The 144179-nt window shown below is 40.4% G+C and overlaps 2 protein-coding genes and 1 long non-coding RNA gene across 3 annotated transcripts; 2 read left to right on the top strand and 1 right to left on the bottom strand.

The window, feature by feature from the left end:
- The first annotated feature begins 679 nt into the window (after positions 1–679).
- On the top strand, positions 680–67814 carry LOC127449052 (uncharacterized). The gene is made up of 23 exons (XM_051712154.1): positions 680–931; positions 24105–24308; positions 25699–27616; positions 35602–35776; positions 37292–37411; positions 38794–38887; positions 39214–39300; positions 39637–39753; positions 40352–40447; positions 40995–41143; positions 43549–43687; positions 43883–44005; positions 45376–45570; positions 46686–47842; positions 51197–51446; positions 52916–53005; positions 53140–53370; positions 61842–62012; positions 63306–63483; positions 66029–66145; positions 66489–66704; positions 67302–67507; positions 67657–67814. The coding sequence occupies exons 1-23, from the start codon at positions 929–931 to the stop codon at positions 67696–67698; spliced, it is 6078 nt and encodes a 2025-aa protein (XP_051568114.1). The 5' UTR covers positions 680–928; the 3' UTR covers positions 67699–67814.
- On the bottom strand, positions 12328–14230 carry LOC127449071 (uncharacterized). The gene is made up of 3 exons (XR_007898657.1): positions 13690–14230; positions 13412–13520; positions 12328–12934 (listed from the first exon to the last, which is right to left on the bottom strand). It is a non-coding gene; the product is annotated as an uncharacterized LOC127449071 (long non-coding RNA).
- A 2142-nt stretch (positions 67815–69956) lies between the features above and the next one.
- LOC127449055 (protein-glutamine gamma-glutamyltransferase 2-like) lies at positions 69957–106286 on the top strand. Its single transcript, XM_051712161.1, has 13 exons — positions 69957–70008; positions 83057–83236; positions 93572–93790; positions 94126–94244; positions 96308–96436; positions 96620–96800; positions 97448–97583; positions 99405–99508; positions 99919–100158; positions 100510–100785; positions 102191–102351; positions 102512–102648; positions 105623–106286. Exons 1-13 carry the CDS (start codon positions 70005–70007, stop codon positions 105771–105773), a joined length of 2037 nt encoding a protein of 678 aa, XP_051568121.1. The 5' UTR covers positions 69957–70004; the 3' UTR covers positions 105774–106286.
- Positions 106287–144179: the final 37893 nt, after the last annotated feature.

Consider the following 144179-nt stretch of genomic DNA (forward strand, 5'->3'; position numbering starts at 1 on the left):
TTAAATAGTTTAAGTTATGGGTAGCTTGTAGCATGTGAAGCTACAGTCTCAAAGTAGCTTTCCCAACACTGATTCTTATATGTTTGAATAAAAAAATAAATAAAAAAAAAGGCTGGTAAAACTGACCATTCACCAGCCACTGTGGTGAAGGTAAAAAAAAAAAAGTACATTTCCCTCCCTGACTGCATGTCATTTACATTCCTGCTTTGGCTTAGAAACCAGCAGTGTTTTTCATTCCACAGTCTCCTCTTAAAAACGTCTGTAAATAATATTCAGGTGTGTGTGTCTGAGAAAGAGAAAGCTTCACATTCCAAGAGTTCTGCATTGAAGAGAAATAAGAAATGTGTTCTCGATGTCTCTGTCTGATGTGTTTAAATGAAGAGAAACTGAACTGTACAAAGGAAATGAAAGAATTTAGGGAGGCTTTAGTGGTCTCTTTGTTTGACCAAGTGTGTGAGTATATAAGCGAGAGAGAGAGAGAGAGAGAGAGAGAGAGAGAGAGAGAGAGAGAGAGAGAAGGGAGGCTCCTGATTTGCCACTGAGAAAAGTATGAAAAGCCTTCGGGGGATTTCCTCTAAAAGAAAGACCTCCTACTCTCCTCCGACCCTTTACTTTCCCTCCCTCCCTCCAAGAACAAATCACTTTACCGTCAAAACAAAACATTGCAGCGAGCCGACGACAGACTCTCTGCACATTGCAGTTTTCAGCAGGCTTTCTGCTCTTGTATAATCTTGTAATAACTTGTTGCACTATAGTTGTAATGCACTGTAGTCCATGTCTACTACCCTCCCCAAATCGGACAGCATGGAATCATCTTTGGATGTGAGGAATGGATCCATTCCATCTCCAGAAGTAGATTTGGAGTTTCCTATGTTGGGGATCACAGATTTGAGGATGACAGCTCAGTAGCCAGAATACTGTCGTCAAGATGGTAAATAAGACTCTTTCGTTTCGGTTTCTACACACCATTTGTGTTGCACCAGTGACCTGCTGAACTACTGATAAGAAGGCTACTGAAGTACAGATGATTGATGTTGGGAAACAGACCAGTGGGGAGTTATTATTTAGTACATTAGTCGTGTTAACATACTTAGTATGTTACTAACTTAAATATTTCATAATCCTAAAACTTCTGTTGTGCTAGTTCTACTCATAACCCATTTTCTAGAGTACATTCAAGTTTCGTTCTACAGCGTTTCACTTGTTATACATCTCTGAATGACTGATGTTTGGCTGCTTGTCGTACAGTCTACACAAACTTGATGTTGTTTTGTTTGACTTGGGCAGGTGTGTTTTATATCTCTGGTATAAAATGATTTACTCAGTGACAGGTAGAGCAAAAGAGAGGGATGTTCGTGGATTCAGAGTTAATGGAATCTAAATCTGCAGACTTCACTACACTCCCTCTGAAAATAACATTTCTTTTATATACAGTACATGTCATTCCACTAATGTGTTTTGTCATGTGGCATTTTTCCTACTATCTGTGGTTGTTATCTCTAAAACCAGACAAAAGAGTTTATCACAGTATATTTTTGGAATTATACCAATTTCTGCTGCCCACAAAATGAGGCTTCTTTCTTTTGAGCAGAACATAAGCATGTGTTTTGATTTTGAAGGAAACCGCTAGTTTAAAAAAACATTGCTAAAAAAAAATCAAGGTGACGTTTAGTCCAAATTTTACATAGGGAAAAATTTAATCGCCTATTTTTGCTTATTTTGGGGGAGGCAAGTCCCTTATTTTGAGCTTATTTTTCCAAAACATGTGACTTGTTTCTCTTGTGAGATCTGTAAACACTGCAACAAATACAGGTGCATCTCAATAAATTAGAATGTCGTGGAAAAGTTCATTTATTTCAGTAATTCAACTCAAATTGTGAAACTTGTGTATTAAATAAATTCAATGCACACAGACTGAAGTAGTTTAAGTCTTTGGTTCTTTTAATTGTGATGATTTTGGCTCACATTTAACAAAAACCCACCAATTCACCATCTCAAAAAATTAGAATACATCATAAGACCAATAAAAAAAACATTTTTAGTGAATTGTTGGCCTTCTGGAAAGTATGTTCATTTACTGTATATGTACTCAATACTTGGTAGGGGCTCCTTTTGCTTTAATTACTGCCTCAGTTTGGCGTGGCATGGAGGTGATCAGTTTGTGGCACTGCTGAGGTGGTATGGAAGCCCAGGTTTCTTCAGCTCATCTGCATTTTTTGGTTTCTTGTTTCTCATTTTCCTCTTGACAATACCCCATAGATTCTCTATGGGGTTCAAGTCTGGTGAGTTTGCTGGCCAGTCAAGCACACCAAGACCATGGTCATTTAACCAACTTTTGGTGCTTTTGGCAGTGTGGGCAGGTGCCAAATCCTGCTGGAAAATGAAATCAGCATCTTTAAAAAGCTGGTCAGCAGAAGGAAGCCTGAAGTGCTCCAAAATGTCTTGGTAAACGTGTGCAGTGACTTTGGTTTTCAAAAAGCACAATAGACCAACACCAGCAGATGACATTGCACCCCAAATCATCACAGACTGTGGAAACTTAACACTGGACTTCAAGCAACTTGGGCTATGAGCTTCTCCACCCTTCCTCCAGACTCTAGGACCTTGGTTTCCAAATGAAATACAAAACTTGCTCTCATCTGAAAAGAGGACTTTGGACCACTGGGCAACAGTCCAGTTTTTCTTCTCCTTAGCCCAGGTAAGACACCTCTGACGTTGTCTGTGGTTCAGGAGTGGCTTAACAAGAGGAATACGACAACTGTAGCCAAATTCCTTGACATGTCTGTGTGTGGTGGCTCTTGATGCCTTGACTCCAGCCTCAGTCCATTCCTTGTGAAGTTCACCCAAATTCTTGAATCAATTTTGCTTGACAATCGTAAGGCTGTGGTTCTCTCGGTTGGTTGTGCATCTTTTTCTTCCACACTTTTTCCTTCCACTCAACTTTCTGTTAACATGCTTGGATACAGCACTCTGTGAACAGCCAGCTTCTTTGGCAATGAATGTTTGTGACTTACCCTCCTTGTGAAAGGTGTCAATGATTTTCTTCTGGACAACTGTCAGATCAGCAGTCTTCCCCATGATTGTGTAGCCTAGTGAACCAAACTGAGAGACCATTTTGAAGGCTCAGGAAACCTTTGCAGGTGTTTTGAGTTGATTAGCTGATTGGCATGTCACCATATTCTAATTTTTTGAGATAGTGAATTGGTGGGTTTTTGTTAAATGTGAGCCAAAATCATCACAATTAAAAGAACCAAAGACTTAAACTACTTCAGTCTGTGTGCATTGAATTTATTTAATACACGAGTTTCATAATTTGAGTTGAATTACTGAAATAAATGAACTTTTCCATGACATTCTAATTTATTGAGATGCACCTGTATAACAACCACCTTTTGTTCAGAGTACTGTAATTTTAAAAACAACATTATTAACCATTCTTTTATTTCCTTCTAACCAGAAACCATTTGGAAATGAGGCAACAGAACGCCGGAACCATAGAGAAAAAAATACTGTTTCTGCTCAGAACAAACCGAAATGAAAAACATTTCAATTTTGGTCCCTACTTGATTGCACTTTTAAGAATTTGCTGCACCAATGCAAAGCAAAATTCTATGAAATTTAAAAACCAAATGATTTGTTTGATATTGTCATGATCCTTTAAATTAGATTCATTAAGTTAACATTAACTTAATTTAAATAACATTAACATACATTTAAACATTAAATTAAGTTTACAAAGTTGTCCCCCTATTATAAAGAATATAAAGTATAAAAACAAAAAGTATGCAAAAAATAGTTTGTCCAGGTTGTTAAAGTGAACATTATTTAGAGCTGGGCCAACTACCTTACAATACAATAAAAATAGCAATATACATATGCCACAGCTGGATTGCGATTAAAACTGCACATCTTACCACATAAGGAATGATGGTTTCAGATTTTGTGCTTATTTACATGACCTGCTTCTACATTAATTGAACTGTAGGAAATATAAATGCACACATAAATAAATAAATATTGTTACATGGATCTCAAGTATTGAAGCAATATCGTAAGTCAATAGCGAGTCAATCAATCGCACATATAATTTTTGTAGATGCTCAGTTTTTCATCTGATAATGCCTTTTAAATAGACAGTTTTGCAGAAAGTATAAGCTATTACAGTTTCGAAGGCACATTACAAAGTTGTCATTCAGTGAGTGTGATACCTGTAATTCTCCATCAACACACCCAGAAGGTCAAAATCTCAGCTGTATGATCAGGGGCGGATTTAGGCATGGGTGACATGGGAAGCCGGGGGCGGAACGAGGTGCCCACACAAACAAGTGGAAGTCCACCATCCATCTCATCTCCAACCACCCACAACTCCCAGCAACAACTTTTGATAGCAGGGGGGAGTGGGGGGGCTGAAGGGAGTTTCACCCAGGGCGCCATACAAGCTAGAACCGCTACTGTGTATGATTCTGTAGTTCATGTTTTGATCAATACAGAGTGAATTTTGCAATTGAATTGCCATTGCTACTTTGCAAAAGCTGAACAAACATGGTAATGTACAATAAAGGCCAAAGCTTACTTTGGTTTTCCGTGTGCCGCAACATTCGAATTGAATCATAGAAGTTTTAGGACTTCCTGTGAGAGATGTTTTATATGTTTTTGTGAGGGCTGCACACCTGCACACTTGTTTTCCTATGCAGTGACTAAACTGACTGCTTAACAGCTGCATTCACTGGAGAAAAAGCCATTAGGGCAAACTCTCACATTCATACACAAACAACACTCGCACTGTGTTCAAGCCCGTTACAACCTCTACCAGACCTTGAAAACACTCACACAAGTACACACATTACCACAGATCACACACACATAATCAGTGCTCGAATTGAGGGGGGCAAGGGCGGCATTAGGGACCCCCCATAAGAAGTCAAAAACAGACTTGGGGGGAGGGTCCCAAATATTTGTAATATTTGTATTTTATTAAAGATAATAATGACAAATACTATTTAATTTACACAGTTAGGATACTGTAAATTTTGTGAATTATTTACAATCAGGGCTCTACAGTGCGAGTGAAAATTAGTGCTTCCGAATGCAGAAAATTATTTGGGTTCACCGGCGAGTAACAGCTGATCTAACGCCCAAAGTTATGAACTTATTATTGCAGCCTACAGTCAGAATTAAAACTCCCTAATATATCTTCCGTCATATACCAAATACTTTTAAAAGTGGCGCGTTAGTTATTTCTGCATTAAAAGCGCCTTTTTTTTTACTCTCAAATGGCTGCTAGTGCTGTCCTTTCCCTTTCTTTTTCTTTCACACTCACGCAGATACCGAGGGAGACATATACCATGTGAAGATGGTTTAAGCGGAGTTTCTTTTTTCATTTTTCTGTCAAAATTATGGACAACGTTTTAAATAATGACGGATAAATCTAGCGCTCACATGCAAGATTCTGAGAAAAATAGTGAGTCAAATTAAAATGTGCGAATCCATAATATGCGCGATAACTGTAAACAGCATGTCAGCGCCCTCATCTAACTCAATGTGATAAGCAAACTCTCAAACATAAAAAACAAAAAAATAAAAATCATGAAATGTCACTACAAATAACAGACTCTTTGCAGAGCTGCGTGAGGATGATGCGCCCCAAATTTACAATATTCTGCTTCTCATGCAGCTGCGCTGGCTGTTGTGTGGACAAGTGCTTGTGGGTTTCTTTTTCTTGGATATTCATCGTGTCATGAAAATTCAATAACATCATACCCACGCACTGCAACACTGTAAAAACCTCTTAAAACGGCATACCTTGTTGGTGCTTTATAACGAGACCATCAAGCAGCTGCATAGCTCTGCGTCAACATGTAATAGACCAGTAGAAATGTCAACTGCTAGAAATTTATCATGTCTATCGCGGTTATGCAAAATCCGTGGCAAAGCACGTTCCCAAAAATCATTGTATTACAATCATAATTTTGCATTTCACACGGCCATCTATGATAGAGCTCTCTCGCTCACGCACACGAGCAAACACATAGAGCGCGAGGAGAGAGAGAGAGAGCGCGCATCCATGGCGTGAGAAATGCAGAATTATGATTATAATACAATGATTTTTGGGAACGTGCATTACATAACCTTTGCATATGCTGTATGTGTAGACATACAGTATGTAAGTAGAGGGGGCTTCAAGGTAAAAAGGTTGGGAACCACTGGTCTGGCGCATATTTTCATTGAAAAACAATAATATATATATATATATATATATATATATTCATTTTTTAATTTTTTAAACAGCATACAGATGCATAATTGCTTCTTTCTGGTAGTTTATGTCATATAAAATATATTAACATTGTATAACTTTCAAGAATAACCCATTAAGCATTATTGCATTATACAATGCATAATATATTCAAAACTGAAAATACATTAATGTAGTTATGAATGTCCTGAAAGTTTGATTTGAAAGATTTAAATGTTGATGAACTAGCTACTAATCTGTTAATAATTAGTCATACCTTCAGTATATGTTTGTTAATGGCAAATGGAAGTATAAAGTGTCATCAATATATTATTAGTGGCTTAAGGAGATCTGTCAGGACTGATGTAGTTTGGTGCAGCCTTTAAGGTTAATTTAAGAAATAATAATTTGAAAAAGGTTTATCAGAGAAGACGTCCTTTGTCATGTATGAAGAATCTTTTGTTAATGAATTCTGTAGTTAATGCATGCTCTGTTGTGATACTTTACCAGTTGTATTAACCTGAACACCAGCTGTGTCCCTACATAATGTTGTATTGACCTGAACACCAGCTGTGTCCCTACATACCGTTAAGCGCAACTATACATAGCTATACATAGCAACTATACATTTTTTGCATTCTGTCTGCATTGTTTTTTTTTTAATTGTTGGTCTATACACACGTTAACAGAAGTCTTTGGCCATTGCTGGCTGTTTTTTTACCATCTTTTGAATTTATGATATTGTGTCAAATTAAAAACAATTCAACTTTTAAAAACAGGTTGCGAGACCCCCGCGTTCTGTTCTATTCCATGCTCCCCAAGAACACGTCCAGTGTGAACAACCCCATTGAGTGTATTAGCCAAAGCCATAGTAAAGGGGCCAGGTGCACTATTTTTTTTAATGTTAGTCAATGTTAGATGCACATCTTTGGCCATAGTATCATGTCTCACAGTTTATTCAATGTCTAGTTCCACAAGCACCATGTTTTTAAGATGGTGTGTCAAATTAAAAACAGTTCAGTTCTCAAACGTAAGTCGCAAGACCTCCCGCTTGAATGCAAGAACACGTTCTGTGTGAACGACCCCTTAGGGTGCAATAGCTAAATCAGTAGTAAAGGGCCACTTACTGTTTATAAATTAGCAAAAGTTTATGGGTGTTAATGAGTGTTAACTGTTTTTTTTTTTTTTTTGTCTTGTGTGAACAGCCCCTTAGACTGTTAATTCTGCCATCCTATCTGCCATAGCTGACACAATATTCCAGGAATTCAGAAACTTAGGGAAATCTAAGTGATCTGAGCATATGTACAAGAGCTGTTGTATGTTTAGGTTCTTTTGTGTGTTTTGAGTTGCTAATATTTATTTAGGAAAAAGTCCTATGACCTCCATTTAAAATCAAATGAATACGATATCTGGGATCATTTGAAGTCAATTTTGCGGTCTTGGATCTCAGTGAGAAACCGCAGAGCGTTGCTTCATCTGCAGGGCATACAGCGGAGAGAGTCAATAAAACATACAAGCTGTAAAATAAGTTGGCGATATGTACAGACAGATGTGTTCACAAGACCTGCAAATGTCAAAGGTGATATATGACTGTAAAGATGTAATATGTTCTGGTTATAAATGCACGAGTACTGTCGTGTCTACAAAGAGATTTATTAATGCAGTGGGCCTCAATTTTTTTTGGTCACACTCACACCCTTTTAAACAAGAAAAACTTTTCCCCCCTCCCCCCAACCCATAATCTCACTGAAAATTATTGATATGCTTGAAGTTTAAGGATTAACTGCATTTTCTTTATTTTCATATCCCGAAATGTGTTTAAAAATCAAATTCAACTTGAAAAAGAATCTGAATGAACTTTTTGCGACTAGGCCTACATTGTTATTTTGTGAATCCTTTTTGTGTCACATAAATACATAAAACATTTTAGTTATGCCTATATACGTTCAAAACATTCACACACACACACACACACACACAAATATAGAATATTTTAAAAGAATAATTAAAAAGTTATACTGGAGCAACCCCTGGGAATGAACACATTGCAAATTGAAAATGTTGTCAGCCACTTACTGTGTCCCATGAGACACAAAGTTTTCTTCCTGTAGGGGGCGTTTCATGGCAAAAAAAAAAAAAAACAAAACAAAACAAAAAAAAGAATCCTCCACTCATCCGCATTTAAATCTCTGAACATTTTATATCTCATCGGAGACAAACGCTAAGTGTTTGCATCGAAAACGAAGTATACACTAGGCTATACCTACACACAGCTGTTAGCGCATCTGACACCATATAAACACTGTTGGGCACACTAGGGTGCCCTAGACTTTGAGAACCACTGTCTTAATGAATAGACAGAAAGAGATGGTGGAAAAAATTATTTGGAAAACAGCTTCCACACCAACCAAACCAAATGGATTTAGGATTGCACCAAAAGCTCTAGCATGAAAGCACTTTTTTTTTTTTTTTTCACAGAGAACTTTTTAGTCTCTAGTTCGAGACCAAAATCATCCCTATTCTGGTGCTTTAAAGAACCCAGAAACCAAAACACTGATCTGAAGAACCTAAAATTAAAAATCAAGAGCTTTTTTAATCTCCAAAAACAATTTTCACATTTTCATTTAAAAACGCAATAATTTCGAAAACCCTTTAAATTACCGCATAGTTTGGAAAAATGAGAATGTAAGGAAACTGAAAACGGAGTTGTCAAATAAAAAACATATTAGTGTGGATGTGGCATAATGTGCTGCAAAGAACCCTGAAGAATCTTTATTTCACATTTTACATTTATGCATACCAGTTGAGCAACAGAAACACTGTATTTTGAGTAAATAGTGGAGACACAATTGAGATGTTCTAGATGTTTGTGTGGTGAGAGTGGGCAGTGGTTTAAGAATGCTCCATTGCGCTGTGAATGCAGAACATTGTGCCAAACTCCTTCAGTGAGCAGTTAAACTACTGTGGCATTGAGACAAAGATAACACTGTCCTGAAGAAAAGAGGAGAGGAGGAGAGACCTGCTGAGAAGTTGATAGATTTTGACAGCTGAAGAATCTTGTTAAATTAGTTAAATTAGTGTTGATCTCAAGAAAGCAGATGGACTTTTTAACTTCAACCACTTGTACTTTTATTTTATTTTTTGCGTTCTTTATGCAATGCTGAAGTAATTACAACACTTCAAAAGAGGGTTTAAATGTTGTGAGTACTTCTTTATCCTGTGCCAAATGCACGTCAAGACATATTCTTAAGAACTATCCATTAATTACCAACAAAAGCATTCATCAGCCAACTAACAAAGGACAATGCATCTATGTGAACTTCTGCAGTTAATCCAGGATGAACTTCAAAGGCATTAGTCATTAATCTTTTAGTTCATACAAAATCTTTTTTTAAACACTGGCCCTTAACACTTACTTAGTTTACTCATTTAAAACCATGACTTGCACTACACATAAATAACTAATATTGGCATTATATTCATGCAGTTAGCCAGAGAGGAATTGGCCCCCACCGTGAGCTTGGTTTCTTCCAAGGTTATTTTTCTCCATTAACCAACATCTTATGGTTTTGTGTTCCTTGCCACAGTTGCCTTCGGCTTGCTCACTGGGGTACTAAATACAGTTATTATTTAATTATCTATTTTTATACACAATTTACAATCATATTTAATCAGACTACACAATGATTACTTTATAGATATTACAGTTTAATTTTCTGTTAATGCATGATTTTCTGTAAAGCTGCTTTGAAACGATGTGAGTTGTGAAAAGCCCAATACAAATAAATAGTGTTGTCACAGTACCAAAATTTCAGTAGTGAAATTTCACGGTTCTTGATACCAATTTCGATAGCACAGCAATTTCGATACCACAGCAAAAATATGATAATATATAATGTGCTATTGAACACACCAGTTTAATAATTATTTTAATAATTATAGTTTAATTATTATTATTCTCTAGAACTTTCCAGAACATTTTTTAAAGTTTCATTTAATTTTATCATCAAAATGGTGTCTAATCAATAAATATATAGAAAATATAACTTTTCAACATGTCAATGCATTTTTTGCCAAACTTTCATTCAACAGCTGTCTTGCTTGTGATATTTTGATTTATTATTATTATTACTACTACTACTGCTGTGAATATTACATTTTACTATACAGTTGTAATATATTTTTATTCAGTTTCTTAAATTTCAGGCATCTAGCTTTTATTTTGAATTGTGCTTTTATTTTGACGTTTGTTGCCAGAAGCTTCACTTTTCCAGATCAACAGCTGGCAACATGGCCCAGTGTGATCATAGAAGACTTTCATGTAATGTCTGAAATCTTATCTTTTTTCACTGTCATTTGATGGCCACAAATGATACTGACTGTTACTTTTGATTTTGAACCCCCCCCCCCCTTTTTTTTTTCAAGGACTCATTATTCCATGTCTGTTACTCACATGTTTGTGAAACTTGTTCAGTTTATGTCTTAGTTGTTGAATCTTTTTATTTTCATACAAATATTTACACATGTTAAATTTGCCGAAAATAAAAGCAGTTGAAAGTGAGAGGATGTTTCTTTTTTTGCTGATTTTATTTATGTAAAAGTTTAAGGATGGGCATTGGGCAAGGAGGTGGCTAGAACCGGCTGAACAGCAAACAAAGTTTTAATGTCAAACTTAACTTAAAATAAACATAAACAAACACAGACATACATGCAACGCGGCAACGTGCATCTCTCTCTCTCGAATTGGCACCTCCAGCTCGTCTTTATCCCACTCCCGGCTGATTAGCCCGATTCAGTGCGGCCATGTGTCTTCACGGCCCAGCACTGCCCTCCTTCTTGTCACACTCCTCTATCACCCGAGTCAGGTCAGGGAAACCCCTAGCATGACACACTCCCCTCCCTTCTTGGAGAGGGGGCGTTGGGCCATGCCTGCCGGCAGGTCTTCCCCGCCTTTCTGGAGCCCTGAGAGAGATGAGGGGAGGGAAAGTGCGAGGCGGAGCGACAGAGAGAGAGGAGAGAGAGAAAAAATTGTCACCGGCTCCCAGACGCTCTGTCGCCCGGTCCTCAACCACTCCTCCGCCCTCTGGTGGACGCCAGCTCGCTCCACCCCTGGCAGACAGCAGCGAGTCCTCCTGCCCCTGGCGGACTGAACCGCTCCTACCCTTCTTCGGCGAACGCTGCTCCTCCGGCTCTCCTTTGGCAGAAGGCAGCCGTGAGGACTCACCGACAGCGCATCCCTCCTCCTTCCCGGGTTTTGGCACCACTGTAACAGTTTAAGTTTGGGAAAGGAGGCAGCGGGAACCGGCTGAACAGCAAACAAAGTTTTAATGTCAAACTTAACTTAAAACAAACATAAACACAGACACACATGCAACGCGGCTGCGTGCGTCTCTCTTTCTCGAATTGGTGCCTCCGGCTCATCTTTATCCTCGTCTTCATGGCCCAGCCCCACCCTCTGCGTGGTTCACAGTAGATTAGTGCTCTGCTCTGTCATCTGATACAATGTGAATGATTCTCAATGTCGGTGGAGTTTCTAGTGTTTGAGCTGTTGGATTTACTTAAAGTGAGTTAAGTTTAAGAAAAACAGTTAAAAGGGATAGTTCAACCAAAAATGTCAATTCTGTCATCATTCACTCACCCTCATGTTGTTCCAACCCTGTATGACTTTCTTTCTTCTGTGAAACACAAAAGAAGATATTTTGAAGAATGTTGGTAACCAAACAACATTGGTGCCCATTGAATTCCATTATATGAAAAAAAAAAAAAAAAACATTTCTCAAAATATCTTCTTTTGTGTTTTGCAGAAGAAAGAAAGTCATACAGGTGTGGAACAACATGAGAGTGAATGATGACAGAATTGAAATTTTTGAGTGAACTGTCCCTTTAAGAGAAGAAAATATTCAAAATAATAAACAATCTTGTAAATGTCAACTAACCTCTTACACATGGACTTATTTGAGATTTATTTTAAAATGTCAACTATACACAAAAACACCACACTGGGGCTCAACATGAACAAATGTACACTACCACTCAAAGTATGAGTACATCTGCTTGACACCTGGTTATTCATTAAACAGCTACGAGGAATTAATTTGTCTCAATTAAATGGTGATGCCTCCATGACCAAGTTAAACAAATAAGACTGAGGACAACTATGTACAAGAAAACGCAATGTGGTGAAAAAACCTGCATGTTTTCCTGACAGCTTATTTGTATAGGAATTTTGTTCTTCTCTCCTTCTGAGCGGCAAACTTCTCAATGACTTTCTTATTAAAGTCAGGAATGTCCCTGTCAAATTCTTTCTCCATGGAGAGCATAGCCAGAGCATTAAGGTGATCCTGTGTCATGGTGTTTCTCAGGAAGGTCTTGATCCTCTTCAAAGTAGAGAAGCACCTCTCTGATTCTGCTGTTGTCATGGGTGTGGTGATAAGGATCTTGAGAAGACTGACAGTCTCTGAGAAAGTACTCTGAAGGTTGTTCTCCATGAAAAACTGGTACAGAGGCACTGCACCACTGCACTGTTTTGAGCTTGGCCTTGTTCAGCATAGGGTACGCCTCCACTGTTGTTTCAAGCGCTGCATCATGGAACTTCACACCGTGTTGTGGGAACAACTCTCCATGCAACAGTGTTGTGCTGATGAGGTGCTGGGTGAAGGAGAACTGCTCCTTGGCATGCATCAGGATGGTATCACATACCTGTAAAATATACATCATCAGCTTAAATTTACAATATTGTAAATTTATTGTTAAATTTACAATAAAGCTATTTTGATGAAAGTGATTCTGATTGAACACGTCCAAGTCAATTATATGATTACTAAGGTTATAACACCAGTATTCTTAATTGCACTTAACAGTATGTTTACTTCTCCTGATCTTTAACTTGCTATTGGTTTCCCCAACAAGACAAGGTCTACAGGAGCATGTCAATAAATAAACCACCTATTTTCTGTTACATGTGAGGATGCCTTATACACTGAATTCCTTTCCTATGTGTGTGGATGACAAAAAATCATCATGCTGCTTGTGACTGCTCTGTCATAAACCTGGAATCTATGGAGTGAACAAAATATGAATGCAAATTTAAATTGCAGACAGCCTGCTGCATCATTCAGCGAAGTCAGCTGTGGTAATATGCCATACTGTGTCTGTTTCATTTATTATTTTTTTTACTTCTGTAGCCAGCCTCTGTTGTTATCCTGGTCCCAGCAACCTCCGTCGCTTTATTGGCTGGTGCTGCTGGTCAGATGCATTGTCCCCACACGGAGAGGGAATGGAGGCCCTGTTCCAAAAAATAAAATTAATAAATAAAAAATAAAGTGATGTGCTCTATGACAATCATTCACTTTGATGGCAAGGCACATTTAGGCTTTTACAGACTGCTGGAAGTGAGCAATTCATCATTCTAACAACAACAGCTTTATCAGCCAATAGTAAATATAGTTATTTACCTGATCATTAGCATGCTGTCTGTGAACCTCTGGACAAGTGCTTTAATGCAGACAGGGTCGATGTTCCTCTTCTGCAGCTGGTTGAACAGCATGTCTACATTTGGCATGACCTTGTGGAACAATGCCAGGAAAAAACAGAAAGCCTCGTCTCAAAGCATCCTCACAAAGCCCCCAGCCTCTATGACAGTTGCAGGATCAAAGTTCCCAGAGTCTCTGATGGTCTGGAAACACATTTTATGAGGTCATCCTTATGCTGCATACATCCTTATGTGTTTACAGCGCGACTGTGGAAGTTCCACCATGTTGTACAGGCTCTGGGGAGTCTATGCGCAACCACTTGGTCAAGCACGGTGATTCGCTTGGGTGACCTGGAGAAAGCAGAAAATCCACCAAATTCGGAAAAAAGTGCCGATCCTGGGGATGTGTGATGTTCCCTGCTGCATGATGTGGTTCAGCTGATGCGCATAGCAATGGACATAGTGAGGACCTTCGTAGACATCCATTATCTTACGTTGCACTCCGCCGGTGCCTCCCCTCATTACAGCAGCCCCGTCATAAGCTTGGGCGATAAGTTTGGCCTTTTGTCCATTTGGAAGTATGGTGCTTAACCTGTCCAGAAGCGCTGTAGCGATGGTGCCGGCGGTTGCGTTCTGGATGGTAATGAACTAAAAAAAACCACTCTTGGATATTACTGTTGGCATCAATGTAGCGCAGCACAAGCACCAGCTGGCAGTGGGTGGAAATGTCAGTCATCTCATCTGCCTGAATGGTGATAAATTCAGCGGCCTTTACTTCCTCCAGAATGTAATCCTTGAGCACTGACAGCATGCAGTCCAACAGCTCGTTTTGTACCATCTTTGACGTGCCTTTAAAACTGGTAGCTGTCTTAAGGTGCTCCTCCAGTACAATGTTTAGGGAGGCAACAAAATCCACCAATCCCCTAAAAATGTCAGACGCATCAGTCTCATCATGCCCACGCAAGGCCAACTCAAAAGCCCCACAAAACTTCACACAATCGATTATTTTGGATAAAATGTGCCTGTTTTTATCCACCTCCTCCTTGTGTTTCCTCATCACAATCCTTAGGCCGTCGTCAAGCTGCATAGCGATGTTCACTCTTCCCAATATGGCTAGTTTGACAGAATTATCCATGTGTGCCCTGGTGTTCTCGTGTTTCCTTACTTTCTCAGACAGGTGCTTCATATCTCTCACTCCCATAGCTGTCCATGCTGGATCTGTCCCCGTTGTTTTAAAAAGCAAGCACAGAAAGCAAAATAATGCATTAGCATAACCGCACCCACATAGCCAGGCCTTTTTGGTGTACCAACTACAAGAGAAGCCTCGTGTGTATGGCTTCCCTTGTTCGCTAGCCTGCTGTCTGACTGCGAGGTCAGGTTGATCTGGGCCCAGCTCTTTCACCTCTAGTTTTTCCACCAAAGTTCTCCTCTCAAACAGACTTTGGAAGAGAGTTAGGGTTGGGTCTGGAAGCAGTAATAATTGCGCTCACCATTATCATGTAGCTAAAATGGCGCCCCTACAGACTAGTCCTGATTTTAGCAGTGGTTCGTTAGGGGCGATAAAATAATCGCCCTTTTCGGATTCGATTTGAGGATGCTGATTGGCTACATTTTATGCCCTATCTTGAATATGTTCATATCTTGAATCAGCAATTGGCTAAATTGCTACATAGACCCGCCTCCTGTGGGCGATCCTCTCTATCGCCCCAAAGCTGAACCTGAGACATGCGGACAGGCAGAGACATGTAGGGCAAGCATATATTTTGCCATAGCGCCCTCTACTGGCCAGCCGCCACTGCTGTATATGCTTCTGCCATACGTTTTTCAACTTCATAAAAAAAAAAACATGTTTAATTGCTGAATTCTCTCTGAAGTACTACACTACCCACAATCCTGAAGCAAGATCCACCAATCAGAGATCATCACAGCAATTCGCAAAAGTGCTCGCCCACTTTTTTAGCCGTCTTAGTTCTGGATGTATTTTACCCATTCATTTCCAAAATGAAACTATTGATTTGAAGTTATTTATTACAAATATAGAAACAATATATTTTAAGTTTATGACAAAATATTCAGATTTATACAAATATATAAGTAGTTTGAGAGTGTAGGGAGAGCAACTCAATTGCGTCATTTACAGTGTGTCATGGGAGTGGACGGAGCTGTAGAGCACTTTTGACACACTTTGTTTGGCACAATTCTCTGATTGGTGGATCCTTCTTTGCAGGATCATGGGCAGTGTAGTTCTTAACCAGGAATTCCTCTCCTATGGAGAAAATGAATGGGATTTTTACTCCTGGGACTCATGTGCTAGCCAAGACATCGACTTACAGGCCAACCTGTTTAGCTAATTCGCTTCAGGTTCCCTCAGAATTTCAAATGGTTTTTAGAATAGTGTTTTTTTGTTTTGTTTGTTTTTTTTTTTTAATTAATGAGTAAAATAAAGTCTGTAGTTAACATTACATGAAGACTTGAACAGTTTGCTCTAAAATATAAATTATAAACAGTAATGCCACAAACGCGAATTTTGAAAATGTGTGCTTTCAAAAACCAAGAAGCTAACGAGCTGCAGTCTCATTTTAAAGCAGGGAATAGGAAGCTAACGTTACTTAGCTAGCCTTCTTCGCCGACATCCATAGACTTTAGTTTTGCTAGCCTGCAAGAGCTTTAGCCTAGCTAAGTAACATTAGCTACCTAGTCCCTGCCTCAATATGGGATGTTGTAGCGTTTGATTTTTTTTTTTCTGTCAAGAAAACACATTAAATATACACAACAAGACTGATTTTATAACATTACTCACAATGCTTTAAGGCATGAGTGGTCCATTCATTCCCTGACAAAAGACTATCATTCACACGAGACATGGATTTTGAATGCAACATCCAAAAACATTTTTTACATTTATAAATTACAGTAAGTTGCATGATTATTGTAGGTAAAAAAAAAATAAAATAAAAAAATAAAAAACGCTGCTGCAAATACTCATTTACATGTCTAAATTTAGTCACTCCAGCTCAGCTGAACCAATTGAGTTGCAATTTTGTCATGTATTATCATACCTATGGTACCAATTGAGCCAGGACCACCCTCTTAAAAAAATAGGTGTATGACACATGAGTACATTCATGCATTTCTGTCTTATGGACAAAATAAATAAAGGCCTACTTCTTAAGCCAAGACTACTAAAAAAAAATTTGCAAATACCATTGCAAAGTATTGTAACATATACAGCAGAAGCTCTTTGCTAACACACATGTATGACTGACAATATTTGTTGTTTATTGGGTATATAAACTCTGAGTGTTTCTATGAAGGCAAAAGCCTCTGAATTTTGGTGTATTTTAAACATTATATTGAAGAGTGTAATTACCCGTTTACCTCGGCGTTGTGAAATTATAGGGAAATGTATGCATTGCCAAATGAAAAGGTGTATTAGCAGTATATATTTTCATTTAATTGAGAGTTGTAGCATCAGAGCTGGGCTGCTATGACTGAAGTAAAGGTGAGAATAACAAAGAGCATCTGTTAAACATTATTTGCTCTGGAAGAACTGTGTTGACACATGCAAGACCGTCCCTTACTAACATTTACAGATATCAAATGTTAATTAACTTTTCAAAGTTCAGCCAAGAGCTGATTGTAAGGCTGAACTGGGTGTTATATATGCTGTAAAAACACTGGGAAATACAGTTGACAGTCTCCTGAATGCAAATTCCAGACTAGAGGAACAATGGCAGGCCCCAGAAATCCCTCATTTGGGACCCTGAGGACTTTTTTAAATGAAGTTTGACTTTGACGTGTTTGGAACAGCAAGGTGTGGACGTGTAATGGGAAAGGACAGGGGGTAAACGGAACAACGGGCCCAGAGCCATGAGTGAGAGAGCGATCTGGACCAGCAGAATGACCAGCAGTGTTTACACAAGAAGAAAAGTATCAGATGGGAAAGTCAGCCAAAGGACCTGAGAGGTTCCGCATGTGCTCAGACAGGACCACCCTGGATGAGACGCATGCACACGCCAGACAAACAACTTCAGTTAATGATTCAATTTAGAGACTGTTGTGTCTGTCTGCAATTATTAATCATTAAACCTATCGTGCATGGTCCCGTCCTACAGGGTTGGGCAAAATTCTAAATGTGAAGCTGAAGTGTGCAGCCTAATTTTTTTATGGCAAAATAATTTCTCCTGTCCCATGCAGAGACAACGTCATGAAGCCATTTGTAAGTTGATTTCCTGAAAAGTATGAGCACTGTGGTCCATTTGAGCAGCCAGACCAGGAGTGTGTTTCCCAAAATCATCATTAGCCAACTATGGTCGTGTAGAGCCGAGGAGGGCGGGGCCGGGCTGGAATGAGACACACCCGGTCCCCAATCAGCCTGATGGGGCGCGCGAGGGATAAAGGCGGCCGGGGACGACAGTTCGAGAGAGAGAATTGCAGGCAGCTGTGCTGTGTTTTTGGTTGTGTGTGTTTTTGGTTAATAAATTATTATTTAAGTTGTCAAGCCGGTTCTCGCCTCCTCCTTTCCTCTAAACCCCCTTACACTGGTGCCGAAACCCGGGAAGGAGGAGGGATTCCCGTCGCAGGATCCTCGACACTGCTGTCCACCCAGGGGAGCGCCGCTGTCGTCCCCGGCCGCCTTTATCCCTCGCGCACCCCATCAGGCTGATTGGGGACCGGGTGTCTCTCATTCCAGCCCGGCCCCGCCCTCCTCGGCTCTACAGGTCGTAAGTTCCATCATTACCAACATAGTTCAACGATTTGGTGTTTCCCGAAACTGTAATTTGAACGAATGTACGCAAACAGCATCGCAAAGTAGTGTGGTTGGAACTACAGCTCTTTACCTGTGGTTAGAGGCATAGCTCCTTGTTAGTTTGTTGTGTGGACATCATTTCACTTTGCTGAGGCTTCTATATCTTTTATTCCATATATATCTTTCATTCTGTCAAGGCTTAGGCTAGATCACTTTTACATGCATTTTAAAAAATATATAGTTGTTCAGGGTTTTGCAGAAAGGGGCATTATGAGAAGTAATTTTAACATGAATGCAGACGTTTAAGCACTTAAAATTTGTTAAGAGAAAGTGCTTTAACACAAGCGGTTTCTGTTGGACAACACGACTTTTATGTGTTTATGTTAACACACAAGTGGCATTTTTGGCTGCGTTCCTAACTGGATAAATCAGCCTCCGGAGGGAGGGAGAACAATCATAATAGATAGCTTCAAACTCAATTTTCAATAAAAAATGGCTTAAAAAGGGAGTTCCAAATGACTGTTATTTTGGAACCCCAAATCTTTCAGCCCTCCGCTGCTCTCACAATGGATGGTAAAGTCTTAAGACAGGGAATAGGGCACAGGTATGATCTCTTATGAATAGAATGCACCCATTTGAAGAGTGTGCAGGTGCATTTGTGCTCAAGCACGTCAGAGGAACCCCGAAGTCTGATGTAGAGGGAAACAAATCTATTCCAGCACAATTCATCTGTGTCATTACACGGTGCACGCTAATTTCATGTCTTCAGCAGCTTTCTCTCATGAAATGTCTTTTTAGTGTACGTGTCAATGAGCTTTTATCATTTAATTTTCCTGGAAGTTATTACTCCACCCCCTGCATAACGTCATTAACGACTTCTCTATAGCACCTCTTGTGCACAGATATGGGCGTGTAGAGTGATACGACAAGTTGAGAAAAGTTTAACTTTTGTGGTAATGGAGTCGAGTGCAGGAAATGAAAGTTTCTGGGAGCGATTTCACTGTACTATATGATTTGTCTGTAACCACATACATGGATATAATAAAAAATTATGCATGGAAAGGAAAATGTTGGCAGTCTAAGTGAGTTTGATTCGTACATTGATAGTTCGTTCATCTTGTTAATGATCTGATGCAATGAGCGCTGCTGTAGTTCATATTAAAATACTCTCCCCTGCAGAATGTAAATTTTTAGGGACAAGAGAACTGATTATTAAATTAGAATGACGTTGTAGAAATTATTGGCAGTCTGAGTGAGTTTGAGTCATAGATTTTCTACATTGATACATTAAATATACACAACAAGACTGATTTTATTACATTAATCTGGTTAATGATTAAATGCATTGAGCACTGCTGTAGTTTATGTAACACTCTCCACAGCAGAATGTAATTTTTTAGTGCCAAGAAAACAAATTCCTTGTCAAATTAGAATTATATCTTGGTTTTGCCAGCAATGTATCTTATCTGTGATGATCACAATTTTTAAAGACATGGCCAGACATGCAGTCCACACCAATAACGTTAGAGCAACTGCAGTAGTAACGCCCAGGAGCGACTCCATAGTACAGAGACTATCGACATCAAGCGATAAAGTCACTGCATGTGTGTATGGGGCTTATGTTGTTGAACCAACATGGTTCGAACGATGGATGTGTGACACAGTGACTACGGTTTCGGGAATCAGTCGTGACTAGCTAGTTAATTTCTCTAACGATGCATCATACAATGGTGGTTAAGCAGTGAGTCACATCGTTGTTTAGGAAATGCACCCCAGCCCGACACAGCAACATTGGCTCAGCCAATGGCGTGAGTTTAGGACAGGACTATCTGTTTTTTGAACAATGACCCTGTTTGAAAACACACATTATTTTTGCAATTCATTTTGCATAAAAAAAAAAAAAAATGGAATGATAGGAACAGGACATTTTTTAAACAGCCACAAAACAAATAATTTAAATAAATAATTTCATTAGCCCAAGATAAGATAAGTGTTTTTAGGATTTATTTTTTAAGGAATATTCTGGGATCAATACAAGTTAAGCTCAATTGAAAGCATTTGTGACATAACTTTGATTTCAACAAAAATTTATTTTGACTTTTTTTTGTGTGTGTGTGTGTGTGTGTGTGTGTGTGCGAGAGAGAGAGAGAGAGAGAGAGAGAGAGAGAGAGAGAGAGAGAGAGAGAGTGTGTGTCATAACATTCCTAGGTAACTTGTACCACAAATTATGTGTATTATTAAAACTACACTTGAATAGTAGTTCATCTCATTTTAATTTTACTTCCTTATATCACCGTTTGAATTATAATTGTGCATCTGGTTTGCTACCCAAATTTAGCTCAAATTCACACTTAAATTAGATATTAAAAAGGAATTCTCAATTCAAATCTAATTGGTGCATAACTATGTTGTCCTAATAATATTTACGTTCATTAGACCTCTTCAATATTGAAGATAATAACTGTTTATTAATCACATATCACTGGATTTCAGGAAACAGAGCAAGTCTAGTGCAGATCAACCTAGACAAGAGATCTACTGTACATCATCTAGTCATTTAGCAGACACTTTTATCCAAAACAACTTACAAATGAGGAGCATCGATGTGTGCATACTTTACAGGTGAGAACACAACCATACAGTATCACACAATGACTGACACACTATAGTTCTGAAAATGTACTGGTGAAAATGGTAAGTGTGATCATTAAGTTAAGTAACAGCACACATCTTCTCAACAAGACACATGATTTGAGCTATCATCCATGTCAGTAGCACTCATGGTAAATGGCAAAGTTTAATACTTAGTATAAAAGTATGAGCAATTATAATAGTGATATTTACAACCACCACTTATTCTACATACTGTCATCCCAGACACAGTTACATAATAACCACTAGGCATTTATTTTATTTTTTTTAAAGGAAGGGATTTGTTTTTGTTTGTTGCTCTTACCCAAGCAGACATAAACATCCTGTGTGAGATAACACTGGTTCTGTAAGCATTTTTCACAGGAAGACACTAATAACTTTCTTGAGCTGAAGGTTTAAAGTAGTTGACCCAAAAATGACCATTCTGTCATTATTTACTCACCTTCATGTCATTCCAAACCTGTTTGACTTTCTATCTTCTGCAGAACACAAAAGGAGGTGTTTATTAGAGCTGCTCTTAACCTTACAATGAAAGAGGATAGTGACCAGAGGCTTCAAAAAGGACAAAAAAGCACCACAAAAGTATCATAAAAGTGGTCCATATTCAAACGACATAACTCAAACCACTAAACAAATTTCAATATTTCTTCCATGTATAATAATTGCATTGGGTTGCATACAATTGTTTCAAACATGCCATTTAAAAGTCTGGTCCCACTTTGTATTAGGTGTTACTACTACTAACTACTACATACATTAAAATACATACAATACAATGTATTTATTGTGTAACTACATGTTGTTCTGCAAAATTCTCACAAGATTCACATTTGCTGTTACTGAGGTTGAGGTATGGGTAGGTTTAAGATTAGGGGTTTGGGTTAGGTTTAGGGGTAAGGTTAACATTGTAACTACTGATGTAATTAAATGCCGGTACCTTAAATGTAAGTACAATGCAACAACATGTATGTACATAATAAGTACATTGTAGAAAATGCTTAAGTACATAGTAGTTTAAGACACCTAATATAAAGTCAGTCCAAAAGTCTTTACCTCAAACCAGATGACCAGCAATTCTGTAACAGATTTTCTCTGTTTAAGGTTAAACTAAGAGCAATCCGATTGGAGAGGAATAGATTTCACTCATTTTCCACACAACATTCCCAGAGTTTTAAATTATTCCAAGTCAGACACATGAAACTTGACCCCAACATCCTCATTAAAGCTGACTGACTGAGAAACATGCATGATAAATATTTGGAAGAGCAAATGTGAGTCAGTCATTCATATGTATCTCACAGTAATGAATGGATGTTTTTATATTACACACATGCTCTGTACATAAACACTTGTAATCCCTCTCAGCAATATGGCGGCTCTAAGACTGTGTGTTTTCTTTGTTCTCTCTTGTTTTACTCGTCTGTTAATGATACAAACCTCCCTGCATGAGGTAAAGCATCTCAAATGAGGTGCATCTTGGACAAACTCCCACTTTTGAGAGCCCACACTGACTTAACATGGTGGATAACAGAATAGAAACACGTCAGGATGGATTTGATGAGACCAAAGTGGTGAAACCATAATATCACACAAGCTTCATTGTCTCTTTGTGTGGCTGTGTAACAAGTGAGATTTAGGAGGGGTTGAAGTCATGGAAAAGATTTGCCATAGGCAATTGACAACAACCTCATTTTACTTCTTCAAACAAAGCATTTGGGCCTTTCACACAATGGCTGTAGTCTCATGTATCCTTACACGTAACCCGGGATATTTCTTACAATGGATATGCATCAAACTCAGAGGTTGTCAACCTTGGGGTGGCTACCCCACATGGACTACGTTTTCTTAAGCATAATTGTTGCTTTAGCTGTATTTTAGACCTATATATTAAATATGCAGCTTCTCTTACACTTAAAATATTAAATGGATTGTAGGTTACAATGGACGCAAAGGTAACGAGCCAGCTGCCGCAAAAGGTGAATGCACAGAAGTGTTACCGATTGAGTTCCCTAAAACTGCAGGTACCGTCTGCTTGCAGTCATTTGTGCAAAGCCAGATTAAGGTAGATGGACCACAACAAAGTGGAGCAAAACACAGGGGGCTCGAGGAATTTTTTTTTAAAGCTTAACAACTTTTCCTTGACATTTTAAAAATGGCTCGAGTTGAGGCTAAATGCCAAAATATACTTCCATGGCTGCATGATGCAAATTCTGCCATTAGCACAGTACAAACAGACGCAGCATCTCACAGAAGAAAAGCACTGTATACTTTGGCCTTTGGCTGCATCTCGTGCAATTTTTTTAAAGCAAAAAAGTTTAGCTTTAACAAACACATCTTGAGACCCAAAGTATACTTCAGTTTTCCGAGTGACACTACGTCTCAAATTTCGGCATCAACACAGTACACACGTACTGTCTGCGTGTCTAGAAGACATGGGCTGCATGCGGACAGTCCCCGCATACTGTGTGATGACAAGATTTGCATTATACACCCTGTGCGCAAGATGTAGAAGCACACAAAAAACCGAAGTGCACTTTGGCCTTTAGCAGCCTCTTTGTATTTATGTAAGACTACTGCATGTGTGCGTCATCTGCACATTTGCCCAGCATTGACTGTACTAAAAGAGTATCACAAAGCAGTCGTTGTGCACATGCATCGAACGCGTCTGTACGTGCTCACGGTCAAAAGAGTGAACTTTAAAAGTCTAGCGTGCTCGACTGCGCACGAGACAGAAATGTACACAGAAAAACGAAGTATACCCAACCCAAGCCTTAAGTAAATAATAAGGAAATTGGCAAAATAGTAACAATTATTTTTAAGAATGTAATCTGACACCTTTGAGATCATAAAGTGTATAGCTTTATTGTGCGACATGGGTGGTGGTATGGGGTCACAAGAATTTTGGAACCTAAAAAAATGAGATGCTGAAAAAAGGTCAAGAATCCCTTAACTAACTAACAAATAAATCCCTCTCCCTCTCTGTTTCTCTCTCTCAGTCTCAGAACCCTTCCTCTCTGGACTGGTCCATTCAGAGCACACTGTCATCTCTTTTTCCGCCATTTGAGGCTACCGCTCCTACTGTTCTCAGCCAACTCTTTCGCATCATTGAGGAGCGTTACCATGGAGATGCACTGCAGTGCCTGCTGAACTTCCTCATCCCAGCCAAACACATCCTAGAGTGTGTGCAACAAGCTGCGTGTGTGAGTACTATATGATAATCAAAGCACAAAAGAGTGTCAATGCAGGAGATTTAAAATTAAACAGCAGCACAGTGAAAAAACAACCTACTGAAAACTTATCAAGTTAATTTTTTAACATTTAAGGAATAGTTCACCCAAAAAAGATCATGCATTCATCAATTACCCACCCTTGCATGACCTGCCTGGTCTCATGAAAACATGTTACTATACCTAAATTTTTGCTAAATAATTTTTCATGGCTCATTGTATGTATCGCGGCAGTGTCCTGGTGAAATGATCACTAGAGGTGCTACAACAACAACAATTTCCTTTCACACAAATCACAAGTAAAACAGCAGATTATCGTTCATAAACACTTACTTTATGCCCTGTTTCTCACACAGTGCTATCTTATGACATACAGACACTTTTACTGGTGCAAAATAAGGCGATAAAATTTAACATTTGCATTACAAAACCAACTACATTTACAAGATTGTTTGAGCATGATCAAATTGCACGGTAGCTCAACTGTGATGCAGTCCTGAAGAGTAGTTGACACGTGAGTCAAAAGTGTCATAGAAGCACCACAAAATTACATGGTTGCTTTAGCAGTTGCGTTTTTCATCTCGCATTTGCTTTTTCTGACACTGTCGGTTAGGTTTAAGTTTGCTTTTAGCGCCACTTAGTGTACATTTAATCTCGGAACTGCCGCGATACATGTAAGGAGCTACGTAGTTTTGTGAAATATTGCCTCAGTCAAGTTATTTTCATTTGATCTGGTTCCACATGACACACGAGAACCATAGTCATTCAACATCATTGTCGTCAAACCTGGTGTAACACGTCTTCGTGTGTCATATTTGATTGTGAACGAGCTGCAGCAAAGAGAAATATTTTGTGAATAACATTTTAAATTTCAGTCTGTTCCTCAAACAAAGGTATCATGTGCCTTGGAATATACAGTAGTGCAGTATGTCGTATGGACTACTTTTATGGTACTTGGAATGATATGGGTGAGTAAATCATGACAAAAGTTTAATTTCCAGGTGAACTATCCATATAAAAAGTTAAAGGTTCACTAATGTAAGATGAAAGCAGTTTCCTGTGCAGCTTTTCCATCCATGTAGAGTTTTATGGCACAGTTCCTGCATGCTGCTTATCCCTGTCCACTCAGCACAAGATTGCTTTGTTTTATCAGAGAGAACAAAGGCCTTCTGAGGCAGGTTCTTCTGCAGGCAATTCAAGAATGTTTGCATGCTTGCCAATAAATGGCATCAATAAAGTCAACTTATTATAAAGACCCAAGCCATTTAGGATCTGATGGTCATAAAATATGTCAATCCAATCCAATCGGCCAGCCAACCAACTAGCTTTCTCTCTCTTTCTCTCTCTCTCTCTTTCCAAGTAGGCTACATACTCTGATGTCCTGTTCCGCTGTGAAGGCTGGCCGCTGTGCCTGAGAGATCGCGTGGTGATCCAACTCGCCCCCATCAACCCGTTACTACTCCGACCAGGAGATTTCTACCTGCAGGTGGAACCTTTTGGAGATCAGTCAGCCCGAATTGTACTCAAAAGCCTCCTTGTGCAGGATGACCTCCAGGTGCAGGAGAATCTCTGCTCCAGGGTGCTTGAAGGTCCAGTGGTCGAGGGGATACCCCTACCCGAGACGTCCTACCCTTGCATCTTCACTGAATCTTGGTTAAAGGAAATCAACGTGGGGCGTCATGGTAATCCGCTAGGTCAGTGTGTGCTTTCTTCAGACCAGGGGGTTGTGAAGGTACCTTGGGGTGAAGTTGCCAACCCAGAATTCCTTGACAGACCCAAAACCACTATCTGTTCAGAAACACAGACATGCTCAACCACAACTCTCAGTGTGGAAGAACTTCAGACTAAGATGTCGAGGAACAAAACACAGCCACAGATGCCTGCAGAACTCTTACCACTTGAGATGGAAACTAGCTTTCCAGCAAATGATGGCATGGCTGTTTCTGTTCAGCTGGTGGATATTGGGACCAGACTGGTCAAGGTTGATCAAGGACATCCACACATCAACAATTTTGCAGGAAAACCGGTTGGATGGGTCTCTCCCAACACCTGGGACAGCAGGCACAACCAAGAGCAAGAAGGAGATTATGTGGATCTGTTGGAGCTTATGAAGGACAAAGAGACATTAGGCCTCAAGAAAATAGCAATGCCCACAAATCCACCAAGCTTCAAGATAGTCAGAACAGCTCAGCCAGCACCACAAAACATCATCAACTTCTGTGGTGAGGACTTTAGAGTTTTGGATGAGAACTGCAACCCTTGCTTGCCAAACAAGCTGCTCTCGGAGGGCATACAAAACAAACCAGAATCCAATTGCGGGTATCAGCATTCGTACATGGCAGCTCTCAGAAACCCTGTGAATTTTGAGAGAGCAAGCATGCTCCCTGCCTTGGATGAAACTAGGCCAGAAGTTGGGGACATTAAGCCAAGTAGTGAGGAATATGGACTTGGCCTCGGACTTAAACTTTCGAGTTGCACATTTGGCCAGACTCCAAACCAAACAGACAGAAACTCAATACAATCCTATGAGAATTCTGAGCCAAAATTCTTCCAGAACTCAACCCATCCAAGTCAGAGCATACCTCATGACTGTTGTTCAATGGAAAAGTCTCTTGACCAGCATATGACACAGCTGAGCCCCAACATGTTCCAAGCAGGACAACAATACAAGTCATTCCTTGCTGGGCAACATGATCTTCATCAGACTATACTAGGAATTAAGGTGTTACCCAACAAAGGACACTATTGTTTTAATGACTACATAAGACAAGATCAGCTGCGGACTAGTGGCAAGAAGCATACCAAAACCCAACACTTACCCAAAATGGGACTCAGGGCTTTACCTGACCACAGCGGTTACAGACAAGATGCTAATCTGTGTTTGTGGAGATTCAATCCAATTCAGCATCCACAAAACCAGTTAACACAGACCTCTGAACAAACACCCCAACTATTTCAGTCCCAATGCAGTCAGATTCTGTTGCAAAATGAGAATAGTACTTTGGATTCCAGAATCCTCTGTGATGACAGACAGCATGAGAGAGGCCCTGGTTCACCTGTGCAAATGTTGAAAGTACCAGGTAAAAGCAAGTATAAATCACGCTCTTCATCTTCTGTCTCAGAAACAGCCAGAGAGTGTCTACAGTCACACAAACTGACTAACAGAAGCCACAGTGAAAACTGTCCAGAGACCATCCCCACCTTGACTGCCATTCAAGAAATAAAACACACAAATAATTTGGTGTCCCCTAAATTAAACAGACGACAAGAAGCAAGAAAAGGTGAGTGTGTTTAGGCTTCAAAATCACATTACTATACCTACATTTCTGCAAAATGATTTTTATGTGGCTTGTTGTACATATCATGGCAGTTTCCTGGGGAAATGATCGCTAAAGTTGCTGCAACAACAACAAATTTTATTCACTTTCACTCAAATCACGAGTAAAACAGCAGATTATTAGTTCATAAGCACTTACTTTTCATCCTGTTCCTCACACAATGCTATCTTATGAAATCCAAACATTTTTACTAAAGCGCATGACTTGTAGGGCTACACATTTTAACGTTAAATTACACCAATTACATTTACAAGCGTGTTCAAGCATGATCAAATTGCACGGTAGCTCAACTGATAGATCATTGCATTTGTGATGTTAAGGAATGGGGTACGAGTCCTGAGGAGTACACGAGTTGACACGTGAGCTGAAATTGTCATAGTAACACTACAAGATGACGTGATTGTGTTTTTCATCTCACATTTGCATTTGCATTTTCAGAATCAGAATCAGAATGATCTTTATTGCCAAATATGCTTACACATACAAGGAATTTGTCTTGGTGACAGGAGCTTCCAGTGTACAACAAAACAGCAGCAAGACATAGATAATAATAAAAAATAAAAAATAAAAAATAATTATACACATACGTACAGACACACACATACATACACAAATACACATGGGTAGTGCAAATCTAATTCAATCTGTTATGTACAGTGTAAATACAAATCTGTTATGTACAGTGCAAGTTTTATTTTTTTTTTATTTTTATTTTTATTTTTTTTTTCCAGAAGAATGAAATGGCAGAAGAGGCTGGATGTGTTGGATAAATATAAGAAAGACTTACCTGTGTATTGCACATAGTTATTGCTCAATGAGGCAATTTAACTGTTCATGAGATGGATAGCATGAGGGAAAAAACTGTTCCTGTGCCTGAAGGTTCTGGTGCTCAGAGCTCTGAAGCGTCGGCCAGAAGGCAACAGTTCAAAAAGGTAGTGAGCAGGGTGAGTGGGGTCCAGAGTGATTTTTCCAGCCTTTTTCCTCACTCTGGAAGTGTATAGTTCTTGAAGGGGGGGCAGGGGGCAACCATTAATCCTCTCAGCAGTCCGAACTGTCCTTTGTAGTCTTTTGACACTAGGTTTAGGTTTAAGGTAGATAGGTATGTAGATTTTGTTGATTTAAAACAAGATAGATCATTAAAAACCTCATCTGTTTGGAAGAACATTCAGCGCTCTTTTAACACCAAATAGTGGACATTTCACCTAGGAACTGTCATCTGTTTCTCAAAAAATGTCATCACAGTCATGTTATTTTTATGAAATCAGGCTCCAAACATGACATTAATTTGTGGTTGTGATTTGTTTTGTGAAGCATTACAGGCATCTCGAGGAAGAAAAGAAGAAAACAAATATTAACTATTATAACTATTTGTGTTAAAGGGACAGTTCACCCAAAAATTAAAATTCTGTTATGATTTACTCATCCACATGTTGTTCAAGACCTGTATGACTTTTTTCTTCTGTGGAAGACAAAAGCAGTTGTTATGCAAACTGACAGCCTCAGTCACCATTTATTTTCATTGTAAGTGAATGGTGACTGAGGCTGTTATTCTGCCTAACATCTACTTTGTGTTCTATGGAAGAAAGAAAGTCATACAGGTCTGGAACACCATGAGCGACTTTTCATTTTTGGGCAAACTATTCCTGTAACTAACTGCATACAGATTTTAACCCAAATCTCACTTTGTTATTGAAAGAACATCAGGGGCCTCATGTATAAAACTCTGCATAGATTTCTTCCTACAAGTGTGCGTAAGCACAAAAGTCAGATTTTGCGTATGCACAAAAAAAAATCAGATATATAAAACTATATGTACGCCAGAACCTGCGCACAGTTCCCTTAATAAATCCCTGCTAGCGGAAGACTGCGTACATGCACGTGATTCATTCCCCACCCCATCTCCTCCCCAAAATAACCATATGGAGTGTACAACACCTGTTTTTACTATGCATATCCTCATCTGCATACAATTACCATATGCATTTCATCATCCAAAAACGTGATTACTGCGTTTAACGGTACAAGAAACTGTATTATAAGAGATAAGACTGTAAATGTCACATGTACCCAAAGGTTAGATGCTGCACCATGAAGAAACATTATTTATTAAGATATGAACTAGAATATATCTTGAATATCCCTTGGCAAAATGTTTTTATCTTTGCAGATATAAATCTAACCTAAGCAATTTTGCCTCTCAGAAAACGTTTTAAATCGTTTTAAGGGTATTGAGAAGTTAAATATTTAGTACTGGAAACAAAATGAAAATTATTACAATTCTTTGTGCAGCATTATCATCGGATTACTAAGATTTGATATTTGACTGGTATTTTATATTCAAAAAACAGCTGAACGGCAAATGTACTTTTCATAATGTTTTTCTTAGACTAGAAGGGTGGTTTCATTGCGATGAGGGTCGGGATGAAGTGGAGCAGGCAGCACATTTGATGCGCATTTTGTGTGCGTTACTGTATTGTCTGCAGCTGTACAATACTGTTTCTGATGAGACATGTCTCTCCAATGGTCCGTTCGACTACTGAATGTGTCCAGCAGTGCCTGTCTTTTTGCTACTGTCCGTTTTACCGAGCCATTTCACGTCAGTCAGAGTCAAGTGCGCATCGCATTACAGATAATCTTTATTCAAATACTGTACTTATCTCAGTACATGATTGCAATATAGAACAGAAATATCTTAGACTAAGAAATCTTTGCTGTCATTATTATGTTGGCTTGACAAAGCCCACATTCTGATCTACTATTTAAGATTATTATTATGTTGGCTTGACAAAGCCAACATTCTGATCTAATATTTAAGCTTATTATATTGGCTTGACAAACATCGACCGGCCTATTGACGACACCTGTTCTATGACTTTTCTAAGGGACTGGGGCTACGATGCACCCCTGGGGGGCAAAAAACGTCCCAAAAATTTCCCATAGGCATACTTTGATAAGGGTCTCACCCATGAAAACTTTTTTTTCCCCCTACTATGGCAGTCAATGCAAGAAAGTTGTCAAATCATATCTCCCTATCAGAATGACATAGAGACATGGGGGCGGACTCATTTCAATCGGGCTACCAATCAGTCTTTAAGGACCGTAGACTTCCATTCAAAATAGCTCAGAAGGATATCTTCAGAACAGAATGTCGTAGACACTTGGGGATTGGCTCTTTTCAGTCAGATTAGTAATCAGCCAATAAGAATCTCTCTGGTCACTGACCAGAGCAACAATTTAGAGTACCCTAGTAACCAGCCCTATTGACTTCCATTAAAAATGGCTGAGAGGGATATCTTTGGATCAGAACACACTACAGACATGGCATTTGGCTTATTTCACATGGGTGAGCAATCAGTCTTCATGTATCCATTTGAAAAACTACTTAGCCACACCCTAACAACCATTTAGAGCACCCTAGCAACCATCCCCACTGACTTACATTCAAAATGGCTGAGTGTGATATCTTCTGATCAGAATGTCCTAGACACATGTGGGTACTCTCATTTGATTCGGCTAGCACGCCGTGTTCGAACAAACCCTGTGTTTGGGGCTAAAATGTACCCCAGGGGGTAAAAAGGGGGGGCAAAAAAACGTTCCAAAAAGTCCCATAGGGTACTATGGGAAGAGAATTTTGTTCCTACTATGGCAGTCAATGCAAGAAAGCTGCCAGATCATATTTCCCAATCAGAATGACATAGATACATGGGGGTGGGCTCATTTCAATCGGGATACCAATCACTCTTTAAGTATCACCTTGGAAATGGCATAGCCATGCCCAAACAACCATTTATGGGACCCTAGCAACCACCCCCCATTAACTTCCATTCAAAATGTCTCAGAAGGATATCTTCAGAACAGAATGTCGTAAACACTTGGGGATTGGCTCTTATGAGTCAGGTTAGTAAGCAGTCAATAAGAATCTCTCTGTTCACTGGCTAGCCACGCCCTGGCAACCGTTTATAGCACCCTAGCAACCAAAACTATTGCTTTCACTTAGAGTGTGATATCTTCGGAACAGAATGTCCTAGAGACATGACGGTTGGCTTGTTTTAATTGGGTGAGCAATCAGTCTACAACTATCATCATAGAAACTACTTAGCCACACCCTAGCAACCATTTAGAGCACCCTAGCAACCAAACACCATTGACTTCCATTCAAAACCACTAAGATGGGTATCTCAAGATCAGAATGCCGTAGAGACTTCCGGTTTGACTTATTTCACTCAGGATAGCAAGAAGCCATGTTAAGTACTCACCTTGGTAACTGCCTAGCAACCACATGGGCTTACCCTAGCAACCAAGTAACAAAACACATATCTCTGCACCAGAATATCGTAGACACTTCTGGGTTGACTTATTTCACTCAGGAGAGCAAGGAGACACATTAAATATCATTCTGGTAACTGCCTAGTAACCAGATGGGGTTACCCTAGCAACCAAGTAACAAATCACCTATGTCTGCACCAGAAAATTGTAGAGACTTCCGGGTTGACTTATTTCACTCAGGATGGCAAGGAGCCATGTTAAGTATCACCTCAGTAACTGCCTAGCAACCAGATGGGGTTACCCTAGCAACAAAGTAACAAATCACATATCTCTGCACCAGAACATCGTAGAGACTTCCAGGTTGACATATTTCACTCAGGATGGCAAGGAGCCTTGATAAGTATCACCCTGGTAACTGCTTAGCAACCAGATGGGGTTACCCTAGCAACAAAGTAACAAATCACATATCTCTGCACCAGAACATCGTTTAGACTTGCAGGTTGAATTGTTTCACACAGGATTGCAAGGAGCCATGTTAAGTATCACCTTGGTAACTGCCTAGCAACCAGATGTGGTTACCCTAGCAACCAAGTAACAAATCACATATCTCTGACCCAGAACATCCTAGAGACTTCCAGGTTGACTTATTTCACTCAGGATGGCAAGGAGCCTTTTGAGTATCACCTTGGTAAGTGCCTAGCAACCAGATGGGGTTACCCTAGCAACCAAGTAACAAATCACACTTCTCTGACCCAGAACATCATAGAGACTTCTGGGTTGACTTTTTTCACTCAGGATGGCAAGGAGCCATATTCTGTATCACCCTGGTAACTGCCTAGCAACCCGTTGGGGTAACCCTAGCAACCAAGTAACAAATCACATTTCTCTGACCCAGAACATCATAGAGACTTCCGGGTTGACTTATTTCACTCAGGATGGCAAGGAGCCTTGAATAGTATCACCCTGGTGACTGCCTAGCAACCAGATGGGGTTACCCTAACAACCAAGTAAGAAATCACATATCCCTACAGCAGAAAATCGTAGAGACTTCCAGGCTGACTTTTTTCACTCAGGATGAAAAGGAGGCTTGATAAGTATCATCCTGGTAACTGCCTAGCAACCCGTTGGGGTTACCCAAGCAACCAAGTAACAAATCACATATCTCTGCACCACTTCCGGGTTGACTTATTTAACTCAGGGTAGAAAGGAGGATTGATAAGTATCAACCTGGTAACTGCCTAGCAACCAGATGGGGTTACGCTAGCAACCAAGTAACAAATCACATATCTCTGCACCAGAACATCATAGAGACTTCCGGGTTGACTTATTTCACTCAGGATGGCAAGGAGCCTTGATTAGTATCACCCTGGTAACTGCCTAGCAACCATTTGGGGTTACCCTAGCAACCAAGTAACAAATCACATATCTCTGCACCAGAACACCGTAGAGCCTTCTGGGTTGACTTATTTCATTCAGGATGGCAAGGAGCCTTGATGAGTATCACACTGATAACTGCTTAGCAACCAGATGGGGTTACCCTAGCAACCAAGTAACAAATCACATATCTCTGCACCATAACATCGTAGAGATTTCCAGGATGACATATTTCACTCAGGATGGCAAGGAGCCATGTTAAGTATCCCCTTGGTAACTGCCTAGCAACCAGATGGGGTTACCCTAGCAACCAAGTAACCAATCACATTTCTCTGACCCACAACATCATAGAGACTTCCGGGTTGACTTATTTCACTCAGGATGGCAAGGAGCCTTTTGAGTATCACCTTGGTAAGTGCCTAGCAACCAAGTAACAAATCACATTTCTCTGACCCAGAACATCGTAGAGACTTCCCGGGTGACTTTTTCACTCAGGATGGCAAGGAGCCATATTAAGTATCACCCTGGTAACTGCCTAGCAACCAGATGGGGTTACCCTAGCAACCAAGTAACAAATCACATATCTCTGCACCACTTCTGGGTTGACTTATTTAACTCAGGGTAGAAAGGAGGATTGATAAGTATCAACCTGGTAAGTGCCTAGCAACCAGATGGGGTTACCCTAGCAACCAAGTAACAAATCACATATCTCTGCACCAGAACATTGTAGAGACTTCCGGGTTGACTTATTTCACTCAGGATGGCAAGAAGCCTTGATACATATAACCCTGGTAACTGCTTAGTAACCAGATGGGGTTACCCTAACAACCAAGTAACAAATCAAATATCTCTGCACCAGAACATCATAGAGACTTCCGGGTTGACTTATTTCACTCAGGATGGCAAGGAGCCATGTAAAGTATCACACTGGTAACTGCCTAGCACCCAGCTGCGGTTACCCTAGCAACCAAGTAACAAATTACATATCTCTGCACCAGAACATCGTAGAGACTTCTGGGTTGACTTATTTCACTTAGGATGGCAAGGAGACATGTTAAGTATCACCTTGGTAACTGCCTAGTAACCAGATGGGGTTACCTTAACAACCAAGTAACAAATCACATATCTCTGCACCAGAACATCGTAGTGACTTCCGGGTTGCCTTATTTCACTCAGGATGGAAAGGAGGCTTGATAAGTATCACACTTTACTATCTAGTTTTAAGTTACTGTATGTTCCTTCTCTATGAGGACACGGAAAAGTTCTCCAAATGCAGCACATCCCAAACCAATATTTCCCTTTTACAGCTTATATTTGAATGCCTTTTCAATTAGTTACATAAAAATAATTTAGCCTACTATTGGATTGATAATGATTACTTCTGTTTCAAATGCTTAACTACATACTTTTTTATTCTAAATGTGAATTAAATGAAAATCAGAGTTTATAATCAGTTTGTTCAGTTCATTATTTGTCCAGCTGGAGTCGTCAGTTCACACACACACCAGTAAAAGAGTACATACGCACAGTCAAGAGTGTCCATATGGTGTGCACATATTTACGCTGTTTATTTTTTATAAATCCCGATATGTGCATGGAAAATTGCATACATTTTCAATGCCAATTTTGTGCGTATGCAACATTTATACATCAGGCCCCAGAAGCGAAAAGATATCTGGCCAACATGACTCGACTTTAGATCCTTATCCTTAAATCAAAAGCATGTTCAAACATGACTGATGAAAAATCAAGCCATTTCCCATAGTATGAGGCTTTGTTTGTCTAGATGCAGTCTGCCATGAAAATCCTCACAACTTAATTTTACAAGCTCACAAAAAACGCCACGACACAGATCGGCTGATTTACAGAGGACCTTGAACCTTCTCCTCAGCTAGGAAGAAAATACACCCTTCTAAAAGGTCATCTTAAAAGAGCGTAATGTGAAACAGATCAAAGGTCAGCACACAGCGTTCCACATGGGGAATTTCTGTGGTCATTCATTTGATCTCAGTCTTGAGCAGAACAAAAAGAAGCATTCATGATGACCAAGTGCCAGGGTAAGAGACAGAAATAACTACATCCTCCGTTTTGTGGGGAAGCTGTTTGATGTCTTTTTTTTAATGGGAAGAGGAGGGCCATTGCTTTAGTACTGTAGATTTTCTAAAGGATACCTCATCAGCTCCATCTAGCTGAAGAACATGTGACGCAGACAAACAAATAGATTTTGGATGTTCAAATTAACTATTCACTAAAAAGTATTGACTCTATAGTTGCTCTTTTTTCTGAAGCCTTCTCATCTGGAAAAGCTGAAACTCCATCGCCTCCTGTTGTTAATGGAGTCGAATTCCAGACAGATCAGCTCTTAATGGGTCAGTGTGAGAATGGAGTGCAGGTGAATCTACTGTCCCAGGACTCCACTATCAAGAGTCTTCTCCAGCTGGGCATTATCAGTCTGCCAGGCAAGTCTGCTACTTTAAATTGTGTCTGATTCTCATCACTGTTTTAACCATAAATGGATAAATGATGGTGCTTGTTTAATGCACTTTACACATATTTGTTGCAAATGGTGGTGTGGCATAATGCTGGGTTTCCCAACCCTGAGTGCACAAACCCTCAAGGATTCATAATGGAACTGCAGTGGGTTCAAGAGAATGTTTTAGAAATGCCATTGGTTAATAAAAAATAATTTGAAGTGTTATTCAATAAATAATTTAATTTAATAAAAAAAATATGTACATTAAGTGTAAAAAAAAAAAAAAAAAAAAAAAAAAAGTCAAACACTGAAACGTTTACACTCAAAAAAGTACCAAAAATTATCATATACGTAAGCAGCTTTTCTACTTTAAGTACTTAGCTTTAAAGGAGCACTGTGTAACATTGACTTCAAGCGTTTAAAATAGGTACTGCAGTCCAAATTCAAAATTTTGGAGAGAGTTGTCTCCCCCGCACCCTCCTCCACAGACTCGAAGCTCACGCGGGTTGCCAGGACACGCAACAGCAACGAGCAAACTAACCATGGCAAGCGACGAGCCGAACACTGTAAATTGATCAGCTTATGTACACGTTTGCAATGTTTTATTGTTTGAAAATTATAAACTAGCTTATGTGGATTTTTTATAACTCTGTCAATGTTAGCTAGATGTATTGGTGGCTTTGCCCGCTAATTTGTTTCAAATCTGGCAACCCGGGGTGTTGAAATACTATTGGGAAATGGGCAGTGGGCGGGATCACGTAGGCCAAAACCCAAACAGAAATTCCACCTACTGGCTGTAGCATTGTTTTCGGCGAAGCCAGAATTTCAACTTAGCATATTTCCTAAATCTCTGATAACATATTATGATAATTTTATGCTTTAGTACAGTGAATATATTACATATTGCACCTTTAAGTACCTTAGAGTAATTATTCAGTACCATGGATATAATGTATATCAATAGTAACATGGTATTACGATCTGATACCAAGACTGTATACTGCCACAAAATAATTGTCATGTTTATGGCAGAAAACAGGAAAAACCCCGATTTCTCTTAAAATCAAGTTTTGTGGCTTTTATTCCACGCACATTAGTTTTGAGGCCATCTAAATAGTAGCGTACTCCTGCTGAAAAAGTTCACAAAATGATCTATTTAGCAGATATACACTTTTAAACAATTAACAGGATTTCTATTCTGGGCAAACCGACCAAAAACTCGTCTTGCACACACAGATGATAGTCTAATGAAATGGAAAAACATACGTAGCATTTAGCATGCAGTCGTTTGTCTCTCCAATACAGAAAACTTTTCTGATGGTCTCTGTTCAGTGATTTTTCAAGAACATAGTCATTTATCTCAAAATAATCTGCTGTGACTTAGGCTTGTTTTATACTTATGTGTTGTTCGTTGCTAAGATGACATTGATATCACACAAAACATGAACAGTGTATGAAATGCTGGTAGTTTTAACTCAGTCTGTTGTTTTACCCTCACCAGGCAGTCGTGACAGAGCTGGTCGAGCTGTGGTTGAGGTGTATGGGGGCAGAAAATGCTGGGCGTCCTCTCAACTCTCTCCTCTAGATCTCTGTAGACTACTGCTCTACCTGCACTCCATACCCAGGTAAAATATCAAGAGATGTCTGCTCAATCACCACAAGACGGCAACAAGTGGCAGTATAATATTCAGGATCAGTGGATCATCCACTTTGAGCGAATGTACTTATACTGTGGGGTACAACAGTATGAGACTTCTTTTTTTTTTCTTTTTTTTTTTTTTTTGACAAATATTTACAAAATGTTCATGAATTATAATGTTTACACCATCCCCCATTCGATAGATAAATACATAAATAAAGCCAAAGTCTTATTTCCATTGAGACCACTAGAGAAAATGCTTATATTTTGCATTAATTTCTTATTTATTTATTTATTTATTTATACATTAATTAAAAATAATATTATCAGCATTAACATTTGATTGAAAAATTTGATTGAAAAATCAAAAGGAATTTCGGAATTTAGTATGTGTCTCTTTTACTTTATTTACATCATTAACTAGAGTTGGCATGAACAAAACATGATGATCATGTTACCCAGTATAATTTAAAAATGTTTCAAAGAGCATCTTGTGTGTTTCAATGGAAGCAAAGAAATCTGACCATTTGCAGTGTCACAAATTTGCCTACATTTTTTTTAGTGACCTAGAAATGGTGCTGAACTTTTAAATATTTCTTTAACATTTTGCATAATAATTTTTCTTTGTTTCTAAATTTTTCAAAATCTTCATATTTTTTATGTGGTGTCAAACTTTTGGACCGCACTACATACTCCCAAACACATTTGTAGAATTGATCTCTTAAACACATTTTATGCTCAGATCAGTTTTATGTGTTGATCCAGCTGTTTGCCAAAATGTGCCAAATGTGACCAAATATGCCAATTTACTCCTGAGCAGTTTCTGTGTTATGAATCTTTTTTTAACCAATTAAAGGTAATTCATTCCAAAAACACATATATGATGCACAGCAAAAAATCCTTGTCTTAATTAGTAGTTGTGTCTTATTTTCCAGTAAAAAATATTCTAAATATTCTTAAAACAAGATAAATGTACTTGACCAGCAAAATGGTATAAGATATTAAGTCTTGTTTTCAGAGAAGTCTGACAAAATATAGTAAACTTTAAATTTAGAGAGATTTATGCTTAAAACAAGAAAAACCTATTGCCAATGGTGTAAGAAAAATAAACTTGATTCACAGGGAAAACAAGTTTATTTATCTTACCCCATTGGCAATAGGTTTTTCTTGTTTTAAGCATAAACCTCTCTAAATTTAGGTAGATTTCTCTGAAAACAGGACAAAATATCTTATGCAATTTTGCTTGTCAAGTACATTTATCTTGCTTATGAATATTTAGATATTTTATTTACTGGAAATAAGACAAAAATACTAATAAAGAAAATTATTTATTTTGCCATGTGTTAAATAAGGTTTGTGTTTATGTAGGATGGAGGTACGAGAGCTGGGACTGACCATTGTGATTGACAGCAGGAAGTGCCCTCTGCCATCTGTGTTCTATAAGTCTTTGCTCATGGTTCAGGTGAGGACTGGCCAAGAAACAAATAGATATCAACAGGGTCGTAGCAACGAATTCTGGGCCCCCTAACTGTTTATTGGTAGAGGCCCCTTTCATACTAAAAAATACAGTTTAAAATTTGATGTGGGCCTCCCTGGACCTGTGGGCCCCTAGAAACTTTGCCACCTTTCACCCCATTATCTACCCCACTGGACATCATCAACAACAACTACACAAACATAGTTTCTATGGAACTAATTAACTATAAAAAATAAAATAAAAAAAAGATTTGTATTATTCCCACACTAGCATCTATTGTGTGTCTAGTCTCTGTTGTGTGTGTAATATAGGAGCAGGCTCTTCATGCAGTGCACACTATCGTAATGCTTATTGATAAAGATGTAAATCCTCGACCGGAAAGACATCCCGGACTGCAGGTAATTAACACACCCAAACACTCTCATTTTCACTGACAATTACACCTTCATGGAAAAACACTGTAATCAGTAAAAAGGGGTGTTGAATTTCACACTGGTCTGCAAGTATAAATTTAGTTTTTGTTTCACTCTCAATTCTAAAGTATTGAAGTCACAATTTAATTCATTGTAAAGTGTGTAAAGTTGTATGAAATATGCATTAGAGGGTTGCGTGTAATATTAAATGCAATGAAGATATGTGCAGGGATGTTTTTCAGTTACAAAACCAGATTTATGAACACAAGTAAGTCTAAATTTCACATCTTTACAATGTCATTTTTATTTTATTTTTTTCAGATAGATGTCATGATGTCACTGAAAGCTCTTCATAAAATGGTTGATGCACTGCACTTGACCTCTGAACTTGGCGGAACCTTCCCCTACAGTCACAGTGACTGGCTACAATTTCACCAGGTAGACAGAATAGCAGTCACAGTTATACAAAGAAATGTTGCACTTTTGACGTCTTTTCATGTCTATATTATTTCAAATCATATAATTATGGTGATATTAATTACAGTTATTAATAACGTTTCATTGACATCACAGTTCTGTTCTATTATCATGTGTATTTCAGCAAGATTAAACAACTAAATGACCACATGGTTAACGGATGTGCTCCAAACTGTGGGGTTCACGCAGTTTCCCCTCATTTCCTGTCCTCTCTTAATATCTTAGATCAATGAAGAAGGCCCACAATTTAAAGAAAACACAGTTTTAAACATTGCATTACTAATATATTGAAAAAATGTACTCATGATTCTGGTTCCTCTCAAGTTTGTTGTTTGTTTCCCACTAACTAACATCTTATGGAGTTGTTTTTCCTTGCCACTGTCATTGTGCTCACTGAGGGCTTAAAGACATTGAGGCATGGTTTTCTGTGCAGATGCTAAACGATATGTAAAGTGAAAACACCATACAAATATTCATTAATGACTTGACTTGATTTGAATTATCTGAAGAGGTCCTGCCTTTAAAGTACATTGTTGATTATCTAACATGTGTGTTTCAGAAATTGTCCCTCTTTGAACTCGATCTACAAGCTGCATCTTCTTTACTACAAATAGCAATCAGAAGACTTGATGTTAAAAAAATGACCACGGCAAAGGTACAACAGTCAGGGCTATTTTTGGTTTCTTTTTTATTTTCAACTGGTCAGTTTTCATTAGGTTGCCATCTTTGACTGCGTTTAGTTTTTATAAAAAAAAAAGAAAATTCTCTCCAAATTTTACTAGTCTCAGTTTAGTTAATTTTATTTTAGTTTTAGTATTTTATGGCTGCCAAAAATAATTGTTATCATTTATATATGCTTAAAGTCTAGTTGTTAAATTTCTCTGGGCAGTATTGGAATTGTGCTATCTAGTAGCATTTTCCTGCCTAATGAAGACAGATTTTAAATGTTTCATTCTGCAGAAATCTGTGGAATAGATTGAAAAGCATGGTAAAAGGTGTTAAACTCACTTATTTGTTGCTGAGAGTATTATAAAAATAGTCTAAATATTCCAAAATTAGCTTGCAAGCACTGGGCAATGTGTAGAACTTTGTGAATGCGATTATGCAAAAATACATGGAGCTTCCTGCGGGCACAAATTTTGCGTTGGTTTTCTTATAATGTTGATTGAAATGCTACTCAAACAAGCCAAACTCTTGTGCAGGAAGTGAAGTCCTGCATCCAGGAGCAGCAGAGCTCCATGAAAATGGTGCTCGAGGACATGCGATTGGTTTCTCTCCAGAGAGAGGGCGGGGCAATTCTTGCCAGAATGAGGAAGGAGGAGTCTCGGTTCACTCAGTCTGAAGACTACAGGTATTTTACCTTATATTTGAATCTCAGTAGGGTTACATTAGTCATCTCTAGAGACAGTAATTGATCATGATGTGAGATGCATGTGAGCTGATCCCTCAGCGGGTCCCATGATGTTTTGACAGCTGTTAGTTTCAAGGTATTCCTCTTTACCTAGTAGTTAGAGCCTTTAAACAAACTAAGTTCCCTGGGAGAACTCAAATGTGACCATTACAAACAAACAAAATTAGTTGTTCACACCACAAAGAGCACCTGAAACAAACAAGTAAGGTTAAAAAAAAGGTGTTCAAAATGGTAAAAAGGCACAGCTTTTAAAATATACACATTCCCATTTCGACCTAATATCATGATATATAAAAAAAGACATTAGAGGTCGACCGATACCAATAACTAAAGTGGTGAAGAAGGCCCACATGCAGTTTATTGTGCAACCACAAGCCAGAAATACACAATGGACTCTTATTTTGAGACTTTGCTCTATAACTAAGTATTTACCAAATTAAGCTTTTTATAACCTCTTTATTCACTAGATAAGGTTTAATTTATTATTTTTCACAAGATTTGAAGTCGGAGACACGATGGATGTGCTGGCGGTGCACGTTTCCATATAGTCACATTTTTCTTAGCATGCCCTCGCTTCAATTTAAAACGCTTGATTGTCTAATCAAAATTACCAAATAGGACTGTCAAATTAAAATTTGAATATTCGTCGAATTTAAGAAAAATCTGCACATTTGAATGCTAAAACTGCACATTTGAATTTTGGATGTGTGCCAAGCACTGGCGATGACTTAAGAACGATCGCATTCTTGCGCTAAAAAGGCTAGATGAAGCGCAACAAAATACAGTTTAACAGAAACCAGGTGTCTCGAGATGCGTTTTATAGTTCTTTTTAACTTGACACGGGATCTAAAAAACAGTGCACCTGCACGAGACGCTGAATAAACAAAAACAAAGCGAAACAAAGACATTCGTCTAGCGCGTTTACATAGAAAAACAAATGGTAAACTGGATGGTGGCAAAATCGTTTGGTGTGAACAGCCCCTTACAGCAGGTGGAGGTCTTTGGCTGTTGCATCTTGCTCTCTTATCAACATTTCTCAGATTAAGCAATGGGTTTGTCTGTAAAGGAGTTCAAGTTGAAAATGTGTGTCTCAAGATCCTCACGTTCTGTTCCTTTCTGTTGTGTTCCGTCTGTTTGAACAGCCCCTGACCAGGGATCATGAGCCGCTTTACCACCGAGTTCAGCCGAATACCACTGCTATCTGGGAATAATTTTGCCCTACATACAGCTGTAATTAATTAAAAACAATGTGGTATATTGCTGTTGTTATGAAGTTTGAGTCTGTGGTAGTTTATACTGTGGCACCAGTGCAAGTGTAACACCATGTTAATACAGAACTGACTATTGAAGCGTTTCCCCCGTGGAGCGTTTTACTTTTGACTTATTTTTTAATGCACTTTAGTTTAAAATGGAATGTTTTTTTTAACAGCAAGGAATGTTCTTTGCAATAATATGACACAATGCTGTATGGTTAAATGTATTCAATGCGCCCTCATGTGGACTAAGGAAATAACGTCAGTATAAAAAATCAGCATTTAATTTGAATGTAGAAAATTTTTAAGGTAAAAATTTGAATTTAGTTCTCTGCCCAATTGACAGCCCTATTACCAAATATGTATTGAAGTTAGGAAAATAATATGGATGAATATTGTCAATAATGAAAGATTTTGACACAGCAAACCCCCATGTGATTGTTAATCACAAATGAAAAAAAAAACTATCTGTGCCGATCAATTTTCGACAAAAATCTACATATCGTATTACCGATTAATCAGCGCTGATAGTTTTTTTTTTTTTTAACTATCAGTTTCTACAAAAATCTATATTTCAGTTTTACTGATTAATCTGTGCTGATAATTATTATTATTTTGTTTTTTTAACTATCAGTTTTCAACAAAAATCTACATATCGGTATTACTGATTAATCGGTGCTGATAATTTTATTTATTTTTTTTTTTGGAACTATCAGTTTTCGACAAAAATCTGTATATCAGTATTACCGATTAATCGGTGCATATAGTTGCATTTTGGAACTAGTTATCGGCATCTATCAGCACTGATTAATCTGTAAAACCCATATGTAAGTCTGCCTCTAATTGACAAGTTATATGTCAATACCCACTCTTAAAGATTAATTTGTCTAAAATATGCACTTTCTTTGACACATTCATATACATTTTGTACTAAAATCTTAATGTTGAAAAACATTACCTGATTTGTCAAATACCTATTTATATTTATGTTCAGCAGACATTTTCTTACAAAAAAGACTTACAAAACACAGTGCACAAAATGTTATTGTAATGTTACAGGACTCTCCCGCTCTCTCTCTCTCTCTCCTGCAGGGACTCTTTAGAGTCTGTGTCGTGTCTTTATAACAAGGTTGAAGAGGCCATTCACATGCTGGTGATGAAATCCAACCAGTCACTGCAACACTTCGAACATGTTCTGCTGTTGAGAGAGACAGAGGACCAACTTTACACTGTACAATGTCAATTCAAACACTGAATGCTTGTTTATTACATAGATATAATTGAGGAATAATTGAAATAATAAAAGAGATTTCACTGATGAGAGAATCTATTGATAAAAGGCAGTTTTTTGGGGCATGTCAGACAGAGCAAGATACCATAAATATCATTAAATTATCACACAATTCCTATGTGTTATGTGTTACAGATCCAACAGTGGTGTGATACAGAGGAGCAGTCGTGGCAGAAAGACAAAGATGACACACAGAAAACTCTTCTGACAATAGAGCAAAGTCTACAGGATATTCAATCAGTTCTGATTCAAGCAAAGGTAAGAAATCTTTAGAGATTTACTCCAGTAAACACATTCAAACCAGATTTAAAGGTGATGGGTATAGTTTCTGTGCCATTAGTGTCACCAATTGGAAGTACAGAATTAATGATTATTTTCGAAGAGGTTTCCCAAAAAATCCCCCATCTTCCATTGGTCATTCAAACATACAGTCCCACCCCAAACTCACGCCATTGGTTGAACCACAAGTTGACATGTTGAAGTGCACAGACATACAGAGCAATGTTTTGATAGCACCTCAGAGGGGGTATTTAAACTTGGTCACTTCATGCATTTTTACTGAATGCTTTGCCATCCGATTGAATAAGCACATTCTATTTACACTTGGCCACATCAATGTGTCTCCGCCAAACGGATATAAATCCGAGCTCACTTCCATGATTATTCTAATGCCAGGCAGCGAATTTAAAAGGTGTACTTTATTATTTTATTCCAAGTGACTTTTCCCCGTGCGTTGGTATCTGTGTGTGTGTCTGTACGCGCACTGCATTTTCCCCTCAGGGCTTCTTTCAGATAAGATGCGTTCATAGTTGTCAGCTACGCTTATTGTCAGTGTTTAGTTCCAGTTTTGACAGCAATCTGCATCACATAAATGAAGAAAAAAGTTCTGTCTCTCCTACAATGTGCATCCGTTTTGTAATTTTTTATTATTTATTGCACGACACAAGCCCTATTCATATACTCGATATCAGCTGTTATGTTTTGCTTTTTTCTTATGCTGATGCAGCACTGTTTAGGCAGAGTAAAGTTTACATATGTGACTTGAACAGCCAGATGCATTTACACTTGACCATGTTTCGAATGGAATGCATCTCAAACCACCTCTGGTGATGATCGGATTAATATCCGTCTTGAATCCTTCTTGAAGGGCATTTACATTTGGTCTTTTCATGATCGGATAGCATTCCAATCAGCAAAAACGCAGGAAGTGACCAAGTGTAAATACCCCCAAAGTCACTGTATTGACACTTTTCAGGATAATCATCATACAAATGGCTTACTTATAGTTGTGTCTACGTATTAAACTGAGATACGAGTTTAACATTGAAAAAATTACACACTTCACCTTTAAACTATACCATAACCAGTATAATTAAGGTGAGTAAACATAGATTGATGATACAAGCCTCTTAGATTGCCTGAATGTGTTATCAGAATTAGATTAGGGATTTATGTGGTTGTCGAGCGAAATAATATAAATGTAATAAAAATGCCAGACTTTTATAGGTAATGAAAAGGGTCTGGAAATGTATACTCTTTAATAAATAATGATAAGGAGTAAAGTTTTATGAGATTTCAGACATTCTTGAGATATTGCATAATGTGAAAAAAATATTCTTTTTTTCCAGGAGAAAAAAGAAAAAGGGATGTTCTTGATAAAGGAAGTGGAGAGAAAAAGCAAAGGAACACATTTTCCTGAAACTGACTCTTTTTGTCTTTACATCACCGCTTTCAAAACCAACATGACTGGCTTTCTCTTGAAAGCTGAGGAACGTAAATGTGATCTGGAAACATCTGTTGATCTATATCAATTCTGTGAACAGGTTAGAAAACAACCACGTAAATTTAATAAACCTCATATTACTCTTAAAGCGTATTATTTAATGCTAGTCCTCGTAAAGTTAACACGAAATGACATTCACAGACCATTTTATTTCCATAATCTGATGAATTTACAAATGAAACAAGATATTCAACAAGAAAAAAATGTGGGACGGGGCTTGATTTTATACATCAGGAATTGTTTGGATGGTGAAAAGCGTAGGCTAAAAAATAAGAGGGCTTGATGATGTCAGCCGTAAAGAAAAGTCATTTTGGAGGTGGAGCAAATGATTACAAAGACCCATTTTTTTTTTTTTTATTGGAATAACATGCACTCCTGGTCAGTAGAGTATACTACTGTCCTGAAAAACTGAAGTCCTGAAATAATAACAAATAATCACTTCCTCATGTTTACACAGTTTGGGATATTGTGTTGTGATTTTTAAGGAATCAGCATAATCACAAGTCACTCATTCTAACTAGTGCATAACTGTTCAAGTTCACCTGTTCATTTGCTTCATTGTGCAGATATAATATGTGATATTAAGTGTATGTTGTGGATACAGTGGTGTAACTACAGGGAGAGCGGGGTGGGAAGCCGCCCAAGGGCCCGGGGTTAGAGGGGGCCTGCGGGCCTGACGGGTGATGAAAAAATACAGAGGCCACCCCTTCCCTGGAAGGCAAAAACGACCGAGGGGGACTTATGCAATTAGTTTTTATTAAAACCATTTGATTATCATCATGATGCAAATTTTTTGTCTCGTCTTGGTTACTGTCGCCATAAATCAATAAAAACCCTTCACCATCAAACATTTTCATCAGTAATTTAGTTGAAGAGATTAACACTATGTGCATGAGACAGAACAGCACACAGAATAATTTTTTTTTTTTTTTGTGTTGGTTCTTATCAATTAATTGGTCAAAGCTGCTCACAGGACTATTTAAAAAAATCCTTATCCAGTATTCACAAGGAACGTGTAATAAGAAAGTAAATAGACCAATTTTGAGGTCATGTTGATTTTAATGAATTAAAGAATTAGTCCAGACAATCATGGAGTAAAAACTACATATTTGGATTTAATAGGGTGAAATGACTTCTGAATTCTTTGATTTCCAGGCATCATCTCTGGTTAAAGAGTGTATGGAGTATTTAGAACGAGTAAAGAATGTGAACTCTCCAATGCATGCCAGCTTGAGCACACTGAAGGCTTTTGAGGAGCGATTCAGAGACTTCACACCCCAACACTTTGAAGAGAAGAGTAATGCACTTCTCAAGAGGCACCCAGACGGGATCTGGATGTGGAATGCAGTCTGGGCTCAGTGCCGAGACATCAGACAGAGGCTTTCGGAGATACTGCAGGCCTCTCATAGAAATGAGACACCACTGGGATCTTCACAAAAGGAAACCATGGTGCAAGACGAAGCCGACTTAGAAGGCGGAATTACCACTAACCATATAGACATGGACACTGATCCCAAAACATACCCTGTTGGTGGTAATACGAAGAACCAAAATAGTCATGTTGGACAAAGCGATAATGAGACATTGATGCAACTCCAATTTAAATCTGAGACTAGAGCAAAACAAGGGAATACATCTTCAGGGAGCCCAAACTCAGACCCAACAATGACCGAAAACTCTGACAAAGAAACTACACTGATTGATCATTATGTTCATCAAGGTCCATCAAAAGATCTTCAACAATCATGTGAGCTCAAAGAGCAAATTCCGCCCCAAGTGTGCTTGAATAAAAGCAGTCGCAATGTTTCCACCTCACACAATAGCCAAACCGTGAAATTAGGGAAGTGTCTTCAAACCTACTCTCACAGTGACAGTAATCTCGGAAAAGCCGGTCGGGTCAACGAGCACGACCGCTTACCATATATTCAAACCCTTGTCCGCTCGCATAGTGAGGGATCTTTCGCTTTATCCAACAGGTATCATGTTTCTGTGAGCAAAACCAAAGCTAACGTCAAGCTCATGGTCCATCTGAACAACCAAACATCTGTAGATTCCTGTCAAGAAGGTTTCTCACTGAGATCTTCAAGCCCAGTCAGTGATTTGGATAGAGCATCATGGAATGGACAGAGATCTAAACTGTCTCACCAGTACAGCTTCAGTTCTAGCGCATCTGGACTGAGCCAAAGCGAGATTAACAAGAAGACATACAGTGACACCGAATTGGGCAACAAGGCCTTGACATCTCCAGGCAGATCGCAAGATGAGTCGACCACTAGGCCTGTCTTTTCAGTGGACAACAGCAGTACTTTACTGTGAGTCAAAAGCTGTTATTGCTTAAAAACATCTGTACGTGGCTCTGTTCTAAAACCTAGTGAGCTGCCTTGCTACACTACAAAAAAACATTAAAAATGTATAAAAATCCTTAAAACAAGACCCATTAACTTGAGAAGCAAAATTGCATTAGTTAATAAATCTTGTTTTCAGAGAATTCAATATAAGTTCGGTATAAGTGAAGCTCAATCGACAGCATTATTGGCAGAATGTTGATTATCACAAAAAATATTTTTGATTCGTCCCTCCTTAAAAAAAAAACTCATCTGGGTTCCAGTGAGGCACTTACAATGGAAGTGAATGGGGCCAATCTGTAAACCTTATAATACTCTCTGTTTCAAAAGTAATGCCACAAGACATAAACAATATTTGTGTTAACATGATTTTAGTGTGATAAAATCACTTACTAACTGTTTCTGTTTAAAGTTATATCCAGTTTTACAACTTCGTTGCCATTACGATGTAATGCTGTAAACTCTAAAAACCCATAAACGACTGTAAAAATTACAATTTAAACAACTTTACAGCTCAAATAATAAACCAGTTTTAACAGAAGAATTAATGTAAATGCTTTTATAAAATTAGAAGCTTCTGCTTTTAAACCCTCAAAAAATTGACAACATTCACTTCCATTGTAAGTGCCTCACTGTAACCTCTATTTTTGCTTTTTTTTTTTTAAGAAAAAGAGAAATGAGTCAAAACTATTTTGGGTATTAATCAATATTACATCACAAATGCTGTTGTTTGAGCTTAACTTGTATTTAACCCAGAATATTCATATAATCCTATCTGTCACTCACTCGACGTTGTGTCGATGTAGTGACACTAGGGGTTGTGCTTGGGAGCCCCAAACACCTCTGATATTTGAGAAAAGGCCAATGAGAATTGCAGAGTGGAATTTGCATGCCACTCCCTCTGACATACGGTTATAAAAGGAGCCAGCTTGCAACCACTCATTCAGATTTGTTCTTCTGAGCCAAGCAGTGTTGAAGAAATCCACCAGCGTTCCATTCACCTCTGAAAGCGAAAGTGTAAAAACGGCTGTCGGATATACGCCGCATTACAGCGGGTTCTCCCTTTCTCGCACAAATAAGTGCAGAGAGCACCCCTGGGCGCTTCAGCAGCCACACTTGAAGAGAAAAAAAAAGAGTATATTTTTCTCTAAAAGAGTGAGCACTGATGGAGAGCATCTTTTTAAAGATGCCTTTCCGTTTATGTGCAGTTCCTAAAAAAGGTGCGGTTGTTATCTCTCTCCCTCTGACGGCCACGATCACTGTCTCACGTCCCCTTGCCTGAGGCGAACCCCGGTTTGTCCTCACTGAGCGAGGTCACACGGAGCACTGTGGGCGGCCGGTGCAGGCGAGGGGAGCAACCTCCGGCGCAACCACGGCCACGCCGCGTCGTCTCTCCTCCACACGGCCGCCGACGCTCGCCGCCCACGTAGTCACGCTGAGTTTTGTGGGTGGCTCATGTTCTCACTGTGAGAGCGCGGCCATGGCAACGTTGCGATTGCGGCTTTCTCTCTTCCATAGAAAGAAAGCCACTCCAGCCACTCCCCGTCCTGGTCCTTCTGCTTATATGCATAAGGCCACGGCGATTAGCGCTGGGGGCGATTTGGGGGCTTTAATGGGAGCATTTCTGCCGGGTGAATCCCCACGGACCTCCCATTCCCCAGCACGCTCGTTTCTACCGGTCGAGTTCATGGATGGGTCAGGTGGCTTGCCCTAGGGTGGGCTTAATGTCTCATTCGGGGCTCAGGAGGAGGATGAGCTCTCAATCGCAGCATCAGAGATTGCAGCGTGATTCCTCCGCCACCTACAGGCAGTCGAGGTCCAGTACCCCGTCTGCTAGTTGCCACGGGTGTCTGCCTGCAGTGGCACTGGCTCCGTCACAGCCCGAGCTGACGGCTCGGCCTCAGCGTAGAGCCTCCCACAGGAAGTTGACGCCCTCCGTCCGCCGACCCACGCTCAGGTGGCTGTGACGAGCCACGAGGATGCTCAGCCTCCTCCCCCATCACTGACCGGTACTATGGTGGGTATGCGGAGCGAGGTAAATGCTCTAGCATTTTTCTCAGCACAGCCACGGGTTCGGGACGCGAGGTTCCTCAACGTGGCTGTTCCTGCTCCACCCCGCCCCATCTGCAGGTACGTCAAACGAGATTGTCCCCTTGGTGCCCCTTGCTCGGAGTTTGGAGGCATGGCTACGCGATTCAGTTCGCCAGGCGCCCACCCAGGTTCAATGGCGTCTGTTTCACCTCGGTAGGAGGCGAGGACGCCGCTGTCCTGCATGCGGAAATCGCAGTCCTTCTACAGAAGGACGCGATAGAGCCTGTCCCTCCAGCCGAGATGAAATAGGGGTTCTACAGCCCCTACTTCATCATACCAAAGAAAGGCGGTGGGTTGCAGCCAATCTTGGACCTGCGAGCGCTGAATCAGCCCTGCACAGGCTCCCGTTCAAGATGCTGACACAGAAGCGCATTCTGTCATGCGTCCGGCATCAAGATTGGTTCGCGGCAGTGGACCTGAAGGACTCAAGCATCTTCTGCGTCAAGATGCTGACGCAGAAGCGCATTCTATCATGCGTCCGGCTCAAGGTTGTTTCGTGGTGGTAGACCTGAAGGACTCAAGTCCACCGGTTTTGCCTCGACACAGACGTTTCTTCGGTTTGCTTTCGAGGGCCGGGCATATCAGTACAAGGTCCTCCCCTTCGGTCTGTCCCTGTCGCCTCGTGTCTTTACGAAGGTCACAGAGGCAGCCCTTGCCCCACTGAGGGAAGTGGGCATCCACATCCTCAATTATCTCGACGACTGGCTGATTCTAGCTCACTCTCGAAATCTATTGTGTGCACACAAATGGGGCTTCAGGTCAACTGGGAAAAGAGCAAGCTCTCCCCGGTATAGAGCATCTCTTTTCTCGGGATGGAGTTGGACTTGGTCGCTATGATAGCACGCCTCACAAATGAGCGCGCTCAGTTTGTGCTGAATTGCCTGAAGTCATTCAGGGGAAGAACAGCGGTTCCACTGAAATGAGGCTCCTGGGGCATATGGCGTCCTCGGCGGCGGTTACGCGTGACTCCCAAGCGTGACCCCTAGTGTCACTACATCGACACAATGTCTCGTTCCCTCCATCAGGGAATGGAGGTTACAACAGTAACCAAGACGATATATTCTTTGAAGCAATTCTTAATATCTCACACAGTTTTGCTTCTTTAGCATATGTAGCTTGTGTTAAGGATGTTTAGATATTTTTACAAGAAATCGAGACAAAAATATTGCGAAAATGTGTCGGACAATGCCAAAAAGCGATATGTTATATGTTTATTTGTTATCCTGACAGTAAACTCCAGTGCATCATAGAGGAGTTGCTCCAAACGGAGAGGGAGTATGTAAAAGTGTTGGGGTACGTGGTGGAGCAATACATCCCAGAGTTGGAGCGTCCTGATGTTCCTCAGGAACTCAGGGGACAGAGAGGAAGCATCTTTGGAAATCTGGAGAAACTGCGAGACTTCCATGAGCATCACTTTCTGAAAGAACTGGAGCTCTGCCTGAAGGAGCCCTTCTGTGTCGGACGCTGTTTCTTAAAACATGTGAGAGCTTTGAGCAGAAGCCTGATCCTGCGGAGTCTATACTCACACACTATAGACTATAGTCAAGGTAGACGCCATACCTGTATTTAAAATCGAAGTGTGCCAGTAACAATAATTTGCATCACAATTACAAACTGTTTGTTTGAGCAGCCCGATTGAGCGCAACATAACAACATTGGCAGATGAGGAAAGTGTTTGTCATTATTCTTGCTATTCTGTTTGATGCTGCAAGTGATGAGAAATGACATACTTCACTTTTAAAGGAATATTCAGGGATTAATACAAAGTTAAGCTCAATCGACAGCATTTGATGCATAATGTGGATTACCACAAAATTAATTTCGACTCGTCCCTCCTTTTCTTATAAAAAGAAACAGGTTACAGTGAGACATTTCAGTTCAGTGACTTTATTATCCACAATGTGGAAATGTGTCTTCGGCTTCACCGTAGACAGTATAAACACCAACACATCACATAGAACAGCATATTAAAAAACATAACAAATGTTACAATGGAAGTCAGTGGGGCCAATTTTTGGAGGGTTTAAACGTGGCTGAAATGTAAAGCTTATAATTTTATAAAATCACTTGTATTAATTCTTGCATTAATTGGCAACGAAGTTGTACAATTTTAAAAACTTCACACAGAAAAGGTTAGTAATCAAATTTATAACACTTAAAATCAAGTTCAAATGCATATTGTTTACATCTCATGGCTATACTTTTGAAACAGTGAGTATTTTAATGTTTACGGATTGGCCCCATTCACTTATATTGTAAGTGCCTCACTGGAACACAGAATTTGTTTTTGTTTTTAACAAAAGGAGGAACAAGTCAAGATTATTTTTTGAGGTAATCAAATGTATGCCACAAATGCTGTCGACCGAGGTTAGCTTGAACTGAAACTGGAATATTCTTTGAATTTGAGACAGCCAACAAATCCTTTCCAAAATTGTCTTATTTTCTCTAATGGAATTTTTTTTAAAGAGCCCGTTTACATGCACACCAATACACTAATTACGGATCAAAATCAACAAAAATCTACCCGTGTCAATCGGTTTATTCTTACGGCTTTTATGACCTTACACCGATAAAGAAACTGCATTTATTGTGTTTAAATTACCACACACGTTGTCGGCTTATTAAGCTTAATTGGCGTATGAACGTGCACGAAAACACACTCAGACTGTTTAATTTGCCTAAAAAACATCATCAAGATACTCAACGTATTCACAGACTGTATGTTTATCCCTCACAAACTTGCTTTCCTTCAAGTCAAATTAAATATGGCATCTCCCCTGACTAGCAGTACACATCACATAAAGAAACAAAAACACGTGACTACTTGACTTACCTAATGTGACCTAATTTTCTATTCATTTTACCATCATACATACTATCATTGCCAGTCATGGCATCTGTTACATATTCTTCAGTGTCCAGTGATTGAAACTTGTGTCTCTCATTCAGAAAGAACAATTTGGCCTGTACGCTTTATACAGCAAGAACAAACCGTGCTCTGAGAAACTGCTCATTGAACATGGCAAAGAGTTCTTTAAGGTGAGCAATGACATTCAGACATTTTTATGTTTGACTTAAGTGACCAAATACTTTTTGGGGCCACTATATGTATACTTCAGATGTTTTATTGTGTGTATTTATTCTAATAACTGTTGTTTTTGGCTCCATTGCAGCAGAAACAGCAGTTGTTGGGTGATAAGATGGATCTGTCATCCTATCTTCTGAAACCCGTCCAGCGCATCACTAAATACAGTCTGCTGCTGCAGGATATGCTGCGTGAATGCGAGTCTGGACCACACACGGGCCGCGAGCGAGTTGAGATACAGACCTCACTCGAGATCATCCAGTTTCAGCTTCGGCACGGCAACAATCTGCTCGCCATGGAAGACATTCAGGAGTGTGATGTGAGTGAGAGAGATTACAGAGGTTAAAGTATGTCAAAGAGGGCTCTAAATCAGTTTTAGTTGGAGTGACTACATATAAAACATTGGTTAATAGGTACCTATGCAGCTAGGTAACTTAAATAGGTACTGTGATGTTGGTTTGACAAAGCATTGTTAAAGTTTAAAATAATTTTAAAAGTCTGAGGTTTTGGGCCTGGGTAGCTCAGTGGTAAAATACACTGGCTATCACCCCTGGAGTTCGCTAGTTCACTAGTTCGAATCCCAGGGCGTGCTGAGTGACTCCAGCCAGGTCTCCTAAGCAACCAAATTGGCCCGGTTGCTAGGGAGGGTGGAGTCACATGGGGTAACCTCCTTGTGGTCACTATAATGTGGTTTGTTCTCGGTGGGGCGCGTGGTGAATTGAGCGTGGTTGCTGCGGTGGATGGCGTGAAGCCTCCACACGCGCTATGTCTCCGTGGCAACGTGCTCAACAAGCCACGTGATAAGATGCGCGGGTTGACTGTCTCAGACGCGGAGGCAACTGGGATTCGTCCTCCGCCACCCGGACTGAAGCGAATCACTATGCGATCACGAGGACTTAGAGCGCATTGGGAATTGGGCATTCCAAATTGGGAGAAAAAGGGGAAAAATCCCCCCCCCCCAAAAAAAAAAATGTCTGAGGTTTGAGGGTTAATCAGGCCTTATGGGCTGGCAGAGTCTTGGCTTGTTTGAACATTACAGTACGTCAATGTAAGTTAGTATAAGTGTAAGGATTTTTAGGATTTTCGATTGTCTGCAACGGGAACGCCGTAAGTCCGATCAGTTAGAAAAGATATACAGTAGCTCATGAAGTCAGAACAATCTGAAGGTCTGTGCCAAATTTGGTAGATATAGCTTGAATGCTCTAGGAGGAGTTACAATTTATCATTTTGATCTTGGTTTAGGGGTTTTGGAAAATCGAATAGAATAAGTAGTGTGAGTAGTATATTAACACTGAAAATGCAACAAAATTAAGTGTACTATTTGTACCTGCATGATGCACTTCTTCAACCGTCAAAACAGAGTGTACTTTGCACTCGCAGCTTGCTGTACGTAATAGAAGGGGTGGAGTTATCTGGCTGCATTGCTGGTCTGACAAATAATGGAGAATGTAGCAACAAGCGAAACTTCAGTGAAGACAGCATCTTACAAATGTAAGTTGAATGCGTCACCATCGCCTCATACTGTGTGAATCAGTGGTGTAGTCAGGGCCACACGCACGTATACGCCGTATGCTTACATTTTTCCCAGGGCATTTTGCATATAACGACTTCTAAGGGTAAAAAAATTGCGTATACCCTCCGTACACCCTCTTGTTTTGCTGCTTATAACTGTATTCGATGGCATTTTGTGAAACTGGCGAATCTTTGTTGTAATTGGTGCAATATCACTTGAATTCTACCAATCCCCGCCCCTGACAACCAATATCACCGGCGTCATCGACTGAGGGAAATTATGGAGGTGAGTGGAGAGAGAGAGAGACCCTCACGCTGAAGCAGTATCAGGTAAAATTAATAAGCAAAATATATGTTGCCAAACGTTCCTTAAAATAAGGAATCGCCCGTAATTAAGGAAAAAATATTGCGTTACGAATGAAATCTATATGCTATGCCGTTTGTCCCGTATTTTAGCGTTTCACACCCAAACTGCTGAGAATGTTTCACAAATCGTGAGAAATTGACCTGAAATACACACACTTTTTGTGTGAGCTGTGTGAGATATCGGCTGGTGCTTTACACGGACACTTGACCAAAGATTTTCTTACATTTCCCTTGGGATAAACACTATTTACTGCCAAAACAACGATACTAATCCAAAGAGAAATACACTGTTTTCATGTTCAGCCTTTTCTCTCCCTTTCTTCCTGGTCGTTTTATTAAAGTGTTGTTCATTTTAAGTTTAGGGTACGTTCACTAAGGCCGTAACCATGTCTTGAACATTTGAGGGGACCAAACCATTTTGGGGGTGGGGGGTCACGGGTGTTGAGGTCACAAATATAATGGTCCTCTTTGGTCCTTTAATATAGTAAAGGTGCTGAATGCAGTAATTTTCTGAATAAAGGCTTGAAATGCGATAAAGGCCCAACACACAGAACACAACAAACACTGTCTGCATTGCTAGCAATTTGCTTGTTTCAGTCATCTTTACTTTTTTGTGCTGTCTCAAAGAAAAGATGAATATAATTTGAATTTCTTTTCATCTTTGATGTATCTGTAAAATGACATGACTGTGTCAGCTGCCTAGCAAAAAGAAAATACACAAAATGATTTACTGCCCTCAAGTTATTCCTCATTGTTTTTTACTCCCAATAAAATCTTAACACAATATTTTCTTAAAGAATCCTAATGCTGCTCTTTTCCATATAAAAACACTTCATATTGACCACTGCTGTCAAGGTCCAAAGAGTAAAAAATCATTATAAAAATACCATCAAATACACATAGCTGTTGTATGGCTCCAGAAATCTTGGAATATAGTGCACTTGTCATATGGACTAGTTATTATGTCTTTATACTGAACCTTTAATAGTGCTTTATAGTATTTGTCCTTTATTAAGTATGACAGCTCCTGCTCACTATAAACTGTTATTCTATGGAATAGAGCTGCTTAAAATATCTTATTTTTATGTTCCAAGAAAAAAACAGCATATGGGTTTTGAACAACATAAGGGTGAGTAAATGAGTGAGTAAAAGTAAAATTTTCCATTTTTAGGTGAACTACTCATTTAACTGGTGGCTCATTATTTGAGCACAGACCTGACAAGACATACTCTTAGGAGATGCTGTACAAAATTCAGAATTAATTAAAGACAAAGAATTTATTTAAAAAAATATTTTTGATTTTAAATTATTACCTAATAATATTTGCATTAAGAATATATGACACTGTCCTTGCCAAAACCTAGAAGCACAATAGAAGTCACAAGTCACAGGTCTTACCATGTTCTAGTTCTGATCTGGGTGATAATAATGCTCTACTTTGTGTTTTTGTTTTATAGATAATTTCTTAGACAATATCAAGAGAATTTTCTAAAAAGCTGCTTCAAAAGCCTGCCAAATTCCTTTACAATATACACACATTCACTCTTTGTCTTAAGCCTGATATGTTGAAAAAGGCTCCGTTAATGTTTTCACATTCACAATTATGAATGACATACAAATCATGTACTGTACATGACATATTTTAAATTCAAAATGGTGAATTTCGCCAAATGGTGAATAGTTTGCACCCTTGCAAATAATGTTGGTCGGTACAACATTTCAATCATAAAACAGTGATCAAATATTGCATGTTTAGTTAGATACTTACATCTCACATGACACAAACACTCTTAACCTGAACTGCTTGCTGATGCACAGCGCTGGAATAATCCACGAGGTTCCCGCTTAGCGTCTTAAACTTGAGTCCTGCCTTCAGTGATTTGATTGGCTATCTATGGTGGGTGGACCTCGGACCCTCTAGGGGGGTCCAGGGGCATGGTCCCCCATAAGAACATTTTTTACATTTTAAAGTTAAATGCATCAGTCTGGTGCACTTTGAGATTAAATTTAAGAGGCTAAATCTATGAATAACTTTGTGCTCCGGTAAACAATTCTGTGTTCTAGTAGTAATTTAATCATAAATACATTAGTTGTATAGGTATGAATGGTGATGACACGGCAAAAAAGTCACACCTACAAAGCATTAACGAGACGGAGTTTAACGCAGTTCACAAATGGTCAAAACACAAAATGGACTAGAGCATACATTTGAGCCATCAAAGAAATGAAGCAAAAGTGGTTACCTGTGTTGAACTTGCTCCTCAGATGCTGACTGAGCGTGAGAGATGCTTTGCTGAAGCAATGGCGCAAAACACAACGCTATAGATCTTTTATGTTATTATGAGAAATGTACAAATATTTTCAGTTCGTTATGAAACTGGTGAGCCGCCACAGTCTAGGTAATTAATGGGAAACACTGTTCACTTTTAAAATTCATTTAACTACATGGCTGAGTGCATAGTGTATATTTTAAGTGCATAGTGTATAGTGTGTCGTTTTGGACACAGCTCGTGTGTAGACTGCAAACATCATGTTAGCTTTGTTATGCTAACATAATTAGTGGCTATGTTCAAAATGGAATACTAACATACTGCATATCGCACAATGTATAATGTTTACTGTCTACTATTAAAGGTGAACTCAGTAACTTTTTGTTCATGTCATCTTGGACTTACAGTGACACCTAGTGGTGTGGATGCAGCATTATTCAAAATCAATAGTTTTCAGTTACAGATGCTATTATAGAAATTTTCTATTCACAATCAGCCATGATTAATTGAATCCAAGTGTGAAAGTAGTATTCAGTTGGTCATGTGATTCTAACATGTAGAATAAAACAGCTTTTATAAGGTTACTGATATGTCTAGATTCTTCATCTCCTGTGTGTGCTCATGATTTTATACATATGTTTCAAAATTACTATTCATTACTGAGTGCACCTTTTAAAAAAACTGATTGAGAAACAGAATGCAGTATGTAACAGCAAGTGCATCAAACAGTAGTGTACTACATTGTTGCCTGTCCTTGCTACCAGGTTTGGGTAAGTTACTCAAATAAAGTAATTCACTAAAAATGACTAATCTCTAAAATTGTAATCATATTACTGACTTTACAGATTACTTCAATGAAAAGTAATCACATTACTAAATACTTTCAGGTTACTTCTAAAAACACTTTTCACATGGGCATTGCATGCATACAGAAACTTTGCATGAGTAGAATGGTAGTATGCCAGATACACTGTAAAAAGTTGCTTTATTGTTGTATAGCCACCAGTGGCCTGCTAGTTATATACTGAATAAATGTATTATAATTATAATTTAATATGATTGGATCAACCTTGAATACATTAGGTTACACCAACAAAAGTCATTTCCAAGGGTTAGACCAAGCAGAAAAAATCTGTAGGGTAACAGTCAGGGCTGGGCGATATGTAAAAAAATTTTTTGCGATAATTGCCTTAAAAAATATTGCAATATCTGATTACATCATCAGCCCCCTTGCCGAGGGTCGGTGAATTATTTTGCTTTATTGATTTTGCTTAATTTAATTCATTTATTGAAACACAAAAAACATAAACAAAAGACATTTCTAAATTGAAATTACACTTTAAATGAAAAAAGCAATAAAATATCGAAGTGATAAAAAAATCTTATTGAACCACTCCCAAATCCAAACATTTACCTTCTTCAACGGCTCCATTTGCCATCACATAAGTATCCATCAACACAGATGGAAAATTACTAATAGCCTACAGATTAAGAACTAAAGGCAATTATAAATGTAAATACAATAATAATCTAAATAAATAAGCCTAATAAATTTCCTTGTGTTCCCAAAATAATGCTGCCAAATGTGTGTTCTTATGGAATTTGTGTTTGTATTGCATTTTGGTAGTACAGTTAATGCTGCCTAAAGAAAACAAAATAAAACTCAATTTTAGTTTCAAGGTGAACATGTCTTGCATTACTTTATGATTTAATCACTTTTGCCTTTGTTTCTTTAATACAAAGATATATATTACTGAACCTGCAGAGTCGCATTCACAATGCATGCCAACTACGAGGAAATAATGCAAACTAAAGTCACAATACCTCCCGAAATGACCGGAGATAATTTTTAGCATTCTCATAGATGACATTATTCGTGCAAACAGATTTCAGATGAATGAAACGGAGATAAAAGAGTGAAAACTCTTTACATGCACTTGTTCCATGAGACAGGCTTGTGCTGCACGCCTCTAAACAAACAGCGAATCAGACACAAGTATTGATGGCTTTTCTTTTGTCTGTTCTTAAAAATATAATAAAGTGTGTTTCTTCAAGTGCATGTCTTTGTGACTAACAGCATTTCTTGTCACGTGTCACTCCGAGACGTCGCCCGCCTGTTGTGGGTAGATGAGCAAAATTATCCACGCATGAAATACCTATATTTGGACGAGGAGCTTGTGAACTAGATTCAACCTTGTCACATTTGGTGGGTGGCGGGTGCTAGTTTCATACCCTGGCCACTGTTTAATATATTTGGCAACTTCCCAGATCCATGGTTTTGCCATTTCCCGATATTGTCGATCATCATCTGTTCGCAATCGGCATCGGGATCTTTGTAAGACATCGTCGATATCTGATTACATCGTCTTATCGCCCAGTCCAAGTAACAATTGCATGTTACCATGTTTTACAGTGTAGCAACTGAGTTTGCCCTTTTATTTAGTTTATTAAGCTGAAGATGGATATGTATGTGTTGTTTTGCATAATAAAATATTATGTTAGATTATAACTGAAATATAGAGAGGATATTTTTTTTATATAAGTTTGGTCAGGTGTGAAGTGTAGGCGAGTGCAGCCCGCATCATACAGTGTCTGTAATTGCAAAGATAAAAACTTTATTTTAAGACTGTGTGCTTTAAAAACAAACTCAATGGGCGGGTAGAATAAAACATAATTATTACACTTTCTCCAACTGCACATTAGGTCAAATTTGTGTATAGAGGTAGAATAAACATGACATGAAATGACAAAACCAAAAATCCACAACCTGCAAAACACAAAGATCACCAAAATCATTACATCTTAGAAGCACTAAATTCACTGTGGGGCAGTGGTGGCTCAGCAGTTAAGGCTCTGGGTTACTGATCAGAAGGTTGGGGGGTTCAAGCCCCAGCACTGCCAAGATGCCACTGTTAAAGTTTTATTAACTACACGCCAAAGTTGGTCCAATTTGTCAAATACAGTCTAAATATGGCTTAAGGGGCTGTTCACACAGGACACACTCCTATGATCAAAAACAGTGAGACACAGACATGTTTTTAACCCTTATGTTAGCCTCCTTGTTAGTGTGCCCGCCTCCAACACTGGAGACACCTGTTCGAATCCTGTTTGGATCGGGTCGAGCAGGACCGGTTACAGGGGTGTCGTGACCCAGATGGGAGCGAGGTTTAGGGGGGTGAGTGTAACGGTAGCCAGCTGGTAGGTAGCTGTGCAGTGTGTAAACCTCACTCCCCTAGCCTCAAGAGGCACACTAGTGACTGACTCTAGTGATTGTAACCTTTAGCCTCCTTGTTAGTGAGCCCGTCTCCCACACCGGAGATGCCGGTTCGAATCCCGTTCGGAGCAGGTCGAGTAGGACCGGTTACATGGGCAAGGCTACAAAAAAGGAAAAAAAAGAGTGTTCAGGAGCCTGTCCAACCATTTGATGAGCACATACAGTATGCGCATGTGCACACACTCATACACACAACCATACACACACACTCACACAAACATATACGCACAAACCCATACACACATCCTATGGTTTCCTAGGCAAGATCTGAAATGTTGTTTGATTTTTACCAATGCAGCAAAGGTTCAGAGGTTGCCAAAGGTCATGTGGGGGTGCCTGTGGTATTCATGGTCAGAAATGACCGGCCATTAGGAGTGAATGAATGAGGTTACAAAAAAGAAAAACATTGTGTTCAGGAGCCTGTCCAACCATTAGATGAGCACATTCTGTATGTCTTCGTACATAAACACACACACGCACACACGCACACACACACACCCTTTGATTTCCCAGGCAACCTCTGAACTAATCTTGACCCCACAGGAACAAAGGAAAAATATTAATACAAAGTGTTTTCAGAAAATGTTGTGAATGTTTTTTTTATAGTCAAAATAATCAATAAATAATGCTATTTTAGTTTCAAAGTTCCAAAGAGAAGTACAAAACTTGTTCTAATTGCTAGAAATCAAGTTAACAAAAAAAGATCTAATGCAATATCTAGTGAAAATAAATTCATTATGAGAGATTTATATGCATTTTGATGGGCCGGCCACATTTGACCGGGAACACCACAAGTGGGACTTTTCTGCCATTTCCACAAAATAAAAGAGTGTAAAAAAAGAAATTTTAGTTAAACATTAAAACAAAGTAGTGTGATAAAAAGGACAGAAAATGTTATGTATGGTATTTAATGCAAAAAAAAGTCCATTACTTTAGGTAATTTAGGCCTATTGTCAATAAATTCCAAAAAGAGGTATAAAACCTGTTCTCGTTTCTAATAATCAACTTGAAAAAAAGTATATTGCAATATTTAGTGATAATATATGGATTATGTGAGATTCACATTTAAATGGGTCGGTCATTTTGACCCGGGAACACAAGGAGTGGTAGCCAATGAGGAACACAGCAAAAGGACTGAAAAAAGGACTAGTTTTTAACTTGCCGTGGCGTCTTAAAATGCAGCGCTCATTTTGCGAGACACTGAAAAATCATGGAGACATATTTCAATGGTCTATTTATCACATATTTACTTAGAAAATCAGTTACAAAAAGAGTGCACATAGTATATGGTCCTGTGTGAATGGCCCCTGCAAACCAATCTGTCTGAGATGGTTTCTGTATTCTTTTGGTTTGTTTCTGTCTAAACAGGTGAATCTGAAGGAACAAGGGCAGCTCATTCGTCAGGATGAGTTCCTGTTGACATTCAGGAAGAAGAAATTTTACCGTCACATTTTTCTCTTCCAAGATCTCATACTCTTCAGCAAGACCAGGAGAACTGAAGTTGGGAATGACACGTACATCTACAAACAATCGTTCAAGGTAAACACCTAGATGTGAAACATCAGTTATTAGATCAAAAATTATATTAATATGACTTCTCTTAGTCTTTTCTGCTCTACCTTCACTGTAAAAAAATTATTGTTACCTTAAAGTCAACATGAAACACCATTCATACATTTTGGTTAAGATTACAAACACAAATGCTTTTTTTTATTATTTGGAAAAATGTGCGCTTATGAATCATTCACAGTAAGACCAGGAAGGTTAATAGGGTCAATTTTGAGTTCATGTTGACTTTAAGGTTCTATTTCTCCTTGATTTTAGTCTTTAAAATTAATTTTGTTTTTGTTTCCTTAAGTATTCAGGTTGGTTCTGTCAAATTAAACTATATTTTTGAGTTGAATAAAACCATTTAATTTAGGGGCTCTATTTTCATGAGCATGCAAAGCGCAAAAACCGTGTGCTATGTCTTATCCAATTTTCATTAGATCGCTAATTCTAAGTGCAATTTTTGTGCCAAAACAAAGCACAAGTGGGCGTGGGTGGGAGTATTTGCGCTATCTGTGGGTGTATGCATGCAAGCTGTGGATGTATTGTAAGTTAATGAAGTGCCGCAAAGCGCAATTTGCTATTTTCTTGAGAAATAGGTCATTGCGCTAAGTCTAAACTCAGTTCCTACATTTGCAGTTTAGAGATTCCACCAGCAGGTGGTAATAAAGTTCATGTCCAAACTCTAAAAATATAACTTGCAGATACAATCACTGTTAATACTAGCCATGATTTTTGTGTCAGACGAAAATGATTGATAATACTTACACTGTATATAAATTAACGGTGCGTAAATTCAAATCCTGTCGAGAATCACATTTTCCATGCATATAAAAGGAGTGTCACTGACATTCAGCAAGGACGCAGTTAATGCACAAAAGAATGTAAGTCCGTATTTCTATTCTACTAATTCATTGCCTAAAGTCCATTTACACTACCAACTTCTTATGAATGTGCTGTCTTTGTTTATATCGCTGGCGCTTTACAGGGAATGGACTTTATAATAACCGGAGAAGAACCTCAGGATTAAATTGCACTTGACCCAGCCCATTAGTACTTTGCGCGTGCAATTTTGCCAAACCCACTTGTGCCTGGACGTAGCACATGCTTGGACAAAAACTTTGTGGCTTATGACTTGTGGCATAGTGCTACGCTTAGCACTAGTGCTCTTAAAATAGGACCCTAGATGTTATCACATGCAGCACAATTTTAGATTTCCTGACGAATCTAGTTTTTGGTTTTTCCGTTTGAATTATTTTTACCATCTATTCTCTCCTGTCTCAGACATCAGACATCGGTATGACACATAATTTTGGTGACAGCGGTCTGTGTTTTGAGATCTGGTTTCGAAGAAGGAAGTCACAGGATACATATGTACTTCAGGCACAAAGTCGAGAAGTGAAAGAAAACTGGGCCAAAGACCTGCAGAGAATTCTGTGGGAACAAGCCATTCACAACAGAGGTAAACAGAAGTTTTCATACTTTATAGTCGGGAAATAGAATTACTCTATGGCCATGTACACACTTGAGAGTTTAATCTCGTTCTGTAGACACAGAGTTCAGTTATTCACAGAAGTGACAACCACATGTAACTAAATTCACTACAAATAATTCATAACAGTTGCGCAACTTTAGTGTGCAGTATTTCTGAAAATAACTGCATCTTATTCACTAACCACTCACAGTCCAAGCAGGAACAATTTATGTAGGTTTATGCTGTGCTAGGTGTTTGTAAATTAAGTCATTGTCAGTTTTTTTTGGTGCAAAATTTCTATATGGGCATGTTTGTAGTTTTGCCTGATTGCATTATTAATCAAGTGAATCGGTGCTAAAATAAACAACTTTTTTGAAAATATCTTTACTGTTATCTGTCACCATATCTTTTGTTTTCAAATGCAAGACACCAAAACCTATGGCTATCATCATTGGTATGGTATGTCAACCACTGCATTTTCACTCTTTTTAGGGGATTCACTCCCTATGTAGTTAACACTCCTAAAACTTTGCATGGTGTACGGTGTCTATAAGCACCAACTTTCTTTATCATATTTAGGATGGAATTTTACGATGAATGGTGTCAGCCTCTGTCATCTCATCATTAAGTTTATGAAAATAAAACCATGAAAACCTTAGAAGCTATCATAAGGAGCCAAAAACTGTCCATGAGTTACGGTCAATAACAAGATTTATAAGCTGCTGAAAAGTGATATCATGTTTGAATGTGATAAGAAGTTACAGGAAATGAAGAATTACAGCAAGCTCAACTCCTGTGTCCAACAAAACACAGCTGCATTCATTAATCTCTCCATCCACTCACAGCTCTGCCCTTCAAACCCATTTCCAGTTAACACTCCTCCTCCTTTTTTTTTTTTTTAGTAGAATTGCACTTTTATACTTGTTAATCCTTTGCAAAACAATTAAGAACATCATATGCGTTATTCATGTATGCCATTCCATCTGAACTTTAACTTTAATAAACGAATATGCTTGTGTTGTATTTTTATTTGTAAACAAAGAAGTAGTGGTCGACCAATATGGGTTTTTCGATGGCCGATACAATATCTAGAGAGTGGGATGGCCGATATAAATGCCGATAAATATAAAAATTTAACAGCAAGTCAGTTGTACACAACATTACTAAAGTGAAACAAAAACTTATTTTATGAAATATTTACTAAAATTTGCATAAACTTGCAAAGAAAAAACTTTGAAAAGTGTTGACTATCCATTGACAAATCTTGGTAGATTTTGGAACTGTCAAAAGAGAAAGTTAACCCTCTTGTTAATTGGCGAAGTCAACACTGTTATCAGTCGGTGCTGATAATAGCAAAATGGCCAAATACTGTCCGAGTAATCGGCCTAGCCAATATATCGGTATATCACTACAAAGAAGTACTGTATTTCTGTAAGAGGGTATAGCACACTTTCAGAAATATGCTGTGCATGGTCAAGCTCAGGAACTTTAAATTTATTGATTATAACTTGATTATTTATACAAATTGCAAGAAAGCTAATTTTTTAACCAATTTCATACCGAAATCAAACTGATTTCTGCAATTTTATCAAACAACATGGAATATTTTAGAATGAGACAAACCAACTTCTAGCACAAAACATAATCAAATCCATTGCTAATACTTAAACTGCATGGGCTGTTGTTTTCCCTCCAAAAATGATGTGCACTTCCTGGAGGATGATTTCTTTAATATTCCAGGTTCAATACAAGTTAAGCTCAATCGACAGTATTTGTGGCATGATGTTGATTACCAGCAAAAATCATTTTGACTCATCCCACCTTTTTCTTAAAAAAAAAAAAAAAAAAAAAAAAAGAAAAAAGCCAAAATCTATGTTACTGTGAGGCACTTACAATGTAAGTATAGGGCCAATTTTTGGATGGTTTAAAGGCAGAAATGTGAAGCTTATAATTTTATATAAGCACTTACATTAATTCTTCTGTTCAAACTTGTGTACTATTTTAGCTGTAAAGTTGTTTAAAAAGTCATTTTTACACTGGTTTTAGGGTTTGTTGACATTACATCGTCATGGCAACGAAGTTTTAAAATTGGCTAAAATTTTACACAGAAAAGATTAGTAAGTGATTTTATCCAAAGTCTTTCTAGCAAGTCAGTCCACTGTTGTTCAAAACATTCCAATTTGTGAAAAATTAATAAACTTAATAAATTGTTAGTTTTAGACATGCCAAAAATAAAATAAACAAATGCAACATTGGCACAAACCAAAGTAGTCCAATTATTTGAAATTCAAATAATAAAGTAATATACAACTAATTTGACTGCCGTCTTTAAAGATTGTGAGTTTAATATTTTATACTTTGGATAAAGTTAGTTATTTATAAAGATATTTGAAAATGTACAGCATGGTAATAATGATGCATATGAAACTTAATCACACAAAACTGTCTACTGGCTATCTAGCTTGTTTGTTGTATTAGGATGTGATGTTTGTTCAGTGTCCTTAAGATCTGTATTGATGTTCATGTACTGTAGAAGTTTGTATGCAGGAGAGAGTGTTCATGGGAATCGGACACAAACCTTTCATGGATATCCAACCTAGTGAGATGGCCATCAATGACCGAGCGATCAACTGTGCACTGAGCAGACGAGGTAAAACACCTGTAATTAATACACTAACCATAACTAACCCTTAGATAGCATGATAATTTTTGGTTTTTAAATAGCTCCTGTTAAAAGGAATAGTTCCCCTAAAAATGAAAATTATGTAATTGTCATTTAATCATGTTGTGCTTTTTTTTGTTTTGTTTTTTTGTGGAAAATAAAACAAATTTGAGTCCTTTTAGGAGCTTGTCAGATGTAAAATTCTTCTTTTGTGTTCCACCGAAAAAAATAACAGCAAATGTGTTTGGAACGACATTAGGGGGAATACATGATGACAGAATGCTAATATTTCTGGGTAAACTATTCCTTCAATTGTGATTTCCTTGGACAGGTTTTCCTGTCCTCCGGTTAAATTCTGTTGGCTCGGCCAGCTGTGCATCATCCTCCTGCAGCCATTCGTCTTCCTCCTCTGGGTGGGGTTCCCTGCCTCCTGTGGGCAATCTGATTGGTCAAAGCAGTGGAGATCTGGTACGGTTCAGACATGGAACCTCGGGAATCCTGGAGGAAGATGATTTAGACCATGAGAGTGGAAACCACAGTGTACTTGGTATCTCCTTCTTAAAGTTTTTTACCAAAGTAGTTTTTATGCAAAATATCAGATGTGATGTCTGGTTTGGAATGGTATTAACTATGTCGTCAATAGACCGCATTTGGAATAAACAGCATATATTTAATTTGACACGAACAAAAACAATACTCCGTTTTCGATTATCGATACATAGAATTACAATTTAGGAAGAAAAATGTAGCCTACAGTTTTGGATAGAAGCACAGTTCTTACAGTAAGTTGTAATATCATCTAATTTTCATACACTCTGTTTTCTGTCTGGTGGAATGTTTTTTTTTATTTAGTCTGCTGAATGAATGTGACTCATGTAACAGGGGTTCCGATATATTCGGCTTCATTCAAGAGCATTACAAATGTCAGTGTAAATCGTTTGTAAAACAATTCCTTCCTAAATTGATGCATTAAAATTTAATACAGCCATTTACATTACACTCAAAAAAAAATTTTTTTTGCCTATTTTTAAGATTTCTGCATTTCAGTTTCATAACTAAATTTATGTCAAATGAACTGAAGGAACTTCTCTTTCGTTCGAAAGTAAATGTTTTGTTAATTGCACCTTTACTGTTTCTGTTTCAGTTGAGAGTTCAGAATCATCTGGAGAAAGTGTAAGTTGCTTCAGCAGTTCTGGCCACAGCTGCCAATCTGTGATTGGTGGAGGTGCAGAACACGTCCCATCTGAGGTGCCCGTCACTGTTGTGACAAAACTATGTGCCCACAAGCAGGAGAGCAAAGTTAAACCCACTAACCCAACAAACCAAGCAAGGAACCAGCCACGCTCCAAAGTATGAGACCTACAAATAAAACACAAAAGAACCTTTACCAGAACACTTTTTTATACACACATGCTCTTTTTTAATGATTATTTTCAGTTATATTGAGATCTTGGCATATCCTGGTCATAAATGATTCATTTACTCTTTGTTCTTCTTAGGTTCAAGGGAAAACCATAATTGGAAAGTCAACTGAATTGTAGTTCATCAAGTATGTTTGTTCTACTAAATCTTCAAACGTTGTTTTATGTTATCATACATCATGCCAATGGACCACTAAACCTGTGATACTGTAAATAAAGCTTGTTTTATGTATTTATTTCAGTGTGAGTGTATAACATTAGTTCATGGAACTAGCTTTCAATTATTAAAATCCTTATTTGTTTCTAATTAGTTATGTTGTATAGGTGATAAATCTCAGACATATGTGTAATCTGTTAAAAAGTTTGTTTTACCTGAAGCAAAAAGCTTTAATAAAATAAAATAAAACATTGGCTACAATGAGAATTGTCAATTCTCTGGTCTTCAGAAAATGGAAAGATTATTCAAAAAATTATCAGAGTTCTTCTACAATGATTAGGTAGAACAGCAGCAAATAGGACAAGTTAGTAAAGTGATGGGCTGGATTACACATGGCTTTGCAAAATATAATAATTCTATTTCATAACATCCTGTAAAAAACATACACGAAACGTTCTTGAATTGACTTGTACTTCGCTGACATATGCGTGCAGATGTGTTTGGCTAATGATGCAACACCAATAAACCACAAACAACATTCAGGGAATTCATGAATATCTCACGATTTCAAACTTGTGGTCAAAAAATCTTGAGTCAAATACAGAAAACACTTCAGAAGTTTATGATGTCACTTCCTTTATCCATCCATCCATCATCCATCATCCATCCATATGCCAAACATATTATCAGTGTAAATCACATTCTTAAACAAGTCTTTAACTCCTTAAAGGTATAGCCTAATGTTTCTAAAAGTTTATTTTACTGCTTCAGGTCAGAGATGAACAAGGTGCCTACTGGACAACAACAACTGCAAAATTTTGCCTGATTACTCTATTACAATATTGTTATATATTTTATATATTTTTATAAATTACATTTTGCATGCATCCTGAAATCAAAAGTCTAAATTTTTGGTAAGAATTTATGGTAATTGCTGGCAATGTTAGATTTTTTTATTACAATTTAACAACACCCTATTAAGAAAGGTTTTTACAGAATATATTGTTGACATAACGTTTCCTTGTTTCATACATTTCAAAATGCAACACTGCAAAAAGTCATTTTCTTACTATTTTTGTCATACGTTCCAGTCAAAATATCTAAACATTCTTAAAACAAGAAAAAATCACTTGAGAAGAAAATTTGACAGAAGATCTTATGTCTTGTTGTCAGAGAGATCTAACAAAATGTTGTGTTTATGCTTAAAAAAATAAAAAAATAAAGAAAAGTATTTGTCAATGGGGTAAGGAAAATAAACTTTTCCCCCTTTGAATCAAGTATTTACAGTATTTCTTACTGCATTGCCAAAATTTTGTTAGAGTTCTCTGAAAACAAGACAAAATATACTGTATTATCATTTTGCTTCTCAAGTAAATTTTGATTGTTTTAAGAATGTGTAGATATTTTTACTGGAAAACAAGACAATAAGATTATTATTATTTTTTTTAATTTATTTTTTTTTTTTTGCATGCAAATTGCATTATAAATCTAATATACACTACCAGTCAAAGGTTTTGAAACACTTGACTGAAATGTTTCTCATGATCTTAAAAATCTTTTGATCTGAAGGCATATGCTTAAATGTTTGAAATTAGTTTTGTAGACAAAAATATAATTGTGCCACCATATTAATTTATTTCATTATAAAACTAAAAATTAATAAATAAAAAAAGTTTTTGAAATTGATGACTTGGACCAAATAATAAAGAAAAGCAGCCAATAAGTGCCCAACATAGATGGGAACTCCTTCAATACTGTTTAAAAAGCATCCCAGGGTGATACTATACTATTATTCTAAAATGTGAAGAAAAAAAATTATAATAAAGAATGAGTAAGTGTTTCAAATCTTTTGACCGGTAGTGTAGGTGTATTTACTTAAAAGTACACATTATATACAAAGACAAGCACCTGTAATATCTTTCATGAAACATCTAATTACAAATGTGCAATGGTTCAAACGTATTTAAATAAATTGGGAATTTGAATTAGCTAAATCAATAAAACACCACGTAAATTAGCTCAAAACTTGAAACAGAAACGTGTGAAGTAAAGAAAGAGTGAGTAGATGTATGACGGATTTCAATCCAGTGATCAATAACGGTTTTACTTCACACACTGTGTCAGTTGTTGTTTAAACGGTCCACGAGCTCTTACACACGTGTGGGCGTGTCGCCCTGATGCGTCACGCGCTCTATAAATAAAAGCGCGGGTCGGTGTGAGAGAGCACAGTGAAATTCACCCTTCACAAAAACATTACAACATTAACAACATGGGTAAGTGACTCTCACACTGTAAGAACAGTACGCTACTTCAATGCTTGTAACTTTATTATATTAGAAGTACACGTTGTTATAATGGTGGCTTATGAGAGAATAATAAATAGAGCTTTTGAACTTTTATTCTCAGGGAATTGAATGTCAAGCGTATATTTCATATAGTTCCACACTGTAACAACCGTTTTGCCAGGCAACCTTAACATTAAGCTTGTGGAAACATTTAAATTAATTGGTTTATTGTCAAAATATTATTATGAGTTGCTAAATACGACTACTTTGTGTTACAACAATAACTAATGTTCAGACGGGTAGAAACAGCTCATTAAAAGATCACAACATCGCATTTTCAGTGTTTTACAGTGTTGTTAAATTCATTTTGTTCACTATGGGATCTGATGAATTGTCTATTGTGTTACACAAGTAAACCGAACACCCATATTTACTGTGCTGTAAAATATATATATATATATATATATATATATATATATATATATATATATATATATATATGTATATATGTATATGTATATGTTGGAACTATAAGATTATCTGGGATGAGATACAAATGCTATGCTGTAAATACTATAACCATACCTTTTTGGATGTAAATGCTAAATTCAGCTGTTTTATCTACTTTGGAGCTTTATATGGTTGTTTAATGACAACCTCTCCACCCACAGTGAAGCTCAACAAGAGACAGTGTAGGTGGCATTAAATTTGGCATCTCTGGTATGTATAATTAGCCTGTAAAGTTTGGTGTCATTTAAGGAGTGCAGCAGTGCAGAATTGATGTAGTGGGTTATGAACTCTGCTGAAAGGACCAATTCAGTTTTACTCTTGTTTTCTGTTTACCGTGTAGTTTCCACTGTTGCATGTACAAGTAAGCGTTGCTGATGCTTTGAAGTGTCTCTCAGTAAAAGAGCATCTGTAGACTTGAGGCACTAGACAGCTGTTTACTATGTCCTCATCTAAAAATATTTATAAAGGGTCATAATGATTAAAATAGTACAGCAGTCGCCTGACCATAAAAGGAAAATTCCAGCAAGGACCGTTATTTTCCCTCACCTTTCTATAAAAGCAGCATTCACATGTTTATTTGTCAGCTCATTATCGTATTCGTCCAACCACTCATTCATTGTGTGACCTGCACTGGTCCAGAATACCCATCCTAGTTTATACTGGCAGACAGTCTAATCTACATACAGTACACTCAAACTGTCAAAAGTACATCCGAATAAAGTTAAACAGAGTGTGAGCCAAGGATGAGACACACATGCCAGCAAACCCACACCCACACGCAGGGGTATTATGCATATATTTGATTGAGGTTGCAACATTTTCAAACTGTAAATTTTGAAATGGTGGTAACACTTTAAAATAAACTTACATTAGTTAACATGAACTAACAATGAACAATACTTTTACAGTATTAATTATTATTTGTTAATTTCAACATATACTAATATATTTTTAAAATCAAAAGTTGTATGTTAACATTAGTTAATGCACTACGAACTAGCATGAACTAAAATTAACAATTTTTATTAACTAACATTAACAAAGATTAATACTTACTGTAAATTTTATATATATATATATATATATATATATATATATATATTATATTATATTCATGATTATTTTAATTATATTATTAGTATATTAGTAGTAGTAACGGTTTATGTTTATTTGACTCTTTAGATGATCATAGTTTTAAATGTGTGCAATTTGTATTTTTATAATGGACTTTCATAGTTTAATATTGAAAGTCTTGGTCTGGGTCAAGGATAAAATAGTAAAATCTCTACATAAAAGGCATTTGAAAAGTAAAAAAAAAAAAAATGGAAAAATATATGAAGGCCTGTGAAGAAAGTCAGTTTTAATGTGGCCTTCATATAACAAAAAGAAAAGGTTTCAACAAAAATCAAACCCTGGGACGTGAAAGTGCCTGAAGTTGAAGAAACTCTCATGTATTTTGCATTCAGAATTGTTTGACTTAAAAATCTGAGGGGGCATGGCCCCCTTACACACTCAACAAGATGGCATCTTTTTGAGACTTTGGATGAAAGAGTTGTTAAAGATTAAAAAAGGGATAGACTGATAGAAAACAGAGGAAACCCTGCTGTGCACATACCCCACTAAACTACACAAATATGCAGGACAACACACATGCACACAAACAATCTGTCCCTCTCTTGTTCTGGCCTGAGACTAATTATCTCACCGCAGGGTGGTTAGTTTACAACATACTAAAAAGAGAAAGTGTTTCTGCATTCCCATGGTTCTCTACAAATACCTTCCCTTAGAGGAATAGTTCACCCAAAAATGAACATTCTGTCATTATTTACTTACCCTAATGTCATCCCTGTAAAAATGCCACCTCGTTGGCCCAATGGTGGAATCCAGCGAAGTGGTGAAGGTATCTGCACGTTCGTCTATTTCGTGCATGAATGGCTGTAGCGTCATAACTGTTTGATTTAGTTAAGACCGAATCTGACTCCACTAATGTTAGACCTCGAATTTATTTTGAGATTCCAATTATTATTGATCATTAATTGACATATTATCTAGATTTGGATACTTGATTATTGTAGTCAGTTCTATACTTTTAATTTGCACTCGTTCATTTGGAATTCTGTCGGGTCCCACGGTCACAAACTTGTCAGTTTGATCTTTAGCCAGATGTAAATGACTAAAAAGAATGATTACTACCACAGCTTATCTATTTTTTTCTCAAAATAGTACAAATTTAATCTCATAATGCTTCAACTTTATTCTCAAACTATTATGACTTTAATCTCATAATGCTACAACTTTATTCTCGAAATCTTAATTTTTCATTTTATTTAACGTGGCAATAAATCGCCATTGGGGGATCACTATTTTGAGTAGTGTTTGAGGAAATTTCATCACAATTAACATTCTGTCCAGCGGGGGAGTCGGGTGACGCCATGCGAAGGGCATGGTATAATCATGATATAATCCGGTGAAATTCGGTACACCCAGTTACACATTTACTGTTTGAGGTAAACATGGCAAAGAAGTCAAAATCCTCGGGCTCTGGAGACATTAAAAGACACTTACGGTTCAAGATGAAAGCCCAGACAGGCCTGTGGACTGGGGACTCGATTTGGATGGTGCGGCGGGAGAAGGAATCCAGCGTCAACTGTACAACATGTCGGTGATGTTGACGAAGGTACTTGTGGACTTGGAGGATCTTGCTGTAATACGTTGATCCATTATGGTGATGGAAAAAATTTTTCTGAGCTAGTCACGAGTGACAGATGTTGAAAAACGAATCGATTATTTGGAGTTATCAGAGAGGGAATTAGCCGCTAATCCGCCCAGGACCAAAGTTGATTTGGAACGTGTTCTTGAAAAGCTTGAAGATCTTGAGAATAGAAGCCGCAGGAATAACATTCGAATTGTTGGAATTCCTGAGCATGTGGAGGGCAGAGATATGGTGAAATTCCTAGACGAGCTTTTCCTGAGTCTGCTCGACATAACAGGCCGCAAGCTGGAAATCAAGCGAGCTCACAGAGTCCCAGCCCCGATCGATTCTGGCCAAAATTTTGAAATCATCCGATAAAGATCTCATGTTGCGCCAGGCGAGGAGCAAAGGAAAGCTTTCTTGGAAGAATTACAATATTTTCTTGTTCCTGGACTTTGCGAACTCGACAAGAGAGAAACGCGATCGGTTTAAGGAATGCAAGAAACTCTTACATCAGCGGAAGATCACTTTTGCTCTGATGTTTTCAGCCAGACTGAGAATAATGGGTGAGTAACCATTGGGTGTTTTTCTTGTGAGTGGATTGACTCACTGTACATACTCTGGCTTTCAGAGGAAGCTGGGCACCATTTTTGTTTCCTTTTGCGTTGGCTCCGCCGAGTGGCTGGAATTTGTTTTGTTTTGTGGATTAACACTTTTCCTTAAAGAAACTTTTTCATTGACGGAAGATCACTTTTACAATGAACGGATGACTGCAAAATATCTACATGCCCACACAAAGGATGTCTTTCATAAAGTTGGCGGACTGTGTAAATCATGGGATATACTTTTATGTGGCCTCCGAGTGAATTGATTCTTGACCATCCGAGGAACCGGGATGCGTGTTTCGTTTCCTTTGTGCTGATTCAGCCTAGCGGTTGTAGCTTGTTTTGTTGAATAAAATTACTTCGGGACAGTTATGGATGAATCTGTCAGTTCCTTGTGCTTATGCCTCCTGTTGGCTGGAGAATGATTTGTGGAGTATTTTCGTGGGACATTGGAATTATTATGTTATCTGCTGCACTCATCAGCAGGCTCACTGAAGATTCGTTTGTCTGTCCGAGGAAACTGAACGGCTTTATATCGGCTGGAATTTGTTTTGTGAAGGAACACACCTTCGAGTGTTTATTCTGCCTATTGGCTGGGGTTTGTTTTACAAAATATTTGATGTTATGTAATTTTGCCTTACAAATTTGTGAGGCAAAATTGAGCAATCCGATGGCAAAGTTGTCGCGGGGGCTCTTGTAGGTGTACTCTTTGAGTTTAAAGGGATTGACGCCGGTTGGCACTTTCGTGCGTGGGGTTAATGCGCACGTTTTTCTTTTTTCTGTTTGTTTTTTTGGGGGGGAAGTTCAGGGTTTTATTGTTGCATTGATGTTGAAATGTGGTCTTCATAATTTTGTTTTTGGCACACAATTTATTTTTCTATTATATCAAATTGTCAAATGTTAATATGAGTGTACTATCTCTCTCCATGTGGAATGTGAATGGGTTGGAGCACCCCATAAAAAGAAGGAAGTTTATTACTTTTCTTAAACGTAAGAAATATGATATGGTGTTTCTTCAAGAAACACATCTTTCTCCGCATGAAGCTGAAAAATTTGGGAAGATATGGGGTGGACATGTTTTCTTTAGTGTTGGCTCAAGTAAGAGCAAGGGAGTCATTAATTTGGTAAATAAACATTTACAATTCAAATTTCTCAAACAGTTTAATGATAAATTAGGAAGAGTCATTATTGTTTTAGCAGAAATTCAGGGACAAAGTCTGATTTTGGCTAATATTTACGCACCTAATGCTGATGATCAGGGCTTTTTTATAGATCTTGAAGGGATGTTGCAAGCTGCTGGCACCCCTCATGATATAATTTTGGGAGGAGACTTTAATCTTTTGATGGACTCAGTCCTTGATCATAGTGAAGCAAAATTGTGTAAGCCCCCTAGAGCAACATTGACGCTTCACAGGATGTGTTAAAATCTCGGTCTCACAGATATTTGGCGACTTTTGAACCCATCTTCTAGAGACTATACATTTTTTTCATTAGTCCATAAGATTTATTCTAGAATAGATTTTTTTTTTTATATCCAAATCCCTCATTTCATCTGTTGTTGATTGCTCAATTGGAAACATTTTAGTCTCAGATCATGCCCTGGTGAGTTTAGAGGTGTTGCCACATACGGAGAAAAAGAAATCATATAGGTGGTGCCTTAATGTATCCCTTTTGCAAAATCCTGATTTCCAGCAAATGTTATAGACTGAAATCAGTGTTTATATGGAGACCAACTGGTCCTCGGTATGTGGCTTGGGAGGCACTTAAGGCGTTTCTTAGAGGTCGGATCATACAGTATGCCTCATTCACCAAAAAATCCAAAGCACGAGAACTCGTGGAGTTGGAAGGAAATATTAAAAGTGCAGAGGCAGAGCTGAAGCGCCGTATGATATCTGATGGCCTCAGAGAATTGACCCAATTGAAATATAGATATAATACTATTTTGTCGCAAAAAGTGGAGTTTTGGTTATTCAGGGCAAGGCAGTCATACTTTGTGTGGGGGACAAAGCAGGGAAGCTTTTGGCTAGAAATATAAAGCAGAAAGAGTCTTTTTCTACAATTCCCTCATTGAAATCTGCTGGTGGTGAAATTTTTACCTCAGCCGTTAATATTAATAATGCCTTTAAAGAATTCTATCTTCATCTTTATAGTTCCACGTCTTTGTCTACTGATGAAGACATTAGAAACTTTGTGGAACCATTAGATCTTCCTAAACTGAAGACTGAGCAAAAAAATGCTCTTGATTCTGAGATAACCTTGGAGGAGCTTGACGAGGTAATTAAGTCCCTAGCCTACTGGCAAGGCTCCGGGGCTAGATGGTTTTGCCACAGAATTTTTTAGATCCTATGCTACAGAACTGGCTCCACTTTTGTTAGAATTTTATACTGAATCATTAAAGAATGGAAAGCTTCCCCCAACCATGACACAAGCCCGGATCAGTCTGATTCTTAAAAAGGACAAAGATCCATGCAAGTGTAAAAGTTACCGTCCAATCTCCCTGATCCAACTAGATGTAGAAATTTTGTCAAAAATTTTGGCCAACCAATTAAGTAAAGTTGTGACATCTCTTATACATATAGATTAGGTGGGGTTTATTCGGGGCCGCAGCTCTTCTGATAACATTAGGCGTCTCATCAATATCATGTGGTCAGTAGTGTATGAACAATCTCTGGTCGCTGCCATCTCACTTGACGCCAAAAATGCGTTTGATATGGTAGAATGGGATTCTCTTTTTAAGATTTTGGAAATGTATGGGTTCGAGAGTACATTTATTGGTTGGATTAAGTTACTTTATAAACACCTTGTAGCAGCGGTACAAACAAATGGACCTGATTAATTTCAGATTATTTTACTCTGAATAGGGGCACTCAGCAGGGTTGCCCTCTTTCCCCATTATTGTTTTGTCTTGCCCTGGAACCATTAGCAGCCGCGATAAGAAAGGAGGATGATTTTCCAGGGGTGATTGCGGGAGGTGTGGCGCATTAGCTTCTGCTTTACGCAGATGATATTTTATTATTCATCCCCGACCCCACTAGATCTATGCCTTGCCTCCACAGAATTATTAATTCCTTTTCCAAGTTCTCAGGATACAAAGTCAGTTGGTCTAAATCCGAAGCTTTGGCTTTGACAGCGTACTGTCCTATAATGGCCTTCCAGCCGGGCGCCTTCCAGTTGCCCAAACAGGGCATTAAGTATTTGGGAATTTTATTCCCAGCTAATTTGTCTGATATTGCATTAATGCATTAATGCATTAATAAGTCCCCTTTCTGTTGGTCAGATTGGATTGTGAGGGGGGTTAATACACTCGGTGACCTATATGAGAGTGGAGTATTGAGACCTTTTGAAAATTTGGTTCAAAATTTTGGGATTCCCAGATCTCAATTTTATAAGTATTTACAGCTGCGCCACTTACTCTGCACTGTTTTTGTGAGTGGCACGCACCCCCCTAGAGCGGCAGATACTCTGGGAGTGGTGATTACTGCTTTTGGAATAGGTCATGAGGGATCAGTGTATTACTCCCTGCTAATTCAGAGTCTGGGGGATGTAGCTTTAAATTCCCTCAAAAGATTATGGGAGGAAGATTTAAATTTGTTTTTGGAGGAGGGAGTGTGGGCTAGGATTCTTAAAAATGTCAAGTCTGCATCTAGAGATGCAAGGGTGCGCCTTATGCAATTTAAGATTCTAAATAGATTTTATTGGACCCCTTCTAAATTGTATAGGCTTGGTCTTAAGGACACACCCATCTGCTGGCGATGCCATTTAGAAGATGGAGACTCCACCCATGTTTTTTGGGGGTGTCGTAAGATACAGGAGTTCTTGTTGAGGGTCCAGAATTTTATGTCCGACGTATTGGGTAATCGGATCTCCTTTTGCCCCAGGCTCTGTATTTTGGGTGACGGGGCGGTCATTGTTGTAGGAGATAAGTACATGAAGAATTGGATCCTGGTCGGTGTTATGGTGTGCAGACAGGTTATCCTTAGAGGATGGAAGTCAGCTGCAGCCCCCTCGTTTCGTGAGTGGTGCGAGGAGATGGGCAGGGTGGCAGCTTTCGAGGAGGTGTCGTGTAGAAGGCTAGGGATCTGGGATTCATTTGATGGGAAATGGGGCAGTTATTTGACATTTTTGGGGGACTCTCGGGGAGGGACTGTGGAGAGAAAGGCATAGTTTGAGATGTGTATGATTATTATATATTTTTTATTTTATAAAAAATTTTCTGTGCATCTGTACTTATGTGAGACCACGAGGATGTTCGTAGGGGGTCGGGTGGGGTTGTTGATTGGGGAGGGGGAGGAGTAGTAGTGGGAGTTAAATGTTGATTCATTGTATATATGTTTTGTTTTTCTTTGTCATTTCTATGACTCAAATAAAAATGTTAATCTTAAAAAGAAAAAAGAAAACGCGTACCGATTCCCAGCAAAAACCCGATTAACCCTTCATGAAACCTTGTGGTTAACCAAATGTTAAAAACGGTAACCATGCACATCCCTACTACAAATTATCAACGAATAATTATAAATCTAGATATTTGGTCAGCTCACGTGTAACTTAACCAGTTAGCAACTGTTAGCTCATTAATGTGGCTACCTACTGGCATAACAATCATACATCATACAAATCTTATCCTTGTTAATGTTTTGTTGTTTGAAGGTATTGTTACTGACATACCTTTTTCATTCTGATCGTCTAATGCTAAAAGTCTGGTTGGCTCGCCATTCAGTGAACTAGTGAACTAATCTTTTATGTGACTCAGAAGAACGAGTAGTCTCAGAGAGTGATTTGTTCATTTTAGTTGGCCATGCATCCTCTGTTCGTTTGTTACGTGAAAACCGCATAGGCGCTGTACAGGAAACAGAAATTATTAGTTCACCTCTCGACTCTTTTGGTCCAAGTCGTTCGTTCTTTTGTCACGTAACAGCCGTATATGCTATGCATTACTCACACAGGAAACCAAAATTATTAGTTCACCTCTCGAGTCTTCTGATCCGAGTCGTTCGTTCTTTTGTCACGTGACAGCCGTATACGCTATGAAGTGACAAAAGAATGAACAACTCGGACAAGAAGATTCCAGAGGTGAACTAATCTTACTGTTTCTCATAATTTGTCCTTGGCTGCATTATCTATTTTTCCTTATTGGGACTATAATAGTAATATAATATAAAGTTTACGTAAGTAGACATGTTGGGGGGGATTTGGCTATTGAAAATGTAACATTTTAATTTAATTCTGCTCAAATGAACGAAATGAACGAAATTACTTGAATAAAGATTCATTCATTTTGCTGAACGAGACTCAAATATTCAAGTCAGTAAAATGATCCGATCTTCCCATCACTACAGTGAACTTGCTGCTAATGATTTCACCTAGGAAGAGTCCACCTTACGGAGCTAGTAGGGGTGCTCTAAACAAGCTGACTGGTGCATGCATTCAAATCTGTTTAGTGTGAGGATTGTTAAAAACAAATGAAGATTATAAATGAGGCTTATAGATTATATATTTAGAAATAAGGCTTGCATAATAAAAGCTCAGTGCCTCTGATACAGAAAAGCTGCACCCCTGTGAGAGAAAATAGAAAGCTCCCACTCCATGTGCTTGTTACGTGTTTGATAAACTTGAGCAGGAACAGCAGATAAACGTCAAAGTGCGAACTGTCAAGTAATGCAAGTTGGGCTCACTGATAGGAATTCATTTACAATTGAAGTCAGAATTGCAGCCTGCCTTGTTGCTTTTGTGCCCTGATGTAATGAACATTAAGCCTTACTTTTTTCTTTTTTTTTTCCATCACAAAAAAACATTTGGGGCTATTAACAAAAGATCCCGGGCTTCAGCCCTGTCAGCCAGGGTCTAGCTACACGTCTGTGTGGTGCTAAAAACACGTTAAATGTTTTCCCAAACAGATTACATTTTTAATGTCAATGATCGAGTTTTAAATCAACAATATTGACCTCTCTACCCTAAACCTAACTGATAGTGTTAAAAAAACAAATGTGAGTTGAAAAACACAACCACATAATTTTGTGATGCTTCTATGACACTTTGGTCTAGCGTGTGGACTTGCATGCTCTTCAGGACTTGTACCCCGGTCCTTTACATCACAAGTGCAATGCTCTGCAGCTACCGCGCAATTTGATCACACTCGAACAAGCTTGTAAATGTAATTTTTTAATGTAATCCAAACTAAAATATGTTGTGCGCTGTAGTAAAAATGTTTAGATGTCATAAGAAATCATTGTGTGAGGACCAATGATGGTTTGCGCATCACACTGATGCACTGAGTGTAATCAGTGACAGATAATATTTCTCAGTAAACTGCTCTGCAAAGCTGCATCTGTTCAACATAAACCACATCCTTCACATGTGCCATGCATTCTTTAGATTTTTTTAAATTACCAGGCACTCCTGTTATAACAGACATTCATGTTATTCACCTTTGAACTAAAAATACATGTGTGTAGTAATTTAAGAAAGTAGAGATATTGTTTAAAATTCATTTTTAATTAATTTTGATATTGTGATAAAAGAAAACTAATCAAAATGATTTCTATTTAAAAAAAAAGATAGAAATCATTTTAATTAGTTTTCTTTTAAAACTAATTAAAATGATTCTTTTCTTTTTCTTTTATTGTGCTGTTTTATGATGGGCACATGAAAATGTCAACATCAACAGATCTGAAACACAGCGATCAGATTCAGCTGTTGACACTTTACGTCACCATATTGCAAGAGTGCTGTTCATGATTTGTGTATTGTGCAAGAACTTCTCAGAAGAAGACCATACAATGACATTAGACTTGAAATTATGTATAAAGATGCTTTTTTTCAGCATTTTCCGAACTTGTTTGTCATATTCATGTAATTGTGTGCACTTTCGGTGACTGTCAGTGTAACCAAACACTCATTTTGACATGTTTATCTGGAGAACAGCTGTGAAAGTAAATTGCTTGGATGTGAAAGTCTTTGTTTCCAGGGTGTTTTCCTCTTAAACCCAAATCACAGGCAAACCCCACTTGCCTTGAGGAAATGTCATGAGGGCAAACAACATGCAAGAAAAAGCAGTTTTTATAGTCTCCTCTTGTGCTAAATGGTATGAATGGTATGCATACTGTATATATGATGGTCAGCGAGTTCAAACAGTTCAGTGTAATTTCTGGTAAATACTAACCACAGAAAAGTGTCATGTTTTCCTAACCCTGGTTTCCTACCAGTTAATATAAGAGAATGCTTCTTTGAAATACCAGAACAGTGCTTATGATATGGATGAACATATCATAAGCACAAAAGTACCTTGGTAATAAAATATTTTATAATATAATATTTTATATTATATAGAATCATGGTTGAATTAGGGCTTCAAACAAACAAAAATTACTACGGAACTATTGAAGCAACTGAAAGATTTAGTTTGCAAAATGTTATAAATGCAAACGCATGTTATAAATGTCCAGTATGATGGCCACTGATGGCTGATTCACTGTATGATTCACGGAGAAATTGACTCTGATTCAAACTGTTAACATGAGCTTTGTGTTCAAAGCTCTTTCGCATTTTCGAAATCTTTTCGGCTGATTCGTTAAAATCATCCTGTTCAAAAGAGTCGTTTGACCGCGAATTGGGCAACTTAGTACCACAATAGTAAATGGTGAAATAATTCATTAAGACATGGTAAAGTCAGCATAAAACAATGTTCAAAACCTCTTTTACTTTCATAATGTATGAATTTTGGAGTGAAACCTGATAATAAACAAGCAAAAATGTAGGGCAAAGACAAAGGAACAAGACTGTGTACTTACCGTCTTTCATGAGGGAATGAACTATAATCCCATGAAGCATTCTGAATGACATCAATAAAAAAATTATGGTAAGAAATAAAACTATTGATTTAAAAAAAGTTGATAATAAGCATATAAACAATATATTTGTATATTATTGCAAAATATTTAGATATATACAAATATATAAGTTGTTTGAGAGTGTAACTTGATTGCATCATTTACAGTGCGGTTGCTGCAGAGCTCTTTTGGCACACTTTGTTTTCTGCAAATCTCTGAATGGTGGATATTTCTCTTCAGCATTTTGGGTAGTGTAGTTCTTCAGCAGGAATTCCACTATTAAACATGATTTTTTTTTTTTTTATTATGTTGAAATAATGCAGACTGATGGCTTCAAATTAAGTATATACCATCGATTAACAACCTTGGAGCTCACAGTAGGTCTGACCTTAACCTAGGGCGACCCCATGTCCACATGTGTGGACGTTGTATTTTGGCTTCACTATATGCAAGCATTATTAAAATGAATTAAAACTGAATGAATACTGTTCACAAGATTCTACACTGTGAATTAAGGGTTAAACTTCTGGCGCACTGTGTCACGTGACACAACAGCGTGATGTTGATTTCCATGAAGCGCTCAAATGGGTGCAGCGCCAACAAAAGTGCCTCTGGTAAGAAACCTTTAAGTTTTTTTATTGAAACCTATTTGGTTGTAAAGAGGAGCGTCACTAGTTTCGTTTCATATGGCACTTTAAAAAATCCATTCATTTTTCACACGTCAGCGTGTTGATAAAGATGAAGTCCACCTTATTCCCCTAAAAGTTGAAAAAACATGTTAGTTATTTTTAATAATTTTCAACTATAACACATCTGTGGGTCATTTCGGCTCATTTTAATATACATTTTATAATGCAACATTTTATTTTATCATGATTGTCAGAGATTTGATGATGCTGGCCATTACTTTTAATCAGAATTATTTATTCAGCTTTATAGAAAAGCAGCTGTAATGTCTATAAAGTTTCAAAAACACGAATAACCAACACTCCTAGACACATAATAAATTATTTGATGAACAAAATCGGACTTTCTATAGCTTGGTATTACTTAAAATTTCACAACTTAGTCCTGCTGTCCACATATTTGAACATCAATTTTTAGGAACACTATTTGCTCTAGAATTTTTTTTTTTTCCCACTTGTTTATAAAGTGCTACTAGTTACAAATCAAAAAATGAAATGGAAAATGCACACAGCAGTCATGCGGGGGTCTCAGGAGGTTAAATGTTTTTTAGTTATCGTCAAGAATAGGTTATTGTAAAAAATTAATTGTCCTATAGAGGAAACCAGGAAAGACCAATAATGTGTATTATTAAATTAAATAGGGTCCATTCTTCCTCCGTCTGTTCAGCAGTGGTACTCATCTGCAGCACATAATAATCTTTATTTTCTGTCTCACAGCTCTAGACATTGGCACCTGGGATCTGGCATGTAAGTTCAATAACACTGACCACCACACAGAGCTGAATGGCACCGATCGACTGATCGTGAGGAGAGGACAACCCTTCACGATTAATCTCCATCTCAACTCTGGGTTTTACCAGCCGGGAGTCAGTCAACTTCAGATTGTAGCAGAGATAGGTAATGCTGTGTGCTAAACCTGATGCCTAATGTGTTTTGCATCATTATTATGTAATTTTATATATAATATAAATAATAATATATATATATATTTGCCTATCCAACTCAAATCCTTTAGTTTTTTGTAGTCTGAACAGAAGAAAACACATAAAAGTTTTCACAAGCCTGATCCAGACCACCTTTGCCTTGGAAATGTCAAAAAATTGCCAATGGCAATTGTTTCCGTTTGACAAAGGATTAAGTTTATGATTCAAGCAGCAAGCAGAAAAGGGGTCGTGTTGGTCCTTCCGTGTTGTTGATTTAACTGGGCTGAGAGGAGAGATAACAGAAAGGCTTATTATTGAACTCAAAGAGAAGTGACAGACTGACTGTTGCCAGACAGATAGGAAAGAGTGCTCAGTATTAGATAACTCCACCGTCGAGACAACAAGACCAAGACTTTTGGCTTGTTTAACGGAATCTATGAAGTGAGATCACAGCTGTAGAGCCCTTGAAAGTTGAAAGTGTTGCCAACAACAATTTAGATGCAAAAACACATTAAAGGAAAGTCTGAACCACATGTAGAGACCAGAATATCAAAGAAACTTGGAGGTGGACTGTTTTGACTCGGGCTAGTAAGCAAACACCCTTGCAACTGCATAACAACGTGCAATTAACCACATGTTCACACAATGACACTAACACTGTAGTTTGATATATGATTAAATGTAATCTCTTCCTTTTCTGTAAGTACTTCTAGTAGTACATACTTCAGAGTTCTGGAGCGAGTTGAAAGGATTGGTTCTCTGGAACACTTCCAAGTCTGATTGCACAAAATTCCAGTGTGTGCTCCGTTCAGTGACCTTTAAGAGCAGGGTCAATGACCCAATGAGATCTAACATTCCCAGAAATTCACAGACTGAGCAGTGGAGACATTCCAGAATAGTTTAGAATAAAATGAGAGGGGATTTTTGTGTGTGTGTGTGTGTGTGTGTGTGTGTGTGTGCGCGTGCGCAAACATTTGGATTGTATTTATAGATATGTTTCTCATGTTCTAGGTGCTAAGTCTAGAATAATGTGAAATTTTGGACACACTAAGGGCCTATTTCCACCAAGTGCAAATTATTACATGCACAATTTTTAAATGAAATATATATCCTGTTAGAATTTGTGCCAGTATTGATTTATGCTGATTCAAATAAAATAGTGTATAGTTATTTTTATTTTACTGTATAAAAATACAGTAATAAAAATCTAAACATTTTGGAAAAAAAAAAAATTTAGCATGCATTGCAATAAAGAGAATATTGGGCAAATAATGCAACAGTGCAAAAGATATTAATGGATTTCATTTTCTTTATGTAAAATATATATTTTCTTCACATTTATTCATTAAGTAGATTTTCTTTAAATTGAGTTTGGGGTGAAATGTGACCTGGACATCTTTTGTGAAAGATTGACCCAAATGTGTCCGCTAAACGGCTATTTGCTGAAAGCTGTTTTTTTTTTTTTTTTTTTTTTTTTTTTGCACGCTCTGTCTGTGCTCGTTTAGCACCCGATTCATTAAAGGAATTATGCAGATCAGGCAACCGCGCAAATACAGCCCACACAGTTTTCACATTTGGGTGAGCTATACCTTTAATAAGATAAAAAAAAAAACTTAACTTTATTACCTTCTATAATGATTAACAGATTATCTAGAAATACATTTTGAAATATAAAGAATACTTTAAGTAAATCCTTTGTTCCCTATCTGTCACTCACTCGAAGTTGTGTTGATGTAGTGACACCAGGGTTCGCCCTTGGGAGCCCCAAACTCCTCTGATCTTTGAGAAAAGACCAATGGGAATTGGCAAGTGGAATTTGCATGCCACTCCCCCGGACATACGGGTATAAAAGGAGCTGGCTTGCAACCACTCATTCAGATTTTTTTCTTCGGAGCCGAGCGGTTGTGTTTCAGCGAGCTGAATTCCTCCGCCGATCCATTCACCTTGAAAGCTGTTGGATTTACGCCGCACACTTCAGCAGCTAAAAGACTATATTCTTCCTAATAAGAGTATATTTTCCTACTAAAAGAGTGGCACAGACTTTTTAAAGATGCCTTTCCGTCTGTGTATAATTCCTGGTTGCGGTCGCTATCTCTCCGCTTCTGACGGCCATGATCGCTCCCACACTCGGGTGCGGTCGCCCAGTAGCAGGCTGACGTGGAGCTGGCACAGACTCCCGTTCAAGATGCTGACGCAAAAACGCATTTTAGCGGGCGTCCGGCATCAAGATTGGTTCGCGGCGTAGACCTGAAGGACGCGTACTCCCACGTCTCGATTTTACCTCGACACAGGCCCTTCCTGCAGTTTGCGTTCGAGGGCCAGGCGTACCAGTACAAGGTCCTCCCCTTCGGTCTGTCCCTGTCACCTCGCGCCTTCACGAAAGTCGCAGAGGCAGCCCTTGCTGGGAAGTGGGTGTCTGCATCCTCAACTATCTCAACGACTGGCTTATTCTAGCTCACTTTCGGGATTTTTTGTGTGCACACAGGGACTTGGTGCTCAGCCACCTCAGCCGGCTGGGGCTTCGGGTCAACTGGGAAAAGAGCAAGCTCTCCCTGGTTCAGAGCATCTTTATTCTCTGCATGGAGTTAGACTCACGAGCGAGTGTGCACAGTCGGTGCTGAACTGTCTGAAGGCGTTCAGGTGGAGAATGGTGGTCCCACTGAAAAAATTTCAGAGGCTCCTGGGGCATATGGCGTCCTTGGCGGTGGTCATGCCGCTCGGCTTGATGCATATGAGACCGCTTCAGCACTGGCTTCCCGAGATGGGCATGGTGCCGCGGGGCACATCGTGTGGCCATCACGCCGATCTGCCACCGCCTATTCAGCCCTTGGACAGACCTTGCATTTCTGTGGGCAGGGGTCCCCTTAGTGCAGGTGTCCAGGCATGTCGTGGTTACGACAGACTCCTCCAAGCATGGCTGGGGCACCGTGTGCAACGGGCGTGCAGTTGCCGGCCCCTGGACAGGGCCACGACTGCGTTGGCATATCAACTGCCTCGTTGCTGGCAGTACTGCTCGCCCTGCAGAGGCTTCAGCCGTTGATCCAGGACAAGCACGTGTTGGTCCAGATGGACAATACCATGACGGTAGCACACATCAACCGCCAAGGCGAAGTGCGCTATCGTCGCATGTCGCAACTCGCCCGCCGTCTCCTCTTCTGGAGTCAGCAGCGGCTCAAGTCGTTGCGAGCCACTCACATCCCGGGCAGCCTCAACAGTCATGGCAGGTCACGCTCAGAGGAGAGTGGAGACTCCACCCCCAGGTGGTCCAGCTGATTTGGAGTCGATTCGGTCAAGGGCAGGTAGACCTGTTTGATTCCTGGGAATCCTCCCACTGCCTGCTCTGGTATGCCCTGACCGAGGCTCCCCTCAGCACAGATGCGCTGGCACACAGCTGGCCCCAGGGGCTACGCAAGTATGCATTCCCCCCAGTGAGCTTACTTGCACAGATGCTATGCAAGGTCAGGGAGGACGAGGAGCAGGTCGTCCTAGTAGCACCTTACTGGCCCACCCAGACTTGGTTCTCGGACCTCACGCCGAGAAAGGAAGGACCTTCTTTCTCAGGGACGGGGCACCATCTGCCACCCGCGACCAGACCTCTGGAATCTCCACGTCTGGCCCTTGGACGGGACGCGGAAGACCTTAGTGGCCCACAGCCCGTGGTGGTAGACACGATCACTCAGTCTAGGGCTCCCTCTGCGAGGCGCCTGTATGCCTTGAAGTGGCGTCTGTTCGCTAAGTGGTGTTCTTCCTGATGCGAAGACCCCCAAATATGCGCAGTCGGGTCAGTGCTTTCCTTCCTGCAGGAGAGGCTGTAGGGGTGGCTGTCCCCCTCCACCTTGAAGGTGTACATGGCCGCTATAGCAGTGCACCACGATGCAGTTGATGGTAAGTCTCTTGGGAAGCACGACCTGGTCATCAGGTTCCTTAGAGGCGTGAGGAGGCTGAATCCTCCCAGACCGTATCTCGTCCCCTTGTGGGACCTCTCCATGGTCCTTCGGGGCCTACGGGGAGCTCCATTTGAGCCCCTGGAGTCAATTGAGCTAAAGGCACTCTCTTTGAAGACTGCCCTCCTGACTGCGCTCACTTCCATCAAGAGGGTAGGGAACCTGCAGGCGTTCTCTGTTGGCGACACGTGCCTGGGATACTCTCATGTAGTACAGAGACCCCGACTGGGCTATGGGCCCAAGGTTCCCATGACCCCGTTTTGGGATCAGGTGGTGAACCTGCAAGCGCTGCCCCAGGGGGAGGCAGACCCAGCCTTTTCGTTGCTGTGTCTGGTGCCTGCTTTTCGCATCTATTTGGATCGTACGCAGAGCTTTAGATGCTCTGAGCAGGTCTTTGTCTGCTTTGGAGGACAGTGGAAAGGGAGCGCTGTCTCCAAACAGAGGATCGCTCATTGGGTGCAGGGGACCGTACGATGCTCGTAAGAGCATTGGGGGAGATTACGTGATGGCTGGGTGCGCTGGCTACGAGGCACACAATGGTATGTCCATCTCGCACCGCCAGTTCACGTAACACAGTTCAGCTAGTTGTGGCGTTTTGTATAGGGACCCCTAGTGTCACTACATTGACACAACATCGAGTGAGTGACAGATAGGGAACGTCCTGGTTACTTTCGTAACCTCCATTCCCTGATGGAGGGAACAAGATATTGTGTCCCTCCTGCCACAACACTGAACTATCCGCTGACGTGGCCGGGACCTTGTCTTGGCTCCTCAGCACAACACCTGAATGAGTGGTTGCAAGCCAGCTCCTTTTATACCCGTATGTCCGGGGGAGTGGCATTTAAATTCCCATAGGTGTTTGGGGCTCCCAAGGGCGACCCCTAGTCGAACCTACATCGACACAGTGTCTCGTTCCCTCCATCAGGGAACGGAGGTTATGAAAGTAACCAGGATGGTTTATACATCTGTCCATGGCTCCTGGAAACCCTGGATCTAGACTGAAGAAGTGTTTTTTTCTCTATAAAGATGGCATAATATTTATTATAACAGTCACTAAGAATACTTACGGGCAGTGTTGGGTAAGTTACTCAAAAAAGTAATCCACTACAAATGACTAATTGCTTCTATAAAATTGTAATCAGATTAATTTACTGATTACTTCGTAGAAAAGCAAGCATTATTAATTACTTTTAAGTTATTTTCTAAAACACAATTTTTTTGCTCACTGAATTCAAAATAATGTCCATATTTCCTCTTCTCACACAAGTCATACATTCAGTGTAACCTTGTGCAGGCAGGAACATATGAAGATGATGACAAGATGATAATGTGAAGAACCCAAGTGCAGTTTTCTTGACAAAGTGAAAACCAAACGTGAAATCCAAACATGAAATCCAAGCGTGAAAGTAACAATACAAAACAGAACATAAAAATTAACTAAACTAGACTGAACTAAGACTTAACTAAGATAACAACATTACAAGATCGATACATGACAAGAGACAAAGGCAGACATGAGGGTTTAAATACAGAGGCTGGGGCAAACAAGATAACAAAACAACCAATGACAAGACTGAACTGATAACAAGATAACCAATGAACAGACAAAACTAATAAGGGAATAACAAGACAATGACTATAAACCAATGAGAACAAAACACATGAAACATGAGGGTCACAAGACAAGGAAACAGGAATAAGGAAACACTGAACTAAACTTCCAAATTAAAAGACATGACTAAATGAAGAATATCAATCAGAACATGAACAAAAACACATAAACTTTACATAGCCCCCACAAGGGACAACCCCCACAAAAAAACAAAAACAGAACAAGTGTTCACCTGGGAGCTATAAAGCAAAGGTGGGCCTGGGGGATGTAGTGGACCTGGACCTTGATGCAGAGGCAGAAATGGGCTGTGAGGCAGGGATACCAGGGGACCAGATGGGGCAAGAGAACACAGGGGACCAGACGGAGCTGGAGACCATGGAGGAACAGGCATGGTGACAGAAGACCAGGGCGAAGCGGGCGTAGGGCCCGGAGACCGGCGTGGACCAGGAAACCAGGGTGGAGCGGGCGTAGGGCCCAAAGACCAGCATGGACCAGGAAACCAGGGCAGAGCAGGCAGAGGTCCCTGAGACCGGCGTGGACCAGGAGAACAGCGTGGAGCGGGTGGAGGGCCCAGAGACCGGTGTGGACCAGGAGACCAGGGCGGAGCAGGCAGAGGTTCTGGAGACCAGCGTGGACCAGGAGACCAGGGCGGAGCAGGCGGAGGGCCCAGAGTCTGGCATGGACCGTGGCCTGGCGAGGAGGACCTGGGCTGTGGAGCGTGGCCTGACATGACAGACGTGAGCCGTGGAGCATGACCTGACGAGACAGATGTGAGCAGTGGAGCAGGGCCTGATGAGGTAGCATGGCATGCTGTACTTTAAGGGGTGGAGCTGCTGGAGGCAGAGACCCAGGGGGCAGAGCCGCTGGAAGCGGAGTCCCAGGGGTTAAGGCAGCATGGAATAGTGGGTCAGACTAGTCCCAGGGGTTAAGGCAGCATGGAATAGTGGGTCAGACTTGGCGGCTTGACGACATGGCTTGACAAGGCAGGCATGACAACATGGCTTGGCATGGCAGGCGTGGCGACATGGCATTATGTGGAAGACATGACAGCCGAGGCTTCAGGTACTGGCTCTGGGACGGCCGAGGCTTCAGGCGCTGGCTCTGGGACGGCCGAGGCTTCAGGCGCTGGCTCTGGGATGGCCGAGGCTTCAGGCGCTGGCTCTGGGACGGCCGAGGCTTCAGGCGCTGGCTCTGGGACGGCCGAGGCTTCAGGCGCTGGCTCTGGGACGGCCGAGGCTTCAGGCGCTGGCTCTGGGACAGCCGAGGCTTCAGGCGCTGGCTCTGGGACGGCCAAGGCTTCAAGCGCTTTCTCTAAGACAGCAGAGGCCTCAGGCGCTGCCTTGTGGACCGTGGCAGCTGTGGAGGCCATGATGGGGGACTTAGACATGACCGTGGACTCTGTCGTGGTGGTTACCTTAGGAGGAATGCTGATTTCCTCATCAGCTACTCCCACAGTGAAGGTCTACCACTCAGGCGCAGGGCAAAATCAATATATTGCTGGAGAGTCCAATCTATTCCACCGGCAGGCATCTGGGAATAGATGGGCTCGTTCAGTCCTGCATGGAAGAACAGCTTATGGGAGATCTCTTCTAAACCCACCCAGTCGCAGAGTCCACAGAACTCTTCCACAAATTCCTCAGTGGAACGCTTCCCTTGGCGGAGACACATAAGTTGAACTGCTGGGTTCATAGTAGGTTGTTTATTCTGCAACGTTGTGCAAGAAGGAACAGATTAAATCGAAGTCAAGATGATGATGCGAAGAACCCAAGTGCAGTTTAATTGACAAAGTGAAAGCCAAACATGAAATCCAAACCTGAAATCCAAGTGTGAAAGTATCAAACCGTGATGGTCACTTTCGAAACACTGCTTCATAAAGCTTAGAAACCTTTACAAATAATTTGTTTCGAATCAATGCTTCAGAGCGCGTATCAAACTGGCCAAGTTGTGATTTTAGCAAACGAGGCTTCGTTACGTCATACTGTTTCGCGGTCATGCTAGGGGGCGTCAATCCCACAGTGAAACCGTGAATCATTTTAAATGTAGACTGTAACTGAACTCAAGTCAGTTCAGCAATAACTTAGGTGTATAAAATCAGACAGATTCAAAGAAGAGTTGCTGATTTGAATTCAGTCATTTTCATTTCCCTGTCGATCACCTTGAGTTGTGTTCTCAAAGGCAAGAAAATCAAAGGGAGGGATGCATTATCGTTTTTTTTTTCTTTATAAACAGAATTTTAAAAATTGCATTTTGCTTTTATTATTGCCCTGAAGAAGCTATTTGACACAACAGAGACTCACATTCCGTATATGCCACAAGACAAAATAGTAACTGAATTTGCACAAATTCGTTCAAAGGTTTACATGGTCTTGGTTCTTAATATGGTGTGTTGCTTTCTCGATGATCAATGACTGTTTGAGTAATAACTGTTCATGAGTCCCTGCTTTGTCCTGAGCAGTGAAGCTGCCCACTTTTTTTTAAGAAAGAAAACTATTTCTTAAGAAACTATTGTACATTCTTTGGTTTTCCAGCATCTTCTGCACATTTGAGTTCTTCCCAACCGTGGCTTTATGATATTGACATCCAGCTTTTGACACTTAGGACAATTGATGGCAACTCAATAACCAAAGAGATGCAAAGTTTTGAACAGGATGATTTGTGTATATTAGAGTAAATTTAGTGTTATGTAGCTTTTGAAGGGCAATACTACATATAAAAATGATCTTTTATCTCTTATATTTGTATACATTCTAATAGGGGTGTGAAAACATATAAAACAAAAAGGGTATGCAAACTTCTGAATATATAGTTTGTGAAAATGTATATTTTATATTTCGTTTTGCATGATTTAACCACATTTGACCATTTTTAATGTACAAATTCCATGTAGCCTATTCTATCCATATAATTTCATATTGCATGTGTAATTATGAAATGGCTTATGTCAGGTACATATTTTAACACAAAATTCACAACATTGGAACCTAAAATTCAAAATACAATCCCCACATCTCAACATTTAAGTGCTTGTACTATGTAAAAAGTGCAGTGTAGCTGTCTGAATGTGACATTGTCTGATTTACCTCCATGCTCATGGGGAAATAAACATTCACAGTGACAGCAAAACACATCGCTTACATTTTCACTTGTCGCAGGAAGAAATGAATCGGCTTCTATCAGCTCGTTGAAAATGCATTTTTATTTGGCCATTTCTAACTTGCGCTGACTGACAGGATGACAAAGAGCATGAGCGCCAAGTGCATGATATCATTGCCATGGTAAACAGATAAATTTCAGCTGATTTATTGAAAGACTAGAATGAAAGTATCATCAAATCAACGGGCAACGCAACGAAATTGCTCCTCTCTTCAAACGATACCAGAGACAACAGCTAGAAGGACAATGAGGATATTTAATTTAAGAAGAAAAACAATCAGTGAGCCTACCAGCTGAAACCGGGACATAATTAAATATTTTAAAGAATTGTCAGGACACTGGGACACACCTCTTCAAACCTGGACTGTCCCGGGTAAACCGAGATGTCTGGTCACCCTACTTTGTACCCATTGCCAAGGCCGTAGCTAGTGGGTTGAAAGGTGGTAATGATTCTAGAGGTCCAGGGGGGCCCCACAACAAATTCTAAACTGTATTTTTTTATATAGGAAAGGGGCCCAGAGCAATATACAGTCAGGGAGTTCAGAAGACCTTGCTACGGCCCTGCCCATTGACGACGAGCTTCTGAAGCGTCAGCTAATGATCACCAGACAATTCGGATTAATTATATTTCCATCGGCAGTGCCAGCGCTAAAAGCAGAACAAGACTTGCTTTTCATATGGAGTCCAACACGGTGCTTACTGCCCTGAAACAGATCATGTGCATTACATATTCAAGTGAAAAGACAGCCTGATGACAATAAATATTGTGGAGGATGAGGGTTTAAGAGATTTAATGCACATTGCAATGAATAGTAGTTCTATCCATCAGTCAATATCCCACTTAGACTGTGGTAAATTTTTAATTTTACTATAATTGGTGCTATTTTAGTGCATTTCTGTCTTTGTACTGTGGAGTTTGGAAAATGTTAATTAAGCATTGTTACATATTGTTTTATTATATTTTGTTGTTCTTTTCAAAGAAGGAAATAAATGCATTTTGACAGGAAATAAGTAGGCTAAATATAGAGTAAAATTTCAACACTTTTAAAATCTGAGATTTATCGCGATTAACTATGAAAAATCATGAGATTAATCATGATTAAAAAAATTATCTACTGACAGCTCTACTATAAACCAATGGGAACAAAACACATGAAACATGAGGGTCACATGACAAGGAAACAGGAACAAGGAAACACTGAACTAAACTTCCAAAATAAAAGACATGACTAAATGAAGAACATCAATCAAAACATAAACAAAAACACATAAACGTTACACTCAGCACCACATATTTCCCCCTAAAATGACTCATTAGTGGGTGCACATAATTAATTTACTAAATTATACATAATATTATTTTAGAAATTTGTAACCCAAGTAACATACTTAAAAGTAATTAATTTGAAAGTCAGTAACTGTAATCTGCTTACTAGAATTTAAAATGTTATGTGTTACACTACTTTTTGACCAGCCAACACTGCTTATGGGACACATAAAACAATCTTACATGAGATCTTAGTTGTCTTAACTTTATTATGTACTTATTTCAATGTCTAATTAAGAGTTGATGCTGTAATGAAGTGTGATTCTCTGATAGGCCCTCAGCCTGTGGAGCAGTATGGCACCAGGGCCGCGTTCAGCGTCAGCGATGAGATTGACAGCACATGTTGGAGTGCCGCAGTCACCAGTCCGCCCGGGAACACCATTTGTCTTTCTGTGTGTCCCGCCCCTGACGCTCCTATTGGCCGATACGTCCTAACTTTAGATGGGCATGTCCAGTTTGATTTCATACTGCTGTTCAACCCCTGGTGTCCAAGTAAGTACAAACACATGTGTTTGGGTGGACCACACAAAAAACACCTAAAGGTCACATACCCATGGAAATCCTGTTCTCCTCCCTGCTTGATTGGAACTACATTTACATTTATGCATTTGGCAGACACTTTTATCCAAAGCGACTTACAGTGCATAAATTTGATCAGTTTGTGTGTTCCCTGTGAATTGAACCCATGACCATGGCATTGCTAGCACCATGCTCTACCAGTTGATCTACAGGAACCAACCAGGAACTAATCGTTTAATTGTAACTTGACAGATGAATAAAAGTGTGTTAAGTTTCATACACACTCAACCTATAAAAATGACTTACAGGAGATGTGGTGTACATGGACAGTGAGGATAAATTGGCAGAGTATGTTTTGGCTCAGGATGGGATCATCTTCAGGGGCGATGCTGATTATCCTGTCCCGTTGGCATGGAATTTTGGACAGGTACCAACAAATATGCAAGTGCAATTACACAAGTTCCTTCCTGTGTGAACTACATGATCTAGCAGTACAGGATATGGTGATGTCGCCCTGTAACAATTCTGCTCAAAACAACTTCTTAGAGGGATAGTTCACCCAAAAATGTAAATTCTCTCATCATTTACTCACCCTCATGCCATCCCAAATGTGTATGACTTTCTTTCTTCTGCCGAACACAGATTATGAATTTTAGATGATTATTTTAGCCCTGTAGGTCTATACAATGCAAGTGAATGGGTGCCAAAATTTTGACACTCCAAAAATCACATAAAGGCATTGTAACAGTAATCCATACGACTCCAGTGTTTTAATCCATATTTTCAGAAGTGATATGATAGGTGTGAGAATCAGATCTATATTTAAGTCCTTTTCTGCAAGAACTTCTTCTCCCTGCCAAGTAGGGGGTGGTATGCATGAAGAATGTGAATCACCAAAAACACAAGAGGAATGTGAAGTGATCTTTTTCGCATCCACACCTATCATATCACTTCTGAAGACATTGATTTAACCACTGGAGTTGAATGGATTACTTTTTTGCTGAGTTATGTGATTTTTTTTTTTTTAGCTTCAAAATTTTGCCACCCATTCACTTGCATTGTGAGGACCAACAGAACTGAAATATTCTTCTAATAATCTTCATTTGTGTTCTGCAGAAGAAAGAAAGTCATACACATCCGGGATGGCATAAGGGTGAGTAAATGTTAAGAGAATTTTCATTTTGGAGTGAACTATCCCTTTAATGCATATCAGCAAATGAAAGTGCTTTTTTAAGAATAAACATAGAATCAAAGTTTGGTGAGACATTTCAAACATAGCTTTGGAAACCTGTCAAGAACATGTTCTGAGTCATATTTTACCCCAAAATCAAAAGAAAGAAATAAGAAACTACTGTATAATTTGCATTGATAAAATGAAGCCTTTTTTGCATTGTGACATTATTTAATGACAATTAAGCATCCCAGTTCTCATTATTGCAATGCATTATGCAGAAAAAATGATATATTATTTGTAAATTGCAAAGTATAATGGCAGTGTTTGTTCTACTGACTTTAAGTTATGCTACCTTTGGTTCCTGCTCCAATGAGACAGATTATAGTATAACAGAAATGGAAAAATTCACACCTACAGTATGTTATATATACAGTAATATATATATATTTTTTTCTATATGCTCATAGCTTAGCAAACTTAATGGAATATTCAGTGTTCAATACAAGTTAAGCTCAATCGACAGCATTTGTGGCATAATGTTGATCACCACAAAAATGTATTTCTTTAATAAAAGCAAAAATCTGGGTTTCAGTGAGTCACTTACAATGAAAGTGAATGGGGGCCAATCCATACACGTTAAAATACTCACTGTTTCAAAAGTTTAGCCACAAGACAGTATGTGTGTTAACATGATTTTAGTGAGATAAAATCCCTTACTAACCTTTTCTTTGTAAAGTTATAGCCACTTTTACAACTTTTTGCCATGACGACGTAACGCTTTAAACATAAAACCCTAAAATGACTGTAAAAATGATGATTTAAACAACTTTACAGCTCAAATAATACACAAGTTTTAACAGAAGGATGTAAGTGCTTCTATAAATTATATGCTTCATATTTCTGCCTTTAAACCCTCAAAAAATTGTCCCAATTCAATTCCATTGTAAGTGCCTCATTGTAACCTCGACGTTTTTGTTTTTGTTTTTAAAGAATAATAGGGATGAGTAACTTTTTCGTTTTATTTATTTATTTATTGTGGTATTTTGATCCCTGACTGATGATTGTGGTATTTGGTATCTTGGTAAATCTGAGCACTGTTTGAGACATTGTAGAGATTTCTTGTGAAACTCTTGTGAGACAAATGTGAGGTTCTTTTTCTCAGGAGAAACATCTGAGAAGCAGGAGGCTTCAACAAAATTCTTCATTTTTCTTTTCTATGGGCATTTCTGAATAAAATTGTAATTCACTGTAACACTTGTAAACACTACAAATCAAATGTGTTATTTGCACATGCGTCTCTGTGTTGTGTCCTGCAGTTTGAGGAAGGCATCCTGAATGCTTGTTTGAGAATCCTGGACATGAACCCTAAACACCAGAGAAACCCAGGGAAAGACTGCTCTGGACGCAGAAACGTCATTTATGTCACGCGTGTTCTCAGTGCGATGGTAAGAGTCTATATATTAATGATATTCCCCAGACAGTGAAAGGATTTCAATAAGTTTCAATGATACATTTTGGACCTCATTTATACCTTTATTTAGTGCTGCTGTGATCAGATCACGTGAGATAGATCTTTATACCAGGTGTAAATGGGGTCTGGGACTCATTCCCTTCCATTCTCACTCCAGATAAACAGTAATGACAGAGATTCTGGTGTCCTGGAGGGCTGCTGGAAAGAGACATTTGAAGGCGGACTGAGCCCCATGTCCTGGAGGGGGAGCGTTGAGATTCTGAGGACATGGAACAGCACTTCCTGTTTGCCTGTGCGCTACGGCCAGTGCTGGGTGTTTGCAGCTGTTGCCTGCACGGGTATTTGAAGATAATCATCCATTCAGATTTAAAAAATGTATTTTCTTATAGATGATATTCCATTTCATCATTAAATCTCAACTGGTTTTGCATCAGGACCCAAATTTTACATTAAACATCTAATGTTGACCCAGTACCAGAATAGTTTATCATACAAAATATCCTTAAAATGAAACATTAAAAGTTATGAGTACTACCATGAACTGCACTGGCCCACAATGCACTATGCACAATTGTTAACAGAACATAGACTGAATAGGAACATTAGGGTCTGGGTCAAATATTGTATTAATTTTAGCAATACTACCAAATGACAGATGAATTTGCAACAAAATATTGTAGAGTTTGATTGGATGCACAACCTTTGACGTCAACAACAAAAAGATGTGGGAAGTGTTTTCTTTCCTTTTTAAATATTTTAGTCTATTTATTTTGCTGTCCTAACTATGAATAATACAGATCTTTTAATTTGCATTTAGCAATGCTTTTCCCTGCTGTCCGCAAGCCTATAAGACCATTTTTGGGTCACGATTAAAATATCGCATTTAAAAAAAAATTGAAATTGTGAGGGACTGAAATTTGCTACTAAAGACAATCTTAAACATTTTGTGTACACAACTGAAGCATGTTGTTTTGTTTATTGTCAGTGTCTCGAGCTCTGGGAATTCCATGCAGGGTGGTAACAAACTACTTTTCTGCCCACGATACCAACAGCAACCTTGTGATCGAACGTTACATCAACGAAAAAGGAGAAACTGACAATATCACCAGAGAAATGATATGGTATGACATCTTTTAAAAACATTTTATACACAGTACATTTATACATATACACTGTCAATAAAATGTAATTAAATTATTTTCTATTAAGATATTAAAGCAAAATAACACAAGCAAAAGTGCTGTATGGCCCTACATCACGTGCTGATTTAGGGCCATACAGCACGATTGCTAGTGTGATATTGCTTTTATGCAACAGTTGAAAGAACAAGTAAATAAAAAATGAGCAAAAATTAAGGACTGTCAAACAAAACACATTTGTGCATGGAACTACTTTCTTGTACCATGGATCAGTATCTACCATTGCTAGTTCAAAAGATGCGCACAAACCTCTGTTACTAATTAAAAAAAAATTACTTCAGAACTAGTAATGACATCTTGGGCTGTTTCAAGGATGTGTGTGTGTGTGTTTGAGAGAGAGAGAGAGAGTGCGATTGAGCTTGTGCGATTACCTGTGACTGTCGCGACTCCCAAGCAGTAGTGTAGTGTTAGTCAGCTTGCTGATGATAATGTGAATTCTGTTCAATTACATCCTATATTCTCTATGTAAAAACAGCCATCCAAGCGGGGGTCCCCCCTGAGTATTTTGCTGTAGCCAGTGCGCAAGAGTCATTCACTAAAGAAACCGTTCTCTCCTCCCCCATGTTGAATATTTACATCTCCTTCCAACGCAGAAACTCTGGTAAAAGGTAAACACCTTGAGTATGTTTTTGATTACTTCATCAGATGTGTCTCTCAGCTGTGATGTCACAGGGATAAATAAAAAGAGACTCATCTACAGTAGCTGCTCTTATCTGCGCTGCTCTTACACAAGCGGAGTGATACAAACAGTGAAGCTTCCAATTGCTGATGGTGTGAGACATCAGCTCTTATGGTCTGTCATCCAATAAAAAAAAAAACATTCTCCCCAATTTGGAATGCCCAATTCCCAATGCGCTATAAGGCCTTGTGGTGGCGTAGTGACTCACCTCAATCCGGGTGGCAAAGGACGAAATCTCAGTTGCCTCTGCGTCTTTGACTGTCAATCCGCATATCTTATCACATGGCTTGTTGAGCGTGTTACAGCGGAGACCTAGCACGTGTGGATGAGCCTTAATGCTGAAGCTGTTAGTTTAACTGTATTTCCCAGCTGTAGTAATCTGATCGATCATCGAGTGAGAGACAATGATGATGACTTAAAAGAAACCACTCGCTGACTGACCTGCGCTGACTCAATGCACGTCAAACTTAACTGGCTCATAACACATAAAAATGGTCTTTTGTCGCCACCTGTTGGTTAAAACCTTTTATGTCACAGGGATAAATAAAAAGAGACTCATCTACAGTAGCTGCTCTTATCTGCGCTGCTCTTACACAAGCGGAGTGATACAAACAGTGAAGCTTCCAATTGCTGATGGTGTGAGACATCAGCTCTTATGGTCTGTCATCCAATCAGTTTCGAAGACCGGAACTAACTGTTTTATACATTTATATATAAAAATCAGCTTATAAAAATGAAACCCCAAGAATTAGGCTAAAAAGCATGTAATGGCTACAAAAATACATAACACATAATTTTCAATAAATTTTGCTTTAAAAGCCTGCTTTTTTATTTTGTTCTTTCTTTAAAATAAATACCTCTTGCTTTGATATTTTATTATTTAACGCACTAGCATTTAGACAGGGGCCACTGTATGTGTAAGCATTTGTGTAAGTATTTGGAGATTTTGTCATTATTCAAGTAGGAAGTTGCTGTTTTACAAGTGTGCTGAGAGCTGATAGTTGTTATTATTAAAAATTAATTTTATAGCATTAAACATTCAAAGTCTTTATTGTTTAATGTAGGAACTATCACTGCTGGGTTGAGAGTTGGATGACCCGACCTGACCTCCCAACTGGTTTTGATGGTTGGCAGGCCAGTGACCCGACGCCACAGGAGAAAAGTGAAGGTAAGTGGAATGTTTCTTTCATCTGCCATCAGATGGATCAGACATGCATCAAATTAAGTCAACTTCAAGTATAAAAGTATAAAAACATAAATTTTATTTACGTTTACATAATTTTTTCAGCAGGGCAATGAATTAGACACAATTAAAACCCAATTAGGCATTGTTGAAGTGTAAATGTGGCTGGTTAATGTATATATTTGTCTGACACTTTCGGAAGTTGCATAGCTCATAACAAGCAGCTTTTGCAGCTTAGTTTCTATAGAGGTTCTTTTTGGACTTGGGAAGAAGTTTTGAGTTCTGAAAGTGACAGTATGTTTTCATAGTACATCAAACTCGATTCAGTGTCTCATGTTATGGCCTCTTTAAATTAAATAAAAAGCATCACCTTTAAAACATGTCAATCTCATTAGGTGTGTTCTGTTGTGGGCCGGTCCCTGTTCGGGTGGTAAAGGAAGGAGAGCTCACATTAAAGTATGACGCTGCGTTTGTGTTTGCGGAGGTGAACGCAGACCTAGTGTTCTTCCTGAAGTATAAAGATGGAAGCACAAGAAAAATCGTGAATGACCAGAGGGTTGGACAGAAAATCAGCACTAAAAGCGTGGGCCGTGATATGAGAGAAGATATCACACACCTGTACAAATATCCCGAAGGTACGAACATACTATACATATACATCTGTGAATACTGTGTATTTATATATTTATAGTAAAGCTTAGGCTAAATTTATATTGGTCAACTAAACTAATTTTAAGCATAAGCCTTTAGATCAAAATGTTTTTTGTTCATGACAAAAATAAATTCAGTCAAGTGTGAAAGCTTTTGACTGTGTACTGGTTTAAACATGTATAACTTTAGGAGGGGTTACAGAAAGAAAACACAAGCCACCCCTTTTACTGTAAGACTTTGCTATGTGACTGTTTTGGAAAAGATGATGATGAGAACTTTGTAGTAAACATTTTTATGGAAGCTTTGACACAGATGACACATGATTCCTCATTCAGGTTCAGCAGAGGAGCGGGCGGTTTTTGAGAAAGCCAAACACCAGAGCAAGTTGAATCAAGAGCAGGCGAACACTGGGCTACACGTCACCATCAAGCTCTCCTCTGGGATCAGGAAGGGCTGCGACTTTGACGTGTTTGCCATCGTATCGAATAACACAGCAGAAGAGAAGAAGTGCCGCCTGGTGTTTGCATCCCGCGCCGTGTCTTATAATGGAGTCACTGGACGAGAGTGTGGCTTTAAAGATCTGCTCAATGTAGAACTATCGCCAGGAGCAGGTGGCCAGCTTTTAGTTTCAATACGACAATGCTGTATATATTGTATGGTTGTGTGTGAATAAATATTAAAGGGGTCATATAATAAAAAATAAAAAAAAAAACATTCTCCTCAATTTGGAATGCCCAATTCCCAATGCGCTATAAGGCCTTGTGGTGGCGTAGTGACTCACCTCAATCCGGGTGGCAAAGGACGAAATCTCAGTTGCCTCTGCGTCTTTGACTGTCAATCCGCATATCTTATCACATGGCTTGTTGAGCGTGTTACAGCGGAGACCTAGCACGTGTGGAGGCTTCACGCTGATCTTTGCGGCATCCACGTACAATTCACCACGTGCCCCACCGAGAGTGAGAACCACATTATAGTGACCACGAGGAGGTTAACCCAACGTGACCCTACCCACCCTCGTAACTGGGCCAATTGGTTGCTTAGGAAGCCTGACTAGATTCAGTCAGCACGCCCTGGATTCGAACTTGCGACTCCAGGTGTGGTAGTCAGTGCCTTTACTTGCTGATCTACCCAGGCCCTCCTAATTGACTTTTTTCTTGATCTCTCAAAATAAAACTTGTAATATGATTGTAATAATTTTTTAATTGTAAATAAATAGTTGGTTGGACTACTCGTACATTTAGAAATCAAAAACCCTAGTCCAACCCAGAGGATTTATTAAAACTTATACTGTTCACCTCATGTCTGGACTAACGCAATTACAAGTTTTCGACCTGTAAAAATATTAACGTGTTTGTCAAACTCATAATTAAAAGTTGCCAACTTGGAATTTTAATGAAAACTGACTTCTCAAAAACAAAATTATAGGTAATTTGGCATCTTCATGTTTGATATGCCATTTTATGCTTGGTGCTTTTTTTAAATTTATTTATATATATATATATATATATATATATATATATATATATATCTATATATATATATATAGTGAACATAAGAGAATATAGAGATGAATTTCGTTTGTGAATTTTCCATGTTTTTTTATTGTATAATAGTCAGAGAGGAAAATTGGAATAAAAAACAAAATTATGTATAATTTATCACATTATATTTGTGATTATATTATGAAATAACTGACGGATGCTCCAATCATGTTTTTACAGCCAATTTTTTGTCATTTAAATCAGTCAATCCAGATACTGATTATTAAAGCTTTTATTAAAACCTCTGCCATAACCAGTTATATGCAAACGTTCCTTCTCTGTTTAAATTTTACAGTAAGAAAAACACCATAGCTGTTGCCTAGTTTTTGTTGACAAAAAATACTGTAGGCAGCTTAATTGTTAATCAATTAAAAAAGTACAAAACATATTTATTTTAAAATGTAAGTTTTGTACATGCTTTCATGTGTGTGTTATGGATATAGTTTGTGTTCATTGTGTTGTGTGTTTTTTTCAGAGAGGAAGGTTCCACTGAGGCTGAACTACAGTAAATACTGTAATAATCTAATGGAGGATAACCTCATTCGTCTGGGCGCTCTGCTTATTGACTACAGCACTAGAGAAGCTGTCATCGCCATGAGAGACATTGTAGTGGACAACCCAAACATCAAAATCAGGGTGCAGTCACATGGTTACCATGACAACCCCTCACAGTCAACACAATCACAATATAAATGTTGTTATCACCATGTTAACCCTATTTATGTACAATCACCATGTCAGCTCCAAGATGCTGGGTGCACTCTTGAATGCATGCTTATGTATGTATATTTTCTAGATTCTTGGAGAACCCAAGGAGAACCGCAAGCTGGCAGCAGAACTTACACTGCAGAATCCACTGCCAGAACCCTTACAAGGCTGCTGTTTCACTATAGAGGGAGCAAACCTCACGGGCGGCTGCAGCATCACTGAGAAGTAAGAACACTAACGTTTATGTCTTCGAATGAGGAAATGGCTAGTTGACATGAAACACTTTGTGGAAGTTGACATTTACTAAGGTGTGACATGCTACACTCCATCTGAAACTGTTTTAAACAACATTCTTTCATAAATATAATTAACACTGTTGAGTTAGTGTTCCGTGTGATTAATTACATAAAAAATAAAGCACTAAAATATACACGCAATTAATCATGCCCATTGACCGTACATAAATTCCGTTATAAGGAATTTTCTTACCAAATGAGCCATTTAAGCTTGAAGTACCACCTTCATGTTTTTGCAAGTACCAGTCAGCAAGGAGCAGTAAGCAAAAATCCAGCTGTACGGACAACAAACTGCCAGCTGTTCGAAGACAACTGCACACCTCACAAAAGAATGCATGGGTCTTGAGATGCATATTTTTATTTTTCAAACTACAATTAACTTGAGACAGCGTCCTCAAAAGATGGCGTTTAAGACTAGAGAAGCTGAAAGCCTGGGACAATCACAGACAAGCTTTTGACTGACACATATGTAGACGCATAGACCAACAAAAATAGTGCAAATGCAACGCAAGAACATGTCCTGTGAGAACAGCCCTTAAGTCTACCTTGGACAGAAAGATGAACTCAAATATAAAATAGATTGCTTTGGACTTTAATGATGTGGAAATAAACAAAAAATATTTTAACTTCTGAAGCCACTGTATTGTCTAATCAATTCATTACTCGTCTGCTACAATAATGTAACGTCTTTGAATGATCTTAAGTATAGTATTTATTATAAATATATTTATTTTGATTATTGTACAGTAATGAGAATTTTCTTTACTTGGGGGCCTTTTTCAGCCAATATTGATATATATGATTAATTGTGTTTAATTTGATTAATTAATCAGCATCTCATGTAATTAATTTGATAAAAAAAATAAATAAAAAAAAACGTTAGTAACATTAGATTCATTTCTTACAACTGAAGTGTACAGTTTACCGGATATATCTCTGTTTCTCTTCATTTGTGTTAAATAAACAGAAAACTTCTCTGTATTTATTCAAAATGTATTTATTATGAATTTATTACATACTGTATATTATATTTATTTGTATTATTATATATAACATTTTCTTTACTTGGGGGGCCTTTTTCTGCCAATATTGACATATGTGATTAATTGTGATTAATTTGATTTATTAATATGCATCTCATGTCTACATCCAGTTAACAATTTTTTGCTCCCAGAACTTGCTAGGTTCCCAGAACAGAGCTTTAATTTTTTAAACATTCGTTTTAGGTTGCACGTGGTGGTTCCCCTAACATTTCCTTGTTTTCCTGAAAAAATATCTCAAAATCCTTAAAACAAGCTACATTTATTATATCTTGCTTTAGAAGCAACACTGCATAAGATATTGAATTTATAATAAAAGTTAATTTTGACTTACTGTACTGGCAGATCTTTTTCAATTGTTATTAACTTGTTTTTAGTTAAAACAAGTGAAAAAGCATTGCCAGTGCTGTTGAAGTAATCCAAAGAATTAAGATTACAGTACTGACCTTTTACATTTTACAGCTTGTATTCTATAATCTGTAGTGGAATACATTTCAAAGTAACCCTCCCAACCCTGTTTGTGGTTATACAAATAAAACCTAAAAATAACCATTAGAAAGTGTTCTAAGTACTTTTTAAGTTGTTCCACAAAAACCTCCGTGAAACATTCTGGGAACGTTAGTTTTTAGTTATGAAAAACAGAACCTCATGAGAACATTTCTAGAATGTAAGTAATTAGTTCCCCAAAAAATAACCAGACACTAACATTAGGGGAATGTTCTGTGTTTGCTGTGTAATTATAATACATCCAGGTTTTGTAAGCTCATATTAATTGAGACTACATTAAAGATTTGTACTTTTAAAAATGTGTCTGTCATACTGCAAGACCATTTCAAATGAACTAATGAAAGCAAAAAGGTGTTTTAAAAAATGGGGAAACTTGTCACTTATATGACCTAAAATGTACATGTTTCCTTATACTCTCATATGCATTTAATTCTAAAAATATTGATCTTCATAAACAAGTCAATGGACATGAACAACCCAAGAACAACAGAAAGAGTGTTAGAGACAGTGGCCACACACACACTACACACAAGTTTTAGGAGTGACCTACATATTTACTGTCAAAGTGGGGAGTAAGTTATAAACAGAAATATTGTATATAAAAGTATACTAAATAAATTTTACAGTGAGATCCAAAAATCTGTGACCATTAGTGCCAATGCTTCTGTTTTGCTTTTCTAAATTGTAATATTTTTTTTATTATTATTACAAATTCTGTTATCTGAACATTGGGTTCGAATTTGGGTGGATAAAAATTCAGAACACGTCGACATCCAGTGTTGCTTGACGAGTGACCTGGAAATAGTGCAGTATCTTACATATTTCATTTTTTTTTTATAATTTCTTTGGGTTTTTTTCAAACCCCTAAAAAATGTATATATATTTTTCCAGACTTAAATGGGGAAATAATCTGATTTTTCGTGCATTACATTTCGATAACATTAAAAATGTCATTTCCGTCACCGCCATTTTCACCACAAAATTCTATTAAACACAATACACTGTAATATCCCGTATCCACTGATAATGCATGTAATCATGTTATTTGATTAGTGACCTTTGATTAGTGACCTATAAGAAGTGTCTGCATCTTACATATTTGCTCATTTAATATGTAAAAAAAAAATTGGTCAGTGATATCAGATTTAATCTTAGATTTTCAGTGTGGTCTCAGAGTTTTGGACCCCACTCAATATTTAAAGAGAGCGAGGAATTATGACTAATTGCAACACTAATTGTTCTTCACTATGGTCCAACAGTTTACATTAGAATAAACAACAGTCAGGTAAGGAATGTGAAAAGGATTGAAGCCGTGTGGTTTCTAATGAGTCTAACAGAAATATTTCATCCCTCCAGACTGGAATCGTGCATTGAACCCGGACAAGAAGCCAAAGTCAAAATCTACTTCACTCCCACCCAGTGCGGCCTGCGCAAACTCGTGGTGGATTTTGACAGCGACAAGCTAGGCCACGTCAGAGGATACAAGAATGTTATCATTGGAAAATGAGACCATTCAACTTTTCATGTGGAAGAGAATGGAAAGAGGGAGTCATATATTTTTCTGTGTACTTGTCAATATTTAGAGAGTATTACAGTATCTTATAAATAGTATTTTTCTAAGAATGTGAGAAACCATGCTGTCACACTACAACCTTGATTTTATAGCAGTATATACTGTACAAGTTTAAAGATGAAATACAAGTATGGAGATGTTTTGCATTTTAACAAGTACGCAACAATAAAAGAGGTCAATTATGAATGAAAGAAAGAAATTGGACAGCAATGTGACTTTTGATCAGGGTGGACACACCATTTGTGTCTTTATGTGTTTGTCTCTGTGTGTCTTTGTATTGAGAGATGACTTTTCTTTAGAAAGAATATTTACACATCAGTGATGTCTATTCAAAATTCAGAAACTTGGCCTGTCCAGTCATGTTCATCCTTTGTAAAGAGTTCAGATTTCCACCTGTTAAAACTTTCAAATGACGTAGTATTTCATAATAAATATACTCATTTATAAGTATGGTCATTATACAAAATGTTGTATGTCCTGGCATGAAGCCTTTTATCATCACATCCTCCCTTTTAAATCAATAAAATAATAATAAAAAAATGGATATTTGTGGAAATCTCAGCATTAAATTCTCTTTGAAGCTCCTTTGAAGAGTTTTTACTATCTCAAGCTCAAGGCTTGTAATGTCAAATTAAATTGTAAAATTGTCAATCCTGTTGCTTTTCTGAAGATATATTTACCTGAAGGTAATTCACAGAATACCTACAGTTGAAGTCAGAAGTTTACATACACTTAGGTTGACATCATTAAAACTCATTTTTTAACCACTCCACAGATTTAATATTAGCAAACTATAGTTTTGGCAAGTCATTTAGGACATCTACTTTGCATGACACAAGTAATTTTTCCAACAATTGTTTACAGACAGACTGTTTCACTTTTAATTGAATATATCACAATTCCAGTGGGTCAGATGTTTACATACACTAAGTTAACTGCCTTTAAGCAGCTTAATGATGTCAAGCCTTTAGACAATTAGCCAATTAGCTTCTGATAGGAGGTGTACTGAATTGGAGGTGTTCCTGTGGATGTATTTTAAGGCCTACCTTCAAACTCAGTGCCTCTTTGCTTGACATCGTTGGAAAATCAAAAGAAATCAGCAAAAAAACTGGACCTCCATAAGTCTGGTTCATCTTTGGGAGCAATTTCCAAACGCCTGAAGGTACCACGTTCATCTGTACAAACAATATGCAAGCATAAACACAATGGAACTACGCAGCCATCATACTGCTCAGGAAGGAGACACATTCTGTCTTCTAGAAATGAACGTAGTTTGGTGCGAAAAGTGCAAATCAATCCCTGAACAACAGCAAAGGACCTTGTGAAGATGCTGGAGGAAACAGGTAGACGAGTATCTATATCCCCAGTAAAATGAGTCCTATATTGACATAACCTGAAAGGCTGCTCAGCAAGGAAGAATCCACTGCTCCAGAACTGCAATAAAAAGCCAGACTACAGTTTGCAAGTGCACATGGGGACAAAGATCTTACTTTTTGTTGAAATGTCCTTTGGTCTGATGAAACAAAAATTGAACTGTTTGGCCATAATGACCATTGTTATGTTTGGAGGAAAAAGGGTGAGGCTTTCAAGCCCAAGAACACCATCCCAACCACGAAGCATGGGGGTGGCAGCATCATGTTGTGGGGGTGCTTTGCTGCAGGAGGGACTGGTGCACTTCACAAAATGGATGGCATCATGAGGAAGGGAAATTATGTGGATATATTGAAGCAACATCTCAAGACATCAGCCAGGAAGTTAAAGCTCGGTCGCAAATGGGTCTTCCAAATGGACAATGACCCCAAGCATACCTCCAAAGTTGTGGCAAAATGGCTTAAGGACAAAAAAATTCAAGGTATTGGAGTGGCCATCACAAAGACCTTACCTCAGTCCGATAGAAATTTTGTGGGAATAACTGAAAAAGCATGTGCAAGCAAGGAGGCCTACAAACCTGACACCAGTTCTGTCTGGATGAATGGGCCAAAATTCCAGCAACTTATTGGGAGAAGCCTGTGGAAGGCTACCCAAAAGGTTTGACCCAAGTTAAACAATTTAAAGGCAATGCAACCAAATACTAATAAAGTGTATGTAAACTTCTGAACCACTGGGAATGTGATGAAAGAAATAGAAGCTGAAAGAAATCATTCTCTCTACTATTATTCTGACATTTCACATTCTTAAAATAAAGTAGTGATCCTAACTGACCTAAGACAGGGAATGTGTTCAACGATTAAATGTCAGGAATTGTGAAACTGAGTTTGAATGTATTTGGCTAAGGTGTATGTAAACTTCTGACTTCAACTGTACATGTCCAGCTGTCCAAGTGTTCAAGTAATTTTCCTGTAACTTTAACGATTTAATAATAATTTTTTAATGCAAAATTGGAGTGTTATATTTTGATTTTAACATTGACTTTTCTAAATGTATTATATTAATCATATAACATTTTATTTAATTTTCCTTTGCATTGGAATTTCTATCACAACATAATGAACATGAGGGGGGGGGGGGGAATGGAGCTGTAGATTCCCGGTTTATCCAGATGGGGACAGTGTTGCATCAAACAATTCAGTGAACTGTCTGTTCCCTATCTGTCACTCACTCTTTGAGAAAAGGCCAATGGGAACTGGTGAGTGGAATTTGCATGCCACTCCCCCGGACATAGGGGTATAAAAGGAGCTGGCTTGCAACCACTCAATCAGATTTTCTCTTCAGAGCCGAGCGGTTCTATTTATTGAGCTGAATTCTTCCGCCGAGTTCATTCACCTCATCTGCTGGATTTACGGCGCATTTCAGCGGCTTCTCCCTCTCTGCACCGGCGCAGTGCAGAGAACGCCCCTGGGCGCTTCGGCAGGCTGAAAGAGTATATTCTTCTCTCTGAAAGAGTATATTTTCTTCTTCTAAAAGAGTGGCACTTACAGGAGTGTCTTGTTTGTGTATAATTCCTGGTTGCAGTCGTTACCGCTCAGCTTCTGACGGGCACGATCGTTGTATTACGTGTTTGGGCGCTGCACACGCGGAGACATCGTTTGTGGATGGGTCATGTCCTCATTGCAAGAACATGACTATGGCAACGTTGCGGTCTTGGATTTATTTTGTAAGAGGGAATGCCACCCCAGCAGCTCCCCGCCTCAGTCCTTCTACCTACGGGTATGTGGCCGCGTCGGTTAGCACTGGGGGCAATTTGGGGACCCCAATGGGAGCACCTCAGCCTGGAAACCCCCCCATGAACCTCCCATTTCCCAGCATGCTCGTCTGCCCTGGTCGGCTTCTGGGATGAGACCGTTAGCTCATCTCAGGGTGAGCTCTCATTCGGAGCTTGCGAAGAGGATGAGTTGTCGATTGCAGCATTGGAGAGCGGCTCGATGATTGGTTCCTGGGCCCAGAGTGCCGCTCACGGCCGCGCCCCTCCCTGGTCCATTTCTTCCTGGAGGTGCATGAAGAGCTGACGAGGTCATGGAGGGCACCTTTTACTGCCCGATCCCAGTCTTTCAGCTCCCCCACTCTTACTACCCTCGATGGTGGGGCTGCCAGGGGGTATTCGGCGATTCCCCAGGTGGATAAGGCGATTGCGCTGCACCTATGCCCGCAGAGAGCCGCCACCTGGTGGTGCTGCCCGAAGCTCCCGTCCAGGGCCTGTAGGCTTACGTCGTCTCTGGCGGCTAGGGCCTACAGTGCCGCTGGACAGGCCGCCTCCACCCTGCAGCCATGGCTCTCCTGCAAGTAGACCAAGCCAAGGCACAAAAAGAACTGCACGAGTGTAGGTCTGACCCGGGATTGATGCAGGAGCTGCGCTTGGTGACCAACCTCGCTCTCCGGGCGACGAAGGTCACGGGCAGGTGATGTCTACCCTGGTGGTCCAGGAGCACCACCTTTGGCTCAAACTGGTCGAGATGAGGGAGGCTGACAAGGCACGGTTCCTTGACGCCCCCATCTCCCAGGTGGGCCTATTTGGTGACACCATCGAGGACTTTGTCCAGCAGTTCTCGGTGGTGAAAAAGCAGACGGAGGCTATTCAGCATATCCTGCCCCAGCGTGGTTCAAGACCCCGCACCCCGTCTGCTCATCGCCAAAGGTGTCCTCCTGCTGCAACAGCACCGGCTCTGCCGCAGCCCGCCCCCATGACCCGGTCCCGACGTGGAGCCGCCCGCAGGAAGCGGACGCCACCCATCTCACGGCCAGCCGCCAAGAACCCGAGGAAGGTTTCGAAGCACCCCTGAGACGGGTGACCCAGGGACGAGGAGACCCACTGCTCTGGAGCTGGTGGACAGACCACTCCATCCCCTGGTGGAGGGCCGGGAGGAGAATCTTTTGTTTCCTTCTTCTTTGATTTTGCCAAAATTTCAACAAAAGAGCGGTTTCCTTATTCCCTGGGTCACATATCCGGTGCTCTCGGCTGTCGTTGTCACGACCGCTGACCAGCATTCCCTTACAGCAGGTATGACGCTCCAAGGGTGGCCCCCCCGCCCCTAAGTCACAAACATGCCTACGCCAGGCTGGTTCCGACGGACTGCGGGGATGACATTCCTCCTCCCCCCTCCTGGACCGGCCCCATGGTGGATATCCGGAGCCAGGTAAGTGCTTCAATGTCCCCGGACTCAGCACGGCCACGAGGACGGGGCTCCAGCCCCCTCGACGTGAAGCCTCAGGCTCCGCCCCACCACGAGGCCCCACCCGTCCCCTTGGTCCCCCTCGCCCGGAGTTTGGACGCGTGGCTTGCGCTCTCCAACCTGTTGCGATGGCTGACCTGGACCGTCCGACTCGGCTACACGATTCAGTTCACCAGGTGCCCGCCTAGGTTCAGCGGCGTCCGCTTCACCTCGGTGAAGGGCGAGAACACCGCTGCCTTGTGTGCGGAGATTGCTACCCTTCTGCGGAAGGATGCGATAGAACCTGTCCCTCCAGCCGAGATGAAGAAGGGGTTTTACAGCCCCTACTTCATCGTACTGAAGAAAGGTGGTGGGTTGCGGCCAATCTTGGACCTGCGAGTACTGATCCGGGCTTTGCACAGACTCCCGTTCAAGATGCTGACACAAAAACGCATTTTAGTGAGCGTCCGGCATCAAGATTGGTTCGCGGCGTTAGACCTGAAGGACACGTACTTTCACGTCTCGATTTTGCCTCGACACAGACCCTTCCTGCAGTTTGCTTTCGAGGGCCGGGCGTACCAGTACAAAGTCCTCCCCTTCAGCGTGTCCTTGTCCCCTCGTGTCTTCACGAAAGTTGCAGAGGCAGCCCTTGCCCCGCTAAGGGAAGTGGGCATCCGCATCCTCAACTATCTCAATGACTGGCTAATCCTAGCCCACTCTCGGGATTTGTTATGTGCACACAGGGACCTGGTGCTCAGGCACCTCAACTGGGAAAAGAGCAAGCTCTCCCCAGTTCAGAGCATCTCCTTTCTCAGTTTGGAGTTGGACTCAGTCTCGATGATGGAGCGCCTCACGAGCGAGTGTGCACAGTCGGTGCTGAACTGTCTGAGGGCGTTCAGATGGAAAATGGCGGTTCCACTGAAATTTTTTCAGAGGCTCCTGGGGCATATGGCGTCCTCAGTGGTGGCTACACCGCTCGGGTTGATGCATATGAGACCGCTTCAGCACTGGCTTCAGACTCGAGTCCCGAGATGGGCATGGCGCCGCGGGACACATCGCGTGGTTGTCACGCTGATCTGTCACTGCCTCTTCAGCCCTTAGTCGGACCTGGCGTTTCTACGGGCTGGAGTTCCCCTAGAGCAGGTCTCCAGGCGTATACGAGGCCAAGGCGGCCTACGCTCCCGTTGCATGTCGCAACTCGCCCGCTGTCTCCTCCTCTGGAGTCAGCAGCACCTCAAGTCGTTGCGAGCCACTCACATCCCGGGTGACCTCAACACTGTGGAAGATGAGCTGTCATGACGGGTTATGCTCAGGGGAGAGTGGAGACTCAACCCCAAGGTGGTCCAGCTGATTTGGAGTCGATTTGGTCAAGTGCAGGTAGACCTGTTCGCTTCCCAGGAATCCTCCCACTTCCCACTTTGGTACGCCCTGACTGAGGCCCCCCTCGGTATAGACACACTGGCACACAGCTGGCCCCCGGGACTACGCAAGTATGCATTTCCCCCAGTGAGCCTACTCGCACAGACCCTGTGCAAGGTCAGGGAGGACGAGGAGCAGGTTGTCCTAGTAGCACCCTACTGGCCCACTCAGACTTGGTTCTTGGACCTCACGCTCCTCACACTCCTCACGACAGCCCCCCCCCGGCGAATTCCCCTGAGGAAGGACTTTCCTTCTCAGGGACGGGGCACCATCTGGCACCCGCGACCAGACCTCTGGAACCTCCACGTCTGGTCTCTGGAAAAAAGAAAAAAAAAGAAAAAGAAAATTAAAAAAAGGAAAAAAAGAGAAAAAAAGGTAAATTAAAACAAGCGGGATGCGGAAGACCTAAGTGGCCTACCACCTGCAGTGGTAGACATGATCACTCAGGCTAGGGCCCCCTCTATGAGGTGCCTGTATGCCTTGAAGTAGCGTCTGTTCGCTAAGTGGTGTTCTTCCCGACGCAAAGACCCCCAGAGATGCGCAGTCGGATTGGTGCTTTTCTTCCTGCAGGAGAGGCTGGAGGGGCGGCAGTCCTGCTCCACCTTGAAGGTGTGTGTAGCTGTTATATCGGCACATCACGACGCAGTAGACGGTAAGTATTTGGGGAAGCACGACTTGATCATCAGGTTCCTGAGAGGCGCGAGGAGGTTGAATCCCCCCAGACTGTGCCTCATTCCCTCGTGGGACTTCGTGGCATACGGGGAGCTCCATTCGAGCCCCTGGAGTCAGTTGAGCTAAAGGCATTCTCTTTGAAGAATTCTCTCCTGACTGTGCTCACATCCATCAAGAGGGTAGGGGACCTGCAGACATTCTCTGTCAGCGAAACGTGCCTGGAGTTCGGTCCGTGCTACTCTCACGTGATCCTGAGACCCCGACCGGGCTATGTGCCCAAGGTTCCCATGACCCCCTTCAGGGATCAGGTGGTGAACCTGCAAGCGCTGCCCCAGGAGGAGGCAGACCCAGCCTTGGCGTTGCTGTGTCCGGTGCATGCTTTGCGCATCTATTTGGATTGCACGCAGAGCTTTAGAAGCTCCGAGCAACTCTTTGTCTGCTTTGGCGGACAGCGGAAAGGGAGCGCTGTCTCCAAACAGAGGATTGCCCACTGGGTCATTGATACCATCGCGATGGCATATCACGGCCAGGATGCGCTGCCCCCCTTGGGGCTGCGAGCCCACTCTACTAGGAGTGTGGCGGACTCCTGGGCCCTGACTAATGGCTCTTTAGCAGACATCTGCAGAGCAGCAGGCTGGGCAACACCCAACACCTTTGCGAGGTTTTACAATCTCCGGGTCTTGTCCCATGTGTTGTCAGGTATGAGCAGGTAAGTTCCGGGACAGCTGGCCGGGTGTACCGCTTGCGCATAGCGCCTTTCCCCTCCCCGAGGTGAAGACGTGCACTTTGACTCCCAGTCGTGTTCACGAGTTGTGGACCCTGGACGACTTTCCTACTTAGCCCTGTGGCAGGCGGGTTTGCGGAGAAACTCCCTGCTGGCCCAGTACATGTGCTAACTAGGCCCTGTACTGGGATAGGTGCTCCACATGCACTGGTTCCCCGTAGGTAACCCCGTGTGATGTATCTTCCGCAAAATTGTTTCCCTCTTGGTAAACTGCGTCTTCCTTGGGCAGAGACCCCTGCCCCTGGTCACCGTGTCTGTAGAGCTCCTCCCCCCTTTGGTAGGACCTACCACGGGAATTTTTCCACATGACATACTTCAGACAAAACTCGGTAAGACCATGTGATGTATTCCCATTCAAATACCCCCCCCCCAGGTTGGGTGTGGTCTCCGCGGTGTCTTTGCCTTGGGAGCGACACCCCCTCGACGTGGACACTTATGGACACTTATAAACGATTTCCACTTCTTTTTGGGGAGAAAAAAGGAGAAGAGGCCATGGCTGGGCTAGCCTGTCCCCGTTTTTGGGCAGTCGACTTATCCCCGAGGTACAGAGGACCATTCAACACTCATAGGGGTATTGGGGGAGGTTACGTGTTGGCCTGATGTGCTGGCTATGAGGCACACAGCGGTCTGCCCATCTCGCACCGCCAGTCCACGTAACACAGTTCAGCTAGTTCTGGGGTTTCGTATAGGGACCCCTAGTGTCACTACATCGACAAACGTCGAGTGAGTGACAGATAGGGAAAGTCCTGGTTACTTTCGTAACCTCCATGGAACAAGACGTTGGATCCCTCTTGCCACAACACTGAACCACCCGCTGAAATGGCCGGGACCTTGTCTTGGCTCCTCAGCACAAAACCTGAATGAGTGGTTGCAAGCCAGCTCCTTTTATACCCGTATGTCCGGGGGAGTAGCATGCAAATTCCACTCACCAATTCCCATTGGCCTTTTCTCAAAGATCAGAGGTGTTTGGGGCTCCCAAGAGTGACCCCTAGTGTCACTACATCAACACAATGTTTCGTTCCCTCCATCAGGGAACGGAGGTTACGAAAGTAACCAGGATGGTATGTGTTCCTCCAGTACCATTAACTGGTAGAATTTGGTGTTAGCATTAGCAATGCTAAGATTAAGCATTTGAGTCTCAGGAAACACACATACTATAATAGTTCATTGTATACATTGAATGCTTGAAATTACTTTGGATAGAAGCACCTGCCAAATGCATAAAGAATGACAATAATTCTCTGTAATAAGTGTATATGATTTCTTAAATGTAGATAAGATAAATTCTTCAAAAATCCCAGAAAGGTTCACAACTTAAAGCACTGATTTAACACAGAAGATCAAAGCAGAAGGTAGACAGGACAGAAGATGCATTATTAAACTCACTTTAATATAAAAATACTTCTGTGGATTTTGGATTTGTAAACTTTTTTGGAAAAGGCCATTTAGAAACTTGGCTCTATTTCAAATAGTCTTCTCTCTCTCTCTCTCTCTCTCTCTCTCTCACACACACACACACACACACTTGTGTTCAACTCATTTAAAAACACATTCTTGTCATAATAATTAAAAAAATCTTAACATTGCATTTAAAACCAAACACATAAAGGACAAAAGGCATATTAGTACTATATAATAGGTTAAAAAAAAAGTTACCAACGTAATATATTACATACTTTCCTCCAGTACTTTTCTTTCTAAATAAACATTTATTATTATTATTATTATTATTATTTTAAATCTTTCAATGTGCACTCTCTGTCCCTACCATGAATTATATTTTCCTCTTTTCTCATTAAAGGAACTACTTTCAACTCTCTGACTGGCTGATTGGTGTTGTTCCCTTGTGTAGCTGTTGGTGGTCTCTTTTATGAAACGGATGGGTCACTTCTTGAGTCCTCTGAGCTTCTGTCTTCTCATGAAAGCTCTTCTGATAGTCTTCATGTCCTGCTTTTTGCTCATCTCTATCTTTCATCTGATGTTCTCCATTGATGGTGTGGTGGTCCCATGTAATCTTCACTATGAATTATACTATACATTTATATATATATATATATATATATATATATATATATATATATATATATATATATATATATATATATATATATATAAATTCAGGTGAATTTGGTGTTCTTTGACAGAATGCAGACCCCCTGCACTATGATAAAAGACACAAATGTTCGTTAAAAATCTACATTTATAATGAATGATTAACAGAAGAAACAATTCTTCCACCAAGAAATTCAGTTCATTAGAGAGTTCATCTTTTGAAAGCACCCCTAAAGAGACAGAGGCACATGTCCCAAAAAGAAGCATGTGTTAGATTTACAGAATAACATTAAATACACATACAGACATTTTAAAATAATAAAAAATGGCAAAATAAGCATTAATCCTTTACTACAGCATGAATCTACTGCCAGCCATGGTCGGGTCTAAAGGGGGAGGGGATGGGGGGGCGTTTCACCTTTACAATTGTACAATATCAATCCAGTGATATTTTTCGTATGAAGTGTCCAAATTACGCCAGAATCCTGTATTACTTTAACTGAATAAAATGTTGAAGACAGTTTACAAAGAGTCTAGCTCCAAAAATATAAGGGTGTTCATTTCACTTTTTATGAAATATGCACATTTAAACTTTTTTCTTTTTGTTATATGAAGGTCTCATTAAAACTGAATTAAAAACTTTTGATCAGGCCTTCATCATTTATTTTGGTACTTTTCAAATGCCTATTATGTATAGATTTGACTGTTTTAGCCTTGTCCAGACTTTTAATATTAAACTTTGAAAATCCATTATAAAAATACAAATATTGTTTGATTAACAATATATGATTAAATCTATGATCATCTAAACAAAGAGTGAGATAAACAATATTTCTAGTGTGAAAATTATTTTGTTAATTTTCTCTAAAATTATGACTGTCCCACAGTTGTGCCGTCATTTCCACCACAGCAAACAATTTTGCCCCTAATAAAGTTTATTCCAAAAGTTAGTGAACTTGTTAACCAAGTGGACAAAAGTGTCAAGAGTATGCTTGATATGAAATATGAGACAAAACAAAGAAAAAGCTAGGGAATGTAACTTGTGAACAGAAGATTTTAATAATTAATCAAGCTGTAATTTTGCCAAATTATGCAAAAACTGAAAATATTATTTGTGTGTATTTAGGATGCATCAAATGTTAGCTATTATCCTCAGCAAGACAAAACAGTTGGTAATTTTATTTGAAAATATCAAATGTCATTTTCATCAGCATAATTTCCAGCACAGAATTCTATTAATCACAATACAGATTTTGAGATCTGCTGGAAATGACACTATGCTGGGTACTTTCATGACTTTCAGAAAAAAATTACATAGAAATCTCCTGTGATGCATGTGCATACACTGTTGTAGACAAATTCAGTAAACTAGTGAGAGTTTAAAAATTGGATTTTAGAAATTCGCAGGGCTAAAAGTGCCCGACGTTTAGGAAACACCCATATACAAAACCACAAATACACTTTAAATTCAAAATATAAAGCCTCAGATGGCACATCCACAGTCCGTTCACTGACAGTTATTGAACTAAATATTGAACTAAAAAGCACTTTAAAATCACAAGGTCCAAACACAATGGTTGGCTGAAATGTAACTTCATCCATCAGTTGGTTTGTTCTCCGTTTTCTGAAATATCCTGATGCTGTTTTACTGAGTGAGAAACTGCTACAGATTGTTCAGTGAGACAGCAGTCCGAACGAATCGGACTGAATAGTGAATTGATTCAGACCTTTTTGCTAACCCGTTTGGCCAATTCGCTGAAAAGAACCGACTCAATAGAATGATTTAATCATAAATCAGGCATCACTAGTTCTCAGGGATTAGTCCGAGTCCACACTTTTTCGAGTCCAGGTCAAGACCAAGTCCAAATATTATTAGTTTTGTATGGTCATCTGCTTGATCCTGTCATAACACCTTGTTACATGCACTGTAGTATCTTGGCTCATGTTTGTCTTAGTAAATATTGGCTAATTGAAATGCAGTATATGCCTATTAATTTCTCTCACCATTTTATATGGAGTTAATTAACAGAGGTTCGGGAGGAGCATGTTAATTTTAATCTGACAAATCACAGCCCACAAGCAGGAGTATATAAGATGCTGCTTACATGCTTCCTGTGACAACTCTCCTGACATGAGAGTCTTTCTGGTATTCGGCCCCACCCATTTCCCACGAACAGACCAAGGCAGACGGATCATCGGATGCAACTTCCCTGCAAAGCATTCGGCTCCACCAGAACAGTTCTTCCATCCAAACAGTCTCGTTATTCAACAGAAGCTGCCACAGCAGCTCTTTGTTTTTTAGCAGTATTGATGGCTACCACGTTGTGTTATATATATATATATATTTTTTTTTATTTTTTTTTTTTTTACCCTGTCTGTCTTTCTATACTCCATTCGACGAAGCAGTTTATAGCGCGATGTTGCTGCCGCATAATGGCTGCTCCTGCACTTTAAAAATGTGAAACCGCTCTCTGCGACTGCTCATGTGTTCTCATCTAAACTTTCCACCCGGAAAGCAGTGCCAGCTGCCTCCGCGAACGGGCGCCGTTCCGGCTTCATGCCATTAGAATTCAGTTTTATTTGAAAGCGAAAGAAACGAAGATTAACTATTCAATCCAACCACCATTTCAACCCCCAGCATTTTTTAATCAGGTTCTGCCGCACAGGTGATGCCTGTCAGCCTCATTATCACGCAACTGCTTGTTTAGAGGGCGTGCTCTATTCAGTGATTGTTCGTCATCTCCTAACATGAATATCTCGATTGTTTCTCCCTCCAAAGTGCCCTTCGGAATGTGATTTATTTCATTCTGAACACAGGGGCATCATGCAACACAGAACTCCCTTCAATCGACCGATAATCTAATGACAAATTATTTTCAAAACAACGCAGACATTTTAATGCAAGCTCACTGCCGCACAGCACTCGCTCTGACCATTCCACAGCACACTGCAGTTATACACGGCCTCTGTCCGAACAGACACAAGCCGAATTCGGCTCCGCAAGAGGCGGATCATGCGCCCCATTCCAACTCATTCATAATCATTCTGCAACATGTCTCGCTTCCTCTCAGCGTTATTGACGTATATTGTACAGCAGGGGGCAGTCATACTCCTAAGGCGCGAATGACAACAAGTGAATCCTTCAGTAATGATTGCAAGTCCATTTCTCCTGCATATCTGCATGCAGTACAGAGCCAAAGCTCTTATTTCTCAGATAATTTTATGCTGTTTTTCACATTGTTTATTAAGACATACTATATTTCCCAGCACATTTCTCTTGCATTTCTATATGCAGTGCAGAGCTGCAACTCAATGCATTCCTAGATAATTCACACCTATTGCTATGCGATGCAATTGCTATGCGATGCATTTCCTATGCAAGATTTACATTGTACTACAGACGACAGTTATACTCCTAAAGAGCGAATGGTCAAAAGTGAATCCTTCAATGATGATTGCAAGTCCATGCATATATGTATGCAGTACAGAGCCAAAGCCCTTATTTCTCAGATCATTTTATGCTATTTTTTAACATTGTTTATGATGTACTGTATTCCCTAGCACGTTTTCTAAAGTTCCACCTAAATATGATTATTTTGTCTTTTCTACAGCAACGTCTGAAACTGCGCCTTCCGTAGGGTCTCACCAATAAGTACTTCCAGCAGGTCTCTGCGAGAGCCCATTTAAATTCCTGTCACTGGATTGTACGCAGTTTACCTCTCACTTTCTCTATCTAGGTGTCTTTTCAAGACTTCACCATTACCTACCGAGGAGCCAAAGATGGCAACCATTTTAGTTAAGAAAGCACAACTGCGGTGCTTCTGCCTTTGGCTCCAAAAAAATAAATAAATAAAAATCCCTAAGCAGCACAAATATGCTGTCCATGTGCCACAACTGCGGCATCTTTTGGGTCATGCAACAAAACCCCACGACACCACAAAGCAGCGCAAACATGCTCTACAGGTGCCGCAACTGCGGTGTCCTTCGACCATGCAAAAAACTCCCACCACACCATAAAGCAGCGCAAATGTGCTGTACAGGTGCCGCAACATAGTCCTTTGGACCATGCGACAAACTCCCACCACACCGCAAATCAGCGCAAACGTGCTGTACAGGTGCCGCAACAGCGGTGTCCTTCGGACCATGTGACAAACTTCCACCACACCACAAAGCAGTGCAAACGTGCTCTACAGGTGCCGCAACTGCAGTGTCCTTTGAACATGCAAAAAACTCCCATAACACCACAAAGCAGCGCAAACTTGCTGTACAGGTGCTGCAACAGCGGCGTCCTTCGGACCATGCAAAAAAAAAAAAAACTCCCACCACACCGCAAAGCAGCGCAAACTTGCTGTACAGGTGCTGCAACTGCGGTGTCCTTCGGACCATGTGACGAACTTCCACCACACCGAAAAGCAGCACAAATGTGTTTTTCCAGGTGCCGCAACTGCGGAACCTTTCAGGCCTTGCCACTAAATCTCCCACAACACCACAATCATGTTTCCTATTTCCTCTTATTAAAACTCGAGGGGCACAGCTCATAACAATATACCCATCACAAACCACAATTCCCATCACAAACCACAAAAAAGATTCTTTACTCTGTGCCACCCGCCATTCGAATGCAGTGTGGGCCCTCCTGTTCGAACGCTATGCAGGATTTCCCATCGAATTGCAGTGTGGGCTCTCCCGTTAGAATGCAGTGTGAGCCTCAGCGCATTGGTCGCAGGCTCTCCCGTTGAAATCGCAGTGTGGGCCCTCCTGTTCGAACGCTATGCAGGATTTCCCATCGAATTGCAGTGTGAGCTCTCACTTTCGAATGCAGTGTGAGATTTCATGTCATTCATTCCGTGGGCTCTCCTGTCCGAAACACAGTATGAGCTCTCCTGTTCGAGTGCAATGGTGGTGCAGTAATCTTAAGAGCCTTTTAGCTTTTCCCGTTAACCGTGGCATTGCCATGTTCTTTGCTCATGGTCGAAATGAGCCCGACACACAATAAGGTGTGCCTAAATGCGATACTCCAGCCACAGTGCCCCACCAGATAATGTGCTGCCACACCCGCCCACGCTCAATACTGCCGCAGCATTGCCTGCATACTCTCAATTATGCCACAGCATCACCCCTTTCACATTCTGATACTGCCGCAGCAGTGCCCTGCCATGACAAACGTAATAAAGCTGTATTCTTAACTAACCTTTTGCTTCCCTCAAAGCTCATTCTCCCCGTTCGAATGCTGTGAGCACTCTCTCTCTATAGAGCAGTATCCCGTTCGAATCGCAGTGTGAGCACTCCCTTTCGAACGCAGCACGACCAACTAATGCTCACTTTTCCTGTTCGACTGCTTGCTGGGCTTACCCGTTCGAATGCCATGAGTGCTCTCTCTCTATAGAGCAGTCTCCCGTTCGAATCGCAGTGTGAGCCCTCCCTTTCGATCACAGTGCGAGCCAACTCTCTTTCTCACTTTCCCCTTTCGACTGCTTGCTGGGCTTACCCATTCAAACGGCGTGAGCTAAACCTCTCTCTCTTAGAACAGTCTCCCGTTTGAATCACAGTGTAAGCCCACCCTTTCGAACGCAGCACGACCCAACTCTCATTTTCACCTTCCCTGTTCGCATACCGTGAGCCCACCCACTTCTACAACGAGTGGTGGTCTCTCATTCGAATCGCAGAGTAACCTCTCAACCAGCAATCGTTCAAGAACACACCTTCAAACCAATGCTTAAAGCACTCCCTCTGTACAAATTTTTTTGGGGAAAAACAATTCAGAAGCATCCGCCAAGCCAATTTACCAAATAGAATTGTTGCTGGCTTGCTGTCCTAAATAATTCCTGCCATAGTCATGGTACTGTTCTTTCATCTTAACGCCTTTTTGGGGGTAATCAGGACTCGAGTCGAGTCTCGAGCTCCGAGCCCTCCAGTATACAGACAGCAAGCCAAATATGTTTACTGCTTCAACACTAGATTACATTAACATACAATACTGAAATGGAGTTAATTAACAGAGGTTCGGGAGGAGCATGTTAATTTTAATCTGACAAATCACAGCCCACTAGTGATATTAACCCTTAAATGTTTTTTGCTTCTTAAGGGGGGCAACAGATATTCGAGAAGCTGGGGGGTAGGGACAGTAAGTGGGCCAAATATCTTACAAAAATCTTCAAAAGAGATCTGCAATTACTCAGGTCAAGTGACTTGGAATAAAAGCTCTGGCATTACTTCACCATCTTTATCTAGCATCATGGCATTCTGTGAGAAGGCCACTGAGCTTGAAATAAATATTCATATCTTTTAAATGTTATTTTCATGGGAGAAACTTTTTAAAAATAAAAACAATATTTAAAATAATGTGAAATTGAATTTTTTTGAGTCTTGGAAAATTTGTTAAAAAACAACACATTCATTTTCTGAGGTGGTTTATGTTCCCTCACATTTAGAGCTAAATTATATATCAACATTTGTATGACAGCAACGATCTAAAAAGAGTCATCTCTGAAAAGTATCCTGTGAAGAAGGCTAATTTGGCCCTGGTGCATTAAACTACAGCTATTAATTGCCATTTAGACACAATTTAGGCCTAAAAGCATAGCTGTGGGTGACGTGTCGGTTGGAAGGAAATCTGTACAGGGGATAGAAAGCATAATAAAATACAATAAACCATTCATATTGACAAGACAGCAATATCTTGGCTGATAACAAAAATGAAACATTATATAACATTAGCAAACAAAGTAATGTCTCACATGCAGAGGGTCCCTTGATGAAGCAATGTCTTCTTTTGTGGGTTTACTGCCAGGCTGCAAACCAACTACACAGGCACATGCCACCACCTACTATGCTGGAGTGTGACAAGGATGAAGTCTAGGAATAAAAGAATGGTTTCCTATATTCTATGTTTAAGACCATTATTTCTAAAGAATCACAGTATTGCTTATACTGTTTTACCAGTTCCTGATCTAATATTTAAATATTGCATAGAGTATATTCTGTACATCCTGAAGCTTGTAAATTCGAAGTTAAATTCTTTCCTGTTCATATTTGATACATTTAATTAAAACTTGTTCAACATTTTCCATTTCCTGGCACGTATCACATAAACCTGTGTTATGTTTGCCCATGATGTGAAGTTTTAAGTTTAGTATGACCCATTCTTAAGTGTGAGAGCATGACATGTTACTCTCTATTTAAGTTATGAGTAATTTTACCTTGCCTTACATTGCTTTGTATTTTATGGAAATGTCTGCCAGACTGACATGTATCCCAGTACTTCTGCCATTTGTAGCACGCTTCTAAAATCAAATGTTTCCCTTCCTCCCTGTTTAAATTGACTGTAAAGCTTATATTATCTAATTTAAGTGCTTCCTTAGCCATTTTATCTGCTTTTTCGTTTCCTTGCACCCCCACATGTGCTGGTACCCATGTAAAATGTACTGAGATTCCAATCTGCCTTAATCTATATAAACTGACCAATATTTCTGTCAAGATATCTACAAGTTTGAAATGTTTGAAGGCTTAAGAGTGATGCCATTGAGTCCGAACATATAATGAACTTATCTGGCAACACTTCCTCCACCCAACCAAGTGCCATTAGAATAGCAACCAACTCTGTAGTGTACATTGATGTCCCATCCATTAACCTCCCTAAGTTTCTGATTTTATACACTGTTATAGATTTGATATTATTTCCATTATCTCCTTTTTGAATGTATTCATGTAATTTAAAATCAACTTTAGGTTCACTGAATGACCACGTGTCATCTAGGTTATTGTTACAGTTGGTCCAAGTACTCTAGAATCTAATGACATTTCTTCTGACCACTCTTTAGCTTTCCATGCAAATCCTGATCACCTTGAATTTATTGTTTCCCAACTCTCTTCTAATACTTTCCTTATCAGATGTTCTTAATTATGACCCTGTAAATTTAACCAATATGCCAAAGATCATTTTTGACGATGTACAGTGCATCCGGAAAGTATTCACAGCGCTTCACTTTTTCCACATTTTGTTATGTTACAACCTTATTCCAAAATGGATTAAATTCATTATTTTCCTCAAAATTCTACAAACAATACCCCATAATGACAATGTGAAAGAAGTTTGTTTGAAGTCTTTGCAAATGTATTAAAAATAAAAAACAGGAAAAAATCACATGTACATAAGTATTCACAGTCTTTGCTCAATACTTTGTTGAAGCACCTTTGGCACCAATTACAGCCTCAAGTCTTTTTGAGTATGATGCTACAAGCTTGGCACACCTATTTTTGGGCAGTTTCTCCCATTCTTCTTTGCAGGATCTCTCAAGCTCCATCAGGTTGGATGGGGAGCGTCGGTGCACAGCCATTTTCAGATCTCTCCAGAGATGTTCAATCGGGTTCAAGTCTGGGCTCTGGCTGGGCCACTCAAGAACATTCACAGAGTTGTCCTGTAGCCACTCCTTTGTTATCTTGGCTGTGTGCTTAGGGTCGTTGTCCTGTTGGAAGATGAACCTTCGCCCCAGTCTGAGGTCCAGAGCGCTCTGGAGCAGGTTTTCATCAAGGATGTCTCTGTACATTGCTGCGTTCATCTTTCCCTCGATCCTGACTAGTCTCCCAGTTCCTGCCACTGAAAAACATCCCCACAGCATGATGCTGCCACCACCATGCTTCACTGTAGGGATGGTATTGGCCAGGTGATGAGCGGTGCCTGGTTTCCTCCAGACATGACGCTTGCCATTCAGGCCAAAGAGTTCAATCTTTGTTTCTCATGGTCTGAGAGTCCTTCAGGTGCCTTTTGGCAAACTCCAGGCAGGCTGTCATGTGCCTTTTACTGAGGAGTGGCTTCCGTCAGGCCACTCTACCATACAGGCCTGATTGGTGGAGTGCTGCAGAGATGGTTGTTCTTCTGGAAGATTCTCCTCTCTCCACAGAGAAATGCTGGAGCTCTGTCAGAGTGACCATCGGGTTCTTGGTCACCTCCCTGACTAAGGCCCTTCTTCCCCGATCGCTCAGTTTGGCCGGGTGGCCAGCTCTAGGAAGAGTCCTGATGGTTCCAAACGTCTTCCATTTATGGATGATGGAGGCCACTGTGCTCATTGGGACCTTCAATGCTGCAGAAATTTTTCTGTACCCTTCCCCATATCTGTGCCTCGACACAATCCTGTCTCGGAGGTCTACAGACAATTCCTTGGACTTCATGGCTTGGTTTGTGCTCTGACATGCACTGTTAACTGTGGGACCTTATATAGACAGGTGTGTGCCTTTCCAAATCATGTCCAATCAACTGAATTTACCACAGGTGGACTCCAATCAAGTTGTAGAAACATCTCAAGGATGATCAGTGGAAACAGGATGCACCTGAGCTCAATTTTGTGTGTCATGGCAAAGGCTGTGAATACTTATGTACATGTGATTTGTTTCGTTTTTTTATTTTTAATAAATTAGCAAAGATTTCAAACAAACTTCTTTCACGTTGTCATTATGGGGTATTGTTTGTAGAATTTTGAGGAAAATAATGAATTTAATCCATTTTGGAATAAGGCTGTAACATAACAAAATGTGGAAAAAGTGAAGCACTGTGAATACTTTCCGGATGCACTGTATATTTAATGGCATTTCTGACAGCTCTACCTGCATTGCTGCTACTGGTGTTGGTTTAATGACTCCTGTAATCAGGGTTGGGAGGGTTACTTTTGAAATGTATTCCACTACAGAATACATGCTGTAAAATTTAATTTGTAACGTATTCTGTTAGATTACTCAAGGTCAGTAACTTACTCTAAATACTTTGGATTACTTCTTCAGCACTGGTAGATTTTTTCACTTAAAAACTCTGCCAGTACAGCAAGACAAAATACATGTTAAAAAATACATTCTCTGAAAAACCTAAACATCTTATGCAGTGTTGTTTCTAAAACAAGATCAATCAAATTGATCTTGTTTTAAGGATTTTTAGATATTTTTACAGGAAAACAATACAACAGTTATTATCAAGAATACAATTTTTGCCCTAATATCAAATGTCTTAGCGTAAAGCTGACAATTTACACAAGGTTTATTTCTGTTTCTTCTGCTCCAAACTTACTTCAAACTTACTCCTCTGTCTGCTCGTATGAATGTAACACATCATAAGAAAGTGTTTCACCACTGTTCAAATGCACTTTGGATCGCATCATTTATATGTATAAATGTTTTCCATCTGAAAGGATTAAATATTAAATGAAACAAATGACAATAAAATGTAAAGTAATCTCTTCAGTAATCAAAATACTTTTTGAATGTAACTGTATTCTAATTACGAATTATTTAAATTGTAACTGTAGTGGAATACAGTTACATATATTTTGTATTTTAAATACGTAATCCTGTTACATGTATTCCGTTACTCCCCAACCCTGCCAGTAATACACCTTAATGTTCTGGCTTGTATAATATCCAGTTTCTTGAGCAAAGAATGTGATGCAGACCAATACACAATGCATACATAATCTAATACAGAGTGAAGAAGTGCATAGTATATATATCCAACAATGACTGTTTGTCTGTACCCCACTCCTGTCCTGCTACACATCTCAATAGGTTCAGCACTTTCATTACAGACCAATCACCAGAAGAGTATAACCAATTATGGTGAAGAAGACTTGAGTGACATTGATTTTTACTCAACTGTAAGATATAAATGTACATGTATCTTCCTGTTCAGAGAGACTCTCTTGGTTGTTGTGACCAGTGAGCTACCGGCCATGAATAAAACTTCATTCCTGCAAAGAGCAACTCGGGAGTCGTGTCTGGTATATGCTGCGCAGCTGCAGAATAGAAGTACTAAAGATTCTATGCTCAGAAGACCACAGCAGGGACAGTGATAGTGTTGGAAGACTATAGACCCGCACTCGAGGTGAGGCTGTAATACTCAAGAGTTAGTATTAATGATCCTATATCAGACCAGCGTACACCTGAGAAGGGCGGTGAGAGTGTATAGATGCTAAAGACCTGGTGCTCACATGTGGTTTGAGGTAGTGATAGTAGCTTCTTGACGGGATGCCGTCACCATACTTTGGGAGGGGAATTACCTCGAAGTATTGTATAATATTATAAGTATTCGGGAAGGGAATTACCTCGAGATACTGTAGTATATTATTTTATTATATTATATTGACAACTGGAAGTTGTTTGAATTGTCTGTGGTGAAGAAGTCAGATTAGTAGGTTGTATTCGTATTGAGAGTTTCCACGACAATCCATAACCCTAAATATTTTAACTTTATCATTTTTTCCAATGGTTGTCTATACATATGCAACTGTATATTTTCTCCTGACAACAAGAACTGACAACATGTCTTTGATATAGAAAATTTGAAGCCCCATTCTAATGACCATCATTCCACACTCCCTGTTGCTTACTGAATTTTCTGAGTAATGAATGTAACATTTCTTCCCCTTTTCCACATTTCTCCATCATCTGCATATAATGATGTACTGATGTCTGGATTTACTTCTTCAAATATATCATTTATCATAATATGAAATAATATAGGGCTGATAACACTTCCTTGAGATGTTCCATTTCCTACATTAACCATGTGTGATAATGTATCACCCACCTTCACTTGAATTGAACATCCAAACAAAAAACTCAGAACCCAAATTGTACAACCTTCCCCCTATTCCTATCTTTTGCAACATTAATAATAATCATCCTTCTTTCCACATCTTGTCATTGGCTTTTTTGATATCAAAATATACTGCCACCAGTACCTTTTTCATGGCTAGTGCCTTTTTAACTTCAGTTTCCAGCCTTACAAGTACATCTAGAGTAGAGTGACCAGGGCAAAAACCATACTAGTATGGTGCTGTTAGTCCTCTGCTTTCTAAAATATAATATAACCTATTTGCAATAATTCTTTCCATCATTTTACAGAGGTTAGATATAAGGACAACAGGTCTATAGTTCCCTGCTATTGATGGTTCTTTCCCTGGTTTGGCAATGGGAATTATGACAGCATGTTTCCAGTCCCTTGGCAACCTACCTTCTGCCCAAACCTGATTAAAAAGACGCAAGACTGCCTTTAGCACAGCTTCATCTGCATATTTAAACATAGTATAACACAGCGCTTCCAACCCATGCTAGTACTCTTCTGAGTTCAAACATCTCAAAATTAGCATCTAAAGCTGTCTGTCCAGTAGATTTCTGATAATATATGTCTTGATATTGTTCCAAAATTTCCTTCCTTCTATTCCTACAATTGACATCTAAATTATCAGTACATGTGCTTTTTTAAAAGTTTGGACTAACAGTTCTGCTTTTTCTTCCTCTGTTACAGCTGTTCTCCCTTCTCCTATTATTAATCTTATATACTCCGGTCATCTTTTTTAACACACTCCCAGCTGCGTTTCTCTTCCAATTGAAGAGCAAAATGTTTACCAGTATGTCTTTTTAGCCTGTTCACTAACTCTCCTAGCCTGTGCTCTTTTCATCTAGAAGCTAAGAAGGAATTCTGGTACTAACGTTCTTCTCAGCACCCTAAATGCTTTATTTCTGCTTTTAACAGGTTCAGTACAATCATCATTCCACCATGGAACAATTTTCCTCCTTCCACTGCCCTTTGACATAGGAATGGACTCCTCTGTTGCTCTCATTATTACTGATGTTAATTTGTCAGTGCACATATCTATGTTTCCATCAGTATTAAAATTGATCAATCCCTATTTTACATTTTTATAAAAATTTCACCCAGTCAGCTTTTCCAAATCTCCATTTTGTTTGTTTTTTAATTGTTCTCTTAATCATATCTATACCTACTGTACATATTATGGGAAAGTGATCAGTTCCAATCATAGTGTGTTCTAATACATCCCATTGATGTTTTAATGCAATTGTTCCTGATACTAATGTTAAATCTATGCAGTACAATGATTAGTCTCTAATGTTAATTCTGGTTCCTCTTCCATCATTTAAACATACCAGTGAATGTTCATCCATGTATTCATCCACTACTACACCATTTCTATCAGTGCTAGAGATCCCCCAAAGAACATTATGAGAATTAAAATCCCCACACCATATTACATTACAATGTTTCCTACTAATTACCTAGACTGTGGCGGCCCACCACAGTTTCATAATGAACCGAAAATATTTTTACACTTCTCATAATAACATAAAAGTTCCCTATCTGTCACTCACTTGAAGTTGTGTCGATGTAGTGACACTCGGGGTCGAACTTGGGAGCCCCAAACACCTCTGATATTTCAGAAAAGGCCAATGAGAATTGGCAAGTGGAATTTGCATGCCACTCCCCCGGACATACGGGTATAAAAGGAGATGGTTTGCATCCACTCATTCAGATTTGTTCTTCGGAGCCATTCAGTGTAGAGCTTCCCACTGGCATTCCATTCACCTCTGAAAGTGTACAACTGTTGGATATACGGCACATTTACAGCAGGTTCTCTCTCCTCGCACAGATAAGTACAGAGAACACCCCTGGGCGCTTCAGCAGCCACACTTGAGAGAAAGAGTGTATTTTCTCTAAAAGAGTAAGCACTGATGGAGAACGTCTTTTTAAAGATGACTTTCCATCTATGTGCAGTTCCTGGTTGCAGTCGGTGACTTTCATCCTCTGACGGCCACGATCGCTGTCTCACGTGGCCATAGTCACGCTGAGACAGCGTTCATGGGTGGCTCATGTTCTCACTGCGAGAGCGTGACCATGGCAACGTTGCGATCGTGGCTTTCTTTCTTTCATAGTGAGAAAGCCACTCCAGCCGCTCCCCTTCCTGGTCCTTCTGTTTACATGCACAAGGCCATGACGGCTAGCACTGGGGGCGATTTGGGGGCTTTAATGGGAGCATTTCCACCGGGTGAATCCCCACGGACCTCCCATTCCCCAGCACGCTCATTTCCACTGGTCGATTTCAAGGGCGGGCTTAATGTCTCATTCGGGGCTCGTGATGAGGACGAGGTATCGATCACAGCATCGGAGAGTGTGCCCAGTCAGAGGCCGATGCGGCGCTGATGGCCATGCTTGCCCGGGCCGCCGCAAGTGTCGGGCTGGAGTGGAACCCTCCACCCTGCCCTGAGCATTCGCGGCTAGACGACTGGTTCCTGGGCTCAGAGCGCTGCACACAGTCCCGCTCTGCCCCAGTTCCTTTCTTCCCAGAAGTGCATGAGGAGCTCACAAGCCGTGGTGGGTACCTTTTTACTGCCCGGTCCCGTTTCTTGGGTTCTTCCACTCTCACTACCCTCAGGGCGGCCAGGGGGTACACAGAGGTTCCTCGGGTGGAGCAGGCGATTGTGATGCACCTGTGCCCACAAAACGCTTCCACCTGGCGGAATTGTCCTAGGCTCCTGTCCAGGGCCTGTAAGTTCACTTCATTCTTGACGGCCAAGGTTTACAGTGCTGCTGGACACGCCGCCTCTGCCTTGCATGCCATGGCCATCCTGCAGGCCCACCAGGCCAAGGCTCTGAAAGAGATGCATGAGGGTAGTCCTGACCCGGGATTGATGCAGGAGCTGCGCCCGGCAACTGACTTCACCCTGCGGGCGACGAAGGTCACGGCGCAGGCTCTCAGGCAGGCGATGTCCACTATGGTGGTCCAGGAGCGACGCCTGTGGAGATGAATGACGTCGCTTTCTTGACGCCCCCATCTCTCAAGGTGACCTGTTCGGTGACACAGTCGAGGACTTTGCCCAGCAGTTCTCAGCAGTCAAGAAGCAGACAGAGGCGCATCCTGCCCCAGCGTAATTCCTCCGCCACTTAAAGGCAGTCGAGATCCAGTACCCTGTCTGCTAGTCACCGAGGGCATCCACCTGCAGCAGCAACACCTCTGCCACAGCCCGAGCCAAATGGCTTGGTCTCAGCGTAGGAAGTTGATGCTGCAGGGGCACTGCGGACATGTAAAATCACCAATCAGAGAGCAGCAGGAAACTGCGGACACGAGTCCTCCGCCTTCGCACACCCAGTGGCGACATACCCACAATCAGGCGTATTTGACATGCTACAAGGATGCCCAGCCTCCTCTCCCATCACAGACCGGTCCTATGGTGGGTATGCGGAGCGAGGTAAGTGTTCTAACATTTCTCTCAGTACAGCCATGAGTTCGAGATGTGAGGCCTCTCGACGTGGCAGCTCCTGCTCCACCCTGCCGTGAGGCCCCATCCACAGGTATGTCAAAGGCAATTGTCCACGTGGCTAGCCCTCTCCAACCCGGCGCGCTGGCATCAGGATGATCCGTCTCGGCTATGCGATTCAGTTCACCAGGCGCCCGCCCAGGTTCAGTGGCATCCATTTTGCCTCACTAGCAGGCAAGGACGCCACTGTTCTGCATGCGGAAATCACAGTCTTTCTAGGGAAGGACGCGGTAGAGCCTGTCACTCCAGTCGAGATAAAGAAGGGGTTTTACAGCCCCTACTTCATCATACCCAAAAAAAAAGGGGGCGGTGGGCTGCAGCCAATCTTAGACCTGCAAGCTTCGAGTCGGGACCTGCGCAAGCTCCCGTTCAAAATGCTGACATAGAAGCACATTCTGTTATGCATCCAGCGTCAAGATTGGTTCGTGGCAGTAGACCTGATGGACGCGTACTTTCATGTCTCGATTCTGCCTCGACACAGACCATTCCTGCAGGTTTGCCTTCGGGGGTCAGGCATACCAGTACAAGGTCCTCCCCTTCAGTCTGTCCCTGTCACCTCGCGTCTTTTCGAAAGTCACAGAGGCAGCCCTTGCCCCACTAAGGGAATTGGGCATCCACATCCTCAATTTTCTCGATGATTGGCTGATTCTAGCTTACTCTCGAGATTTATTGTGTGCGCACAGGGACCTGGTGCTCGGACACCTCAACTGTTGGGGCTTCGGGTCAACTGGGAAAAGAGCAAGCTCGCCCCGGTGCAGAGCATCTCTTTTCTCGGGACGAAGTTGGACTCAGTCACTATGACAGTGTGCCTCACGAGCGAGTGCGCTCAGTCAGTGATGAATTGCCTGATGTCATTCGGGGGAAGTACAGCGGTCCTACTGAAACAATTTCAGAAGCTCCTGGGGCATATGGCATCCTCAGCGGTGGTTACGCCACTCGGGTTGATGCATATGAGACTGCTTCAGCGCTGGCTTCAGACTCGAGTCCCGACATCGCGTGGCTATCACACTGATCTGTCGCCGCATGTTCAGCCCTTGGACAGACCTTGCATTTCTATGGGCAGGGGTTCCCCTAGAACAAGTGTTCAGGCGTGTCGTTGTCACAACAGATGCGTCCAGGTCAGCCTGGGGCGCCGTTTGCAATGGGCATCCAGCCTCGAGCTCCTGGACAGGACCTCGACTGCGTTGGCATGTCAACTGCCTCGAGTTCCTGGCGGTGTTGCTGGCTCTGTGGAGGTTTCGGCCATTGATCCAGGGCAAGCACATGTTAGCTCCATCCCCCAGACTCTGAATTAACAGGGAGTAATACACTGATGCCTCATGACCTTTTCTAAAAGCAGTAATCACCTCTTCCAGAGTATCTGCCTCTTTAGGGAGGTGTATGCTACTCCCAAAAATAGTACAGAGCAGGTGGCGCAGCTGTAAATACCTAAAGAACTGAGATCTGGGAATCCTGAAATGTTGGACCATATTTTCAAACTCTCAACACTCCACTCTCATATAGGTCACCGAGCATATTAACCTCCCTCACAATCCACTCTGACCAGCAGAAAGGGGACTTTAATACTTCATTTAGTCATACGCTCGAGGCAAAATGTAAATAAATGTCAGAATTAAACACTCTGGACACTTTTGTCCATACCACATGCAAATGCAAGATAACGGGGTGTGACTTAACTTCTCTGGTTAGTTTAATAGAAAAGCTTTGCAATGGCAAAATAGGGGCAAGAACTTCCTGTTCAATACCAAACCAGGGAGGGGCTCTCTCAGGTGGAAGCGACCAATGAGCCAAATGTCTTAGACCAAATGCATAATAATAAAACAAATTCTTGTGTAGGCCTAGCCTACCTTTGTCAACCGGCTTATGTAACTTATTGAAATGTAATCTAGGACGCTTACCATTCCAAATGAAGGACTTCACTATGCTATCAAATTGCTTGAAATAAGAAAGGGGGACATCTATAGGGAGAGACTGTAGCAGGTAGTTGAATTTTGGAATACAATTAATTTTAATAACATTAACCTTCCCAATCATAGATTAATGTAATGAAGCCCACCTGCTGACATCGCTCGAAAACCTTTTTATTAAGAGGTCAAAATTAACTAACCAAATTGCACAAATTTGCTGGGAATAAAATGCCCAAATATTTAATGCCCTGTTTGGGCCACTGGAAAATGCGCAGCTGAAAAGCCGTTACCGGGCAGAATGCTGTCAGAGCCAAAGCTTCGGATTTAGACCAATTGACTCGATTTGATTTACAATTGACTTGATTTAGAAAAGGAATTAATAATTCTGTGGAGGCAAGGCATAGATCTAGTGGGGTCGGAAACGAATAATAAATATCAACTGCATAAAGCAAAAGCTTATGTGCCATACCTCCCGCCATCACCCCTGGAAAATCATCTTCGCTTCTTATTGCGGCTACTAATGGTTCCAGGGCAAGACAGAACAATGGGGAAAGAGGGCAACCCTGCTGGGTGCCCCTGTCCAGAGAAAAAAATTATCTGAAATTAATCCATTTGTTTGTACTGCTGCTACCAGGTGTCTATAAAATAACTTAATCCATCCAATAAAAGTCTTCCCGAACCCATATATTTCCAAAATCTTAAAAAGATAATCCCATTCTACCATATCAAATGCCTTTTCGACGTCAAGTGAGATGGCAGCGACAGGAGTCTGATCATTCGCCACTGACCACACAATATTGATTAGACGCCTGATGTTATCAGAAGAGCTGCGGCCCCGAATGAACCCCACCTGATCTATATGTACAAAAGATGTCATAACTTTACTTAATCAGTTAGCCAAAAGTTTTGACAATATTTTAACATCTAGCTGGATCAGGGAAATTGGACGGTAACTCTTACACTCGCTTGGACCTTTGTCCTTTTTTTGAATAAGACTGATCCGGGCTTGTGTCGTGGTTGGCAGAAGCTTTCCATTCTTTAATGATTCCGTATAAACTTCTAACAAAAGTGGAGCCAGTTCTGTAGCATAAGATCTAAAAAATTAAGCGGCAAAGCCATCTGGCCCCAGAGCCTTGCCTGTAGGCAAGGCCTTGAATACCTCGCCAAGCTCCTCCAAGGTTATCTCAGAATCAAGAGAATTTTTTTGCTCAGTTGTCAGTTTAGGGAGTTCTAATGGTTCCACAAAGTTTCTAATATCTTCATCGGTGGATGAAGATGTGGAACTATAAAGATCAAGATAGAATTCTTTAAAAGCATTATTAATATCAATGGCTGAGGTAAATATTTCATCACCAGCAGATTTCACTGAGGGAATAGTAGAAAAAGATTCTCTCTACTTTATATAGCTAGCCAAAAGTTTCCCTGCTTTGTCCGCCAACTCAAAGTATGACTGTCTTGCCCTGAATAGCCAAAACTCCACCTTTTGCGACAAAATAGTATTATATCTGTATTTCAGTCGGGTCAATTCTCTGAGGCCATCAGACGACATTCGGCACTTCAGCTCTGCCTCGGCACTTTTAATATTCCCTTCCAACTCCACGAGTTCTCATGCTTTGGATTTTTTGATGAATGAGGCATACTGTATGATCCGAACCCTAAGAACCGCCTTAAGTGCCTCCAAAGTCATGCCCACAGAGGATATTGAGGACCAGTTGGTCTCCATATATACATTGATTTCAGCCTTTAACATTTGTTGGAAATCAGGATTTTGCAAAAGGGATACATTAAAGTGCCAACTATATGATTTCTTTTTCTCCGTATGTGGCAACACCTCTAAACTCACCAGAGTGTGATCTGAGACTAAGATGTTTCCAATTGAGCAATCAACAACAGATGAAATGAGGGACTTAGATATCAAGAAAAAATCTATTCTAGAATAAATCTTATGGACTGATGAAAAAAAATGTATAGTCCCTCCCAGATGGGTTTAAAAGTCTCCAAATATCTGTAAGACCAAGATTTTTACACATCCTGTGAAGCATCAATGTTGCTTTAGGGGGCTTGCACACTTTTGCTTCACTATGATCAAGGACTGAGTCCATAAAAAGATTAAAGTCTCCTCCCAATATTATATAATGAGGGGTGCCAGCGGCTTGTAACATCCCTTCAAGATCTATAAAAAAGCCCTGATCATCAGCGTTAGGTGCGTAAATATTAGCCAAAATCAACCTTCGCCCCTGAATTTCTGCTAAAACAATAATGACTCTTCCTACTTAATCTATTTGAGACATTTTAATTGTAGATGTTTACTTATCAATGTACTGACTCCCCTGCTCTTACTTGAGCCAGCACTAAAGAAAACATGCCCACCCTATATCTTCCCAAATTTTTCAGCTACCTGCGGGGAAAAATGTGTTTTTTGAAGAAACACTATATCATATTTTTTACGCTTAAGAAAATAAATAACCTTCCTTCTTTTTATGAGGTGCCCCAACCCATTCATATTCCACGTGGAGAGAGACAGTCCACTCATATTAACATTTGACATTTTGACATATTAGAAAAACTAGATTGTGTGTCAAAAATAAAATGATAAAAACCACATTCCCCATTAGTGCAACGATCAAACTTTCCCCCGAACCAAACAAACAGAAAAAAGAAAACGTGCGCATTAACCCCGCGCATGACAGCGCCAACCGGCGTCCATCCCTCTAAACCTAAACAGTCCATGATTAGCGCAGGTATTAAGTCTTACCTCTTGTTCGGAGCCTGCAAAGGTGATGTGCTCTCGAGCGCAGCATCGGACAGTCGGACGCGGAAGCCTCAGCTGGGCTCCCCCCCTCGGGTATGGTCACCCAGTCAAAGGCTGACGCAGAAATGACGGACATGCTTTCCCAGGCAGTCGCGAGCGTCGGGCTAGAGTGTAACCCTCCACTCTTCCCTGAACCCTCGTGGCTCGATGATTGATTCCTGGGCTCACAGCCACGACACGCCCTGCCCCAGTTCCTTTCTTCCCGGAAGTGCACGAGGAGCGGACATGGTCGTGGGAGGCACCTTTTAATGCCCGGTCCCGATCTTTCAGCTCCCCCGCCCTCACTACCCTCAATGGTGGGGCAGCCAGGGGCTATTTGGCGATTCCCCCGGTGGATAAGGCACTCGCGGTGCACCACAGCGTGCCGCCACCTGGCGTGGCCGCCCAAAGCTCCCATCCAAGGCCTGTAAGTTTACATCGTCCCTAACGGCCAAGGCCTACAGTGCCACTGGACAAGCCACCTCAGCCTTGCATGCCATGGCTCTCCTGCAAGTCCACCAAGCCAAGGCGCTAAAGGTACTGCACGAGGGTAGTTCCGCCCCGGGATTGATGCAGGAGCTGCGCTCTCTGGGCGATGAAGGTCACGGCGCGGTCTCTCAGGCGGGCAATGTCCACCTTGGTGGTCCAGGAGCGCCACCTTTGGCTCAACCTGGTCGAGATCGGAGAGGCCGACATGGCATGGTTCCTTGGTGCCCCCATTTCCCAGGTTGGCCTGTTCAGCGACACCGTCGAGGACTTTGCCCAGCAGTTCTCGGTGGTGAAGCAGCAGACAGAGGCTATCAGGCACATCCTGCCCCGGCACGGCTCAAGATCCCACACCCCGCCTGCTCGTCACCAAGGGCATCCCCGTGCGGTGACTGCACCGGCTCCACCGCAGCCCGCTCCTGCATCCTGGCCCCGGCGTGGAGCCCACCACAAGAAGCAGACGCCACCTGTCTCACGGCCGGCCGCCAAGAACCCACGAAAGGCTTCGAAGTGCCCCTTAGATGGGCGACCCAGGGACGACAAAACTCACTACTTTGGAGCTGGTAAGCAGACCACTCCATCCCCCGGTGGAGGGCTGGGAGGAGAATCTTTTGTTGCCTTTTTATTTAATTTTGCCGCATGCCCAAGTGGCTGGAGTTCAGCAAAAGAGCGGTTTCCTTGTTCCCTGGGTCACATACCTGGTGTGCACGGCCGTCATCATGACCACCGTCCACCATTCCATTTTGGCAGGTTTGGCGCTCCAGCGGCACTCTCCCCGCTCCTGCGCTCCCAGCTGTGGCACAAATCCGCCCCCGATGTGACAGTCTCCACGGGCCACGAGAACAGACCTCTTCCTTCCCCGTCCCAGGCTGTTCCGGGGTGGTCACTAGGAGCCAGGTAATTGCTTCGATGTCCCTGAACTCAGCACAGCCACGACACGGCGTGGCACCTCAGGCTCCACCCCGCCACAAGGCCCCACCTGCCGGTACGTCCGACAAGATTGTCCCCTTGGTCCCCCTCGCCCGGAGCTTGGACGCGAGGCTTGCACTTTCCAACCCGTCGCGATGGCTGGTCCGGACCATCCAACTCGGCAACGCAATTCAGTTCGCTAGGCATCTGTCCAGGTTCAGCGACCTAGTGCACGGAGATTGCTACTCTCCTACGGAAGGATGCGATAGAGCCTGTCCCTCCAGCCGAGATGAAGAAGGGGTTTTACAGCCCCTACTTCATTGTACCGAAGAAAGGTGGTGGGTTGCAGCCAATCTTGGACCTGCGAGTACTGAACCGGGCTTTACACAGACTCCCATTCTGCTGACTCAAAAACACATTCTAGCGAGCGTCCGGCATCAAGATTGGTTCACGGCAGTAGACCTGAAGGACGTGTACTTCCACGACTCGATTCTACTTCGACACAGACCCTTCCTGTGGTTTGCATTCGAGGGTCAGGTGTATCAGTACAAGGTCCTCCCTTTCGGCCTGTCCTTGTCCCCTCACGTCTTCACGAAGGTCGCAGAGGCAGCCCTTGCCCCGCTAAGGGAAGTGGTCATTCGCATCCTCAACTATCTCGACGATTGGCTAATCCTAGCTCACTCTTGGGATGTGTGGCACTGTATGCAATGGGCATGCAGCTGCCGGCTCCTGAATGGGCCCACGGCTACGTTGGCACATCAACTGCCTCGAGTTGCTAGCAATTCTGCTCGCCCTGCAGAGGTTTCGGCAATGGTAGCATATATCAACGGTCAAGGCAGTCTATGCTCCCGTTGTATGTCACAACCCGCCCGCCGTCTCCTCCTCTGGAGTCAGCAGCACCTCTAGCCGCGAGCGAGCCACTCACATCCCGGGCGACCTCAACACTGCAGCGGTGGTAGACACGATCACTCAGGCTAGGGCCCCCTCTACGAGGCACTTGTATACCTTGAAGTGGCATCTGTTTGCTAAGTGGTGTTCTTCCCGACGCGAAGACCTCCAGAGATGTGCAGTTGGATCGGTGCTTTCCTTCCTGCAGGAGAGGTTGGAAGGGTGGCTGTCCCCCTCCACCCTGAAGGTGTATGTAGCCGCTATAGCGGCACACCACTACACAGTGGACGCTAAGTCCTTAGGGAAGCACGACCTGATCATCAGGTTCCTGAGAGGCACCAGGAGGTTGAATCCCTTCAGACCACGCCTCATTCCCTCATGGGACCGCTCTGTAGTTCTTCAGGGTCTACAGAGAGCCCCCTTTGAGCCCCTGCAGTCATCTGAGCTTAAGGCATTCTCTTTGAAGACTGCCCTCCTGACTGCGCTCACTTCCATCAAGAGGGTAGGAGACCTGCAAGCGTTCTCTGTCAGCGAAATGTGCCTGGAGTTCGGTTCGGGCTACTCTCACGTGATCCTGACACCTCGACCGGGCTATGTGCCCAAGGTTTCCACGACCCCTTTTAGGGACCAGGTGGTGAACCTGCATGTGCTGACCCAGGAGGAGGCAGACCCAGCCCTGACATTGCTGTGTCTGGTGCACGCTTTACACATCTATTTGGATCGCACGCAGAGCTTTAAAGTCTCTCAGCAGCTCTTTGTCTGCTTTGGTGCACAGCAGAAAGGAAGCGCTGTCTCCAAGCAGAGGATCGCCCACTGGCTCATTGACACCATAACAATGGCATATCACGCCCAGGACGTGCCGCCCCCGGCAGGGCTACGAGCCCATTCTACCAGGAGTGTTGCGGCCTCCTGGGCCTTGACCAGTAGTGTCTCTCTAACAGACATTTGCAGAGCAGTGGGCTGGGCAACACCCAACACCTTTGCGAGGTTCTATAATCTCCGGGTGGAACTGGTTTCATACCGTGTAGTGGCAGGCACAAGCAGGTAAGTCTGGGACAGCTGGCCGGGTGTATCACTTACGCATAGCCTTTCACCTCCCTTGAGATGAAGACGTGCGCTGTTGACTCCCAGTAGTGTTCACAAACTGTGTTCCCTGGATGATTTCCTCTGAGCCCTGTGGCAGACGAGTTCACGGAGAAACTCACTGCTGGCTCAGTACATGTGCTAACTAAGCCCTGTACTGGGGTAGGTGCTCCGCATGTGTTGGTTCCCCATAGGTAACCCCATGCGACATATATCTTCCGCTAATTTGTTTCCCTGTTGGTAAACTGTGTCTTCCTTGGGAAGAGGCTCCTCTGCCCCAGTCACCATGCTTGTAGAAACTCCTCCCCCATAGGGTAGGACCTTCCATGGGACTTCTCCACATGACATACTTTCGACAAAGCTCAGCAAGACCATGTGACATATTGCCACTCAAAATACCCCCCCTTCTCTCTGGACGGGATGTGGTCTCCGCGGTGTCTTCCCCTTGGGAGGGACACCCCCCCGATGTAGACCTGGTGGCCCTAGTCGGTTAATTCCTTTTTTTGGGGGGAGAGGGGAAAAAAAGAGGATAAGAGGCCACGACTGGGCTAGCCTGTCTCTAACTTTTGGGCAGTCGACTTGTCCCCAAAGGGCCGTTCGACAGTCATGACAGCGTTGGGGGAGTTACGTGTCAGCCTGGTGCACTGGCTACGAGGCACACAGTGGTCTGCCCGTCACACACCGCTAGTTCACGTAACACAGTTCAGCCAGTTGTGGCATTTCATATAGGGACCCCTAGTGTCACTACATCGACACAACGTCGAGTGAGTGACAGATAGGGAACGTCCTGGTTACTTGCGTAACCTCCGTTCCCTGATGGAGGGAACGAGACTTTGTGTCCCTCCTGCCACAATGCTGAACTACCTGCTGAAATGGCTGGGACCTTGTCTCGGCTCCTCAGCACAAAACCTGAATGAGTGGTTGCATACCAGCTCCTTTTATACCCGTATGTCCGGGGGAGTGGTATGCAAATACCACTCGCCAATTTTCATTGGCCTTTTATCAAAGACCAGAGGTGTTTCGGGCTCCCAAGAGTGACCCCTAGTGTCACTACATCGACACGTCTCGTTCCCTCCATCAGGGAATGGAGGTTACGCAAGTAACCAGGACGTTTTATGAGCAGAAATCATGGTTTTGATACGGTTAACCATGGTTTTATAACAGTAATACTGTAGTTTCTCTATAGTAACCATGATTTTACTACATATTGGAACCATGACAGTAACCATGTTTATATTGTGGCTACTATGATTTTTCTACAAATGTCATGGTTAAACTATGGTTACTGTTGTAAAACAGTGATTGTTATTTAAGGACAAGCCTGTTGAAGTGTTTAACAAATAGATTATTCTTTGGATTTGGCAGTAATATGTTTTTTCTGAACAAAGCAAATACCGAACCGTACCGAAATCGTGACCCTTAAACCCTGATACAAACCGAACCGTGAGAAATTCAAACCGTTACACCCCTACAGTATATGTGTGTTAGGTCTTGGTTTGATGCAGTAAGTGATTTAATTTTTATTTTACAACAAATTATTTGACAGGTGTCTTATTTTCAGTTCGCCTCTAAAAGTAATGGACACTCTTCAGTTGTACCCTTTTTATGTAATTGGTGCTGTAATATTTCATCAAGAAGTGGCTGCATTTCTTTTCTGTACAAGAAATAGAGGTAACGTAAAAGCTGATCTTTCTTACATCATGTGATCCTAACGTATGTTTTGAAAGTGTCGTTTTCATGCATTCTCCAGTTTTTCTCTCTTTTTTTCAAAGATTATTGGCCAGATGACCAAGAAACTGATTAAAGAAATACAGCTTGTTCAAGCAAAGTTCACACTCATTCAGTTTTTTTGGAATATAGGCAAATGTCTTTAAAAAAGAATCCTAGTTGCCCAACATGCCTAATTAACTAAAACATTGGACTACAACTCAGATTCTCAAACAATATTCCTGCATCAATACCTACCTATTATTAATGCCTCCATATATACTGCTTAAGTTGTAAGTTTCATGAGCTAAAGTTGTGTGCACTGATGCACTAAAGAGCTTTTAACATATTTCAATGGTATATTGCATAATTGTGGATATCAGCAAAGTTATGGAAGAGTTAAGAAAATACTTTTAATTAAATCGTAACAAAACTAACAAGTAAATCTACATGTGTCTAGTGAACTGGACTGTGTTGAATGAACCAAACAAATTTGTATGATGTGATGAATATAGAAACCTAACTCCCATTGTGTGCACTGATTTACCAATGTATTGTTCAGAATTATCTATCTACATTTAAAATAATAATACAAAAACTTTTTTTTCCCCAGAGGAAACATTAACATGGTTATGTTAATTTTCTAAACTGCTTCTAAAGTGAGTGGAGCCACAGTTTGAAGAGAATATTACTGAGCAAGGAAGTTCAAATCAATACATTTATAGCAACTTACTGTATCTGAATTATAAAGGCCAAATTAAACTTCAGTTTTGCGCATTCTAGTACACCTTGTGGACATTATGCTTGCCACAAATTTTCACATAAGAGTGCCACAAAGCTGTCGTAGTGCGCATGCGTTGAATGTGTCTGTATGCGCTCGTGGTCAAAAAAGTAAACTTTGAATGGCTGAGCACTCAACCGTGTACGAGAGAGAACGGCACGTGAAAACAAATGAGGTATACCCGAGCCTTAACACATCCAGTTTAATGGTACAAACTTGAAGATAACTCTTGCTCCCTTGAGTACTGAGGTTTGTTACCACCACAGTAGCATAAAATAGCACATTATGTTCAAGCACACCGCACTTTGGAAATGCGTTAGCACTCGCATCAGCATATGTGTTATTGCATAAAGTACATTTCTGGCCTTAGAGCGCAACGTTCTTGTCACGGAAGTAAATATACCATAATTTATTCCATAGATGAACATTCAAAGAAAGGATAAAACAAAAATTGTGTTCACCATAAAAATATTAACATTATTTATGAATTATTAGAATCTTGCTTTGAGATTTGGGGTTTTTCTCTGGAAAATGAAACCAATTTAGCAATTAGTCTATTTGTGTGTGAGGCAAGCTTTTAAATATTGGTGCAAAAAATGCAGGTGGCAGCCAAAATATGCAGCAGAGCTGAAGGGGTGAATTAATGTCTTTTAACTGTGCAGATTGTGGAACAATGCAGCTATATGGAAGTGCATGTTTCTGGGAAAGTTCTAAAGATAAACAAAATAATAAATAACATAAAGCTTGGCTATGAGCGTTGTGTAATTGCATATTGACCTAGATCAAGCAGTGGGAGCTTTTTCATTCTGAGGACTTAATTACCATGAAGTTGTAACGCGTTGGCAGAGCAGGAGCAGACAAAGATGAGACAAGATGAGATGATGAAGATGATGCAGAACCTAAGTGCACTTTGTTTACAAGGTGCAATCCAAGATGTGAAACATACACATGAACTTGACTATGAAACAAATAAACTATGAACTAGAACAAGAATAAACCATGAAACGCAAAGTTACCACACACAATACTTGACAAAGGACAATGGCAAACCTAAGGGCTTAAATACATGGACAAACATGATAACAAGACAACTAATGACAGAATAGAACTAAGAAACAAGATAACAAGACTAATAAACATGAACCAATGAAAAGACAAGACCAATGAACATGATATCAATGACTATAATGAGAATAAAACATATGAAACATAAGGGTCACATGACAGGGGTATCAGATGAGAAAACACATGACAGGACACAGGAACAAGGAAACACTGAACTAAACTTCAAAATAAAGACATGATACAAAGCATGAACAAAACACACAAAAACGTTCCTGTAGTATGGAAATTGGAACTTTCATAAATCATTTAAAGGGTGTAATATTATAGATGGCAAAAGTGACCAGTACAGTGAGTTCCTGTGTTTAAATTACAGCTTGATGAACATAAGTAACTTGCTCTGTACTCCAGCTGTTCACTGTAAACACTAATGTTGTAATTACTGGACAAATAAAGTTGTTTTAATTAAACTTTACTTGAAATGTCAAGTTTTGGGCTTCCATGAACTTATTTATCTTAAAAATCTATAGACTAGAAATTTAAGGGTTAATAACTCAAATAATTGAGTACAAAACGGAGGCTATGGGGAATAGCCATAATGCCATAATAATGCCATAATAGTCAAAGGAAACATATGAGGAGATTTAAATAGTTGTTATTTAGAATTCATAGAGGTTTAAGCTCTTTTGAGGTATAACTTACATTGTTTTGTGGCAAATAGTTGTTTGGTGTGGTGCCACCATTAGGATAATCTGTGTCCCCTTTGGTCAAGTTGGACCCTGTAAACACTATTTCAGTTCTCATTGTGCTTGTGCAGCTGAAGTATAGGTAAATATGTATTTCTTTGGAGAAATTTGTTTTTTAATGACTGACCTATAATCAGTTATAATCATCTTTATCTAAGCTGTTTTATTGTATGATCTAAATTTGAGCCAATTCAACTAAAATTACTGTAACATGTTCAAGGAATAAGAAGCTGGAGATGGCGACTCCAACTCAAAGGTAAATTTATTAATAACACAAAACACATTTGCTTGATTGTGCAATGGTGTAGCTTCACATAAATCACTTAAACGGCAACGGTCAACACACTCGTAGCTTGTCAGCTGGGCTCTCTCTCCCTCACTCTGAGGTCTGGCCTCATCTCCAGTCTCTCACTGTGAACATAGAGACAGCAATTACCAGCAATTCATCTCAGGTGAAAACCCTTACCGCTTCCTCTTTCCCCAGAGGAATGCTCGAACACACCCTTGCCTCCACATACCCCCACCGCCCGACTCAGGCCTCTCCCTCCCCCTTTCTGGAGAGGAAGTCTGCGACAGCCATCTGCGTCCCCAGCCTGTGGACCACCTCAAACTTAAATGGATGGAGTACCAGATACCAATGGATGATCCGGGGCGTTGGCATCCTTCATGCAGTGGAGCCATTTGAGCAGGGCATGGTCTGAACAGAGGGTGAATCTTCATCCCAACAAATAGTAGCGGAGAGTGAGAACCACCCACTTGATGGCCAAGCACTCCTTCTCTATGGTGCTGTACTTCGTCTCTCTCATAGAGAGCTTCCGACTAACGTACAGCACCGGGTGCTCCTTCCCCTCCACCACTTGGGACAGTACAGCACCCAGCCCACTGTCCAATGTGTCCATCTGCAAAACAAAAGGGAGAGAGAAGTCAGGGAAATGCAGAAGCGGCCCGCCACAAAGTGCAGCTTTTACCTGCGTGAATGTTTGTTGGCACGGCTCTGTCCTCTAGACCGGGTTTGGAGCTCCCTTTTTAGTGAGATCAGTCAGTGGGCTGGTGACGTCTGAATAATTAGGCACAAACTTTCGATAATAGCCAGCCAGCCCCAGGAACTGTCTCTCCTCCTTTTTGGTCTTGGGTCTTGGGCAGGTCGCAATCGCTGCGGTTTTATCAATTTGGGGCCGTACCTGACCATGACCCAAGTGGAACCCCAGACACCGTACCTCCACCCACCCAATTGCGCAATTCTTCAGGTTTGCTGTGAGCCCTGCTCGTCGCAGCAACCTCAGAACGGCCCCCAGATGCTGCATGTGTCGCTGCCAATCATTACTATAAATAATGATATCATCAAAATAGGCAGCAGCATACGCAGTGTGC

This window comes from Myxocyprinus asiaticus, chromosome 12 (genome assembly GCF_019703515.2).
Source record: "Myxocyprinus asiaticus isolate MX2 ecotype Aquarium Trade chromosome 12, UBuf_Myxa_2, whole genome shotgun sequence".
NCBI lineage: Eukaryota > Metazoa > Chordata > Actinopteri > Cypriniformes > Catostomidae > Myxocyprinus > Myxocyprinus asiaticus.

Bases quoted from the DNA above. Each gene is read 5' to 3' on its own strand.
- LOC127449052 (XM_051712154.1), top strand. The intron at 39,754-40,351 runs GTAGACAGAATA...TGTGTGTTTCAG, and splicing joins ACTGGCTACAATTTCACCAG to AAATTGTCCCTCTTTGAACT. The intron at 44,006-45,375 runs GTAAGAAATCTT...CTTTTTTTCCAG, and splicing joins CAGTTCTGATTCAAGCAAAG to GAGAAAAAAGAAAAAGGGAT.
- LOC127449055 (XM_051712161.1), top strand. The intron at 97,584-99,404 runs GTATGACATCTT...TGTTTAATGTAG, and splicing joins ATCACCAGAGAAATGATATG to GAACTATCACTGCTGGGTTG. The intron at 99,509-99,918 runs GTAAGTGGAATG...CAATCTCATTAG, and splicing joins GCCACAGGAGAAAAGTGAAG to GTGTGTTCTGTTGTGGGCCG.